The sequence below is a fragment of the Hippopotamus amphibius genome, chromosome 7 (genome assembly GCF_030028045.1).
Source record: "Hippopotamus amphibius kiboko isolate mHipAmp2 chromosome 7, mHipAmp2.hap2, whole genome shotgun sequence".
Lineage (NCBI taxonomy): Eukaryota > Metazoa > Chordata > Mammalia > Artiodactyla > Hippopotamidae > Hippopotamus > Hippopotamus amphibius.
Window position 1 is genome coordinate 9,613,713 of NC_080192.1, and position 118,562 is coordinate 9,732,274.

Genomic DNA, 118,562 nt, shown 5'->3' on the forward strand with positions numbered 1-118,562 from the left:
CAGATTGCAGTGGGCTGAAGATTGAATGGGAGGTGAGAAAGAGATGACAGAAAATGTGGACCCCTTTTGGGAGAAGTTTGGATGAGAGGCGGAAGCAAGAGCTTCATCCCCCTCAAAGGCCACCTTCCATCTTCTGGAGAAGCTTGGCAAAGAGGATTGGGGAAATCTGGAGGCTGAGTCAGATGTTCTGTGGACCCTAAGAATGCACCAGGGAGGCAAGTTGGAAATTGGCAAAGGCCTGACTCACCTCAAGCTTCCAAGTCTCAAAACTAAACCTGCTGTGCTTGCCCTCACCTATCCATTCCAAATCCAGTCTACCATCTTCTCCACCCAAGTAATCTTTCCATAACCCAAATCTGCCCATGTTTCTGCCCTACTTAAAACCAACCCTCCAGCAGCTACTTTCCCCCACTCTCACCTCACCTCCCTGAACCTGGGATTCAAAACCCTACTTCCCTCTGCATCTTCACCTCCACCGTCTTCACCATCCCCCTCCCCACTTATACGGCGTTCATCCTCCACCCAGGCCTCATGGAGCCACCAGCAGTTCCCCCAGTGAACTCTATGTAACCTCATTAGCCTACTGGTCATCCCAGACTCAGCCAACTCAAGCACCACCTCCTCTGAGAGTTAGTTCCTCCCTCCTTGGAGAGAACCAGCACCTTGCCCACACCTCTACCAGAGCACAGGTAGAATGAATTAAGACTCTGTATCTATTTGTTGGCATGGCTTTCCCCACACTGGACTGTGCCTTCTCTGGGACCAAGGTCTTCATCTTACTCCTCTCTGAATCATCCGCACCTGGCCAGGGCTGAGTTCCCAGTAGGTGCCAATGAATGTGAAGTGGGGTTTCAACCAAAGTAGCCATCATGATAGGATAAATGTTTAAAATATGGCGTACCCCACTGACCCTTTGATCCACCAATCAAATAATTGAATCTGCAGGTTCCTCTTCCTTCACTACTTTCCCTTCTCCTTAGTTGTACTAATATGTCAGATTAATTTCTCCTAAGGGAAAAAAAAGGCAGGCTCTGGACAACTGTATCTTTAAGTCAGATGGTACCATGTCTCCTATGGACTAGGACTAGGCAACAGTATGAGTGTGTGCCACAGTGCAAAAGCTCCCGGGTTCCTTCTCCAGGAACTTAAACTTGATTTTTTCCTTTTAAAAGCCGCTTAACCTCTCTGAACCTTAGTTCAGATGGATGTGGTTACCAATGCTGTTACCTAAAAGAGTTGTGAGAATCTCTTTGTTAAAGCCCTACATAAAAACTACTTAATATTAGGCTTTGGAGATGCTAATAAAGTAGCATTTTAGTGTTACGACACCAACAAGTTGCATTTATTATTTCAAAAGACTAAAAGAAACTCCCCAGGCAATACGGATCTTCAAAGTTTCTCTAAAATGAGAACTTCTGTACGAGCTTGGCTCCTCAGGCCCACTTAGGACAACTATAAGTGAAGCCCCACCTCCCCACCCTCTAAGCCACGCCCCTTTCCATACAACTCTACCTTGTCGGGCCCTTCAATGTTGATTGACGTTTTTATTCACCAATAAGAAGTAAAATTCCCATCAACGTCCGGTGAGGGGGCAGGACTTCCTTGTTGTTGCTAAGACACTCTTGTTTCGCTCCTTGACAACCCTAGCGGGGGTGCGCTCGCTGAGGCGCTGGCTCCGGCCCTCGCGGGAGCAGGTGAGGTCCCGGGGCGCGGCGGGCAGCCGGGCGGGGAGGGCCGGCCCGAAGGGGGGCCGGGAGGCATCGCGGAGCGGGCGAGGCCTCGCCCACCGCGGAGGCCCCACCTCAGCCTCCTCTGCCTGTTGGTCCCCAGTACCAGGTCCTCCCAACCCCCATTTCCCCACCACCACCACTTAGGGGACCTGCGAGCTCTGTCGAAACAGTTTCGCCGTCGCGACTCTGCGGGCCCTCCAGAGGTCTCCTCCCGCTTCACGTTCCTCCGTCCTCCCTAACCCCACTCCCCCTGGACCTCGATCCACTATCTTTCGCTTAGTAACCCCCTCCTCCCACGGCTGGGCCGTTGGTCGCCATCGCCTCCTCCTAGATCGCTCGACTTGGATAGTTGACGATGTGCTGGGACTCGAGGCTGGTCATATTCCTCTTTGGGCCTCAGTTTCCCTGTTTGTAAACGAGAAGTTAGATTGAATGATCCCTAAGGTCTCCTTGACGCTGACGTTCTAGGATGTGAGTCTTTGACCCAGCTGTAGGCTTCCCTGAAGATGTGATCCTCACAGGAAGTTTCGGGTGTAGTGAAAAGGACTTGGCAAACCTAATGTGGATTCCCAATTACAGGAACCCAGCAAGTTACCTAATCTCCCTGGAGTCCAGCCTGAGCATATACAGAATTAGGAGACTGCAGCACATCTCCTTGGGGGATTCTGAGGATAATATGAACTTCCTTCCTTTGTCTCTTATTTCCACACATTTCCCCCCCTCTGAGAAGTGTCACCAGCTCCCTTAGGATCAGCTGTCATTTCTCCATTTCACCCTCAAATCTGCATCTCCAGCTCTGATCTTTCTCTTGGGCTTCCATGGTGAGGGAGACTTTGGGGGTGGGGGTTGGAGTAGAGATTGATATATTGATGTGGTGGTTGGACTTGATGGCTTCCCTCTTGTCATTGGTAATCCATGATTTTGTGATTCCCTGCTCCTGTTGAGACACCTCCATTTGTATATCTCACCAACAACTTAAACTCAGTAGTTCACAAATCAAACCAGCCCGCATCTCTATCTATCCATCTGTTCTACCTGACTTCCCCTGTCTGTCTTAGTGGCATCACCATCCTCCTGGGGCATCATCCGTCACCCTGCCATGCTCATCCCACTTAGGCAGTGTCAGGTCTTTGATTCTGCCTCTGCAAGGATCTCACGTTCTCTCCATGCCTGAAGCCACTGTCCTGGTTCAAGTTTTTAATGCCTGTCACCCAGACCATTGCTGTAATTAACTTCCTAACTGGTGTTTCTACCTCCAGTCTCTCCTCCTGTTAACCCAGCCCACCAGAATAATTGCCCCCGAACAGAACCATGTCACCAATCCCCAAGACACTTCCAAAGGGCTTTTCTTTCTCCACTAAAAATATCCATACTTCTTAAGCCTGTATCTCAGGGCCCTTCTACACGTCCACAACCCGACCCCAGCCTTTTTTCCCAGCCTACTTTCTCTCTTCTTTGCCAAGGTCTGTCCTCTGGCCAAATTGAACTGTTGGACTTTCCCAGAAAACGCTTTGTGCTTTCTGCTTTGACGTCACTATGTTTGCTCACCTGTCTGCCTGGAAGGTCTTCCTCACCTCGCCCACCCGTCAGGATTCCCACTCACCTCTTAAGGTCTGACTCAAATGCTGCCCCACCACCAAGCTTTTCTCGCTCTCCTCTGCTCCTTCCAGAATTCTCCTCTTTCCTCTATCTCTGCATCTGTCTTGTGGCACTTACTGCTTTCTGCCATGAGCCATGGTTAGTTCATTGTGTGTGTGTGTTGGTCTCAGATTGTATGCTCCTTGAAAGCAGAGACTATCTCTTGCTTATAGCAGAGTAGTTGAAAAACCTTAATCCTGAAGTCATATATAGCTGATTGAATCCTAGCTCCTCCGTCTATTAGCCAGGCTGAAAGTCACTTTGCTTTTCTCAGCATGAGTGATCATCAGGAAAGAAGGGATAACAGTGCTCACCTGACAGAGTTCTTAGGGGGAGTAAATGAGATTCTCCATGTTGAACACCCATCCTGTTGCCTTGCTCAGGGTCAGTGCTTAATAAATGTTACTGAAAGGATTTGATAGATCCTCTCCCTTCCCAGGGGGCAAATGAAATACAATTTAATTACAATTTAGATATTTGTTGGGCTTCTGCCATGTGCCAGACACTGGACTTGGTGCTCCAGGGCATCTCTGGAGAACAGAGCAAGTCCCTCAGTCCCAGGTGACTGTCTGGACTCACGACGCACTGCTGCGTCGTGACTGACTGTGAGATGTCACCAGTAATTAGCGATTGTGACTGATTTTTTTAAAAAGTAGATCAGTGCTAACCCCAATTTATTTCTGTGATAACGTCATTCTTAGTCCCTTACGTTCAAATCTGTTCTCTAGAGTGGGAAAGCGGGGCAGGGTGGTAGCTGGGAAGGGAGGTGGCGGGGGTGAGGGGAGTGCGTAATCTGCTGTCTGTAGTAGGCATCTGTTCTCCTGTGGAGCTGATGGCGGTGATAGTTATCACTTTTTGCTGTACTTTGTATCCGGACAAAAATGTTTGGATTGCATCCACATTTGGGTATGTCCATGAGGGTGTACCACACGATTGAATGTTGTTTATTACATCATCTTATACATAAAGAACATGTCTTAATCTCTCTCTCTCCATCTCTTTCTCTCCCTCTCTCCCTCTTTCTTTCCCTCCCTCCCCCTGGTTTAAAGCACATCAGAAGTTTTCCTGGACCTCAGTGAAATGAGGAAAAATAAGGGTGATGTGAAAAAATAAAAAGGCGTTTGTGTGTATGAAAGGTAACTGTCTTTTCTTGAGAAGGACTGTTCTTTATCCTTTTTCTTACTCTTAAAACTTTCTTTTATAGTAGAGGATGCATTTTAAACTGATCGTGGGATCCAGTTCTTCCATGTTGTTTCCTGACTCCACCACTGACATCTTAGATGAATGCCCTCTAGTCCTTAGGTTCCTTTCTCTCCACCTTACGAGCTTTGCCCTTTGTTTGCCAGGAGGCAGAGAGTGGCCGTGTCAAGGAAAGACAGGAGGATGACCAAGGTGCCAAGTGTGTGTGTAGCCTGGATATGGCTGGAAGGCGGAGGCCTGCCTGGACAGGGTGCTGGACCAGTGGCTGTTGAGGATTGACATTATTTGTGTCACTGTCTTGTCTCCTACTTGCTTGTGACGGGAGAGAAAGCACAGAAGGTACAGTCAGAAGAACAGATACGGGCTCCGATGCTGGCTCTGTCATTGCTGGCTGTGTGCCCACGGCCAGCCCCCAGCCTCTCTGAGCCCTAGTGCCTTGTCTGAGAACCGGAGCGGGTGCTGCCCCCACAGGTTGTTATGGGATGAAATGAGGCAGTAAGTGTGAAAGCACAGTATCGCCACACCACGGCCCCCGGCCCAACTGTGTTTACCAAACTTCCTTGTGACTCCTTCCCGCTTCAGTGCTAATAGCACAGGGTGGGAACTCGGTGAGTGTTGGTTCGTTTGGCTGAGTATTTAGCTGTTTAGTTGGCTGGGATGTGAAGAAGGACATTGCACTTCCCCTTCCTACCGCACCAGTAACAAGAGCTGACATTTACTGTGAGACAGAATCTATTCTTAGGTCCAGTTTCCAGATTGGAAAACCGAGGCCTAGAGAGGTAAACGCTTATCTGAGACAGCCCGAGGTGTGAAATTAGACCTGCCTGTGGAGCACGACGCCGTGCTCCAAGTGTGTCCTCCCATCTCTCGGATGCCAGAAGGTGGTAAAGGATGGCGAGCTGTGGTCTATGAGCCAAGCGTGTTCCAGGCACCGAGTGGGGGCGAGGGTGCTGGCAGACACTTTTGGCCTTATCTCCCAGAATTCATTCATTTTTCCTTCCTCCTTCCTGCATCCCCTAACCCTCTTAAGGATTCTTCTCAAACGCTTCAGAAGCAAAATAATAACTAGTGACTGAGGTCAACGCCACAAAAGAACAAGGGATACAGGCTTTGACAAGACGATGAGATGGAGAGCCCTATCTGTGCTTCCTGTTGCCTAGGAGAAGCCTTGTGTCAGACATGGGCGAGGCTGTGTAAAGTGCCAGGGGGCCCTCGGGTGAGGAGGAGAATAAAGGGCAGAGAGGGAGCGAGGCTGCCCCAGCTCCGTGCGCCAGGACAGGCCCCAACAGTCGAGCGCTGGTACCCAGCAGATTCAGGCGCCCTGGCCAGGGGCACACTTACATTATTAAAGCGCTCTCTTTTAGACCTGACGCAACTTCTTCCTGGCCTGATCCTGTCAGGCACACGCTCATTTGCATGCAAGATTGATAAGGTTATTAAAACCTCTAGTTCTGCTATTTTTGGTAGCATTCTTTCAGGAGGGTTTTAAAATCGTGGCTGAATGACTATAGCTGTACTATAATGATACAGCGTCATAAAAAATTCTACCTTTCTGTATTTGGAAACACATCATCTATAACTGTTCCTTTTCATTCTGTGAGTCTCATTCCTTTTGGATCCCCAGAGGTACATGTAATGGGTAGAAAACGCTATTTGCCATCATGATCCTTAGTAAATGTGGTTGAATGATGTTGACGAAGTCCTGGCTGATAGCATGGTGGTCGTAAGAGCAGTACGATGCTGAGTGCAGGGAGCTCTGCAATTTCACAACGTTCACGTGCATGCTTGGTGCTCTCGGCAGCTCTCTGGGAATGAGCAGGTGGGATTATCCCATTTCTCAGAGGAGAAAGCCAAGACTCAGGAGGTTAAATTACTTGCCCAAGGCTGCAAAGCAAGGAAAAAGGCAGAATTGATTTCAGTTATAGAGCTAGTATTCCAGCCTAAATACTCCACCTCGTGGTCCTGTACCTTCTCTTCTCTACAAGGTGATGCCCCTCCACCCCCCCCCCCCAAAAAAAAGACTGTCCCAGTGGCTTTTCTGCTTTGTTCCTGAAGAATGGGCTTCGGTAACACCTCTGAAGTCTTGTTTCATCGGGATTCCATGTATTGAAGCAGAGTCCAGGCAGCGGTCACAGACCCTGACCTCCCCAAGGGCAGGCATGTGCACCATTGCCTCTGAGCTCCCCTCCATGCTGGCAGTTTTTAGCCCAGAGGATGAATTGAATGGAATTGAAATATTCAGGTGGAAGGGGCCTAAACAGCTGCTTCAGCACTGTATGTTGTTCCCACTGGAAAATCTCGGGAGGCGACCAAAGCCTAGAGCCCTTATCCTTCTGTCATCAGTGTAGCCCCACCTTCTGTCGCCCCTTGATGTTGTGGAGGAGGAGGCAACAAAATGGCCTTTACCAGAGACAGCTAGGAGGACAGGGTGGAAGCGGCCATAACATTATTGAGAAAGGACAAAATGATTCATTGGCTTTTATGAAATAAGAAACTTAAGCAGAAAGTACAATGAGATTGTACTTGGTAATTTGCCAGCTTATATGTAGAGACAAACAGAAACTGCTAATATCTGAGTGGTACAAATGTCCAGAAAAATGAGGTAAGAGGAGCTGTCTGTCCGCTGGGAAATCAGAACATACCCGTGCTGTGGGGCGGTGGGGTCAGTGCCAGGCTTACAGGCTCGCTCGAGGGAGCCGAGCACATGGAGTGGCACTGAGGACTTCTGAAGCATCTGAGAGTGGGATAAAATTGAGAGCACAGCCCGGAAAAAGTGCACGGCTCAAGGCTCGGCCAAGCAAGGGTCAAGTTAGCATTGGGACAGTAGGCACTGAAAGGGAAGATCAGACCTTCCTCTCACTGCTGGGATCATGGGAGCCACGCTAGTGTTTGCTAGAGGTCAGGTGTGTGGGTGCCTCCCGTGTGTCGTTGGTGTGTGGAGGCCTTGCGAGGAGGGGTTAGGGGTGACCATGCCAGGATCAAACCCCAGCTCTGCCACTCAGTAGCTGAGTGACGCCTCCATTCATGCAGGACCTAGCTTGTGGGGTCACTGGTGGCCCGGGGCTGAGTAAATGTACGGGGAGCACTTTGAACAATGTCTGGCCCACAGGAAATCCAATAGACATCAGTGTCATTACCTACCTGTTAGTTACTACATGAGGCATCTTCAGGGTTCGGTGGCTGTGCAGTGAAAGTAAATGTATTTGGAAATGTGAGAAATGCTGAAATAACATTATTTGGCTGTATTTGTCCAATCAGGATGGTTAAAAAGGGCTTAATGACATGATGGTTTATATTCATTTGCATTAGAGGTACTTCTGAGATTAGAAGTTCTTTGAATTATAGGATAAATTGAATTGTAGGATAAATCAGAATTTACAGCACTGCTTCCAGTCATGTAGGATCCAGACCCGTCTCTTTAGGAAAAGCCCCATCTGTTTTTCCATAACAAGATCTGGAAAGAAAAAAAAAATCTATACATGTGTATTAGGCTTTATAACTTTTCGGTCATATCCTTGCGTGATTCCCTCAGGAGCCAGAGGGAGGGGAGGACAGTTTATTGAGTGCCTACCGTGTACCTGGCATCCATTGTCTCATTTGATTCTCACAACAGCCCCATGAAGTGGACGTGAGTACCTTCGTGTTAGTGATGAGGAATCTGAGGCCCGTGGCCATGCAGCTAGTGAGCAGTAGGACCAGTACTAATGCCTAAAGCCTCCCAATTCCCTGGCCAGCCAGACAGGACAGGGTGGCCTGAGGGCGTGGATGAGAAGTTCTGGGCTGCCTGGCATGCTGGGGAGGGCGCAGAGCATCGTGGGTACCATTCCTCCCACAGAGCAGGGACCTACGGAAGAAGGCAGTTGTTTGCCCATAAGCCCAGGACTGTTGAACATGACCTGACATTTCACTTCCTAACCACGTCTGCCGGAAAGCAAGGATTGTGTACATAGTGGCCTAGCAGAGAAGCTGCGCTCGTTAATTGCGAGCTCAAGGCTCCACCCTCGGCCTGGCCCGCAGTCAGTATTTGTCTTGATAATGACAGTGTGGGCTTGCAGCATCGTACCAGTGTGTTCTTAATTGGGTCCCAGCATCTTGTGTTGACTCATCCTCCCGTCTGCAGACTTGCTGGCCATTTGGAAAAGGATGCGGAGGAGTTGAGACCGGGAGGTGTCAGATTGTTACTGAGACATTTCTAATTTGTGATGTATGGTTTTTAAGCCAACTCGTTTCTTCTGGTTTTTCCTGTTTTCTACAGCACCCCTTGGGGAAAGACATTTTCTGCTCCCACCAAGCTGGCAGGGCCTGCTTCCTGAATCTCCTGGGTGTGTCTAAATTACCAGTCCCGGCACCTCCTGAAAGCCCCACTCTCTCCTCCTGGTCACAGTGGAAGGATCATGGGAGAAACAGAAGGGAAGAAAGATGAGGCTGATTATAAACGACTGCAGACCTTCCCTCTCGTCAGGGTAAGCCCCGGGAGAGGGAGGCAGGCGGCCAGCAGGACCCCCAGAGCTTTAGAGAGAGGCAGGGGAAGCTTGTCCCCTGCAGGACAGCAGTGGGAGGAGGTTCGGAAGGGCTCTGCTGGCCACATCTAGAGACTGGCGGGCCAACAGTGATTCGTTCTTTCATTCATTCATTCATTTGACAATTCTTTACTTAGGTCACCTACTCTTTATTCGGGCCCTGTTCTAGGCACTGTGGATATAGGCGTGAACAAGACAGAGGCCTGGCCCATAGGAAAGAAAGGTTTAAAGAACATAATTTCAGGTAACGAGTGCTATGAAGAAGAGTATAGCAGGTGTAAGGGGCTGGAGAACAGAGGTTGGCTTCTGGAAAGGTTTCTCTGATCAGAGACCTGAATAAAGTTAGGAAGCAAGCCTTGTGAACGTCTAGGGGGTAGGATTCCCCAAGCAGGGGTGGCAGCAGGGACAGAAAGCCGGAGTAAGCCCAGCATTTGGGAGGAACAGAAAGAAGGCCAGTGTGGCTGGAACAGAGCGCTGAGGGGGCGGCAGGACGTGAATGTCAGCATGACAGCAGGGCCAGGCCTCACAGGCCTGGGGGCCATGGTGAGAAATGTGGATTCTATCCTGAGTTCAGAGGGGAACAGTAGAGAGTTTTAAGCAGAGGTGTGGGAGTACTGTGATCGGTTTTGTTTAATATTTCTAAAAGGTCACTCTAGCTGTTAGAATGGATTTTAGGGAACCAGAGTGGAAGTGGGGGGAACAGTCAGGATGCTATTGCAGAGGCCCAGAGAGATGAGGATGGCCGAGCCCAGGTCACAGAGTAGAGGTGGCAAGACACGGTAGGATTCTGGACAGATCTTGAAGGTAGAGCAATAGAATTCACTGGCATGTCGGATGCTGGGTATGAGGGAAAGCAGGTCAAGGGTGACTGCTAGGGTTGGTTCTGTCCTGAGCGTGGGAGAGAAAATGGTGTCTATTACCAAGGGAGGGAAGACAGAGGAATAGGTTTGTGGGAAAAATTAAGAGTTATTTTTCAGATATCTGAGGTTGTCAAGTAGGCAGTTGGACATGGGAATCCAGAGCCCAAAAAAGAAGTTAAAGCTAAGGATGAACATGTGGGAACCCTCCCCACATAGATGTATAAATCCACGCAGCAGGGTAGGGTCCCTAGAGAGCAGATAGCTGGAGAAGAGGCGAGGATGTAGATGAAGCCCAGAGGAGGAGAGACATTGAGCAAGATGGCCCGAGAAGGAGCACCCAGAGGGGCAGGAAGAAAAGCAGGCGCCCCAGAGGGGCCACACTACGTCTTCAGGCTTCTGGGCGCATCAGCTGTGCTCTGAGGCTGCTGGTAAACTGTTCCTGTGGCCGGCGGGCTCCTGCCTAGGCCAGCCTTCTTCCCGTGTCTGTTGCTGGGACGCGTTGGTTGCACAGGGGCCCGGCATAAGAGCCCACGAGGCTTAGCTTGATGCCATCAGGAGACGGGTCATCTCTCTGGGCTCTGCCCGGGGTTGTGCCGGGGCAGCTCCCGGTGTCCATGCCTTATGCTTGGGACAGAGGCCGGCCCAGAAGGCAGGTCACAGGCTAAGGCTCTCTCTGTTTGTCCCCTGCCCTGTCTCCAGCACTCGGACATGCCAGAGGAGATGCGAGTGGAGACCATGGAGCTGTGTGTCACGGCCTGTGAGAAATTCTCCAACAACAATGAGGTATTGCCATCAGTGCAGGCGGCCCCTCGTGTCTTTGGTGACCCCTGTGGCCCCGTCCCCACAGCCAGCTCCAGAGAGTCCCGCTGGGACCAGGCTAGAGCCTTCCTTGGAAGCATTTGGAGTGTGGGGAAGGCCAGTGAGGGGAGAGACCGGTGCTGTCTCCGGCACTGATCCGATGCTCACGCCTGGCCCTAGCGGGAGAAGAGCCAGAGGGCTTTCCGTGACGCCCCTGCCCATGTTCCCCGTCTCAGGTGGGCTGCTGAATAGGGTACCTTTCCCCTTGGCTCCGTCTCAGTGGAGAACAGAGGCCCGCCCAGGCATTCATTCCTGTGTCCATTCATCCATTCAAAACAGATGTTAAACACCATCCTTGTGCCAGGCACCGTTCTAGGTATCGACATCGGAGTGTCATTCATCATTCTGGTGGTGAGTGAGCAAGAAGTCAGTGTCGTGGCAGCCGGCAGGAAGTAGACCCTGGCCAGTGAGAACCCGGGCTTTGGGCCGAGGGGGCGCAGGTTCACATCCCGTCTCCAGCCCTTCCTAGCTCTTTAACGTTGGACAGGCCGTTCCTTATCCCCCAGCTTCCTAGTCTGTGACTGGGGGTGAGGATGTTGCCTCTTTGCGGGGCAGTCGTGAGGAGACACGTGCTGAGATGACATGAGTGAGGCGCCCTGCACGGTGGTGGGCACTGCCGGAGCCCGTGAAAGCCAGGCCTCCGCCCCTCCCTACACCTCTTCTTTAAGAGTGAGCTTCTTAAATGAGTTAGCGCAAGGAGGGGGCTGCTGCCCCAGCTGAGGGAAGCAGGACAGCTTCTCTTCCAGGGTCCACCGGAGCTGTCAGGGAAAAGCCTTTCTGTTCCCTGAAGGTAAACCTGACACCTCGCGGTGACGATGGTCCTTGGCTCAGTCTGCGGCACGCTCACGGGGGGCTAGTTCGTTTAGTGCCGAGAACAGCCTTGTGGCCCTGGCCCTGGACGCGGGCACTGAGGGCAGAGCCAGAGCTCCAGCCTGGGGCCCTGTCTCAGGCCCGATGCCCACTCTGCTACCTGGCCGATGTCTTCTGACTGGTGAGGTGATGCCTGGTTTTCCGTCCCTGTGTAACAGCCCCTGCCAGGAGGGGGCCTGTGCGGAAACCCTGCCTGTCCGCGTGCAGAACAGCAGGCCTTTCTCTTGCCAAGACTTCCGCTTCCCAGGGAGGCGTTGACTCGCGCCCACTCTGTCCCCGAAACCCCTCTCTCTGATGAGCGTCCTCTTGGTTCCAGAGCGCCGCCAAGATGATCAAAGAGACGATGGACAAGAAGTTCGGTTCCTCCTGGCACGTGGTGATCGGCGAAGGCTTCGGCTTCGAGATCACACATGAGGTGAAGAACCTCCTCTACCTGTACTTCGGGGGGACCCTGGCTGTGTGTGTCTGGAAGTGCTCCTGACGCCGTCCCCTACCCCTGCCCCGGCCCCCGCAGGCCTTTTCCTGCTGTTCCTCTGGGATGGGGAGCAGCCCCAGGCAGGTCCTGACTTTCCACAGGAAAGCTGGGGTCTTTTTTGTTGTCCTGTGTACCGATTCCTGAGCCGCGCCCAGTGTGTGAATCCGTTGACATCTCTGTCCCCAGGGTCGCAGCCATCTCGTGCTGAGTCCCCAGGTGTGAGGGGGCAGCAGGGGAGGGGCAGGGAGGTGTGACAGGGTAGAATGAGTGGGGGGATGCAGTTTTTCTCACAGGAACGTGCCAGCCCCACCTCCTTGGACAGCTGCTCGCCCCTCGCATCCCAGGAGCCCCCCACCCTCCCCGCCCAGCACTGCAGGCAAGTGTCTGCCAATATTGTCTTTACGGGCCGTATGCACATGGCCTCAAGAGGGAGCCTCCCCTCTCAGGGGTCACTGGCGGCAGCTCTCCTCGTCCTCTGGAGAAGTGGTGACCCCCCCCCATCCCCACCCCAGAAGCCCCTTTCCCAACCTGACCCCAGGCTGAACAAGCCACTGCATCCCATTGGGCCGACAGCTCCACAGCCCCTGGCTTTGGCATGAGCACCAAGTAGCCTGTCCCCCTCCGTCCCCTCCCCGCTTCCCAGCCGCCAGGCTGCGTGGACCTTTTACCTGGCCTCCCCTGTGCAGTTGGTAACCAGTGGCTGAGGGTGTGGGAACTGCGACTGCGCAGTTTCAAAGTGTCACTGACCTCCGGTGAGACGCCTAGGCCAGGAGTGCCCTCGCCGTGAGGCCTGTTTCAGCAGGGAAACCTGGCCTGCCACTTACTTCTCATCAGGGACCGCATGCTGATTTGTACTTCTTATCTCTGCTGGGTTTTCTATATTCTTTTTGAGTGTGGGGAGAAGGGTTTTAGTAGAAGGGTGAATCCTATTTTACACAGCGGTCTTATTTATATAAATGTCTTGGTTTTTACAATTAAAATAACCTAAACTGACCTTGACCTACAGTCTCTTGAGACTGGGGGAAGACAGGCTTCGTATCCTCAGGCTGTGCTGGGTCCCAGGAACCGGGAGAGGCTTCTGGCCAGACCGCAAGGCTGCTGGAAACCCTGTGCCCGGGCAGAGCCCCGCATACCCGGGTCCTGCCTCTTCCCTGTTCTGTCACAGGTACAGGCTGAGCGCAGTTGGACGGGGCCTCATGGACACTGACCGAGACACCCTTGGTGGCCAGACTGAGCCACTATAAAGATGTTTTCAGTCTCACATGACATGGTTCAGTTCAGAGATGGTTATCCAGCAGCATTGAGTGCCAGGCCCCAGAAGTGGGGACACCAAGACAGAGAAGCCACAGAGCGTGCCCTCCGTGGGCTCACAGTCTACTACAGAGGGACACTTGGACCCAGTGTTTCCACTGGATGTGAAAAGTGATGTAATAAAAGAGACGACAGGACGTGGTGGGGGTGGAAGGAGAGACTCCCTGCCCAGCCTAGGGAGTGACGGGAGCCTCTGGCTGGGTGAGCCCTGAAAGCCAACTCTTGCAGGGAGAGTGGGATTTTCCCCAGGAAGGAGGTGCTCCAGGGTGAGGGATGGTGGGAGTAAGTGCGTGGAGGTGGAAGTGGCTTGAGGATGAGGGGGCTGCATTGCAGACCTGAGAAGCCCCTGCAGTTCAGGGGCTGGCCCCGGAATCTGAGTCTCACGCCTAAAAATGCCAGGTTGGGCAGAGCTGGGACAGCCTGTCCTCCTCCCCAGCCTACCTCCCCCGTGCTCACAGGGCCTGCTGAGATGGCCCACCTAGGACATTCAGGCCTGGCAGTCCCGGCCCCAGGCCCAGTCACAGCCTCCTGAGAGTGAGGGTCCAGTTGTGATGGGATCTGTTGGCAGCTCTGCTGGATGGCGTCCCAGCAGTCAGCTAAGTTCTGCTCAAAGACCCGAGCAGCTGAGCAGAGAGAGGAGTGCCATCGGTCAGCTCACGAACTCCACACATGCTCGCTGCGTTGCTGCTGTGCGTGGGGTCCTGAACTCAGTGCAGTGGGGTGAAAAAGGAGATGTCAGGGTCACTGCCCCAAGGTTGACCATCTGGATCTAACCATGGAGCGGGTCCTGGTCCTCGGGGGGGATGGTGGGGGGGGTCTTGACCTCAGACCTACGCCAGCCCAAGCCCTGCGCCATGCCAGGTGCTGCCGGGAGATTGGTGAGGCGTGTAGATGGGAATACGAGGAGGTGGGCACCGAGGCCTGGAATAGCTTCAGTTTAGTAACTGCCAGCTTTGCGGCTGTTTTCTCTTTTAATCTGCCACACGTGGGTGCCAGAAAGTGAGACCTGCTCAGCCCGCATCCCAGGCAGTGGGGTGGCAGCAGGGAGTGCGGACTTTGAGGTCCACAGACCTGGCTAAGGCCTGGCCCTGGTCTTCCTGACCTCTCTCTGCCCCAGTTGTTTTGTCTATAAAATGGGGATAAAAGGCACCAGATCCTGAGGTTCCTGGGAGTCTCAGGCCCACACCTGGAGCAGGTGGTGCGCCCGTGGTGCGCGCTCTGCGTGCTTGGGCGTACTACTCTCTCCCCACCTGGAGATGGGGTGCTGACAGCCAGCTCCCCCAGGACGGGGTGGAAATTCAGCAAGATCTGGCTTGTAAAGTGCCAGCCCCAGCAGGCACTTCTGTCCGCTGTGGTGGACCCCTCCTCACGCCCCTCCCCTGCCTGCTCCCAGAGGGCAGTGTGCCCGCTGTCAGGCTGGGCCAGGTGACCAGGGACCATGGCAGCTGTGTTTCCTGGGCATTTCTTCTTGTGACCTCAGCGGCTTTCCTTCCCTGTGCTCCCTGAGACCTGTGCCAGCTCTGCTCACCTGACCTTCCTCACAGCCCTCTCCCTGCTCACGGCCAGTGATTCAATGAGCGTTTGCTGACGGGCTGCAAAGGAGCGGGTCGTGACGGTGAGGAGCGTGCCAGCCTTGGCTTGGCAGTGAATGGCTGGCAGTCCCCGGGGAGGCAGAGCTGGGAATGGAGAAGCAGGACGCGTTTAAGTCATCTGCTGCAGGGGAGGGAGGGTGGAGTCCAGGGCAATGTGGGGTTCAGGGAAGGGAGCAGCTCTCGCTGCCCAGAGCACTGGGAAAGGTGTCACAGAGGAGGTGGCATCGAGCAAGGCCGTGGCATTTCCAGGGGGCATGATACGGTGGGGGGAACGCCTAGGGAAGGCACCCTTGGGTGAGGGGGAACGGCATGTGCAGAACAGCATGGGCGTGAGGACGCTGGTGAGATGGATGTTGAGGGCAGTGGGGGGTTTGGGAGTGGGGTTCCCCAGAGGGCGGGAGGGAGGAAGAGTAGGCTGAAGGTGAAGGGTTTCTGGGGTTGAAGACGAGGAAACTTCCAGCTGTTGAGTGTCCCCACTTGGCAGGCACTGGGCTCCCTCCCTTATGACCATGATGTCCTGTATCCTCAACAGACCTCCAAGGTGACGATCACTGTCCCCATTTACAAATGAAGAGGCTGAGGCTGGGTGGGTGAGGTATCTTTCCCAGGTCCAGTTAGGAAGTGACTCTGGCCGGGACCTAGACCCTGGCCTGCCAGCCTCACAGGCCCTGCTCATCAGGGCACAAGCTGTGTTCACAGGCCTGCTGTTTACCTCCTGCCCCGTGGAGAGCTGGGGTCCCCACAGCGTGTCAGTGCCTCCATACGTTGGGCTCCCAGTCGCTTCCTCCCGCTGGCCGCAGGCCTTCACCTCCCCCTCTGCTCAGACCACAGGAGCCCCAAGCATTCACTTAGTGGTGGCAGCGACCGCAGCCCTGCAGCCACCGCCAGCCCAGGCCCCTCCAGTGCCATCCTTGTGTGGGGCAGCGATGCCTCGCCCACTGACACCTCAGTCCCCTCTGCCGGGCCCAGCCAGAGGCAGCACAGGGGAAGTCGGCAGCCTTTTCTGGACACATCTGGAGGCTGAGTCGCAGGCCTCTGCCCTCAGGGCGCCGGCCCTCTGCCTGGGAGAGCAGTGTGTGCTGTGCCGGCCAGTTGAGAGGATAAAATGCCGGTCCCCCCACAGGTCCCCCCACGGGGGCCTGCACAGAACCACTGGCCTCGCCAGGGTGGGGGGTGAGAGGGGGGCAGGGGGCGCCGGGGCGGTCAGTGTGAGAAGAGGAAGAGCAAGGACTTGGTAATGGGCCCCATGGCAACCAAGGCAGTGGGCGTGCTGCCAAGGGGCGGGCTGCCTTTGAAACTTACAGGGGCCTGCGGAGAAATGTGCTGGGGAATATTCAACGTTGTCTTGGAGGTGATGCCGAGAAGCTCCAGGGTCCCGCTCAGCCTACTTCCTGTTTCTCTGGAGGACAGGGCCTGCGGATAGGCAGGGCGTGTCCCCTTGACCTGTGGGGTCCCAGCCCAGCGGCTCCCCCTCCCCCCAGCAGGTAACTGACAGAGCTGTGAAGCAAGGCTTAGCTCCTTGAGAACAGGGAGCGGGAGCACCAGGTGGTGTCCTTCAGATCCCTCACTCAGGTCTGGGAGGGGAATTGTTCAATTTTAGCCATAAGCCACCACCCTGTTCTATTTTCCTTTTGTTCTCCTCATCTCATATTTAAAGCAACCACCTCCCACTGCCAGCTGCTGTCTTCAGTCCTTAGAAAGGCGGGGCGGGGCGGCGGGTAAAAAGAGAGCAGCTTAGGAGGCAGAAGACCTGAATTAGTATTCATAATATTTCCAAACTATTGGATGCCCCAAGTATGCCAAGCCCTGCACTAAGCATTTTCCAAACTGTGTCTCATTTAATTCGTACATCCCGCCGTGAGGAGATACTGTCAGTATCCCCCTTTTACAGTTGAGGCCTCCCAGAGAGGTTACGCTCCAGGTCACACAACCAGGATTCACTGTAGGCCTACAGGACACAGAGCCCAGCTCTTAAACCTCTCCAGAAGCCTGCCCACCAGCTGGGACAGCCACTCTGCTTCTTAGATCTCAGTTTCCTCACTTGCAAAATAGGCTTCCCAGCTCCTGCCCTGCCTCCTTCCCAGGGTTACTGTAGGGCACCAAGGAGAAGGCCGTGGGGGTGGAATTGCTTTAAGGGTGGAAGTGCCAATCAGGGATTGGGGTCAGGGCCAGTCTGGGGAGCCATCTGCCACCCTCGGGCCCCTGTTTCCACTGGGAGACTTGGGAGTCTGGAAGGTTGGGCTCAGGGGGGCAGGTAGGTAATCGCCTCCAAGGCCCTGTTGGCACCTGGGCCCTGCAGGGTCAGAGCGTGAGAAGCAGGGTGACCACACAGACGCACGTCCAGTGGCCAAGGATCCCAAACAGCCGGGACCAGACCTTCCAACATGAGCTGGGGAAGACAGTCCCAATAGCAGGTGCTTGTGAGGACTTTGCTGTTGCCCAAGCACTCTCCAAGCTGCGTCTGTCCTTCCAGCCTCAGAATGGCCCAGTGAAGGGAGCCAGGTAGAGTCCATGAAGATCCTCCAACCTAACAGTGGGGAAATGGCTTCATGGAGAACTTGGGATGTGCCAGAGGTGGGGGATGGCCTGGGGCAGAGGTTTCTCCTCCACACACCAATAGCCTCAGAGGCGTGGTCAGAGTGGTGCCAGCTCCTCTAGGACTCCTCCCCCACTGCGGTCTCTGGACAGACCATCTAGATGGTCACTTTGTGTCCCCACCGTACCTCATCTTCTGTCGTGGTATCTACACCTGCTACATTTTATTGACTTGATGGTGGAGACTATATCTTATCTCTCTAGCACAGGGCCTGATATGTATCAAAGATCGATTGTGACAAGTGAGCAAGTGAATAAGGATGGTTGGAGGGAGAGATGGATGGATGGATGGATGGATGGATGGATGGATGGATGGATGATGGATGGATGGATGATGGATGGATGATGGATGGATGGATGAATAATGGATGGATGATGGATGGTCAGATGATAGATGAACAGATGGGTGATAAATGAGAGGAAAAATCTTCTCCAGGAAGCTCAGAGCAACAGGGCCGTCCCTTGATTCCTAATGCCCTCGGCCAAATTTCCAGGCCCCTCGCAGGGGACCTGAGGTTTATTTGGGACTCAGAAAGTCACTCCCCTTTGACCTGGTTCCTAAGAAAAGACTCAGACTCAGACGCAGCACAAGTGGATTCCCGAGGCTGGAAGAGCTTGCTGAGAAGCAGCCGGAAGAGCACCAGGGTTGTGCTCAGACCCGAGTTCCACCACCAGCTCCACCACTTGCCCGGCATGTAGCCTTGAGAGAGTCCCTTCATCTCTGGAGCCCCATTCTCTTCATGTGTAAAATGGGGTGAAGCCCTTGCCCTCCTACCCTGGAGGCCCCTGGGAGGATTAAGCGTACAGAGCAGCAGTTGAAAGGGGGTGAGGGCTCAGCTACTGCTGTGAAAGCCTCTGCCAGTGCGTCGTCATCGGCAAGTGCACCATCAGCTTGGACCCTGCGCCCGGGGCTGGCCTGTGACGACTGCCTTTTGCCTGCTGTCCTGGTGCTCTTCTTCCATCACTCAGCAAATATTTAATGAGCTCCAGAGGTGCCAGGCCCTGTGCAGAGGAAACAGGCCCCCACGGTGGTCCCTGCCCTCGGGGACACAGTCTAGAGGGGACGAGCTCTAAAGAGGCCTCCTGGAGAACGCTGCGCAGGCCGAGCACAGGTAAGCTGGTGGGTGTTCAGGAGGCGCATGTCCCGGGCAGAGCCCCCTGCCGAAGCCCCCGATCGCCCTGGCAGGCGCGGAACCTCCCCCTTGAACACTGTCTCGTCTGGAGCTGTTTTGAGAGCTGTGGGGCATGACATTATGTAATCCCCTACGGGGCTGAGCACAGGGCTGTGTACACAGCCAGTGCTCAATCAATGTTTATTAAGAGAAGGCCCTTATCATTGTTTGCAAAACCTTTCAGCACATTCTTTGTGCTGCTTCTGCTGGGGTCGGGGACACAGGACGGGGGGACAAGCTTGACACCCTGGAGGAGCTTGCAGTTAGGCAGACATGGAGCCAGCGAGACAGCTCCAGGAGCAAAGTGCTACCACGGGGCATGGGTGTGCCCAGGAGGGGCGCCGAGACCAGAGGAGGGACCTGGAGTTCAACGCAAGGGGAAGGAATTGAGGCAGAACTCGCGGTGTGTACACAAGACCTGAAGACAGAGAACATACATTTTCAGGAAACAAGGCCATTTGGTGGGGTGGGGGCCAGTGGGGGGGGGGGGCAGATAAGCAGGTTGGAGGGACAGTTGAGAGATGGCTCCGGGGCCAGGCCTTTGTAGGCCTCATTCGCTGTGCTGAGGGTGGAAGTGGGGTGAGTGAGGGAGGTGACGGAAATCGGGGGAGGCATCACCGCGCAGTGACCCGCTGAGTGCTGGGAAGGCAGGGTTGGATGGAGGGCCTCGAGGGGGCGTGGGGAGGGTTGCTCAGTCCTTCCTTGGGCTGGGTGGTCCTTGCACTTCCCCCACCCCCAGCTCAGAGCCCCCGTGGAGCTGAGAGGGGCAGTGCCACCTTGATGACAGACCAGCATCTTTGGAGGTTTGTCCAGGGCCAGGAGTGGGGTGGGGTAGCTGTTGTGTTACTGAGGAGGCCGGAGCCCAGCCCTGCCTTCCCATTGGCCCCTTGACCTGCGGCCCCTTCTCTTATCAGTACTCCTACCCCCACCACACCTGGCCAGGGCTCCCTCCCACGCCCGCCTCCACTGCATCCCCAGAGTCTTGGGCACTCCCTGGACTCCATCTCTGGACACCCCTCTGGGAGCTGGCCCTCCCTCCGTGGCTGGCTCCAGCAGCCTCCACCTCTCCTCACAGTATCAGCACCCCCTTTGAGGCTGCCTGTGGGACCCAGCTCCCTGGCCTTCCAGCAGTTTGCATAGTGGCCATGGTGCCACCTCCAGCTCTAGGACTCATCTCGGTGGCCCTGCTGCTACATTTGACTTCCCTCTCCTCTTGGGCCCCTTTAGGTGGCCTTGCCACAGCCAGGGCATCCCATGCCCAACCCCCCAGCTTGGGAGCCCCTGGAGGCACTTAGCCAGAAGCCATGGGAGCTTCAGGAGCCGCAGGACTTCAGGGGTGTCAAAGGCTCTGTGGAGAGAAGGGCTGCAGAGTCCGGGGCCACAGCCCTGCAGGCAGGCCAGGCTAAATGCGGTGAGCTTTCTGCCCACCCCGTCTACACAGCCATGCCACGCTTGGCGAGGAGGACAGGCTCTTCTGTGTCATACCAAGGAGAAGTTCGCTGACCAACAGCGAGCGTGCCAAATAGACATTCAGGGACTCGAGGGTGGGGCTCAGCTGGTTTCTCCCTCCCTTCTGGGCCCCTCCATCCCAGACTCCCTCTGGCCTCTCTCCTTGCATCCCTCTCGCTGAACACTGTGCATGACAGTCCCTGTATTCAGCAGGGGCTCTACCCTGCCCCGGCCCTTGGCCGAGAACCCCACTAATATAATGAGCACTGAGTTCCCACGGGGTGGGGGTGCCATGGAGAGGCCTCCATGCCCAGACTGGCCAAGAGGTCCTCTCAGAGGAGGTGACATTTGAGCTGGGTCTGGAAGGGATTTCTGCAGACTCCCAGGAGGTGAGGAGGGGTCAGGGCATTGCAGCTAAAGTTACTGTGGGTGGGAGTGGGCAGAGCTGAAGCCGAGGCTGGGTGAGGCGTGCACCTGTCATCCAACCAGCAGCAGAGAGCCAGAGAGGGCTTCTTGCAGGATCCTGATGCGGGAGAGCCAGGAAAAAAGGTCTCTTCTCCAGCTCGGAGGGCTGAGGGGAGACAGCCAGAGGGCCAGTCACGTGCCCTGCTAGTCAGGATGAGCTGGGCTGTGAGTTGTGCTATAGGCCCAGGAGACCATGGCCTCCCAACCCAGCTCCCCGCCCACATCTCTTCACCCATTGGTAACTAGAAGGACCACGCTGCTCCCTGGTTTAACCCCCACCCAGTAGATTCCCCGCTGTCCCAGGATAAAACCCAGCTCCTCGCCCGGCCGGCAAGGCCCAGCATGGTCTGGCCTCACTGCCTCTCAGCAAGGCCCAGCTGCCTGAGCATCCAGGACCAGCCCTGCCCCTCCAGCGTGGGGTTCCAGGGTCAGCGAGGGCCAAGCCACGTTGACAGAGCTGCCGAGCCAGACCCCTCCCCCCGGAGAACCTACCTCACCTGGTGATGCTCCCACATCAGTGGGGATGCGTTGTACCCCTAGCATGACCCGCTGGGCCTACCCTCATGGAGGAGGGGGTTACCAAAGGGTCATGGCCTTGGGTACAGCCAAGTGCACCCCGTGGCCCCACCCCATGCTCCCCACCCACCAGCCTTGCCCTCCCTGACCCCATCTCCGCCTTGCAGTTTGGGGAAACCCACACAAAGTGGCCCCAACAACAGCCAGCCCTCTTCAAGTCCACGAGATGAGGACCTGGGAGGGGACCTTTGGGCTCTGCCATGGACTAGCTGTGGGTCCCTGGGACCAGCCACCCCCTCTGGGCCCATTTCCTGCTCTGTGCCCTTTTGGCAGTGCCCTTCAGGCGACCCTTCCATGGTACAATTCTCCAACCCTGCTCCCGCCACATTCTGCTTCCTCCAAGGTGAGTTCCTTCCTCCACCACTAGGGGTCCTTTGGGCGGCTGGTCTCACTGCTGCTGGCGGTGCGGGGCGACCTCTCGTGGCCACACGTGGGCATAACATGGCTCATCCCCGACTGCCCTGGCCGGGACCACAGGAGGACGCTGGGAGGGCTGGCCGGGCTTTGCCCACACCCTGCCCTCCTCCCAGGCCCAGGGGGCCACAGGCCACCTCCTCAGGTTCACTGGGCGCAAGTGGGAAAAGACGTGGTGGCTTTGAATCAGTCAGACCTCACTTCCTTCTGTTCTTCACTTGCAAACATTTATTGAGCACCTACTGTGTGCCTTACCTGTGTGGGTACTGAGACAGCAACCTGAGAGCAGGCAGGTCCCCACCGTTACTGAAGTTATGGTCCAGCCAGGCCCCAGTACCTCCACTTCACACTCTGAACCCCACATCCCCTCTGTAACTTTGCCTGCTCAACAGCCCCCACTTCACAGGGCTGCCGTGAGGATATAGGTACAGGTGCTCGGGCCCTGGCCTTGGGCAGACGCTCGGGACCTGGTGACTCCCTCAGCAGGTCCCCAACCCCTCCCCTCCTCCTCCACCCACTCCCACCTCTACGCTCTGCTACCCTTTTTCCCAGAGGGTTGTTCCAAGGGCTTTGGCTGGGCCCCCAAGTCCCAGTGCCTTAGTACCTCTCCCCATGTCAGGCCACCTCCTCTGGGAAATCATTTCGATGCTACCCCCCATCCCCCCCACCAAGGAAGGGGTCAAGTTAATGGAATTTGATTAGGAAGCTTTTTATAAAATAAAGATACTTTCATAGAGTGAGGGAATACTCTAATATTTGCCTTTCAGATCCCTCTGGATTTTCTGTTCAGTGGGTTTGCTTAAAGCAGGGGCAGTTCTGAGTCCCTCCCCGTTTCAATGGCCAACCCAGGCCAGAGCATCGGGCTTAGGTGCTGTCACTCCAGGCCCTGGAGAGAAACACAGGCTGGACCAGTGCCTCTCAGCCCCCAGGGAGTCCTCCCAGAAAGCAAGAAGGCAGATCATTGGCACTTCATTCCATGGCTGGGAGTGTCACCTCCAGAGCAGGGTCCCCCACCCCAAGCCTACGGTCACCCTGGGGAGGGACTCTTGACATGTTCCACATTCCACCCCTAAAAAGGAAAAAAAGAAAAAGAAAAACTCCAGGGACATTCCTCCATGGCCACTTATGCATCTGTGATTTACCTAGTGAGGCAGGATGAGGTCATTGAAGCACAGAGAGGTTTAGTACCCTGCCCAGGGTCACACAGCCACAGGAACTGCGCAGAGAGGGGAATCCAGAGCAGACTGCAAGTGCAGTGTTCTGCAGAGACCCCAGGCCCCTTTTCCTGGACCATCTCACTCAACCAGTGAGACCAGTGGACCAGTTTGGGAAGGAAGCTAGGGGGCCGGCAGGTAACCGCAAGTGCTGTTCTCATTTCATCCTCACCACGGTGCCCAAAGGTAAATGACACTATTCCACTCTTGACAGATGAGAATACCAAGGCCCAGGGAGGCAAAGCCGCACCCACAGTCACACAGCTCTCCCACAGGTGCCGGGTTCTGTCCCTGATGCGGTGGGCAGGATGCTGAGATGCCCCCTCCGCCGGGACCAGCAGGTCTCTGGCCTCAGGTGAGGCTTCCGACCACTGGGCTCTGGGGTGGAGGGCCAGGTAGGGAGTGGGCAGGGGGCCTTTCCATCTAATGTCAGGCTGATCCAGGACCAGGAGACCCCTGCCAGCTTCTACTTTGCCGACTTTGAGCAACACAATTCAGAAATGGTGGCTTTTCTCCTGGTGCGCCTCCGCCGGCCAGGTTCCCAGCAACCATGGGCCCCTCAGGAGCACAGACAAGTCGGCAGGTCTCCTCAAGCTCATCCCAGCCCTGGGGTTCCCTGCCCCCACCCTGACTCTCCAGGGACGGATTCTTCCCTTGATGCTTGGCCCAGTGCCTGGGGGCCACCTGGGGGTTAGAAAGGGTGTCCGCTGTGTGTCAGACCCTCTGGCCTCATCATTCATCAGATACGCACCTTGGACAAGCCCCTTAATTTCTCCAAGTCTAGCTTCCTGTAGCAGTGGTGAACATCCTACATTTCACTTTTCAGAGAGTTTAGTGAGCTAATAGGTGGTAGGAAAGTGCCTAGAGTTGGACTAACAGACACTAAATAAAAGTGGGTTTCTTTTCCTTCTCTTTCTTCTGGGGCAGAATCCTGGATTTCTGGAGGGTCCCCATCGCCGTGGGCTGAAGGGTGAATATTGTCAAGGAGACCTGAGGCGTCACTACTAGCAAGAGAGCTCTGAAAAAACTTCTTCTCGTCCCCAGGCAGGTGGACCTGCGTCTCCAGAGCCCCCAGCCTGGGGGTGGGGCGGGTGAATCGAGAGGCCTTCCCCTGCCCCCCGACACTGGCTGCATTCCGGTACTTCTCCCTGGGCACCCCGCATCCAGGGTAGACGCCTGTGGTCCTCTGGACTCCATCCACTCAGTCTGTGAGCTTCTCCTTGCCAGTCCCAGAGATGGAGCCTCATACATTGGCCCGTCTGTGGCTGGGGACAGGGGGACAGTGCTAATGACAAAGGCAGCAGAGGTTACAGGGTACTGTGAAGGGACACATAGCCCACCCTGGGGTCCAGAGGGACTTCCTGGAGGAGATGCCATTGTCACTCGGATTTGAAGGATTTAAGAGCATCAGTGTGTGTGTGAGTGTGTGAGTGTGTGTGAGTTAGATGACAGTTAGCCAAAAGAGCAAAGGTAAGACAGGCTGCCAGGCAGAGGTCACAGCACCAACAGAGGCGTGGAGCCTGGGAATAGCATGATGCATGAGGGAAGTATAGGCAAGTCGCTGAGGCTCTTATTGGAATTTGAGGAGAGAAAGGAGCAGACTGGGGACTGAGGTTGGGAGAAGCGGAGTGACTGATGGAGCATCCCCAGCTGTGGAGTCAGCCTGGCTCCCGGGCCTGTGCTCTGTCCACTATCCCAGGCCGGCTACAGAGAGGGCACAGTTGTCAGAATCTAGGCATGGGTGTGGCTGGGATCTGGGGAAAGTGGCAGAAACCACATCAACCAGAGGTGGGTGCAGAGTCAGAGCCCGAGGGAGTCCCCTCTTCCTGGCAGAATGTGGGGCAGCGTTCCTTCTGCCCCCTCCCCGCCCCCAATCCCACGCCCAGCATCGGGGGCTGGGGCCTTGCATGGGCTGAGCTGGGAGAGCCTGGTGAGGGACAGGAGCCTGACAGGCCTGCCCCGGGACTTGGCTCACATGGCAGTGCCTACAGCCTCCCTCCTCCCGTAGCAGACAACCGCGCGTGTGCCCCCTCCCGCGGTCCGGAGCCACTCTGCACGGCAGCCCCATGTGTCGGAGGGCTCCGGGGCCCCCTTTCTGCCCAAAGCCATGCTGGCCAGGGCCGCAGCTGCTGCCGCCCCCCCAGAAGTGCCTACAGCAAGAGCAAGGAGGCCAAGGGAGTCAGGGCAAACCTCTCATCCAGGACAGCTCTGGTCCAGGCCGTGGGCCTCCCTCTCACGCCCACCATGGTCCCCGGGCTTCTCCTCTGAGGTCTAGGGCAGTCACTGGTCAAAGAGAAAAGGAAATGTGCTTTGGCGTCAGAAGGCCCTGGCTTTGTTAGTAACTGGCTGTGTGACCTTAAACAAATCACATCTCTGAGCCTTAGTTTTCTCATCTGTAAAATGGAGACAACAGTGACTACCAGGGATGTTATTCATTCACTCAACATATACTTGCTGACCACTAACGGTGTGCCTGGTTCTATATTAGGCACTGAGGGTATGGCAGTGAACAAAACAGGTCAAATAGAGAACTTTCTTTTCTTTTTTTGAAGTTTATTTATTTATTTGGCCGCGTTGGGTTTTCATTGCTGCGCGCGGGCTTTCTCTCGTTGCAGAGAGACGGGGCTAGTCTTCGTTGCGGTGCGCAGGCTTCTCTTGTTGCGGAGCATGGGCTCTAGGCATGCGGGCTTCAGTAGTTGCGGCACATGGGCTCCATAGTTGTGGCTTGCAGGCTCTAGAGCGCAGGCTCAGTAGTTGTGGTGCACGGGCTTAGTTGCTCTGCAGCATGTGGAATCTTCCCAGACCACGGCTCAAACCCACGTCCCCTGCATTGGCAGGCAGATTCTTAACCACTGTGCCACCAGGGAAGTCCCAGAGAGCTTACTTTTAAGAGAAGTACCAACAATAAATAACAACCACAAATAAGTAAGATGTAGGGTGCGTTTGATGGTGATCTGTGGAGAAAAGGAAGCAGGGACGGGAGACTGGAGGGAGGGGAGGTGGGACAGTTCTCAACAGGGTGGTTTGAGAAGAACAAGACCTCACTGGGAAGATGGAGAACGAGCCACGTGGCCATCGCAGGCACAGGCTCCAGGCGGGGAGCAGCAGAGCGAAGGTTGAGGTGGGGCTGAAGATCACGTGGGTGCCGTGCCTGGTGGGTCTGGGCGCTGCCTCTTCTCCCCGGCAGAGCTCAGGCCCCTCCAGGACAGGCATCGTGGTCCTGCTCACTGGGAACCCCAGGGCCTGGCACATGTTAGATGAATTAATCAGTGGCCACATCCTTTACTAGAGAAAACCAAGACCCAGAGAGGAATAGTGCCTGAGCTGAGCTCCTTCCCCAAGCTAAGGGCACAAGTGGGATTGGGGCCCCATCTGCTGACAGCGCCCAGGCCCCTTCCACGACTCCCTGAGCCTGCCAGCCATCGCCCTCCTCCGTGGGCCCAGCCTGGCCTGGCTGTCTCCCCATCGCTGGGGTGAGCGTGGGCTGCCCAGCCCTGCTGAGCCAAGCTGCGGCCCCCTTTCCAGGCCCCCCTCTCGGGTGGGAGGGGAGCCTGGGCTGCTGTGCCGGGTCCAGGGATCCCACCCGCTCCCCGTCGTCAGCGTGACGGTCCTGGACTTCCTCCTGGTGAGAAGCGGGTGCTGGGAAGCTGGCCAAGCCAGTTCTCCTTTTCGTCTGCTTTGGTTTGTTTTTGGCAGCAGAATTCTTTTTTGCAAACAGCTTAGTCCAGGGAACCCCAGTGTGGGGAACAGACAGTACAGTTCAGCCCTAATTGAGGGGATGGAGGAAGCCTGGCCTCCAGGGGGCCCCGGAGCCCCCCAGACCTGAAGGAACACTGGGTGAGCTGCTGTCTCGGCCACATGCTCATCCTCCCTGGGGGCCATGGGGCTCAGAGGTCTGAGCTCTGAGCAGCCGGTCAGCCTGGCTGGTAACCAGGCCCACTGCCCCCAGGCCTGTCCTCTGGTGCTGGGCGGGACCCGGCTCCTGACTCCCAGCTCAGTGGGTGGGCTCTGCAGGCTGCAAGCCTCCTCATGCCTGACACCCCACTGGCCTCCCTGTGGTCCCCTGTGGCTCCCTTCACACGGCTTTAGGTGGCCTTCTCGACCTGAGCATTTCTAGGGTGACAGTAGCTGTAAGTCTTTAATGGGCACCCCCCTCAGTGTTACCCCGTGTCCCTGCAGGCCCTTCCTACCTTTACCTGGGAACACCCCCGGGGGAGAGCCCTGACTAGATCTTGTCTATCCCCCCCGCCTTATCCCCACCCCAGGGAACCTGTGCCACTACTATTATGAGAAGTGCCAAAAGTTCGGCAATGCCAACTTTCTGCTACACCTGGACAACAGTAGGAGGTTAGGCCAGGACCAACAGGGGCCTCTTGGGAGAGTGTGTGTGTGTGTGTGTGTGTGTGTGTGTGTGTGTGTCTTGGTACGTCTCTGTGTGTGTGTCTCTGTGTGTGTCTGTGTGTGTCTCGTGTGTTGTCTATATGTGTTTTTCTGTGTTCGTGTGTGTCTGTGTGTCTGTGTATGTGTCTCGGTATATGTCTGGAGGTAACCACAAATTTCCCTCCATCTCTCCAAGTGCTCAGAGAGCAGGGGAGGGCTACCCTGGGGGTGTTTTGCCTGCTGTCACTGGCCGGATTCTGAAGACGTCCATGAACCTCCACAAGTGAGGTTCGGACACAGACACTGAGTTTCAGACCTAAGGGGGAATGCAGAGGATACACAGCTCCATCCCTTCTTTATCCTAAAATGTGCAGCCTGCATTCATGACTTCACTCATAATATTTCAAATGATTTTTTGAAAAAATCATTTGAAATAAAGATCATTTCATGCAACCCTCACAATAACCCCGTGAGGCGTTATTGTCCTCAGAGAGGCAGCCCCGAGGGCTGCACAGCCCCTGCCGCTGGGCGCTGCCACCCGAGCCCGAGCAGCTGCTTCCTGGCTTCTTGCGAAGCAGTTGCATCAGTCACCTCGCCTGCCCCACCCCGACCCCGTATGAGGCCACGGCTGAATGGGCTGCAGGGACAGTCCCCTTCTGGTTCCCTCCAGGTCGGGGGTCATTGGGTGTGAGGCCAGAGTAGCTCCCTTCAGAGAGCCTCGTGGCCCTTGGTGACCTGGCCTCCCTCCTGATGGTTGGGACAGCAGTGACCACCCCAGGATGGGCCCAGGAGCCCCAAGAACTAAGGAGGGGGAGCATTTCTAGGAGCCAAAGCCCTGGTTATTTTTCTGTTCTTCTCAAGTTCTTTCCTGCCGCCCAGCCCAGTGTCTTTTCTTTTTTGGGGGGGGGCCTTGTCGGGTGGCGTGTGGGATCTTAACTCCCCGACCAGGGATGGAACCCGCACCCCCTGCAGTGGAAGCTCAGACTCTTAACCACTGGATCGCCCGGGAAGTCCCCAGTCTGGCGTCTCTGCCAGCTGCTCCAGATCGTGGTAGGAGGGGGGGTCCCCAGCCCCGTCCAGCGAGGAGTGTTGTTACCAAGACACGAATCAAGTCAGGTATCCTGCCAACTGTTACCAGCCCGACCCTCAGACTCACCCCACTTCACAGACAAGAGGGCTCCCCAAAAAGCTACGTGCAAAAATCAGCCTTTCATTTATAACACACTCAAGAGGCTTGTTAGTGACAAGGAATTCAAGAAGAAAAAGGATCCTCCTTCCCCTCCCCTGGTCACGTGAAGAAGCTTTTAAGAAAGGAGTAACCACCCCCTGGCCACTTAGGGATCCTCGGAGCAGCCAGCACAGGCCTGCTCGCACCTGTGCCCACAGCACAGGGTCACACATGCCCCGGCAGAGGCCGGGGGGACACGGAGGGGGCGGCCTGCAGCCTGGTCTTGCAGGTGCAGAGGGGCCAGCAGGGGGAGGTCAGTTCACGAAGCAGGAGCAGGGGAAGCAAAGGCACAGAGGTGCGAACAGCCAGCGAGTATTGGAGGAAGGGTCAGTGTGCTGGGGCCCCCAGAACACCCCGGGGTTCCATGATTCGCTAGGAGGACTCGCAGAGCCCGGCCCAGAGTCGTACTCGTGGCTATTTTCACAAAAGGATACGGAGCTTAATCAGCAAAGGGAAAGGGTGTGAGGGCCACGTCTGGAGGAAACCAGGCTCAGGCCTCCCGGGGGCCCCTCCCAGTGGAGTCACACGCACTTAACGTCTTCAGCAACGAGGCGTGACAACACATGTGAAATGTTGTCAACCAGGGAAGCTCGTTAGAGAACCAACACTTGAGGTTGTCACTGGGGGCTGGTCATGGGGGCACCCTCTGCCTGGCACGGACCCAAATCCAGACTCCCAGAAGGAAGGTGGGGGTTCAGCATAAACCCCACTGTCTGTACAAATGGTTCAGGCCTAGTGGCCACTCTTATCAGGGAGGGGTAGGAACCTTCCTGAAATCCAAGTTTCCAGATGCCAGCCAAGGTCCAACCTTGCAAACAGGCCTTTGTCTCAGGCCCGAGGTCTGAGACATCATTCTGCATCATTAGAATGAAGGTGGGGAGGGAGGCTGTGGGCTGGGGCAGGGCGAGGTGGGGGCAGATGGAGGCCACGTCAGGGAGGTCCTTCTAGGCCAGGCTGGACTTGATCGTGGGGTGATGGAGCCATGGACAGAGGATGACCTGGACGCAGGTGACTAGGTCCAGCCTGTGCTTAAGGAAGATCCTTCTGGAAACTTTATGGTGTCTGGAGGGGACGGGGGACAGCTGGGTAGGTGCAGAAATCAGCTGGAGTCCAGTTCTGGAACTGGGCTTCACTGGGGAGGATGACAGCATGAGAGGCCCTGGGGGGAAGCGGGGCTGTGGGCAGGGATGGGGAGGTGGCACTGCGCTGAGGGGTCCCGGGAGGCGGGGGGCAGAAGGTTGTGCAGGACCCCAGGAGCCTGTCCTGGGAGGAAGGCTGGTGGTTGGGGTGGGGTGGCAGGTGCGGGGTGGGATGGGGGCAGGGACCCAGCTCTAGAGAATCTGGGCTGGTGGCTGGGAGCTGGGGAGAGGCCGGAAGAGGAAGGCTGAGAAGCTGCCTGAATTACAAATAACCTCAGCCTCCTGGAGCAAAGCTGTTAAGAATTAAACACAGGAGGATGGAGTAACAGAGAAGTAGGGGGCGGGACAGGGAGATGGAGGAGAAAACAGGAGCATCTGGAGCACTTCAGACAAAAAGCAGAGCGGGCATCAGCTCAGCCCTCCCCCCCCCACCCCCCCAACACACCCCAACTGACCATCCCTGTGTGGCAGGCTCTGCACTGGGTGTGGACTCAGGTAACTCACTCCTGGACCAGTCCTGGGGGCTGGAAAGGTTCGGGGAGAGTGATGGAAGCAAAGATGGGGGGCCGGGGGCAGCACAGCCAGTGGGGAGGCCTGAGCCTGGGGTGGGCTCTGGAAGGGACCCCAGAGGCAGTGTGTTCAACCCCTGGGTGGGCAGGCTGAGGCTTGCCCGAGGTCACGTCACTCCCAAGTGGCAGCCCAGGTGTGTTTCCCACACCCTCAGGCGTGCACACAAGCACACACACACACCCCAGCTGCTAAAGGCAAGTCCTGTCTTGGACTGGTGGGGTGAGGGCAGCCCCAGGCCATCCCTCGCTGACCCTGCCCTCCCCTCCCACTCTGCAGCATCAAGAAGTCAACCTCCTTGGGCCCCCAGCTCCTGACCACCAGGCCCGATGGCCCGAGCGATGGCACGTGGGAGTCCCTGAGCACCTGGAGGCCCTGGGTCGGCAGCTGCAGGCCGTGCTGGTATGATGCCCAGAGGCACAGATGGGGGTCCTCGGAGGTGCTGGTGGAGGAGCTTGCCGGCCCATAGGCCTGAGCCGGGCACGTGACCACGTTGAATCTCCGCAGCCCTGCCTTGCCCCACCTGTGAACCACCAAAGCCGGCCACCCAGATTCCCCCACACCTGGAGGGCTTTGGCTCTTGGGAAGTAGAGATCTCCAGGAAGCGCATAGTGGGGGACATGTGTGGGAAGACATTCGGGAACCTTTCTGAAACCTTGAAAATGTTGAAGTATGTGGGCCGAGCGATGGGATTCAGAATGTCCTGCTTGAGCAGTGGAGGAACTGAGGGTGCGGGGCGTGGAGACTAATGTCACCCTGTTTGGCCCTGAAGGATGGCTGGTTAGCCAAAGACGGGTAAGATTCCTCAGAGGAGGAACAACCTAAGACAGGCACAGCCGCAGAGGGGCCAACAGGGGTGGTGCATAGAGCCTTCCTTATATCGCCCTGTTTGGCCCTAGAGGATGACTGGTTAGCCAGAGACGGGTAAGATTCCTCAAGGGAGGAACAACCTAAGACAGGCACAGTCGCAGAGGGGCCAGCAGGGGTGGGGCACAGACCCCCAATATCTGAGAGAGGTCTCCTGCCCCCAGGGCTGTTTTGCTCTCCACCCCCAGCTCAAATCCACACCTGCTCAACTCGGACCCAGGAAGTAAACAAAGATAATTGCCTCAGACATGTGAGGCCTTTGATTGTTTATGGGATTAACCTGGGAGTGTTAGACCCTTAGGCTATGCCGAGAACTCAATAAAGGCAACGTGGGATCAATCAGCGAGGCTCTTGATCCTAGAGGTCTTGAGTCCCCCGGTCCCATCTTTCTCTTCAGTCTGTGTCTGTGTCTTCTTCAAGCTTGCGGCACCCATCACTCACCTCGAGTCGCCGAGTTGATCCCGGCAGACATGCTCGGCACAGGAGGAGGACTGAATGCACTGGCGACCCCAGACTGAAATGCCCTCGGCCATGACCGAGGGTCTGCCAGCCCTGCACCCTCTCTGGGGACACACTGAGTGCCTTGTGACAGGACATGCCTCCCCAGGCAGGCTGCAGTGCTGACGGCTTGGTGCTGCGTGAGGAGGGCCCCTCTGAGGTCTGTCCTGCATGGGAGAGGCATGCCAGCAACACCAGCACTATCACTGTGGCGAAGACTGGCCGCTTCGTGAGGCCTCACACAGCCCCTTCTCCCCAGGCCTTGGGGAGCGGGGAAGGGCAGCAGTGACCCCCCCATCCTGCTGTGCAGGTGGGAGAGCTAAGACTGGGCAGGCAAGGAGGCAGCTGGGCGAGTGATGGAGGTTTAGTTGGGGTTCGGGAGGGGCTGGGGCGTCTACGTTAGCCCAGGGGACGAGACTGAAGGATCCAGTGAGAGGGCTGGCATGGGGCAGAGGCTGTCCCCACGCGGAGGGCATAATCGATCCAGCAACGTCCCCATGAGCTGAGTGCGCTCCCCGCTGTCCCCTCTGTCCCCTGGTGACTCCTCCCGCCCTTTTGGTCACTGTCTCTGGCAGCCTGACTCCCCAAACCCGGGTGAGGAGTCACGGTCAGACCTTCCACGCAGCAGGTGCGATGTCAGGGCCACCACACTTACAGGGCCCACGGAGACATTTTAATTATTTTTATTAATCAGAAGGGGGGGAAATGGGTATAATCCAGCTTGGATTATATTCTTCTTTAGAGCAACAGAGTCACAAAATAGAATTTTTAACCCTTTTTTGGAAGAAGGGGCCCATAAAAGTCATACTGAGGTCTTGGTCACACGGGACCCACAGAGGGCTGTGTGCCTCCCGGGGCCTCGCCATGTGGTGATGATCTGCTGACTCGCCGGCCTCCTCCAGCCATGTCTTACCATCAGAGCAGGCACGCAGCAGGCACTGGGTGAATAAATACATGCTTATAAATTTAAAAGTTTAGGGACTTCCTGGTGGTCCAGTGGCTAAGACTGTGGGCTCCCAGTGCAGGGGGCCCGGATTCAATCCCTGGTCAGGAGACTACATTCCACATGCCACAATTAAAGATCCCACACGCTGCAACGAAGATCCCACACGCGGCAATGAAGGTCCTGCATGCCACAACTGACTCACGGCCAAAATAAATAAATAAATAATTTTAAAATTAAAAAAAAAAAGTGGTTTACATTGTTGAGCACTTGCCCTGTGCCAGGCACTGTGCTCAGCTCCTGAGAAGCAAACACATTACTGTCATGTCCATTTTACAGACGAGGACATGGAGGCTGAGAGAGGCTAAATGACTGGCCTGAGTTGTTCACCAGGACACCCTGCACCACTGGCCCAGCACTGTCCCGATGGGAGGTGGAGCAGCAGGTGGATGTGTCATTTCCAGGAGAGACAACCTCATCAGGCAAGTACCCCGACGTCAGCCTATGAGTTCTAATCCATGGGCCAGTGCCCTTGAAGGTTCCAGTGCCGCCCTGACCTTCCTCCAGACCACACGGGCCAGGCAGGCCGTGCCTCCACGCAGCCAGGTGCTGTGCTTGGGGCACAATGAGTGATCATTGCAGCTCACACTTGCTGAGAACTAGGCCCATCTAATCCTCATAGTATCCCTGGGGGCAGTAGGTGACTATCATTCCCGTTCTAGAACACAGCCTGAGACGTGCACAGAGAGAGAGAGGCAGCAGCCATTCCTTCCGCCTTGGGGACCTGGAGGCAGGGAAGCAAGCCTTCAGGAGACGGGAGACCTTTGGGCTCATCCATGGAAGATTAGAATTTCATCAGGCAGAGAAACGGGGCAAGGGCATTCCAGGCCAGGGCACAGCCTGAGCAAAGGTGTGGGAGTGGGAGGGGCCCCGGGGTGAGGCTGAGGAGGGCTCAGCTTGGGACTGCAAGCAAGGCTGCAGGGGGTTTTAGGGTGCTGGTTTTGGAGGCTGTGTTTGAAGATCTGGGAGGTGCAGTCAGGCGGGCACTTAGTTGATGCTCGTTTATCGAGCATTTATGAGGAGCCGGGCATCGTAACAGGCGTGGGGGAACAGAGATGACTAAGGCACCGTCACCCACTAGAACCTGCCTGAGAGAGTCTATCTCGGCCGGGACCCACGGTCTGTCCGCGGCGCCCAGGCTGTTCCTGTCTGTCACACAACTGGCTGTGTGACCTGGGACAAGCCAGTGAGGCTCCCTGGCCTCTTTCCTCGGGTGTGAGGTCAGGTGAGGGGAGGATCCAGCATCTTTGCCTCCTCGGACTGGACTTCTCCTTCCATAAAACAGGTTTAACTACACTTGCCACCTGGTAACAGGGCTCTTTGAGCTCCCTGGATAAAAGATCCTGTAAATACAGAGCCCTGTTGCCAGACTGGGCAGGGTGGGGTAGGGAGCCCACGTCAGATCCCCAGGAGGCAGAGAAATAGCCCCCGGGGGGGCTGGGGGGGCTGCGGGGGCACCACGATCCTCTGAGGCTACTGCCTCTTGATGGCCGTCAAACATGTTCCTGCGGCCGGGAAGCCTGACATTAAAGTCGTCCCCGCCCCCACCCCTGCCCCCAGGCTACTCTGCCTGTGATGGTTAAATGACAGACACCAACACCCAGCGCTGATGCGTAGGATGGCAGGGAGGAAGAGATGGAGGGGCCTTGGCTGCAGGGAGGTGGCTGGAGGCGTTACCCTCCCCCACGTGTGCATCTGACACAAGTGTACTGAGCACCTACGAGGACCGCTCCTGGCACAAGTGTCAGGAGTCCTGGGGGAGGCAGGCAGGGACAGCTTCATGCCACCACCGCGTGGGGGTGTAATGGGGAAGCTCCCTGCCTTGACTCTGAGTCCAGGACAAACCCTTCTCCCTTCGTCTCCCAAAGACCACGGTGGCAAAAGCCCTTCCTGCTGAAGCAGTGCCTCCCCTCACCTGACCCCACCCCTGAGGAAAGAGGCCAGGGAGCCTCGCTGGCTTGTCCCAGCTCACGCAGTGAACTGTGTGACAGACAGGACAGTTATTATTTGCATTTTACGAACAAGAGGTGAAGTGGCTCACAGAGCAGGTGACAGAGCAAGCAGGCTGTGTCCCCGGCCTAGACCCAGGGCTGCAGATCGCAGGTCCTCCCTTGCTTTTTGCTGCAGCCTGTACTGATGCGGGACTTGCCATGCCTGCTGCTGCTCTGAGCTGGAGCGGAAGTGGGTTCCGGGGCCCCAGAGTTGGCCTCTGGCAGGCAGGGACTGGGGCAGGAGCCAGTCTGGGCTCCTCTCACTGAGCTGTTCCTCAGCACCTGCAGCGCAGAGCCAACCTCTCCAGTAAGCAGAGCAGGCTCGGCGCCCAGGACACAGGATGCTTTGGGGGCCCCTGGAAATGGTTTCATTTCATTTCTTTTAAAACCGGAAGAAAAATTAAATATGACAATAATAATAATGAATGCTTACTCATGAATCAAGCCTAGATTACAGTCGTCTTTCCACCCATGTGACTGTAAAACATAATTAGGAGAAATTTTTTTAATAAGGAAGGGGCCACTGAGGCGAAAGTGCCTGGCAATGGAGAAAGCCATCACGTGGCCCGGAGACAGTGGCCACATCGTCAGCCACCCAGAGCTTGCTCCAGCTGGGCCACCTCTGCCCTGCCACTGTTTATGAAATGATGATGGGGAAAAAGGAGAAGAAAGAACAGAGCAGTGAAAAAGAGAGAAGGGGTGCTGGGAGAAGACTAGACAAATGAATGGTGTCCGGACAGAGAGTGGAGTCCGGGAGGGCAGAGCGTTGCAGAGGGAGAAGGTGGCAGAGAGGCCGGGGCAGCAGAGATGGGGAGACAGGGCTGTGTGTGATCGCACAAGTCTGACGGGTCCCCTCAGTGAGGATGGTCAGGACAGAGGGAGGGGCCTGGCACAACCCTGGGAGCCTTGAACACCAAGGCCAGGAATTTCCCAGGGGCCCGTTTTGCATTCCTGTGTCTGCCATAACAAACTACCACAAATTTGGTGACTTAAAGCAACAGAGATTTAGTCTCTCATAGTTTAGAAGACCAGAAGTCCAAAATCAAAATCACTGGACCAGAGACTTGGTCCAGTGGTTAAGAATCCGCCTTCCAATGCAGGGGATGTGGGTTCGATCCCTGGTCAGGGAACTAAGATCCCACCTGCTGCAGGGCAACTAAGCCTGCGCACCGCAGCTACTGAGCAAGCAGGCCACAACTAGAGAGAAGGCCCCATGCTACAACTACAGAGCCCATACACTCTGGAGTCCATGCGCCACAACTAGAGAAAAGCCCTCACACATGCCACAGTGAAGATCCCGTGTGTTGCAACTAAGACCTGACACAGCCAAAAGAAAAAAAGAGAGAAAAAAAAAATTACTGATGGAAGCCAAGGTGTCAGCAGGGCCTTGCTCCCTCTGGAGGCTCTAAGAGACAATCCGTTCCTGGCTTCTCAGAGCTTCTAGGGGCTGCCAGCATTCCTTGTCTTGTGGCCACACACTCTAATTTCTGCCTCTGTGGCCACACTGCCCTATCCTCTTCTCCTCTGCCTCTCTCTTAAAAGGACACTGGTGATTACACTTAGAACCCACTCTGATAATCCAGGATAATCTCCCCATCTCAAAATCCTTCATTTAATCGCATCTGCAAGACTTTCCATGTAGGTAACATTCACAGGTTCCAGGGATTAGGACCTAATATCTCTGGGGCCCATTATTCACCTCCTACCGGCCCAAAGAGGCCACACAGTTTAGTAGAGGGCTGCCTCTAGCCAGCCTGTGGGCAGGGCCCTTGCCTGAGACCAGTGGAAGGCCCATGGCCTCTTGCTTTACAAACCAGCACATCCTGGGAAGGGGTCCTTCTGCCGGGATCCTGGGGGAGGAGTGAAGCAGGCTCTGCAATGTGGCGGGATATGGAGACCCCATTGGAATTCCCTAGGACAGAACTGAGGCATTAAGCACCTTGGGGTGGAGAAAGTGTCAAGAGAAGGCCCCTCCCCTACCTGGACACTGCCTCTAAATCTGATTTGAATTCTCATTTCATTCACCCCACGTTCAGCAGATACTCAGACAATAGCCAGCCCTTGTCTTCAGGGAGCTCAAAGTCTAACCCCAGAAGCAAGCACTGTTGTCTTCAACAGGTTTTAAGTGCAGGTGAGGCCCCTCTTGTCCGGGTGGGGCAGTGGAGACCCAGGGATGGGGGGATGATTTTTTGTCTGGAGCCGACTTAGCACAAGGGCTTCACGTTCTCTCAATCCTCTGCCCCCAGTGTCTTCCTGCCCTGATTTCCTCATTTCTAGTCTCTTCCTCTTGGCACTTTAAAAGTGAAATAATGACACTGTTTCATCTTCCCTTAGAAGAGCTTGCACAGGAAGTGGCTTCTCCCAAGCTGAGCACTTTCTGCATTTGTAGAGTTGGCCAGTGGGGAGCCAGGGCACCCGACCCTTGGAGTTAGGCAGCAATTTATGCATTCACCATCTATCAAGTGCTCATTCCACACTCAGATTTGAGTAAGGCAGAGGAATAGGTAGCCCCCCTTGCCTTCTCAACACAAACTGGGGCAAGCAGCCTCCTTAAAACAGAAAATCTTCTGCCGTGAAATTTGGGGGGCTCTGAGAGCAGCTTGGGAAGTGGCAGAGCCTCCTGCCAAGTCTGTAATCCCAAAATCAATCCTAAAATGGAAAACAAAACAAAACAAAGCAAAACAAAATAACATGGGCTTGGATACGGAGAGAACATTCTAAACTCAATTTTGTCTTTCAAGCTGTGTGACTTTAAGCAAATCACTTAAAAACTCTATGAACCTGTTTCCTGATGTCAAAAAAAAAAGTGTAAACAGAAATCCCTCTGACAACAATTACGCATGAGCCTCCAACAAGCGATCGTTTGGGGGAGGTCCCCTAAGGGCAGACTCCGTGCTACCCCTCCAAGTGGGCCCTAGGCCAGGGGTCGTCAATCTCCCCTGCTCCCCACTTCCTCGAGCCATCCTCAATGCCTTTAAGGTCCTGGCACCCCGGCCCTGTCTGGTCAGCCTGCAGAGAGCTGGGACCAAGAAGGCCGCGGGTGGGGTGAGGCGCACGAGGCGGCGCTAGGAGAGGGCTCGGGTGTTTTGAGCCACCAGACCAGGAGTCAAGTGCGCAGTCACGCCGGGTCGAGTCCCCACTTGCCGACTCCCGCCGAGTCCTCCGGCGGCCAGGGGTCGCCCCGCCCCCGCGCCTCCCACGCGCGGATTCTTGCCCGGCCTTGCCCCGCCCGCGTTCCCCACGCGGCGGGCGGAGCAAGCCGGGGCCTTTGTGTTCAAACCGTCCAATGGTCAGTGGCAGTGGGCGGTGCCGCGGGCGGGGTCTGACCAATGGGCTGCGGTCTGTCAGCGTTGACTGACAGACGCATACATACACACTCGGCCACGCGCGCGCCGTCTGGCCCCACTCGCGCAGCGAGGTTCTGCACGGGCCGTGTCGTCTGCTCGTCAGCCCGCCGCCTGCCGTTCCCCGCGCGCCCCGGGTCCCAGCGCCGACCGCCGCACCCCGGATTCCGACGCGGTGAGGGGGTGCGTCCGGGCGTCGCGGCGGGCCTCGGACGCCTCCGGCCCCGCACCGAGCAGTGGCGGCAGCAGGTAACAGCCGGCCGTGGGCCTCTGGCGGGCGGACGCGCGGGGCGAGGGTGGTGGGCTGGCCTTGACCCCCTCCCCGCGGGGCCCGGGCCCGGCCTGACCCCGGGGTCATCGTCGGGCTGCACCGGCCAGAGCCGAGCTGCCCGGGCCTGGTTCTTCCTCCCCGGGCCAAGCTGGGCCAGGCTCCAGCCCCGCCCGGCGCACGCCCCTGGACCGGTCGAGAAGGGCCAGCGCCGGGCCAAGGCCGCCCTGACTCATCGCCGCCGCCGGGCCCCCGCCTCCGGGACTGGCCGTCCCACTGGTCAGGCCGGAGGGCGGATGTCTCCGGGCGGGACTTCCCCGGGCCGGACCTCCCCGGTAGGCGGGGAGCCGAGACGCCGCTGTCCCGAACCGGCCCAGGCCAGTGCCCGCGTTTTCGTGCCAGTCAGGCAGTTTCCAGGGACAGGCAGTTCTCTGCTTCTGCCGCCGCCTCTCAGAACTCTGGGAATAGGAGGGAGGCCCATTTTGTTCAGTTCTTAAAAAAAAAAAAAAAGAAAGAAACCAAACAAATAGGAGGCGGGAGTGTGACTTAGAGCAAAGAGGCAGGAAGGGCGTGTGGTTGGTTTAAAAAAAAAAAAAAAATCTCCCGCAGGTTCAGCCTGTAGGCAGTGAAGGCAGAAGCGAGTTAGCACCTGGAACATTTTGTACTCCCTCACGAGGGAATGTAGTGTGAAAACCTCCCGCGGAGGATGCCTAAGATCTAGGTTAAGACTGAAGACTGAATGGATACTGCCATATAAGTTTGTGATGGGGGTGGGGAAAGGCGGAGTTGAGAAAAGGATGTGGTTCAGCTCAGAAGTGGGGAGGGATGTTTTATTTGAGGGTGTCTTAACTGATTGTGTGTTGGGGGCAGGGGTGTGTCTATTCTGATATGCAAAAGATTTGAGCTCCTAGAGGCTCTCGTCTTGTTTTGTTTTGGAGAACGGGGCCTTGACCTTTTTCATCTTGTGAAACCCAGACTCAATGGTAAACTATTTTGTAATAGCAGAACCCTGCAAGAAAGACTAAAAGGCACCCCTGGGAGGGAGCTCACTGTTGATGGTTTTCAGCAACTCCCCTCCAACACACACACACACACACACACACACACACACACACACACTCCATCTAAATATTTATTTATATTCTTGCCAGCAGCAGCTTGACTTCTGTATAAACACATTGCTTTGTTCCTGCCCCAAAGCAAAAGCTTCATCAGCTTTCAGCAGGGCAGGGTTAAGAGGAGGAGCCTGTGTGGGCATCTGGAGCTTTCAGGTGGGGAAGGCAGTAGTGGGGGTGGAATTACTTTATAAGGAGTGGAATATAGAAAAGGACCCAGGCCAACTTCCTGCTGTGGCCACTACCAGCTGGTCCCTTTACCACCATCAGCTAAAACAAGGGAAAGATGCCAGGTGGACATCCTACCTGTGAAGACACCAGTAAGACCCAAGACATGAGGCTGCTTATTTTTCAGAAGAGGACTTTGTAGAATTCTTCAACTGGACTAACCAGATCTCCTGGTTTCCATAGTCTGAGTTGGGATATGTTAGAGCCTGTGGCCACCACACAGCCCAGAGAGCTAGGAATTTAAGTATCAACCAGGACTATTGGAAGTGATAACAAGTTACAAGTACTAGGGCCAAAGTGTAACAGTGACTTTGTAACACGGGCTGCCAAAGTGCCCACAGTGGTCATCCGAGATTTTGAATTTGGGTTTCTAGAGCTGAAAGGTTTATTTACTCTACTTGTGCTATAGAATGCCACTTTTTGCTGGATCTTTTCCCCTTGGCCGCCTCCGAGTCCTCGTTATCAATTCCAGAGCCTTGGTGTTCCTCGGCACCTGGTGACTGGTCCTGCTGGTAGAGCTTGAGGGTAATCCCATACTGCTGCTCCACCTGCCTGTCTGGTTAGTTTGTTAACAAATATTTGTCCTGTAACAACTCTGTCTGAAGCCTGTTCTGCACATATTGGAGGCTATAAAAGGCTCTAGTTGGAGACACAACAACATATTCCTGAGACAACTTCAAAACTTCCTGGTGGAGTGGAAAGACCCAGGCCCTGCCACCTGTCAGATCTGAGCTCAAACTCTGCCACTGTCACTTACAGGCTGGGTGACTGTGGGCAGGTTACTGATCATCTCCGTGTCCCAGGTTCTCCCTGTACAGTGAGAGTAGTGATACCTCCCTTGATCATAAGGATCAGAAGTGGGTGTGTAAGGAGCCAGCTACCTAGGAGGCATTAACAAAGTATTTTGTCACCACCATCACCATGGCATCAAGAGGCACTGATGTTGCAGCCCGATAATCGCTAATGGGATACGCACCCAGGCACTATCAGGATGTAGGTGGGGTTACCATGGAAAAGTTTTCTGGAGTCAAAGTTTGGGGCTCTGAATCAGTGAATACAGCTACAAAGAAAGGAACACACGTCCCATCTAAGGGAAACAAGCTAGAACGAGAACAGGCACGGCTCTAGGGACAGGACAGCATGGTAAGATGGCTGGGCTGGAGAGCCTGTGCAGGGCAGCAGTGATGAAGGGCATGTATTCAGTACCTGTGGCCTACCTCTCATGCCAGAATTTGCAGAAGGCCCAGTTCTAGCTCTCACGGACCTCGGCATCCGATATACTGAAAATTAGGAAATCCTGTGGAAAGTGCCTTGAAAGAGGCTGCCTGAGGCAGAGGGCAGCAGGGTGGGTGGGGCCAGGACGCTTAATAAATGCCCCATCTCGCCCACATCTCAGGCTGTTTCAGTTGATTGCACAGGGTGGGTGTGTTCCCTGGGAGGCAGTGCCTTGTCTCTCCTCCCCTAGAGAGGGGCTGAGAAAAGCCCCAAGCCTCATGTGGCCTCCTTTCTCTCCCCAGACTCTCTTCAGGGTGAGGGTCCCCCTCCCACCTCATCATGTCTCGACGAAGCCAGCGCCTAACACGCTACTCCCAGGGTGACGATGACGGCGGCAGCAGCAGCAGTGGTGCGAGCTCAGTGCTGGGGAGTCAGAGCGCCTTGTTTAAGGACAGCCCTCTCAGGTAGGGGGTTGCGCTGACCCACAGAGCAGATGCCTTGGGCGGTTCACTACGCAGCCTCTTCCTCTTGTGACCTTTGTGGGCAGAGATCAGATGCCCGTGTCTGGTCAAGGGGGACAGTCACACCTCTGAGGATGCCAGGGCCCAGTGCTGTTTCTTATCTCCATACCATAAGCCGGGCTGCTGCCCTCATGTTCAGAGAACAGGAAGTGGGGAGAAGCAGCTTCAAGAGTAAGCCAGGCCGGAAACCCCAAAACCGAGAGCTGGCTCACAGGAACCCCTTCTGCTGTGGATGACTGTGCCAGTCTGGCCGTCCTCCCCAGGCCCACACGCGTGTCCCACCGTCTGTAGGGCCTCCGTAGGGCCAGCGAAGCAGCTGAGGAGACAGACAAGTCCGAGGGGCACTGGGACTTGAGCTAAGGCAGGCGCCTGCCGCCTCCTGCCCCCTTGCAGACGTAAGCCCCGGATGACAGCCCCTGAGGCTTTGACGAGCTCTGGGAGGCCAGATTGGGTCTGTCTGGGTTTTCAGTGGGTTGTAGAAATGACTAATCTGTGAGGAAGCGTGAAAAAAACACTTTGGCTTCGAAGTTAGAGACCTAGATTTGAAGCCTGACTCCATCACTTGCTGATGCTCTCTCCTAACTGCTTGTGAGCTTTAGAGATAATGGAGCACAGAAAGTATCTGCTTTGCAAGGTAGTCAGCGGATGGGAGTTGTTCATTGCCTAGCAACAAGGCCGCCCCACTCACCTTAAGAGGGCAGAGCACTGCTTTTGCTCTCTTGGCTGGGCTCACCTGCCTGCTCCCACCTCTCCCCTCCTGGCTGACCTCCCGCAGGACCCTGAAGAGGAAACCCAGCAACATGAAGCGCCTCTCCCCTGCGCTGCAGCTGGGCCCCTCCTCCGATGCGCACACCTCCTACTACAGCGAGTCCGTGGTCAGGGAGTCCTACATCGGCAGCCCCCGGGCCGCCTCCATCGCTGCCTCCCTCACCAGGAACTCCATCCTCGATGACGAGCTCCCTGGTGATTCCTACTGGAGTGAGTGTCCACAACCTTTCTCTGAGGCCTTTGCTTCCTCTGGAAATTTATGGTCCAAAGTCCCCCCCGGGGGGTTTCCTAACTACTTCTGGGCCAGAAGAGGGGCTCCCCACCTTCGGAAACCCTTGGAAGAGCAGCTGAGTGTCTGAACTCCCAGGCCCCCTGAGGTGATGGAGTAGCCGCGTAGCTGCTCCAGGCCTAGGAGGCAGAGGGACTGGTCCTAGTTCACCCTCCCTTGAACCCAAGGGAGCTCAGGAGGGGCTAAGAGTAGATTCCATCTGCCCATCAGCTATGTTTCTCAGGGTATTCCCGCGAGTCCCTCTGGAACACCCTCCTCAGAGCATCTCTGCCCCAGGAGAACCCCGTGTTCTTTCCTCCTCAGGTGAGGACATGCGAGTGAGGAGGAGGAGAGGCACAGGTGGCACTGAGAGCAGCAAAATCAACGGGCTCCCGGAGAACAAGCTCTCCGAGGACTTCCTCGGGTCTTCCTCGGGCTACTCTTCCGAGGATGACTATGTAGGTAGGTGACATTCTCCCTCCCCAGCCTCGGGGAGGTGCTCCACCAGGTTCCCAGGTGATGCTGGGGAGGTGATGGGAAGTGGGGGAAGGCGCCCCTGACAGCTTGAGAGAGCACGGTGTCCGGCTGGGTGTCGCTGCTGTGCCCCTGTGGTACCCAGATCCCAGGCTTGGGGTGGCCCTCCCTACGCTGGGTGGCACTGCCCCAGCCCCACCAGGCCCTGAGCAGCCTGTGGCCAGTCCTCTTCTTTGACTCATTTCCAGCAAGTGTTTAACATGGGGCTTCACACGCAGGAGGTGCTTGACCCCTTAGTCTAGTTCTCAGTGGTTTGAGGGATTGCTGATGAGGAGAGGGAAGCAAACGAGTTCAAGGGAAATAAAATGTCAGAAACCTAGCACCTCACTCCATCAGCGTTTACTCACCTGCTGGCTGCTAGCCTGTGTCACTTGGGAACATGAAGGAGAGTGACACACGGTCTCAGCTCACAGGCTAGAGGAGCAGACAAGTGACCGTCTCCATGTCCCAGGGCTCTTAAGAGTGAGGACAGGGACTTCCCTGGTGGTTCAATGGTTAAGACTCCACACCTCCACTGCAGGGAACATGGGTTTGATCCCGGGTTGGAGAACTAAGATCCCACATGCTGTGTGGTGTGTGGCCCCTTCCACCAAAAAAAAAAAAAAAAAAAAGAGGACAGCTGAGCTGGTTTCCTCTCCTCCCCTGCAGGCTACTCGGAGACAGACCAGCGTGGTTCAGGGTCGCGGCTACGGAACGCTGTCTCTCGGGCGGGCTCTTTTTTCTGGATAGTGGTCACTTCTCCAGGTGGGTGCTGGCTGCTCTGTGCACCATTGTTACCGTTCTCTCTGGCAGTCACTTTCACCCATCTTTCTGCGGTTGGGCCGCCAACCTGTTACAAAGAGACTGTAGGGCCACCGGGGAAAGCTCATTCCAGAATAATCACTGGGAGCCAAGAGTCGCAGGAGCATCCTTGCTTGGAAGCTGGACAGAGGGCATTGTCGTCGCGGGCGGGTGGGATTACAGGAACTGGAGAGCGTGGGACGGGACAGAGGTGCATCAGCAGTCAGGGTTGGGTGGGGGCAGGGAGGACTGTGGGTGGAGACACACAGGCTGCTGGCTTAAGGTGGCGCTTAGACTCAATGGGCCCTCTTCCAGGCCGGCTCTTCGGACTCCTTTACTGGTGGATTGGCACCACCTGGTACCGCCTGACAACAGCTGCCTCCCTCCTTGATGTCTTCGTTTTAACCAGGTGAGCAAGATTGACAAGGAATCAGAAGGCCCCAGGCGGAAGGGGCCAGTAAAGCATCTAAACCTGTAATGTGATCGTTTCTCTGAGGGTGTTTTTTTCCCGGTTTAGTTGCAGCTTTTATTAGTGAGCGTGGAGTGCAGTCTCAGAGCCCCTCTCTGCCTGACCGAGGATGGGACTCAGAGTCAGGTTTTTCTCCTTGAATTGATAGCTCTGCAGGCAGTGTTCTGGAACACAGGTTCTTGTTGTTTCTTGGGCACTTCCTGCTAAACGCCAGCCCAGCCACTTCTGAGTCTGAGACAAGCCCGGCCTTACTCCTGCTGGCCTTAGGCTCTAGCCAGTGAGTGGTGGTTCCCAGAACGTTCAGCGTCCCTCTTGGCCCTGAGGTGATCTGGACCCCCAGTGTTTTTCACTTTGTGTTCGAAGCCATGAATGTGTGCTGCCTGAGGATGCTGTGGGTTGGTTCCCGAAGTCCCTGACCCAGCAGAGCCACAATTTGGGAACTGGCCCTTGGGCAGAGGAAAGAAGACTGAGCCAGGATGTCAGGGTCCCTCTGGCCATAACCTTGGTTGCAGTGGGTAGCCGGCTGTGCTGAAAAGAGCAGCAAGGATGGATTTGTGTCACCAAAAAAGGTTCCTCATTTTTCTGAAAGTATTGTCTAAGGAGTTACTTTTTTTATTCTTCTATAATTTGCTTGCTTAGAGGCCCTTTTATGTATGAAAGTTTTAGGCAATTCAGAGACTCCAGTATTTATTTTTAATAACATCAATACAATTCACAGAGTCAGAATTGTTCCTGTCACTCCAAGCTCTGCAGGTAAAGCTCTAAGCATCCAGTCTAGCCCTGGCAAGATAAGAGGCTTGAGGGTGTCTCCTCCAGCTCTAGCTCTGCAATCAGGAAAAAAATCTAGGGCCTCCTGGGGGGAATATGGAGGCCGTGGAGCCCTCCTGATGCCCCCTCCTGCCCGCTCTCCCCTCCTGTGGCCCAGGCGCTTCTCATCCCTGAAGACGTTCCTGTGGTTCCTCTTGCTGCTGCTGCTTCTGACCGGCCTGACCTATGGTGAGCTTGCCCTCTGTCACAGGGACGGGTAGGAGGAGAGCCTGTGGAGATGGGGCTGGCGAGCCACAGGGGCAGGCAAAGTGTGGGCCGAGGCCGGCGCTGAGCAGAAATGTGAAAGCTAGAGGGATAGTGATCAACTGGAAAAAAGGGAAGGAGGCAGGACGAAGAGGGTAGAATCGAGCCTGGGCAGCGTCCTGTCTGGCTCTCCTGGGTCCTATGGTGACCAGTGGGTGGAAGGGAGATGCCCCGATTCTCTGATCTTGTCCTTGGTTTGGGTTGCTACGCTGGACTGCCTGGCATGTCTAGAGCATCCTTGGAGCCCCTGGGGCTGGAACATGCCCTAGTACAGGAGTACTGGGGTAAAAAGCAGGGACTCTCTAGCAGTCATTTTCCCTCCATTCCAAATCAGGACATTGTCTGGGTGAGTGAATTATTGTTACATCAAGTTCAGTCTTCCGCTATCTTTAGGATCAAAACAGTGCGGTAGTAAAGAGAAGTAAGAGCATCTTTTTGCACCAAGATACTAAGATACCTGTCATCTACAAGATGCTCCACCTGTTCCAGTCTCTACCATTGAACGTTCACATTCTTTACATAGTTGTAATCATTGTTTATATATTTTGTGTTCAGCTTTTGATTTGACAGTTTCACATGAGTTTCATGATTTGCTATGAGTTGCCCTTGTGGCCCCCAGGCTCAATTTCACCAATTTATAGTTAAAGACTATGCTTTATTATTATATTTTTTAGGGTTGGTTTTATAGGTTTCGCGTCCACTGAAGTTTCATTTCTTTATACCAAGGTAGAACATCTGTCCAAGTGTTGATGCCCTTGTCGTTTCCTGTTACAGGAACAGCTGGTTCCTATCCAGTGGAAACTGGGTATTGCCCTTAAAATAATAATGACCTTTATAATCCTATAGCGTTTGGTTCAGGAAGCACATTCCCACGTGTTATCTCAGCTTGTTTCACCATCCCCTTGTGGGGTTGGTGGAGCTGAGGTCATCATGGTGTCATGAGGAGACGCATAGGGAAAGTCTGAAAGGCAGAGGGGTGGGGTGACCAGCTCAGGGAGGGCAGTAAGTGACGGCCAGCCGGAGGGTCTGACTTAAAGCCGGGTGGTCACGTGCTTCCGTTGCACCTGCTCGAGGCCAACAATAGAGTGGCAAGTGTGGCATCTTACCAGGATGGGGACCCTGCAGCCAGTATGGCTTTTTCAGGCACTGTCACCCCCCATGCACACATGTACATGCGCACACATGCACACACCTAGCTCAGGAGTAGATACATCACACACAGTAGCCCCTAAAGCGGGATGCAAATGTCTGTGTGTAGCGGCAGCCTTGTGCTCTGTCCTGGGGCCACAGGCAGCCTCACTTAGCAGGTGGACTCTGCTTCATGGGTAGTCAACCATAGCGGCCCATTAGAGTCACCTGGGGAGCTTTTATTATTTATTTATTTATTTGGCCATACAGCACGGTTTGTGGGATTTTAGTTCCCCAACCAGAGACTGAACCCACGCCCTCGGCAGTGAAACCACGGAGACCTAACCACTGGACCGCCAGGGAATTCCCACCTGGGGAGCTTTTAAAACTCCTTATGGAAGGATTCCCTCAGGCCAACGAACTCACTCTCTGGAGGCTGGGGTCAGACACTGTTTCAAAAGCTCCCTGGGTGATTCTGATGTACAGTCTGGACTGAGAACCACCATCAGGGCCTCAGGGTTCTACCCCTGGATCATCCCCAGCTTATGACAGCCGTTTCCTCCGAGCTTTGCCATCTATGGAAAGGTGAGGGTTCCCGAGGGGATGTGAGGATGCACACACGCTGGGATTGTTGGGTGGAGGTTGCTGCCTCAGAGAGTGGCAGGAACCTCCATCCCTCGTACAGGCTTCAGCAAGAGCAAGGCTCCCATGAGTGAGAAAGGCTGCCGTCCTTGCTGGTATGTACCTTGTTGCAGGGGCCCTGGCCTGGGTAACCACCCTCTCCCCTGTGCGCAGGAGCGTGGTATTTCTACCCCTTCGGGCTGCAGACGTTCCACCCCGCCATGGTTTCCTGGTGGACCTCGAAGGGCAGCGGTGGGCAGCATGAGGTGTGGGGATCCAAAGACATGTCCCCACATTTCCAGGTGAGCATCTTAGGGTCGCAGGCTCAGCCTCGGCCCGTATTTGCCGTTGAAGCCCCTGCCCTCACTCCTCACACACACGGCTGAAGAGGTGCTACCTTGTCTTCCATGATACTTTTCTCTGCTGTTTGTGGTGCAGGTGTTGGGGGGATGGTTTGCCTGTGCTTAAATATGACTCAAAACTGTCCAAAACTGAGTTGCCATCCTCAGAAGCATGGAAAATAGAAGGAAAGGGAATCAGACAAATTGTCTTGTCTACTTTGTTCCTTTTCAGTAATTTCACAAATCTTTACTGAATACCTTCTGTGTGTCAGGAAATACCCTGGTCTGTTACCTGTTACCACAGGTAAACCACTCCCACAATCAGTGCCTTAAAAGTATCAGCGTTGGGGAGTTCCCTGGTGATCCAGTGGTTAGGACTTAGCACTCTACTGTGGCCTGGGTTCAACCCCTGGTCGGGGAACTAAGATCCCACAAGTCGTGTGGCACGGCCAACCAAAAAAAAATACAACATTGGGTTAGCTCATGAGTCTACAGGTCCTCTAGGTGGCTTTTCTGGTCTGAGCAAGGACAGCTGATCTTGGCTGGGCACCCTTGTGTGTCACAGTTGACTGGTGGGTCAGCCTGGGTGGGCTGCTCTAGGCCTGGCCTGGGCGGGCCGTACCTTCGCTGTCCAGCAGGCTAGCCTGGGCTTGTTCTCGTAGAGGCCAAGCAGGAGAGCAGAATCAGGCCAGACCTCGAGGACTAGATTCAGAACCAGCACACTGTCACTGCTGCCACATTCTGTTGGCTGAAGCAAATCTCAGAGCCAGGCCAGATTTGAGGAGGGGGAAATAGACCCCACCTCTCCTCTCCATGGGAGCATCTGCAAAGCCACATTGCGGAGGGCACAGATGCAGGGAGGAGGGTAGGACACTGGTCGCTTTTGCAACCTGCCAGAGGATAAAGATGGAACTGGCCCAGGCCGTGCCCTCAAGAGGCCTGCAGTCCAGTGTGGGGCATTGAGTGCACAAACAGCCGGAGTGTGTGTGTGCAGGTCCTGGGGTCTGCCATGAAATTGTAAATCTTTGTCCTCTAATGATAATTATTTGAACTTTGCTTGCATCCTGCTGAGTTAAATTTGGTATTGTATTTTTAATTCTTTATTTTGGTGGATATTACTTTCCTGACTATGATTTTATTATTTCACAAAATAATGATGTGTTCTGGCATCTTTAACATTTTTTTAATCACTGCTAAAGACAATTCCATTTCTGTAGAATGGGGGAAGTAAAGAGTGAACATATCTTTGTATTTACTTTCATTTGCATAAGGACACTAGTGAAAATACTGCCTGGCTTGGGAAGCGATGGGACCCACCCATCCTCTGGGTGGATGGGACAGGTTAGGAGCGTGACTTTTTCTGTGCTCAGTAGGCTCCTGCCTTTTAACTGACAGTTGGCAGACTGTGTTTTATAATTTCGTTTGGGTGTTTCTGGGCTTCTTTCCTCTCTCTTTAGGAAGCACTGTTGTCATAAGTCTCTCACTTCTGTGGCTTTTCCCTCCCTGCCCTGCCAGGCTGAGCAGCGCATTCTGTCCCGGGTACACTCTCTGGAGCGGCGCCTGGACGCTCTTGCTGCTGAGTTTTCCTCCAGCTGGCAGAAGGAAGCCATGCGGCTGGAACGCTTGGAGCTGCGGCAAGGGGCTGGGGGCCAGGGCGGCAGCGGCAGCCTGAGCCACGAGGACACCCTGGCGCTCCTGGAGGGGCTGGTGAGCCGCCGCGAGGCTGCCCTGAAGGAGGACTTTCGCAGGGACACCACTGCTCGGATCCAGGTCGGAGAGAGGAGCTGAGGGGCCTGTGTGGGTGACACCCTGGGTGTGTGGGGTGGAGGGGGCTGGGCCCTGCACACCCTGACATGAGGGAGACAGCAGTGTGTCATTCACAGTCAGATGGTTCCACCACTTGGCAATGACCTTCTCTATGCCTTAGTCTCCTCCTCTTTAAAATGGAGACTCTCCTGTCTACCCCACCCCCAGTTGTGAGAACATGAGATTGTAGGGTGCCTGGCACAATGCCCACGTAGGTGTGGCACACCTGCAGGTGTGTAGTAAGACCAAGAGGAGTCTTGTATGTTTCCAAGAAGCACTGTAGCAGAAAGGCCGGGAGATGAAATTTGCAATCAAACAGGCCTGGTTCGAATTCCGGTTACACCACTTCCTGGTTGTAGGCGGCCCTCTGAGCAAGACTCAGTAAAATCCTCAGCCTCTCTTCTATGCCTGATAGGAAGAACTGGTCACCCTGAGAGCAGAGCATCAACAGGACTCAGAAGACCTCTTCAAGAAGATTGTCCAGGCCTCGCAGGTTGGTGGGCTTGGGGGCAGTTGGGGCCTACAGTGGGGCCTTGATCCAATTCATCATCTCTTCTTGGGCTGAGAGAGACAGACACCTTGGCCCCGAAGGGTCTGCTGAGACATAGAATGGGGTGTGTAGTCTCCTGACTTCTGCTTGAACTAAATCTGTCTGGGCTGGAACACTCTGCAGAGACGCCCTGGGAACTTGCCTGAGGACAGGAAGGGCTGCTTTTAAGTAGCCTGTTGTACTGGGTATAGCATGCTGAGTGAACATGCGTAATAGGTACCGGGCAAGACTCCCATAAGGACCTTAACCAGGCGGCCAGTTTGACGCTTGCTGAAACAGGAGGCCTGGGGTGGAACATATCCTGCTCCGGGAGACTGACTGCTGTGAGCCTGATATTTCTATTGGTCCCTTCTTCCTGCTTATAGGAGTCTGAGGCTCAACTCCAGCAGCTGAAGTCCGAGTGGCAAAGGTAATGGGCACTGCTGTCTGTCCTGGGCCTGCTGAGCCCCAACCTCCCCATTCCTACCCCCAGACAGGACTAGGGAGCAGAGCCCTGGAGCAGAATTCTGATTGTGTCCCAAGCAGAGAGGGAGACGGCAGAAACCTAGTGCAGGATACGTGCTCAGAATCTGTCCTTGAGGTACAGTGGAGGTGGGGCGGGAGTTGCGGGCACTGCAGGAGAATTGTGATTTATGGGTTCATTTATATCGACGCGCCATCTTTTCTGTACAGCCTCATGCCGGTTGCCTTCCCGTGCCCCAGATATCTGTACTTGTGGAGGCTGTGAGAGAGGAGGCACAGTGAATTATGGAAATAGGCTTAGAAAGGAAACAGCATAATAATTAGCTCCTTGGAATGTATAAGCCAAGTCACAGGCACTGGAGCTATGTTCTACAGCCAGAACCTCCAAGAGCAGGCCTTGCACTCACCAACAAGTGGTGGGCCTACACTCACATCAGGTGCCAACTAGGGGGTCCTGTTTTCCTCAGCATAGCCTTACCCCTCACCGGAGATCCAAGGCTTACTCTTCTCTCTTCGGGAGTAGGATGACCCAGGAGACCTTCCAGGAGAACTCCATGAAGGAGCTGGGGCGGCTGGAGGGCCAGCTGGCAGGCCTGCGGCAGGAGCTGGCAGCCCTGACCCTGAAGCAGAGCTCGGTGGAGGACCAAGTGGGCCTGCTGCCCCAGCGGCTCCAGGCTGTGCGGGACGATGTGAGTTGGAACCATCCAAGTCCCTGACTGGATCCCCCTTGCCTGAGCCACTCTTAGGAGCCTGCAAGGCACAGAGCCTCTTGCCCCTGCTTCTAGACTCAGCATAGACGCTGGTTTTGACAGAAGTTATTCCTGTTTTCTCATTGACAATTTGGAGGGTTGTTCATAACTCTTTCCTCCTTGTGGCCTGAGCAGGCACATGCTGGCCCTCTCCTCGCAGGCCTGTCTTTGCTCACTGTCCCTTCTACCCAAGCCAGGTGCCACCCCACCCTGGCCAGGGCTCTGCTTGTGTCCCTGTGAGCCTCCCAGAGTGAGAGCTTTTTCTGGTCCCTAGGTGGAGTCTCAGTTCCCTGCCTGGGTCAGTCAGTTCCTTCTTCGAGGTGGGGGAACCCGCACTGGGCTCCTGCAGCGAGAGGAAATGGAAGCTCAGCTGCAGGAGCTAGAGAGCAAGATCCTTGCCCAGGTGGCCGACATGCAGGGCAAGTCAGCGCGGGAGGCCGTGGCCAGCCTGGGGGTGACACTGCAGAAGGAAGGTGTGATCGGGGTGACAGAGGAGGTGAGGACTGTATGTCCCTGGACAACCCCCCCCCCCCCCCACATACACACACACAATGGCTAATCCACCTACACACACATTCCAGGACCTAAGTGACATGCAGGAGTCTCCGATGTTTGCTCTGGGGCTGGTGTGGAGGGTGGAGGTATGCCTGGGTACATGGCACATGGATCTGGACACCAGCGTGGTGCAGGCACAGGAGGGCTCAGTCCCTGGCCCCTAACGGTGGGGGCAGGGAGGTGGACGAATCTGCTTCCCATCACAACTGCTCTGGGCACGTCTGTTTTAGCAGGTGCACCGTATTGTAAACCAGGCCCTGAAGCGCTACAGTGAGGACCGCATCGGGATGGTGGACTATGCTCTGGAATCGGGAGGTGTGTACACCTCTCTTCCCTTTGCTGGGCCCCTTTCCCCACACTGGCAGCCCCCGGCAGCTGCTGGGGCAGCCGTGGTGCTAGGCGTGCAGGGCTTGAGGTCAGCAGAACTCACCACATCCAGAGCTCGTAACAAAGGCAGTGTGGGAGAAGTCGGGATGTGCCGAGCACCCTCCTTGGCCGGGGAGATGCTGACGCTTACAGCTGCTCTGGGGTCTGGGTTAGGTGTGAAGACTGGTCCTCAGAGGGAACAGGTAATAGTCATCCCTCTTGGGGTTCCCTTGGCTGGGGAGCTGAGCTGGTTGTGTGGGTCTCCTTCCCCTGCTGGTGTCCAGCCCCAGGTGCCCACCCTGCCTTTCTTTCCTGTCTCAGGGGCCAGTGTTATCAGTACCCGATGTTCCGAGACCTACGAGACCAAGACAGCCCTCCTCAGCCTCTTCGGCATCCCCCTGTGGTACCACTCACAGTCTCCCCGAGTCATTCTCCAGGTGGGGTCCCTGAGCACACCGAGTCACCTACGTAGCTGGGTGACTGTGCCATCCTGGGTCACTGAGAGCTGCACTCAGGGTGGGCTGTCTTCACTACCTGCTGTGCGCTGACCTTTCTTCCTCTCCAGCCAGATGTGCACCCGGGCAACTGCTGGGCCTTCCAGGGGCCCCAAGGCTTTGCTGTGGTTCGCCTTTCTGCCCGCATCCGCCCCACTGCTGTCACCTTAGAGCATGTGCCCAAATCTTTGTCGCCCAACAGCACCATCTCCAGTGCCCCCAAGGACTTTGCCATCTTTGTGAGTATCCCACCCGGGGGGCTAAAGGGGCTGTAGGAGAGCCCTGTGGTCTCTATTTAGGATAAAGTTGGGGTCACTCTTTGGTTGAGGGGAAGGGAATAGGTACGGAAGAGACGGCGCCAAGGTGGGAAGCGGCTCTTCAGTCTCAGTTACTTGAGGCTGCAGAGGAAGAAGCCAGGCCCAAGGAGCTGTGACTTGCTACAGATCACACAGCAGCCCTGTGTTCAGAGCTCAGGCCCTGTGCAGTGCCAGAGTGGGGAAATGGGAGGGAAGGCCTTCCTTCCTCGGGGCCCATGTCTAAGAGCAGGATCTTCCCTCCATCCTTCACTCTCTCTTCAGGGGTTTGATGAAGACCTGCAGCAGGAGGGGATGCTCCTTGGCCAGTTCACCTACGACCAGGATGGGGACCCTATTCAGACGTTTTATTTTCAGGTATGGGATTCTATTCTGCTTGCAGAGGTGGTATACTTACTTTCCCCTCCGTTCAGCAGATGTTTTCTTAGTCCTTACCCTGTGCTTGGCACTGGGGGTTCCAAGTGAGAAGCCACAGCCCAGCCCAGCCCACCCACAGCTCAAGGTATGGAACAGAGACAACTGTCCAAGTGGCGTGGGGGAGGGGCCCTCCCAGGTGGGGAGTGTTAGAGAAGCTGTCTGGAGAGGGCAGGTGTCTGAGTGAGGGTGGCCCAGCCGGGTCTCATGCAGTGCAGTGTGTGGCTGGGCCACTGAAGGGAGCCTCTTGTCTCACCTTGAGTGGGCTTCAGTCTCCTAGGCCCTTGTTAGAAATAGATTCCCAGTCTCCAGCCCAGGTGAGTCTCTGGCAGGAGGCAAAGGAGGGGAGTCCTAGTGTGAGGAACTGGGTGAGATGGAGAAGGGACAGAGATGGGAAGAGAGACAGGCCTGGCTACCAGGCCAGAGAATTTCAGCCCTCAGCTGAAAATGAGTGTACAAGATAGAGGCTTGATGGGAACTTGAGAAAGAAAATTCACAGTGAAGGAATTCTTTTTCAGCATCAACATATATCAAACTCTCCACACAGGTAGTTCTGTTATTGTCAAAAAGAGCTCCTGTGAGTTTCTCCCAGCTTGAGAGGAATCATGCTGGTGCTGGGTTACAAGGTTGCCTTTATGTGGCCATGGCTGGGCCTGGTGCAGCCTTACATGCGCTGGTGGTCCCTGTAGGACCTCTGAAGCCTCTGGGGCTCCTTGGCCCACCAGCTGGAAACTCTGTTCCAGGGTCTGAAGACAGGAGCTTTGAAGTCTGGTTCTCTGCAGAGGCCTGGGGGAGGGGGCAGCCGGCTCTAGGTGTGGCCGTCTCCCCTCCGGTTTAAGGACTCTTCCCCCTTCCTTCCTTCCTTCCTCAGGACCCTCAAATGGCCACGTACCAGGTGGTGGAGCTGCGGATCCTGGCTAACTGGGGCCACCCCGAGTACACCTGCATCTACCGCTTCAGGGTGCATGGGGAGCCCGCCCACTAGGTCTTTGTGCCGCAGCTGCCAGCGGGGAGGCCAGCTCCTCTCAGCACGTGCCCCCTTCTCTGGGGGTAGGTGCACAGCACCCCCGCCTCTGCCCCCACACGCTTGAAGCGCACTGAATTCCAGGAGCAAGAAAGAAAAGCCCCTGGCCCAGTGGAGATGAGAAAGAACTTGCAGGCTTTTCCTGAATGGCGGGCGGCTCAAGCGGTCAGCAGGCTCCGGTGTCTTTTTTCCTTCTTCACTCTCTGCGTGCCAGGCACTGGGTGTCTTCTCCCTCCTGGGAGGGTGTATATATGTAGCATGTCGTGGGGAATTGAGGCAGGGAGAAAAGGGATGAGTACCCATGTTCCAGCAAAGGTGGACGAGACCTGCCTGCCCCTTGCCCATGTGTGTGTGTGGGGGGGGGGGGGGGGGGGTGGCACCCAGGGAGCTGCATAAATGAAGCAGGTGCCAAAGCCATGGGTGAAACAGGCTAGGGCCTGGGGCAGCTGAGCTGTGCCCCCTCCCTAGGCAGGGAAGTGAGGTCCTCTGGGAGGAGGGTGCAGGCTGGGACTGGTCCCCAGATAGGAAGCTCCTGGGAGAGGGCAGCTGGGCTCCCCCAGGGAGCTAGTGCCATCAACCTAGGCCCACAGCAGTCCTGAAGGGCTTCTATACGCTGTATTTGTCCTGGGTCGGCGTGAGCCATAGGGCTTCTTACACCCTGGAGGGTCTGGCTCCTGGGAGCCTGAGGGCTACTGCTGCTGTGGCCCTGTAGGATTCCCCTTTGCTGGGGACAGGAGTTGCTTTCTCTCTCCTGATGCTGGGACTGGGGCCCACTCTGCTCCCCACTCCTGCTGGGGCCTAGCCGTGCCCCAGTGCAAGCTTGCCACATTCCCCCAGGGTGCACAGCGCCCAGACCTGTCCTTTGAGGCTGTAAACATCTGGGGTCAGCTAGAAGTGTTCAGGGAACTCCCTGGGCTCTTGTGGTGTCCCAGTGATACAATGACAGTGACATTCAGGGTGTCACGGTGGGAGGTGGTCTTTCTGCACTGTTGGCCCTCCTACAACCCTACCAGGGCCCTGAGGTAAGAGGCGCCTGCTCCTAAGCCACCCCCTGGGGGCGCTCTCAGCTCTTGCTCAATTCTGTTTCTATTCTGAGTCATTTTCTATGGGGGACAGTCAGGGGTGGGGGGCTGGGTTAGGAGGGGGTGCTGAGGTGGGAGCTTTTGGACCCAGCAGGCCCTGCTCTATCATGTATATATTTTTCAAGGTCTGTTTTTTAACTGAAAAGCTAAGGGCTTGATTCCTAGCCCCGTTCTGTGGGGCCTTAGGTGAGTTCAGTTCCTTGTAACCTGGCTGCCAAGAGGGGCTTGAGGTACTGGTTCCAACTCTGGTTCATTCAGGCCTGTGAGGAGGAGGCAGGAAAGGAAAGGCTGCTGTGTAGGTGGGTGCCCTGAATGAAGGATGGAGCTGGAACGAAGGCGAGGCCCCCCGGCCATCCTGTGGTCCTCCAGCACTGACCTCTGCCTCCAGACAACCAGGTTTTGTTTTGCGCTCTCCTGTCACAAATGCTGCACTATTGGTTCTTAATTTTTTATCTCCAGATTCTAATTTATGCCTATGCAAAAAATAAATTATGCCCAGGATTAATGGAGTGTGTGGTTTTTATCTGGCTATTGCACAGGACTCTGCTCTTAGGAAAATGAGAATGAGTTCTTAGCCAAAACAATGCCCCAAAGGCTTATTCCTAAGCTTTAGAAACCCAGGCATCTCAGCTAAAACTCGGCTGTGATGGGACCTGAGGCAGGCCCTGTTCCTGTGACTCTGGGCTCAAGGATTGGCAGGAGAAAGTGAGGTGGCTTTATTAGCCATCACTGATGTCCCACTATGAAGCAGGAGGCTTGTCCTACGTCTCTCAGTGCCACTGGAGCAGAGGCAGAAGTCACCCACTTTGCTCCTGAGCTCATCCGCCATCAGCACCGCAGTCCCCCTCCATGGGAATTAGACCCTTGTCCCTTGTACCTGTGTTGGGATGGGACGAGGTGGGTCCCCTGAAGAGCCAGAATCTTTCCAGTTCCGGGGAGCAGGTCCTGGCCCTTCCCTGCAAATATCTCCCCAGATTCAGTGCCTCCAATGAGCAGCTCCAAGGGCCAAGGGTGGTTCCCCGACTGGACTCTGAACACACGCCTCTCATCCTGACCATGGCACCTGGCCCAGGGACGGGCCCCATCACAGCTGAGAAAATAAAGGCAGGAACAGGTCAGTAGGGAGGAGTTGTGGGATAAACTGCTATAGGAGAGGGTACTGGGTGGAATACAAAGCCAGGCCCGAGGCTTTGGGCCAGTTACTCAACCCCTCAGCTCTCTGCACAGGAAAAAGCTAGTCCTACGGTTCACCCCTCAGCAACTACTCGCTTCATCACCACCTACTTCACTCAACAACTTGCACTGCATTTAGCACCATTTTTCAACAAAGGTGGCATTCCTGAGTGGCATTAGTAAACACGTCCCTGGAACCTACCACATAGTGTCAGGGCTCAGGGCCTCTGCTCGTGCCCTCTGGGGCCTGTCTGTACACATTCAAACCTTAGAAGAGCCGCTCACGGCACAGCTCTCACACTGTCTTCTCTATGGTCTGTCCCATGACCCAGTCACACCTGCGCTTCCTGTGCACCACAGCACATTCCTGTGCCCTCACTCCGCGCTGGGGAGGCCGATGAGCCACAACAGTGGGCCTGGATGAATTAAAGATGTCACACAGGCCAGCTACGCCACAGAAGGGTGGGGATTTGCCATTTGAGATGACTGGACTAACAGCTTTACTCCCCCTCAGCCAGCAAAAGGGCTGGTGTTTTGTTCCAAATAGTTGGTAGGACTGAAACCCCTATGGGATCTCTTTTGTCCCAGCTAAGGACAATAAAATGCTGTAGTCAGCCCCCTGGCTAGCAGGTTTGGGCCTGGTGACCCCAGAGGTCAGACGTCCGGACCTGAGTGTTTGAAGGCAGAGGCCAGGGTGGAGGCCATGGCTTCAAAATGTGAAGGAAGTGGTTACGCTCACAGGGACAAGAGAGTTCCAACAGAATGTGCTTCTGCCTGTTCCAAGGGCCCCCATGGCCAAGTCCTATGGAAACACAAATTCCATAGCACCTACCACGGGGACAGAGAGCACGGGGTGCTGCTCAACACTGGAACTGCTGTTATGAAGGTACCAGCTGGCAGCGGCCCCTGTTAGCATAACAGAGTCAAAAAGCAAGAGGGAAACAGCCAGTAGCCAAAGGAACCAGGACAGGCCGGAGGACATGCTGGAGCGGGCGCCTGGAATGGCTGGGGGCTGGGGGCACTGCTCCCCTGAGCTCCAGTTTCCTTAACTAGCAAAACGTGACTACTGCCACCTCCCTCATAGACAGTAGCTACAAACAATCAAAGAAGAGAAGGGAAGTGCCTGGCACAGTCCCAGCTACACAGCAGGACGTGTCCATGTCACACGTCTCCTTTTGAGCCTGTCGCCAAGCTTGCGGCCTCTGCTATGGACTTGGGAGCCAGCGTGGGTGGTAAGCAGTGTGGTGACCATTCACCGGGTACCTCCCACATGCTGGGCACATCGGGGCCTCACACACATTCTCTCGCTGAATCCTCACAACAACCTGATGTAGGCATTTACCTCTTGCTGTGGATGAGGAAACAGGTTCAGAGGACGGCAACTTGTCCTGTGTCACAGCTGGCAGAGGAGTCTGGGTTTTGAAGCCACGCCTGCCTGACAGGAGAAGCTGGGCTCCCCCCGGCCCGGCCCGCAGCCGGGGGCTCCAGAGCAGAGAGAGCAACGGAGTTCCCCGTGGCAGCACCTCCACCTGGAGGGGCTGGGCAGGGAACACGACACCGTCAACTTGGAACAAATTTTTATTCTGTGTGCTGGTCTGGTCGGTCCATGGCCACAGGTCAGTGGTAACTAGGAATAGTTAGAAGGAGGGGAGGAGAGGAGAGGGGGCCAGCAGTCTGGAAGCAGGAGGAGTGGCAAAGGCCTGGGGATGGAAGGATGGCGAGGCTGAGGAAGGCCCCAGCCAGTTGGGTGTCCCAGGCTAGAGAAAGAACATACCTCTGCCCATTAGTCCACCCTAAAGTGAGGGCTTCAGTCCACAGCTCAGACCAGGCTGGCTCGGAGCCCATGTTGCCATCTCTGGCCTGGGCAACACCACCCTAACCCCTGGCCATGATTCTTCCAGAGGGTTTAATGCTCTGAGCTGGGTCTGGAAGAATCTTTTTTTTTTTTTACTACCTCCTACCTGCCCTCCCTGTACCCCAAATGGAGCTTCCAAGTCTGGGGCTCGGGCCCTTCACTGTTGTGCTCCTGCAGCAGCCACGCTGGGGCGAGGTGGTGGGGAGGGAGGGTTCCAGTCCCGGCCTGGCTCAGAGGAACACCTGGCACCCCCACCAACAGCAGGTGCTGCTGAGCATGACCCTGAACAGGGAGATCGAGGCCCGCTCACCAGGGCCCCGGGGCCCCACAAGCAGCAGAGCCCAAGTCCAAGCAGGAGGCGTCCCCAGGGCGGGGCGAGAGCCTCCAGCTCGGCAGACTCAGCAGAGAAGGAGTCACCCCAGCCAGCCAGCAAACAAAGGATTGTCTCCAAGGGGAAAGAAAAGCCACCAGCGGTCTTTAGGTCAGTGGCAAGGGTCAGAAGGGCAAAGAGGGTCCTACAATCCAATCACCAACACCCTCCACGCATCTACACTTACAGCTTGAGAGCTTCTGGCATTACCTGTTTAGGGTTTAAGGGGAACAAGAGGGAGAAAGAGAAAAGGGGAACCACCGCTCTCCACTCTGCTAAGATCCCCAAGTCCCCGAGGAGGCCGCCTGCTCTGGCAGCAGCAGACACTTCCACCTGGATGCCCCTCAGCCTGAGGCGGCTCCACGGCAGGTTCCAGGCGCAGAGGAGAGTGAGCACAGGGAAGGAGGGTGCGCTTCAGCTCCTGACAGCCCCGAAAGGTTCTCACTGAGACACACGAACGGACAGACAGACAGGCAGCCAGCTAGCTCCTGGAGGCTGGTGGCCAGCCACGGAGGTGCATGGAGAAAGACTGCCAGGGGCCTGACTGGCCGCACTCCTGCACCTCGCACACACCCACACACCCACACACACACCCACACACACCCACACCCACACACACACTAGAGAGAGAGATATATAATAAAAAGAATAAAAACTAAGGGCCCAGATGTACAAAAAAGGTGTGTGTGAGGAAGAAGGCAGGGAAGAGGGTGGGAGATGGTCAGTCGTCCGGAAGTCTGGCCACCTTCCTCAGCTTATAAATTACAGCCCCCCTGGAAAACGGGGGTGGGGGGAATGATGAGGCTCCGGGTGCGGCCTGGGGGAGGGTGAGCGGCGGTCAGAGTAGCTCTGATCCGTCTGGTGGAGTGACGGCCAGAGCACAAGGATCCCTTGGGTGGTGGAGGTGGGCCGGGAGGTTCAGCAGCCGCTGGCGGGAGTCATGCAGGCCCCCTGGGACTTCACCTTGTGACGCTGGCCCCCCCGTCGCCGGCCCCCGCTGCTGGGCTTGGGCTGAAAGAGAGAAGAAGGAGCTTGAGAAGCAGTGGCCCACGGGGAGGAGGACAGGAGAGCAGAGGGGCAGTGGGAAGCAGGGACAGGAGATGAGCGAGCCACCAGCTGCTATGTCCTCCACCAGATGGAGCCGGTGCCCACCCTGCCTTCCTCCAGGCGGTGGGTCACAGGTGATCATGGTGTGAGAGGAGCCATTCAGAGAAGCACAGAGAAAGCAGTAACTAACAGCTGTCAGCGGGGATGAAAAACGGAATGAAGGAGTCAGAGGAAAGACTCGATGGGGAGGGAGAGCAGAAAGGACAGGTCCAGGCAGAAGCTTCCTTCTCCAAAGAGGAGTCGGACGAAGAGACTCTGGAAAGGAGAGATGTGAGGGGCACCAGGAGAGGACTCCAGGGGACCAAGCTGACAGGAGGTGCTGAGTGAGAGCCACACTGACAGGGCCCAAGGCCACCTACCCCTCAGGAAGTGTCACATCAGGGAAGGGGCCCAGGAGGACCCTCTAGGGCAGCGTCTTTCAGACCTTCGGGGCTGCAGTGCACACACGACTTGCACTCACACACAAACAAGGCTCACTCTTACTATGACAGGGAAACGCGGACATTTTTCTATTCTATTTCATTAAAACTAAATGCTCGTCAGGACCCATTAAATTGATTTTATGTACACCACATCTCAGTTTGAAACACACTGCCTTAAGACACAAAAAGCTCACACTTAGATCACACTTACGGGCCTGGAGTTGTGGGAAACACCCATCTAGGAACTGGAAGACGTGGCAGGCTGGTGAAGGCTTCCTGCCTTTTCCCTGGAGTCACCTCCACAGCTGCGCTCCCACCCCCCACCTGCCCGAGGCTGTCAGGGCCTGGGAAGCACACTCACCTGTGGCTGGAGACTGCTGGATGCAGCTGGCTGCGCAGTCCCTAAGGAGCAAGCTTCATCTCCAGGTGGGGGTGCCCCTACTGCCGGCCCTCCAGAGGGGCCTCCCTCTTCTCGTTTGGGCAGGGGACCCTTTTTCGTCGATTGCATTTTAATCTGCTGGGGCTTGGAGTTCATCGGGGAGTTGTTGGTGGTCTGGAGGAGCTGCAGGAGCCAAGAGGGTGGGGATAAGACCAGAGCTGCGGGCAGCGACCTGGGCTCAGCTGCCCCCACTCCACCCCTGAGGTCTCAGGGACTCTCATTCCGTGGCCTGGCTGGGCCTGGGCGAGGCGGGTGCCAGGAGGGCAATGACAGGGCAGCGGGGTGGAGAGATGTCCTCTCCACTCAGCGTACCAGGGCTGCCCCCGCTGGGGCTGATGTCTCATCTGCCTCAGCCCAGCCCAGAAGGGTTCCAGCCTGTTCCCTGCCACAGCTGCTCTTCCCACGGACCATCTGCGAACCTCAGCCATCTCCTACTCAGCCCAGCTCCCAGGCTGGGGTCCAGCCTGCCCAGAGCATCAACTGTATCTCCTGCAGCCCCTGTAACAAAAGTCTGGGGCAAGTTTTAATGTCAGGCCTCCCAAAGAGACCAAGTGAGTGTCTCAGGAGCTGGAAACATTTGGAGTGTGGCCATCAGAAATTTTAAGAGCTATCACCCAGGAAGGACTGACTCAGAGCCTTCTCTTACGGCCCAAGTTCAATCTCAAACAAAGCAGGGACTAGGCCCAGCTGTATGCCAAGTGCACTACAGCATGTGTGGGCAGCTTCTGCCAGACCCTCAGGCAGTCCGAAGCAAGGGGGCCTTCAAGGACATGATCCTCTGCACTCCCCAACATACACTGCAGCCCTAGGGTTGTGTGGATGGGCCTAAGGAAGGCCATTCTGGAGGAAAAGTAAGCCTGATTCTAAGATCTCAGACAGGCTGTATGGAGCAGGGGTCAAACCACTCTGTCAAGGGCTCCTACTCAAGGCTGTGGATGGAGACTGCAGAGGGCATTAGGTGGGCTCCAGGACACAAAGAGCTCACACTCATGCCCCACTGCTGTCCAGCACTCACTCCAACTGGATCCACTGCTGCAAGGGCACTGCCCCAGCCAGACCACTGGAGCCTGTGCCCAGCATCTCAGAGGCTGACCCTGGCTAGGCCCGGACACTCTCCCACCACTCTTTCCTACCAAGGACTGCCATGCCTCAACCCCACCTTCTCTCCTCCGTGGTCACTACCAAACCTCAGAAGGACAGGAGGTCTCGGGACACCTCTCAGGAAAGCAGAGAAGATGGCACTAAGGCTACACCTAGTGCTGTTCCAGCTCTCCCAAGGTAGGGACTGGTGCTTCTGCCCCTGGCAGTTAGTAAGATTTCACAGGGCTTCTCAAGAAGAGCGTGCTGTGCTCACAGTCTAGAACTGGAGCAGCCCTTGGTACCTCCTGCAGGTAGGCAAGGTGGTCTGCCCGGCCATACCTTAGTGATGGTGCCCACAGCCTTGGTGCGGCCTTCCCGGAACACCAGCCGCTGGTCTATGTGCAGGTACTCAGGGGTCTTGATGAAGCGGAAGTGCACAGTGGCCTTGTCCCCAGTGCGCAGACAGTCCTTGTCCATGCTCAGGATGGTGGCCGTCTGCCTGATGCTCCCACAGTGCACTGCCAAGGGAACAGGAGGTCAGGAGAGGCCTGAGCCGCCCAGTGGCCTCAGGGCAGGGGGGGCAGTGAGTGAAAGCAGGAAACATGTTGTGCTGTGCCAGGCTGAAGACCTCAGTGGGCAGAGTGAGGCTAAGCGAACTGGAGGCCTACTCTTGGATTGATCCTGCCTCACACTCTCCCGCTCTTCCCTCCGATTAGACCCCGCTTGTCCCTGGACCCACCGTCCTAGTTCCTGAACACAGGGCACTGTTTGCACGCGTGCCTTCTCTGGACTGCAGGCTTCTTGACGGCAGGGCCCTTGCCCATATTGTCTTTGTCCCCAGCACCTTGGCAGCACCACCTAACACACTGCAGTGCTTGGCAGACATCTGCTGAACAACCGAGTGTGAGGTCCTTGAGGGCAGGTCTGGGTCTCCAGAGCCTGGCAGAGCCGGCACTCGGTTAGTGTTTGCAAGAATGAATAAACCACAAGTCGCAGTTTGTGGGTGGAACAGAGGGTATGGCATCACTAAACAGGACAGCAGCCTGACTCTTGGCTGCGGCTGAAACTTTGGGGGTTAGGTTGCTGGAGCACACTGTAGGGGAGCCAGAGCAGGGGGCGTCAGCTGGCAGTGTCTTTAGACACCCACCCATGGCCTGGTACCGCGGGCTAATGGTGGTGGGGTGGTGAAGGACGAGGATCTCGGCCTCAAACTCCCAGGATGCTTGGGGATTCAAGCGTGGAGAAACCATCACCATGCCCTTCCGGATGGATGAGCGCTTGATCTGAAAGAGAGAGGGAATCCCAGACCTCAGGGACAATAATGCCTTCTGGCTTCAGCCCCTGGTCAAGGAGGACCAGGAGTCCTTCTGGGACCACCCCAACTTGGCCTTGACCTCTCAATGTGCTGGACCATAGGCCTTCTTTAAGTGCTGCGTGGGAAGCCTCAACACTGCTATTGAGGGGTCAGGAAAGACTTCATACAGAAAGTGACATTTTAGCCAGGACTTGCAAGATGGGTTGGAATTAAGTGGGAGGCGAGAGGACAAAGGCGAGCACTCAAGTGGGAGAAACAGAGCAAGCATGATCTGACTGCTGGGAAGTAGAAAGAACATCCGGCTTTGCTGGGTAATTTGGTTGGTGGAAAGGTGGGTGGTCCAGGAGCTAGCACTGACCCCAATCCCCAGGGCACTGAAAGTTGAACGGCAAGAGGTCTGGCATGGACTCAACAGCCCCATGTAGAAGAACCCCCTGCACAGCAGGAAGGCTCTCAGCTGACCTCACCACTGAGCTCAGGGTACCAGGTGGAGGAACAGTGCTCAGGAGGCTGGCAGGCCTGGGTTCCAGTTGCGGTGTGCTCTCTGAATGCTGGGCAAGTCACTCAGGCTCTCTTGAGCCTCAGTTTCCTCATCTGTAAAAGTGAGGTCAGTAACCCCTGCCTTGCAGAGTGGCTGTGAGGACTGGAGATGACCTAGAGTCTAGCATAACACGAGTCCGAGGGGAGTTTTTGGTTTTATCAACACTCACCTTCTTCAGTGCGAAGGAGGCTGTCTGGCCCCCCCGCACCTCCTTGACAGGCATGCGCTTGCGATGGATGGATTTGACAGCAATGGACAGGAAGTTTCCCAAGGGATCTGGGCCCAGCAGCAATGTGTCGTTCAGCTTGATCAGGCCCCTCAGTGTAGTCCCCGACACCACTGTTCCCACACCCTGCAGAGAAGACCCTAGCCCAGTAAGTCCATCTGCACCACAGACTTGCCCCCACAACCCTGGAGGAAGCACCACTCAGCCTCCCCCTTGTTCACTCCACCAGAACCCACTCACCGGGACAGAGTAGGTGTCGTCAATCTGAAACTCAGCAGGCTCTTCCTCCCGGTAACTGGTGCGAGGGGAGAGGAGGTTGAGGAACATCTTCAGCAGATCTAGGTTCTCGCCTGTAACGTTGGAGATTTGGAATATCGGGCACATCCTAAGGTGGAGAGTGTGTGGAGAGAGAGGAAGAAAGGCGCTCAGGTGGCGAGCTCCTGCCTGATAGGGGAGGAGCAGCAAGCGGGCTCCTGAGCAGGCCTGCTGCTGCTAAGGGTCCCACCACCCCTGCACTGGCCTCCCAGGCCCTCTGCCAAGCCCACCTACTCCTGTCCTAACCTGCCCTGAGGCCTTCTCCTCTTATTCCGTTTTGTCTCTGAAATCTGTCCCCTCCTGTCTTGCTACCACTGCCCTATTTCAAGCACTCATGACTGCCTTTTATTCCCTAAAGCAGACACACCCTTAAATCCTTAACCAACTTTTCACTGCAGAGAAGACAGCCAGAATCCCTCCTCCCAACACCTCTGCCAGTTTATTTCTCTCAAATTCCTATATTCTAGCCTGACCAGAGAATCCTCCCTTCTGCTAAAAGCTTGGTACTTTTTGGTACCCATGTACTTGTTCACTCTGATCCTCCTGCCTGAATGCCTTCCTTCTTATCCAACTATCAAATCCTCTGAGCCTTCACAGCCCATTTCCAATGCCGCCTCTTCCAGGTAATCCTTCCCAGATGGGCACCCTTGATTCCCTCTAAGTTTTCCAAGAACTTTTTTTTTTTTTGTAAATTTTATTCAAGTATAGTTGATTTACAATGTTGTGTAAATTTCTGCTGTACAGCAAAATGACTCAGTTATACACACATATATATTCTTTTTCATATTCTTTTCCATTATGGTTGGTGACAGGATGTTGAATATAGTTCCCTGTGCTCTATAAAAGGACCTTGTTGCTTATCCATCCTATATGTGATAGCTTGCCTCTGCTAATCCCAAACTCCCATTCCTTTCCTCCCCTACTCCCCCTCCCCCTTGGCAACCACAAGTCTATTCTTTACGTCTGTGAGTCTGTTTATGCTTCATAGATATGTTGATTTGTATTGTATTTTAGATTCCACATATAAGTGATATCATATGCTATTTGTCTTTTTCTTTCTGACTTACTTTGCTTAGTATGATAATCTCTAGGTCCATCCATGTTGCTGCAAATGGCATTATTTCATTCTTTTTTATGGCTGAGTAATATTCTATTGCACGCAAGCACCCGTGCATGCGCGCGCGCGTGCGTGCGTGCGTGTGCGTGTGTGTGTGTGTGTGTGTGTGTGTGTGTGTGTGTGTGTGTGCATAAGAGCTGACCACTTTGAGAACAAGTACCAGGCCCAAGTCAACTCTGACTCCTCAACACCTAGATGAAAAGCCCAGCACAAAACAAACATCCAACAAATGTTTATGGAATCAGGGAATTCCCTAGCGGTCCAGTGGTTAGGATTTGGTGCTTTCACTGCTGAGGGCTGGGGTTCAATCCCTGGTCAGGGAACTAACATCCTACAAGCCACATGGCACAACCAAAGAAAAAAATCTATGGAATCAAAAGACACGTTAATGAGTAAATGCCAAAACTGACCCTGTGATTAGAGAGCTTTTGAGAAAGAATAGCATAAAAAAATTAATAACAGTTCTAAAAATGGCTATATCTTTCACACAGCAGCCAGGCACAGTACTAAGTTCTTTAGATACATCATTTCCAACACTTATAAGAGCCCTATGAAGAAGCTAATATTATTCCCATTTCACAGATAAGGACACAAGTCTCAGCTGGGGTTCCAACCTCAGTGAGGCCAGCACTCAGAATCTGGGTCACCTGATACAGCCCCTGAGCAACACCGCTGAGGGCAGAATCTCCTATTTTAACCAATCTCTGTGCCTGCGCAGAGGTGAGTACTCCCAGGACTTCCCTGGTGGTCCAGTGCTAAGACTTCACACTCCCAATGCAGAGGGCCCAGGTTCAATTCCTGGTCAGGGAACTAGATCCCACAAGCCACAACTGAGAGTTCGCCTGCCACAACTAAAAGATCTCACATGCCACAATGAAGATCCTGTGTGCCACAACTAACACCTGCTGCAGCCAGATAAATAAATAAACAAATAAATATTTTTAAAAAATAAATAAAAGAAGAAGTGAGTGCTCCCTACCCATTACCTCTCAGAGCTGAAGTTGGAGGCTGTAACAATCACATCATCCTTGCTCTGCACCAACACAGGGATCTTGCGGCAGCCCGGCGACTTCAGCAAGCGCTGTAACAGCTTCAGGGTTTCTTACAGGGTGAAATGGAACAAAATTAGGGGGACACAGCCTTCTCTTTGGCCAGGCTTCCAGGGCAAGACAGGTCTACTCATTACTGATGCAAGCGGGAGACAGACAGATGGACAGTGTTAGACGCCATAATGCCTGGAGAAGCAAAAGGAGGATCAAAACTGGCGGGTAAGTGCTTGCTGGAGTAGAAGGACAGTACAGATGGGGACTGTCTGCTAAGGTTACGAGTCTGCAATCTGTCAGGTTTCTCCAGAGTCTCTAGAAGACCCGCATCCTATAAGCAAGTGACTTGGGGGTCCACCAGAAACACAATATTGTTCCTAGAATGTTCTGCTCCCTGGAAAAAAAACTCATCTGATAAAAGGATCTCTAGGACACTAATACACCTGCAGAAGCCCTTATGAGACCCTCCAAAAGGATACGTCTCCTCTTCTCTTCCACCATTTTTAGCAATGGGGGAGAGATGCATGAAAGCCTAGTCTTGCAACCTTGTTTTGAAGCCTTTGGTGGTAAAAGGTAATCAGACTCTCTGCCCGAATGTCTCCAGCTTAGATGGTAAAACCCAACCCCTTCTGCCTGGAACCATCTGAAAAGAGATACCAGATTAGGGATTTCAAGGATCCTGCATTTGTAACCAGAAGGAACAATGAGCAGGAGATAACTCTAAGCTGTGCTCAGACCAAGAGCCAAACAGGGAGAAAGCAGAAGATTCTGCATTGATGTACTTTCAGGCCAAGGTCTAAGCACAGTACAAGGAAGCAGAAGATTCTGGGCAGCAGATCACCCAGGAGCCACAGTGCGTGACTGCCCCAAACAGAGAGACTGCTGCTGGCTGTTGGCTTCACTTACCTTGCAGGATGTTGGCAGGACACATGTCAATCTTGGTGACCACCACAAAGACAGGTACATTGAGTGCCAATGCCAAGCCCAGGTGCTCCTTGGTCATCCCCACGATGCCAGCATTGCTGCCCACCTGCCCCGACACAGAAAGAACCGTCAGGACAAGGGAGGCAGAGATTGCTGCTGGGTGGGCACAGGGGCTCAAAGAAGGCTGAGGTAAGAGAGAACTCCCATCTCTGAGGCCACCATCAGAACAGGACACAGAGGGCACAAGTCTCAGGTCAGAAACAAAATGGCTGTAGATGAAAGCTGAGCTGGGCACAGATTGCTTTAACCTCCAATTTAACAATGTGGACTATCAAACTCTGAAGAGGGACTTCCCTGGTGGTCCAGTGGTTAAGACTCCATGCTTCCACTGCAGGGGGCATGGATTCAGTCCCTGACTGGGGAACTAAGATCCTGCATGCCGCGTGGTGTGGCCAAAAATTTAAAAAAAAAAAAAAAAAAAAAAATCTGAGGAGACTTGGAAACAGTAAAAAAGACAAACTCAGTCTGGAAAAACAACTGTCTAGAGTCATCAAAGTGGATTCAGCTTAACATCCCTGCCCCCACTTACCCCATCTATAAAATGGGGGATAATAATATTCACTTTAGAGGGTCACTTGACCAAACATATGTCAAAGGTCCAGCACGCAACTAGCACGAATTAGGTACTGCTGTTACTACTGTTACCATTCCTTCCTATGACAACAAATGTTTTAAAATATCATCATAAAGTCTGGTTAAATAAATTAGAGCACATGCACAAATGTGTCATATAAAAAAAAGAGGAAACTCTTATCTTAACTGATACGGGGTGATCTCTAAGATATGTTTTAAGGGGAAAGGCAAGGTGGTACACAGCATGCTACCACAGAGAGTGACGACTGGATCACTCTTTGAAAAAAGCAGCTGTAAGACATTTGGGGGAACATCTGAGATAACATAAACACTTTTAGAGTAGATATTGTATGATATTAGGGAACTCTTGTTCATCTTCTTGGTTGCAATAACAGTAGGAGACAGTGTGCTAAAGTACTTTAGGAGCTGTGCGCTGAAGTATTGGGGGGTGAAGAGTCACAATGTCTATAATATAACCTACTTTCAAATGAGTCAGCCAAAAACCAACCAAAAAACCAAAAACAAACAAAAAGAAAACAAAAACCACAGAGAGAGAGAGAGAGAGAGAGAGAGAGAAACCCCACATATGCATCTATCACATGTACAGACAAGTATGGCAAATTGTTAATCACCGTTGAATCTGAGTGGTGGGCTTAAGGTATTCACTGTACTATTCTTTCAACTTGTCTGAATATCTGAAACTGGAGGGAGAGAACATACACACATATGCTGGTATGATTGCAAAATATCTCTAGAGGATACTTAAGAAACTGGAAGTACTGGTCATCTCTGGAGGAAACTGAATACAGGCAGAAGAGAGAATTTTCCCTGTAAGTCCTTTGATACCTTTTAATTTTTGTACCATATGAATGTATTACCTACCAAAACAAAATAAAATGAAAATTGCCATGACATATTTATTATAAAGGGCTTTATACATTCCAGAATGGTTTCAAGCGATGCTCTCATTTGATCATTGCGGTTCCCAAGTGAGCTACCACCCCACCGACACACATTGTCCCACGCATGTTCCCTTTGCCTACACCAAGACACCTCCACTATATCCCTCGTAATTGTTCCTATTTCCTCCAGCTACCTTTCCTAACCAACCCAGACTTGCTTTTGCTCTTCCCAAGTGGGATAAGAGAAAGCGCTCTCTCTGTTGTCTCTATATTTTCAAAGTTTTTGTTTGTTTGCTTGTTTTCCTGGAAATTGATTGCCATGGAACAATAGTGAAATAGTTCATTGTTTTCTACAGAAATTTTTAGTATCTAGCTCATGGCCTACAAGTCAGATAATACATAACATTGCATCTGGGGTGAAGATATGTCCATTAATTGACCTTGATCACTGTAGCTCAGTTAGAAAAACACTCATTTTAAACTGATTTCTAAACCCTTCTTAATTTCAACCTAACAGCTGCGCCCAGATACACCCAATGGCTCTTCCTTTGAAACCCCTTCTTGTAGAGCAGCTTTCCTTAGCCAGTCAAGGTCAGTAAGGGCCCCTTGCAATGTTCAAAGATGTGGGAGATGAAACCACACTGAGATCCCAAGAACCCTGGGCAGGGAGCCGACACGAGCACTCACGCACACACGCTGCTTCTCTTCGCTCGCCTGTCTGGGGAGAATTTGCCTGAAACCTGTGTTTGTGGGGCAACTTGATCAAGTTTGCTCTGAACAGATGCTTGCATTTACTACACTTATTAACACAGGCAGCTGGAGGAACCAGGAAATGGGGAAGGGCTTTGAGAAGGATTTGCCAAAGGAAAGCCTGCTCGCCCGCACGCTCTGTGAAAGCTGGGAAGTTCTGACCAAGGCTGTGGGCCTCACAGACTCCTCCTCTCTGGCCAGCAAGATCAAAAAGACCAAATGTGAGCTTCGAAACACGATCCAGCCTGGAAGCCTCTGTTTCATTCCCTTTTCAGTTCACCTACACGTTGAGTTCCTTAGAAATCTATTCCCACTAGACTGCAAGCTCTATGGGAGCTCAGGCCAGCCTGCTCACGGCTCTGTCTTCAGGCCTGGGCACAGTGACAGGCACCCAGAAGCCTCTCAGCAAGTAGCCGTGGGACTGGCTGACAGTGGTTCCAGGCTCCGAAGAGGCCCCTCTCAGGCCCCTCGATGGCTATCTGCACACTCCTCCATTGCTTCCCCGGGCCGCCCCATCTCTGAGGGTGCTGCCTGGTATCATCTCAGAGTAGCCCAACCCCAGGAGGAAACACTTCGGAAGGTAGTAAGAAACACCCCAGGAGAAACCCTCCTCTACGCCTCTCTGAAAAATAAGAGATGTCTACAAATAGGCACCTTGGTTTCTACTTAGAGGATCTCTTCCCAGCCTAACCTAGCAGAAAGATCAAGGTACACCCCTTGAGAAGACTGGGTACCCTAGCAAAACTTGTCATCCTTATCCTATTTCAAAGCCCTAAACCAAAAGGCCCCTGTCTCAGAACAATATCAAACACTTGCATATCACCACACCCCGGGAACCCAGGTGGGGCCGCCTCTGCTCAGCAGCACCTCACTTACCATGAGCATGCAGAAGTCAGGCAGATGGCCGGTCATGCCAAAGACAGTGGTCTTCAGGTACTTCTCGTGGCCAGCCAAGTCGATGAAGGTGATCACCTTAGTGGACTTCTCACAGATCTTTGTCCACTCCAGGCTGCCACCGTGGCTGTCTGGCTTGTTCACCACATTGCCTTCACTGTCAAAGCCCAGAATGTCGTTGCCCACACTGCTGGTGCGACCAGATTCAATCTCATGTTTGTGGCGGAAGAGTTTCTGGCGGGCAAAGCCTCGGCCATTGTCCAGCTCCCCGTGTGTCAGGACCCCCAGAAGCGTGCTTTTGCCGGCATCCACGTTGCCCACTACCGCTACCCTGCGTATACACGAACCCATACATTGGTGTGAGAGTTGGTGGGTGAGTGAAGTGAACCCCAGCAACTCGATCCATAAGGAGCGGCTCACCCCGAGCCTCCCCAGCTCTCCGCTCTTTCTATTCACGGAAGAGCACGCTGGGAAGCTCCTGGAGCTGTGTCCAGGGAGTAGGAAGTTATTCAGGAGGAACAGAGCTCCCACCACACTGGCTTTCTCCCTTAACCTCCCTTAGCTTCCACTAGCTTCCCCAAAGCTGCCAGACAGAAGCCCTAAAGCCAGGAGAGGCACAACATGCTCTTGTCCATGGTTTACTAGCCTCCCGGTTTCCAGCCTCCCAGGCTGATGGGAAAGCAAATGCACCCCACAAAATGGCCACAGAACACACGGCTGGCCTCTCTCCCACTCTTTCCAAATGGAAATATTTAGGGACGAGGAAGTACACAAACAGCGAATGGAGCTATCAATGTCTCTGGACACTCTTTCAATGCCTCAGGAAGCGAAAGGGTGAAGTGACATGCCAGGGGTCAAAGGCTCAATCACCATTCTCTGTGAAGCCCTGGACACAAGGGCATGCTGTAGGGGACCTGGAACTGTTTTCAGGCCTCCTCACCTGACTTCCAGGAAGTCATTGTCTCCTACTCGTTTCCGGACCAGGTAATCGCGCACACGGCCCCCAGCTTCTTGACGTTCCCGGAGGAGGATGACATCGGCCTCTATTTGTTCTGCCATGCTCTTCACTGTGGCATAGGAGGCCTCCATGTCAGCTTCGCTCAGCCCGTACTCAGTCCCATCTGGTGACAAGAGCCCAGACGTCAGCCTGCCACCAAGCCAACCAGTCAACCACCCCTAACCAAGGCCCCACCCTGGGCACTGAAGAACATGGCTCTCTCTACCCAATACTTGGAAAACTTAGGCACATTTAGAGTTAATAAATAATAGAGCTTCCCCATTAAGCAGGGCATTCATCAATTCATTCAACAGTAATCACTGAGACTCTCCTAGGTTTTATGCCAAGTCTCATGCTGGGTACTGGGAATACAGGTGCCCTTAGCAAGCTCACAGCCCAGTGGGAGAGACAGGAAATTAATTAATTGCAATACAGCTTGAGTACTATACTATAGAACTGTACAAAGAGAATGTAAAGCATGAGCAACCAGCATTGCCTGGGGAAGCTGAGGACAGCTTTGCAGGGCGCTGACTCCAAGCTGGGTCTCCGAACATGAAAAATGGGCCTGCAGAGAAGGGAGGAAAGATGTCCCAGGCAGCAGAGCAAAGCACGGAGCACAGCGGATCATGGCACATTCAGGGACCAGCAAGCAGCTCAGCGTGTTGGGGAGCAGGATGTCAAGTGGCGGGAGACCACATGAGAGGCGGAAACAGGCAGACAAACGTCACATAGCAGCAAAACACATATGCACCGGGGGGGAAGCCTTGGGGGTTACACAGGGGAGTAACAGGATCAGATCGCTGTGGGACAGAAAGATCTCTTGTGCAGCAGTGTAAAGTGTGTGCTGGCAAGTGAGAGACCAGATACGGGAGCCCAGTTAGGAAGTAACACTAATAATCCAGGCAAGAGAGAATGACAAGAGACGAAGGAAAATAGGGAGAGAACTTAAGAATGATTTTAGGGATAGATTTTTAACGGAGGTGGCTCAGGTGAAATGTCCAGCAATGGCTGGAAAAAATGAGTCTGATCTTAGGATGAGGAAGGACAGACCAATCAACCAATAATTTATTGAGTGCTTACTTTATGACAATCCCAGTCAGGTGCTTTCCACGTGGTGTCATGTTTAATTCCCACAGTAGCTGCTTTAGCTTTTCCTCCACTCTGTCTCCCTGAGAGCACCCCTGCTCCTTCCCAGGGCTCATCCCCCAGCACATGCCAAACCTCTTTTTTTTTCTGCCTCCATAGACCCTGCAGCACCTCTTTCAGCCCCTTCCCCTTCTCCCTTTACAAATAAGCTCAAGTCGTTCCCAAACTAAAGGAGACCCAACCCCTCGGCCCTTGCCTCACTCATCTACTGAGCTACCAACTCCTCCAAGCATCTCCAGAGTAATCGACACCTGTTGACTGTATTTCCTCACCACCTACTCACTGATCTGATGATTCTGGAAAAAAACTGGCTTTCAAGTCATCAATGGCCTTCTGCCCACTCATCCAATGCCCTTTCCTTGACCCATGCAGAGTCAACACTGCTGGCCCCTGTCCCCTTGTTTGCTGAAGCACTTCACTCCCACCCTCTTTGCCTATAACCTGAACTCTTCTGATTCACCACCCTCCTTCTGTCTCCTCTGCTGGCTACTCCTGCTCCTGTCCCCAAATGCCAGTCTTTTTCAGTGGTCAGTCAGTGGCCCTCTTCCCTACCCTTGAAACATTGCCCTTGGCCACCTCATTCTATGGCTTCAACTGTCATTTTTTGAAAACTATGAAAACACTCATTTCTAGTCACTCTTCCCAGAGCTCCATCCACTCCCGTTTTAAACAACAGCACAAAAACTAACGCCATTAATAAAGTATTTTAGTCCTTCCTGCAACCCCATGAGTTAGGCATTACTGTTCCCATTTAATAGTGGGATAAAGAGAACCCAGAGGTCTCAGAGCTGGGAGAGAGCAGAGGGGCTGTGTGAGCTTGGGTCTTCTGATTCCAAACCTAGAGCCTCTTCCTCTGGCGAGGGCTCCTCTTAGTGCCAAACCAGCTCCTCCTCTTGCTTTCCCTATTTCTGATGACACCACTACCCTTCCAGTCACCCAAGCCTAACACTCATCACTCCAGTCCTGCCCCTTTCCCTGTGCCTGCTCTCCTTTTTTGCCAATCTAATGCCCTTATTCTACCTGAATCACCACAAGAGATCCCTAACTGGTCTTAGCAAATCCAATCTGTTTCCTCCAACCCATCCTGCATAGACACACAAGCTCAAGTTCCTAAACAATGCACAGCTCTGACATCGTCACTTCCGAGTCAAAGCCTTGGAAGGGTTCCCCAGGCCCAGCAGTGTTCAGTTCCAATTCCTTAGAGGCTCCTACCATGTATTCCACCCCCTTCCCCCATCTCTCCCTTCTAAGCTTTGTTCCAGTGCAGGTGGCCCAGTCACCATCCGCTCATGTTCTCTGCACTTTTCCAGCTCTATACCTTTGTTCGTGTATTTCCTATCCTTGAAAGCTAATCGGCATATCTCCACTTGCCAAAATCCTACCCATTCTGCTCTCTTATGAAATTTACCATGAAATAGTGTTTTAGAGGAGTGTCTTTCCCTGCTGTATACAAACATCTCAAGGACAAGGACCATATCTCAAACCATATCTTATTCCTGGATGCTCCATGAGGGGTGCCTTTCCTATACCAAGTCCTCAAATGTTTATAAAATGCAAGACAAATGAACAAAGAGGGAGCAGCTGGGCCAAGGAGTTTCTTTTCCCTTTCTTTTTTTTTTTTGGCTGTGCGGCACAGCATGCAGGATCTTAGTTCCCCTGACCAGGGGTCGAACCCATGCCCCCTGCATTGGAAGCACGGAGTCTTAACCACTGGACTGCCAGGGAAGTCCCTCAAGGAGTTTCTAAATGCACGGCCAACTGAGTTCTGGAAATCTTCTGGGTTAGAGAAGGACTTGGAAGTGTCCCTAAGAGAAGGCTGGCTAGCCCTGCCATTCTTGCCGGACCCCCAAATTCTATCCAACCTTTCCTGCTTCTGCAATGCTTTCAGGTCCTATCCCACACCAAGGGAGCAATCACCAGTGTCACCTCATCCATCCAGGGCTCCCAGAAAATGCCCCCAGTCACAGTACCCTTCTCCAGCATGCCCTGTACTCCTCACTCTGTAGGAGTGGAAACAAAGGCCAAGGAGAAAAGCCCAGAGGTCCAATTACTAAAGGCTACATATTCAGCCATGCAGAAACCTAATCAGATTTTGGTCCTGCCACCGACTTACCTTTCCTATATGTACTCTCCTCACAACATGCTGCAAAGGCTCCCCAAACTTTTAGGATAAAAGTCTAAACACCTTGGTATGGCATTTCAAAGACCCTCAGATCTGGGCCCTGACTACCTGTCCAGTGTCCCATTCTGACTCTCAAGCTCACATTCTACACTCCCACTTTACTAAATCATTTCTGGTTCACCACATACTGCACAATCACCAATGCCTCCACGTCTTTGTGCTTGTGGCTTTCTCTGCTCACTCACTACTGCCTCCACTCACCTAAAAAACTCCTACTCATCCTTTAAAATTCCCTGAAGGGGCACCTCCTCCTCTGGAAAGACTTTTAAGCCTTTTCTGACCCTCCCACAAAGATGTAACACTCCTCCCATGTACCCTAAACTTTTCGTGCAGTACCTCATTCTTAGAAAGTCATGATTTAATATTTGAGGAATGAACAAGGTTGTTTTTGAAAGAAATCTCATGGTAAATCGACTATAATCTGGAACCCTTAAAAAATTACTACTGTAACTACTAATACCAGCTAACATTTACATAGTACTTCCTATATGCCAAGTGTTAGTCTTCACCATGACACCAAGGGCTAGATTCTACTATTATCCCCATTTTAAGATAAGAAAAAGAACCAGTAGGCAAACTCAGACCTGCCAGGTTCCAGATCCTGAACTAACTACTAGGTCACATTGCCTCCTTTTAAAATATCAACCTTAACTTAAGAATGTATACTGAAAGAGCACATTCCTCCACCCTGCTTAGAATTTTTTTTAAGTCTAATTTATCCATACAAAATCTCTCTTGGGGTGGGGGTGGGGGTGGTACCATTAGCCCGAATTTACAGATGAAGAAAGCGATAAACAGAGGGGAAACACCAAGTACACACAGGAAGTCAGTGATGAAACTGACTTGGGGGCCTTGCCTCTGGTTTAGTCTTCTGCTTGATGTTCAACTTGTTTAACTAGTTACAATCTCTTTCTGATTCTAAAGAATTCCTGCAGGAAGGAGTCACTATGAATCTAAAAGCATCCAATTGGTAGATGCAAAGATAATGCTTGGGTGTAAGACAGGTGTTAATGAATGTCTGACATCTTCTTATGCTTTGCCATGGAAGGATTAATTAACTGTGAGCCACTAAGGTATGGTAAAGTTCACTAAGAGTCCACATTAAAGAATAAGCGAAGAGTGGGGGCTTGGGTCTTCAAAGAATAGTCCCAACACTTGTCAGAATTGATCTAGATGTAGTTTCTTCAGTTCTATAAGCTTGAAGTGATCTTTGAATGGTTCATCCTATTAGAGCAGGCCAGATGTGTACCTGACACAAAAGCTTTCAAAAGGCTACCAATGATCCCCTTGTCACCAAATGGAATGGCTTTTTCTAAACCTGACTCTCCCTGCTGTCTCTGTAATACTTGACAATACTGGCCAACTCCCTCTCTTTCTTGACATGCACCTCTTGGTTTGCCTATCTCTCTGACCATGTCTTCTTTAAGGTGATAAGACCCAAAACTGGGGAGGTGGCAGTAAAAACAGAAAGGAAAGGATAGATATGAGAAACATTTCAAAGGAATGCAGAGCAGTATTTGGAGATCAAACCCTTCTTCCTTGTGTCATTCTTGCAGCATTTTCAAATACTGTTTTCCACTGAGGTTAACTATGTATATGCCATCTTTCCTTGCTGGGACAGAGACCAGATTTTAAGTATCCAAAAGTGCTTTGCAACAGTATCAAGACCACAGAAGATACTTAATGGATACTTGTCAAATAGTTCAAGACTGATTTTGAGATTTCCTCCCTCTTAGACTCAAACTACAAAACAACTATTACCTGCCTTTACAAAACCTATATTCAGCAAAGAGAACTAGTCCTTTAAAGATGCAACGAGGCCTACTTATGCTTCCTGCAAGGATGACAGAGACAAGATCTGGTACAGGCTAAATTCATAATTGTTAAAACAAGTCCAGCTGCCACCGCAGCAAAGATAATGTCTTAATGAAGAGAAGAGTAAGTGGGCTTTGCATTGAGGATATAAACTAAGAATGTCCAGGGGGGAAAAAAGCCCAGGATATAATCTGAGATTCTGTCATGGGGGCTGTCTTCCTCTAAAACAATGGGCCCCATTACAATGGAATAAGGGGCTTGGAGGACATTAACAAGTCCCTTCCAGAATGGCAACAAGTCTACATGTCTGATGGATCTCACAGGGAGAAAAGAGGACCTCTATTATCACAGCTAACCCCACTGAATGGTCAGTGTGGTCCAGGGCAAAGCAGCCTTGCTGAAGAGAGGAATTCTGGATGTCCTTTTCTTGCTGACATCAGGAAGTATCACAGGGGTTCTCTGCTAAGCAGGCAATAAGTAGCAATGGGATCTGTAAATCGGGCTTGGAGGGGAGAGACCTAGAGCTGCCTAGGGAAGGCTTCATTCTAGACCTAACCGGGACTTACTCTATTACCTCTAACAAGAAGTTTCCTTGCTTTGTGCTTCATCTCCCCTTATACAAATGTAGAGTACTGGAGGTAGAAAAGCAGCATCTGTAAAACCGCTTGGAAAGTGAATCTTTAAAATCAAGCATATTATGACCACTAAGGTGGGAATTAACATTATCACTTGGTACTTTTATGTTCTCCCAAACAGTTCTGCAGACACTAAAGAATCACTGCAACTGAGACACATGAATAGGAAAAGTTGATAAAAGAGGGAAAATGTGCTCTAAATATTTTTTTTTAATAAAGTGAAAGGAAAACTATGCTCACCTGATCCCTGCCCAATGACATATATGGTCTCTCCGCATCCCTCGTCCATCCTCTCCCACATTTGCCGAAGTAGGCTGTCATACTGCTCTGATGTAGGGCTCACTAGAACCAGCTAGAAGAGAAACCAACAGCCTTAGGACCACACTTACTAGAAGAGCACCACAGTCAAGGCAGATCAATAGCCTGACCAAAGACTCTGACTGAACCCCACAGCACCCTGATCTAAATAACTACGCAGCCCTCTCATGCCCTCTCTGCCTCTCCTTAAATAGCCTTTGAGCCCAAGGCCTTATGAGAGTTGAGTTATATGAAGTACTAAAATGTGTGTGTCTGAACCACAACCCACAGAAAAGAGGGTGTGAGCAGCCTGCCTCCTGCTGCTTAATGGGAGGGGCAGGACCCACAATGATTGAGAATCTGGCACTGTAGATAGAAATTAATGAACAATGCTTTATACCTACATGCCAAAGTCTTCTACCTGCCACTTGCAACTCACAGGACAGAGATCTCACATACTGCCATGCTCTCCATCCAAGGCCAACGGTTCCCGTAATAACATAAGAATTCTGTTCCGTCTTGCCTTGGCCATCTTGATTATTTAGGAAGCAGCAGTAAAAACTGCTGCAAGACTTGTTTTCATCAACAAAACACCATTACCTTTAAGATGGGTATTAGCACCGTCATTGTGCAAATTTCAGCCATTAACATTAAAATATCAACCACTTATTTGAGGAGGCCATTTACCAACAGGCATGTGAGATCCCATTCTCTAACCACTTATGTGTGACCTTGGACAAAGAACTTAACCTCTGAGTCTCGGGTTTTTAATCTACAAAATGGAGATACTACTACCTACATCCTAAGGCCACAAATAAGATAACATAAAGCAACCAGTCCACAGCTCAATAAGTGGTAATTACAGTTTTCTTCACCCAATCATCCCAGAAAAATCTTCCTGGATGAAACTAGCCACCACAGTTCACTAATTGTTTCTCCCTTTGGAAGCTTTCGGAGCCTTATGTCTGTCCCTACATTTAATTGTAACAAGTATATAAACTTATAGCTTCTAATCTTCTTCTCAGGAATCTATTCAACCCACTTCTTCTCTCCCTTCACATCAGTTTTTCTTCTCAATATCACCAATATTAATCTACATATACCTTCTCAAATAGTGAGAAGGACTTCCCCAGCTACGTGATGAAGCAACACTTCCCTGTCCTGGAATATTAAATAAGTTGGTCAGGAAATAAAGGTATTACTCTCTTTACAATTCTACCCTGCAATTTCCCACTGTTTTCAGGCTTCTTCAGCACCTTGGTCATCAATTGACATCTAGCTCATCTGCTGCTGAGTCAAGTACATCTCTTACAACTTCCTGAGTGAACTCATCAGAGCTTGTACTTTGAACCTGGGTGCTGGGTCTTTTGCAGTGTCCCATTGCCTCACACATTTCCCCTGACCATCCTCTCTCTGAACCTGGCCAGCCTCATTATGGCATTAGCGGCACCAGACAGGACCACTGTGATAAGGTGGAGCTCTGGCTTCTAAGTGTTCAGTAGAAACTAGAGGGACAGAGTAGTTAGTTGCAAGGTAAAGTTCTCTCCAGTTTGGACCAAGTTTCATGTAATTTTGCCACCACAGACTAAAAAGTCACAAATGTTTTCAAAACTCAAACTTCTCTATTGTAAGTATTCAACAACAGGTAGGAGGTGGTATCGGTGTTCTATCTTGCATCAGCTGCTATTTAATCTGCACAGGGAATTATCACATTTACTTAGTAGCATGGTAACCGGCAGTATAGTAGGTTTCTTACATACATTTCTCATTTTTACAACACATGTGTACTAAAAAGATGATGCAGCTGGAGAACTGAGAGGTTAAGAAACTTTCCCAAGGTCACAGAGCCTTTTTAACTGGCTGGGCAGGAAAGGGAACCCAGCCCTGTCTGATTCCCAACTTGGCATTGTTTCCTTTAGCGATAATAGGCACCTTCGAAACACCAGTCCTAAATAATACTTAATTTTTTATTCCCCCCTCCAAAGCCAAGCAGAAGGTGAGCGCTTAAACCCTGCCCACCTTCACAAGAGCTCAGAAGACACGACCGAAAACATCCTTCATTATTTCAGTCATACAGGATAAGGTCCCACTCCCAGAATGGCGAAATGATGGGTCATGCCCATCTTTCACTTTTGTTTTGGGGGGGTTGGTAAAGCAGACAATCTTCAGACATCCTTCTCCCGGACTCAGCGACTACTTAACGTTTCCTTTCTCGGCACCGGGAAGAGCCGCAGCTGCCTCCCTGCTCCCCCTCGGACTACCCGATCCTCCCGCGCCCTGCCCAAGCCACCTCCGACCCTCGGCTGCCGTGGACAGCCCACGGAGAGAGCCGCTCTCGATCTCGGGGGAGGATGCACCGCGTGGGGACGGCCACTGCGCGGGGAGCTGCCGGCGTCGGGCGCCCGCGTTCCACGTGGCGGAGCCGAGGGGTTGTGATCTCGGCGGGAGCGGGACGGCGGGAGGCCGGGTGGACGCCGCCGGGGAAGGATGGCGGTGCGGCGGGCCGCCGGAGCCGCCCCTCGCCCGGGAGCCCGCCGCGCGTCCCGCACTTACAGGTGGGCGGGCTCGGCCCCTCCCGCCCCCGCCGTCGCCCCGGAGACGGCTCGGCCCCACAGCCCGGTCCCCCTCAGCGCCCGGTCCCCTCAGCGCCGTCGCCGGCGCCCGGGCCTACCTTGCTGGTGAGGTCCAGCTCCGGTTCGCCGTTGAGCGCCTCGCCGTCTTCGCTGCAGTCCGAGTCGAAGCCGCCGTGGAGCCGGGCGGCAACCGCCGCGGCCCTGGCCGCCCCCGGAGAGCTGGGCTCCGGGGCGAACATAGAGGCCGGGACCGGCGAGTCCACCGGGGAGCGACTCCGCTCCGCCGCCATCTTTAATAACTTAGGCTAATTCGTAGCCGGCCTCCCCTCCCTTCTCAGCTCATTTGCCTAATCTATGCGCAGCCCCGCCTCGAACCTTATCAGAATAATTTATGCGAAACTTCTCCAGCCGCGCAGAGGGTGACACGTATCTCTAGCTAAGAAACAATCGACCGGGCCTCTCAGCCGCCAATCGCTGCAGCTGTTTCAAGCACCTAATGAATAATTAATGAGACCCAAAGCCCAACAACAAATGTCTGAAACGTCACGCGCCTTGATCGTAGCTTGGGAGGGGGCAGCACCGTGTCTACACTACCTGCCAGGAGCCTTCCCGCCAATGGGAGCAGAGCGGAGCACGACGGACACAGCAGCCATCCAGTGAGGAGAGAAATACACACAACGTTTACCTTCACCGCCCATTACTCTCCTCGTTTTCAGAGGCGATGCTCAGCTTGCTGCGAGACAGTCGGGGGCGGAGAGCCTCAGTGATAGACAGGGGGAAGGCCCAATCCAGTCTTCGGATAAGTCCCGCGCCTCGGGCCACCGCCCACGGAGATAGTAAACTGCGTGAGGCGCCTCCCACTCAACTCAATAACTCCGGGCCGTCACTGAAGACCGATTTTTGCCGTGCTGGCAACCTCCAGGCAATTTTAATACTAGGATCGATGCCTGGAATACTATAGCAGCCAGAGCGCGGCAGTTAAATAAACGCTGACCTTAGGGAGAATTCCCCATTCATTGCCTCTGCCAGGAGAGCAATTACACGACCAAAATGAGGCCACCAGCTCAAAGAGAAGCCAAAAGTACCTCACCACATTTGTGATCTGTAAGGCCGGGATCTAGAGACTCTTAAGGTAGTTTCCTATGGATGAGTCTTCCAGGGTCATCAGCTGCGGCACACCCCAACCCAAAACACTATTAACACAAGTTTTACTGTCTTGAATTCCTCTTCCAAAATACTTGATGAAATAAGGAATTAGTCAAACTCTAACAATGTTGGCCATGGCCACTCGTCCCAGGCAGCAAGCAAGAACGAGTAGCCATTTGAGAAGATAACATACTGTCAACTACAATAGGCATTCCTCATTGGCATTTGCCATCTACCTCTACAAAGATTAAATCCTGTGCTGCTGCAGCTGCTGACTGTCACCGCCCCCTGAAAGGTGATCAGGGTGGAGCTGAAATGAGGCACTGTATGCTCTGTGAAAAACTGGCAGAACAGGTTGTTACATAGTTAGATATTTTCAGGAGCCAACTTGATGGGCCCAACTCCTTTTGTGTGTGTGTGTGTGTGTGAATGGAATAGCTGATTTATTTTCCCTTGTACTGCATATCTATAAAGATGCTGTCATTATTAACAATACAGAAAATAATTTTAACACCTTTTTCTCAGTCCTGATGTTCTTTCATCTCTTTGCAACACTGCACAGCATTAAAAATATAGAAAATAATTTTAACACCTTTTTCTCAGTCTTGATCCTCTGCTCTCTTTGCAACACTGCACATCATTAAATGTCCTCCCCTTAGATATATTAAAGCCTTTGGTCCATATGTTTGATGTTGCACTGCCTGGTCCTCCTCTCATTCTCCACTACCTCAGAGTTTCCATTCACTCTTTCTTTGTCTTTTTTCCTTTTATTTGGTGTAACAGAAAAGTTACAGCAGTAGTACAAAGAACTTTCCCCTTCCCTGAACCACTTGAGAATAAGTTGGCTACACAATGGCTCATCACCTATGGGCCCAATTCTTGTATCTCCTCATACCTAGAAAAAAAAACTAAAATCCTTCATGGTGACGACTGCTCGTGATTAGCAGTAACCTTCTGTAAACAATATATGCTTGATTGCATGTTTTCCCCTTTCACCAGAATCACATATATACTGAGCTTCCCCCCCTGCCTCTTTGGAACAGTTTCTCAGAGCTGTCTTCCGGGCTGCAGTCCTAATTTTGCCCCAAATAAAACTTAACTCACAAGTCTCACGTTGTGCATTTTAAGTCGACAATACCCAGATTTAGGCGTCTGGAACACCAGCTTTAGTGAGCAAGAGGCAGGGTTCCAAAGAGCCTTCAGTTTCAGGGATCTACTATAGAGTTAAGAGGCAACTTCTTGTTCCTATTTGCAACTACAATCAAATCTTATCTGTACAAACAGCTGGGAATCTGGGACAAGAAGTCATCCAACTGCAAAGGTCTTGATAATAGTTTTTCAATTTTTTTTTTCCTTCCTGGAGAAATTGCTCACCACCATCCTATATATGCCTCCATGAGGTAGACCAAAATATTAAAATCTCAATTTGGTAGAAGAGCCAAATATTATGGCATTATACTCTAGAATACTGACATTTAGAATCTTACCAGCTGGCTCTTCCATAAAGAGTTCAAGTTCAGAATGTACCTGATGGTAAGCTAAAAAACATGCCCTTCTCACTATAGGGCTTTACCCAGAAAAAAAATATTCTCAGAGAAGGTGCTTCTTGAGTTGAATAGAGAAACCTGAAATTACATTTTAGAGAGGGAATTCCTTACATCTTTAGATCCTCTTTCTGAAGACAGGTTAGAACCTAGGTTCAAACACTAGGTCCACTACTTACTAGCTATGGGACCTCAAGCAAGTTAATTAACCTCTCTGTGCTTCAGCTGTCACCTCAAAAAAAAAGTAACAGGATAGTTAGCAGTAAATGAGTTAATGTACATAAAGCACTTAGAACAATGTTTGCAAGCCTCAATTATGAATTTTAAGAAAATATAACTAATGCTCAGGTGGCTTACAAATTAAAATTTAAGATAATTCAAAAGTTGTCTGGTTGAGGGCAGATGACTCCCAACCACGTAGTAAGCACACAAGCAAGTGTGTTAAGTGATAATTCTGTGTTTAGTGTAATGGTATTGTTAAAAAGAAGCCCTAAATGGAGTCACTTGTGTTGATACCCACCAAGATTTAATACCTAACCTAATTGCAGTTTCAGCCTCTATCAGTAGAATCTTAAACCAATCACTCTGGAATTTCCTGACCAACACCAGTGAGGTAGTCTGCCTGATAAGACCCCTTGCTTCCTATAAGGGAACGTGACCTTCCCTGATACAATCCACTTTCTTCTATTAAAAACATTCCATTTTGCACAACTCCTAGGAGCGCCTATTTACTAGATGGGATGCTGTCCGATTCATGAGTTGTTTAATAAAACCAATTAGATCTTCAAGTTAACTCAGTTGAATTGTGTTTTAACAGTGTTAAGCTGTGTCGAAGCAGGATTACAGACATGAGTGAACTGTGATCTCTTTTTATTGTTTTTCCAACTTTCTAAACAAAAATTCTAAACGACAGCAATTAAAGTGGATGAATGTTTGCTGATGCCTTCCACATGTCTTTTAGTATTAAAAAAGGGGGAGGGGGGCAGGGGAATCCATGTGGGATTGAGTTCATCTTCCTGACACACACAATGCACTTAGATAAGCCTTGAGAAAACTTAGAAGAAAGCTCTATGGCCGCCACCCGGAGACCAGAAGGGAACCCGAAAGACAGACTAGCAAGCCGAAGTCGATAACAAGGAACTGAAACAGGACTCTAATTCCACTTGAAACGTGACTCCCGGCGAGGCACTTACCCTCAGAGCTCCTGGAAAGTGAGGGCGGTCGGGCCCACTAAACAAAGAGAATTTGAGCCCGACCGCGTCAGTAAGGTGCTTTAAAATCACCTGGTGAATGACGTGCTAGACAAATATAAAACGATCAGCGCAGGTGAAACCAGTCCGGGTTCGCGAAAGCACTCTGCCCCAAAAGCCTGATCAGAGAGACGGGAGGGGGGTGGGGAGAGTCGCGAAGTGCAGCCGCAGGCCGGGTCGCCGCCCCGGAACAGAGCCGACGGCCGGGGAGGGGACGGGAGCAGAGGGGCGGGACGGGCATGAGGCGGGACTCCCGCCGGCCACCCGTCCTGCCCAGCCCCGGAAAGCACACAGCCGAGGAACCAGGCCCTAGCCCTACCACCGCCGCCGCCGCCGCCAGATTCCCAAACCCTACACCCCGAGGAGGTCCAACGCAGCCCGCACCCGCCCAGCAGACGCACGGCGGCCGCGGCCCCAGAGCCGGCGCCGCTGACGTCACGCTGACGTCAGACGTGACGCCGCGGCGGGGCGGGAGCGAGGACGGCGCAGGAGGGCGTTTCCGGAGCACGCGCCGGGCGGGGGCCGCTGACGTCGGGCTCAGGTGCGCGCGCCCGCCCGCCCGAGCGCGGCCCAGGTGGCGGCCCGCAGCTCCAGGTGGTGGCTTGCAGCGGTGAGGGGGCGGCCGGCGGCGCGTCCGCAAGCTGTCCGGGCGGCGCGGGGGGCCGGACGGGGGCCGGGGTTAGGCGAGCGGCGGGAGGGCGCCTCGGCTTGTACTCACGTGACGGGCAGGGAGGTTGGGGTGGGGGCGGCGAGCTGGGTGGGCCTGGGCTCCGGAGGGCGAGGCGAATCGTCCGGCCCCACCCCTCGCGGGCCTGCCGGTCGCAGCGCCGGACCTTCCCTGGGGCTGGGGCCGGACCCGCCGCGCAGCTTCCCCGGACAGCTTGGTCCTCCGCGGCGGCCCGCCCGACCGCCGGAGCTGCCAGGAGTTCTCTCCTCCGGTAGGGCCGCGGCGAGAGGGGGAGAGTCCGCTCTTTCCGAGGGAGCTGCGCCGGTCTCGGCCCCGCGGGGTCCCACCGCACCCGAGAGGATGGAGAGCCTCCCCCGAGGCCCCAGCAGAGCCCTCGATCCCACGCTGGCCAGCCCTCGCTAGTTGCTCGAAATTTGCGTTTTATCCACCACCTAGGCCTTGTCTCCTGAGTCAGTGGCGTTGTGGTTCCAAAGAAATGGAAGAAAAGGAGCGATGTGACCGATTCCGTTCGGTCCTCCTGCCTTGAGGCCTGGTTCGCATTTACAGGAAGGAAAATACAGCAAGAAAATCGTGGTTTTTTTGGAAGGGGTAGAAGAGGAGGGTGGAAGAAGGAAAATAAGGTCTTAGATTTTATATGGTTTTTCAAAACTTCTGCACTTTGACAGTGGTGGCAAAATACACACTAATCCAAAAGTTATCTTTCTATTGAGAAGAGAGAAGAGGGGGACTATTTTTCCTTTTGGATTCCAACCTTTTCTTTCCGTGACAAAGCATAAATCATGGACACCAGAAAATAAGGTGGACCTCAGGAATTCTGAAAAGACTGAGAAGCTTACATTCCTCCTCAGGAGGGAAGGGTGGGGTGTTTTTAGTCCTCTCTGGAACCTAAAACGAAAAACATGAGTTGCGTGCCATGGAAAGGAGACAAGGCCAAATCTGAATCATTGGAGCTGCCCCAGGCAGCACCCCCACAAATCTACCATGAGAAACAGCGCAGGGAGCTTTGTGCTCTGCACGCCCTCAATAACGTCTTCCAGGACAGCAACGCCTTCACCCGGGAGACGCTGCAGGAGATTTTCCAGAGGTAGGGGACCCCTTCTCCTTGGCGTGTTTGTACTTTTTTTGCTCTTCCTGAATTTCTCGGCATGGGGCAACGTCTCTGCTGCATAAACCTTCAAACCAACAGGGATTATTAGCTAGATGCTGTTAGCAGGTATAAGGGACACAGGAATGGGAAAGAGATTAATCACCATCAATTACTGAGCACTTACAGTGGGCTGGCTGGGCACAGTGCTAAGAGCCTCAGTGATGTTCTCTCAAGTGATCCCCTCTAGAATCCATTGGAACATGTATTGTCATTTCCATTTTATGGATAAAGACAGTGCTCAGAGAAGTTCAGTAATTTGCCCAAGGTAACTTGGCAAGAGATGAAGCCGAGCTTGAATCAAGGTTTGTTGTTGCTGTGCTGTTGATCACTATGCTATTAATGCCTCTCAAGTCCTGCCCCCAAGGAGTTTAGAGTCTGGAAGGGGGGAACCGGATATGTACACACTCAATTACCTGTCATCAGAGTTGGAATGTTGTGGATTCCATAAGAAAGGTATATATACAGTGCTCAGCTTTTCTGTGGGGCCATGTGCTGACCTTGGTGCTTTTCGGATCCTGTTTTGTGTAGCTCTCCTAACAGTAGATTTACTGTCTCTATTTTACTGATAAAGAAACAGAAAGAAAGGTCAGGTCATTTGTCTAAATAGCTTCTAAGTAGCAAAGCTGTGATTTGAAGCTGACTCTACGTCCCCTCCCCTTTCCACTTCATTCTAGGTGGCCTTTCTTATCTACTTTGCCAAATGCTGCCGGACAGGTTGATAGAAGTTCAGCTTTTTTCTGTCAGCTTTGATGTTCTAAAATTCTTCTCTCAAAGGGGTTGAGAAATGGTTCTGCAGTGTCTGGATGAACACAGCAGCACATCTGCAATCCATAGCAACTCTGGCAGTGAGCCTGTCTCACTACTCCAGCTTACAAAGAGTTACCCTGCTCGATTCTCAGTGCAGAGAAAGCTCAAGGATTCTTCAAGCTGTGCATATTGGCAGTTCCAGAAGACCCTTCTGACTCCATTCAGAGATGAAATTATTGCCCCAGAAGGGCCTGAATTACAGCTGGTAACAACCTGTTTGGGGTGATTTATGAAGCATATATATAGACCACTTACCCTGAAAGAACCATAGGCCCTCTTTTAAAAGAATGTTCATCCCAGTGTGCAGACAAAATTATAGTGAGGGTAATTATTTTCCAGTGCCAGTAATAACCCTAATAATGCCTTAGCAGGGCAAATATGTCCTCTGCATCATGGCCATTATCTGGCAAGTAGAATTAACTCTTTTCAGGAAATAGGGCCCTGAGAGGTGAGTTAATTGTCTCTATCGCTAAGTCACTTAACTGAAAGTAGAAAGGAGGCCAGTCCATTAGACTGCTTCCTTTTGGCCAGCCATTAATATATCTTCTACTCCTGATTGGTTATTTGCAAATTATTTCCTCATGGAAGACTAGGGAGAAGGAACAGACTCAGAGTGAGTACCTGAGTGTGCTTGGTACTTTGTACTATGTAACAGTCTTGCAACAACCTTATCAGTGGTGATCCTAGGAAATAGGATTCAGTTTAAGCAATTTGCCCAGTTTCACTCACTAGTAAATGTCAATTCCAAGATGCGGTGTGTCCATTAAGAAGTTTTTCATTTCTATAAATTTGGTCCCAATCTGACACGATGGTGATCACTAATGCAGATAACACTCACTCCGTGCAAAGCACTGTTCTGAGTGCTTTCCTTGTGTTAACTCACTCCTGACACCAATCGTAACGTAGATCCTGTTACTTCTCATTTTTCCAGATGAGGGAACAGAGTTCACAGACCTGTTAATTGTAGGATTTGGACCCAGGCTTTGTGACTGGAGGGCCTGCTTTCCTAACTGCTCTGCTACTTCCTGAGTATTGAAGGTGTGTCAGAATAGTTATATCATCTGAAGCCGTTCACCTTGCTAGGAAGTTGGGCCTGGGTCTGAAGATGTGGACTATGATTATAAACTGCTTGTGGATAATAGCAGGACTCTTTCAGCTATGTTCTCCCTGAATGAAAGAATGCTAAATATTTGCGAAACACTCCCGTGGAACCAAAGTTCTATTCCTGGCTTTTGAAGCTTTAGCAGGTTGTACTACATTCCCCAGTTACCTATCAGCACAACGTAAAGATCCACCTCGAAGTAGCAGCAGACCAGTACATACCCGAATATATGTACCCTGCCACTCCAGAGGTGGGATTCTGTACAGAGTATTTAATATAGGAAGATTCTGTGTGGGTAAATAGGAACAAAGAAGTGTGAAAGGGATCAGAGGAAAAAAGAAAGGGAGAAGAGGTGAGGGAGAGAAGATGGAACTTTTTAAACAAACATATACTAGTTGCCTTCAGCATGCCAGGCACTACTAGGCGCTGTAAAGAAAAGCTGAACAAGACTTAGCTGCTAAGAAGCACATCTCAGAACTGTACATAGATTTAAGTGAATTAGAACCATGGAATTTAGAGCAATTTAAAGGGAAAAGAATCTATTCGGATCTTAACAGAAAAGAAGAGTAATGTTGGCAGTAATGTTAACTAGATAATTTTAAATGCCCAGACCTAAAGTTCTGTGCTTTTTTTTGAAGATGTAGCTGATGAGTGGTAGAAATGGGACAAAATTTTTGATGAATGCCATTCGTTGAGAGGAAGTTCATCCTAGCAGTTGAATTTTAGCCAGATAGAAAAAATAAAAAAGCAGGGTGGAGTTTCAGTGCAGTTGTGGGTAATGAGATGACTCATGGTTGAAATAGAAATGAGTAGGAATTTAGAAAGGACTGGGCTGATGACTTGGCAGCAACACAGAAACAGGGAAGAGAGGAGTCAGGTGTGGCAGGCTCAGTCCAGGATTTGAAGATAGTGGTCACGATTGCGATAGTGAGATCATTGGTTTGAAAAGGATGAACAACTGAAATTGGAGGAAAGAGCAGACTGTAAGAGATTATAGATACTGAACATCCTCTACCACAGAGAAGCCCTCCTACCTCGCCATTAAAAAGTCCCTGAGCACACATCTAAAGGAAGGAGCCACATGTAAAAGTATGGTGGTTGTAAACTGAGAAAAGGTGTTATAGAGTGTTAAATTCTAGAGATTTAAATTTTCTCACCCAAGGGCCAGGCAGATAACTCCTCCTCCTCCTCCTCATCCTCCTCCTTGCCAACACCTACAGAGTACCTTTGTGTGCCTGGCACTATGATCTGTGCCTTAGTTATTTAATAGTTTAGAAACACATTAGGAAGTTCTGAGTCATATTTTTTTTTTAATTTATTTGGCTGTGTTAGGTTTTTGTTGCTGCAAGTGGACTTTTCTCTAGTTGTGGCGAGCTGTGACTACTATTCGTTGTGGTGCACTGGCTTCTCATTGTGGTAACTTTCTTATTGTGGTGGCTTCTCTTGTTGCGGAGGATGGACTCCAGGCGCCCAGGCTTCAGTAGTTACAGCATGTGAACTCAGTAGTTGCAGCACACAGGCCTTAGAGTGCAGGCTCAGTAGTTGTGGCACACAGGCTTAGTTGCTCTGCAGCATGTGGGATCTTCCTGTACCAGGGATTGAACCCACATCCCCTGCATTGGCAGGTGGACCCTTTTTTTTTTTTTTTAGCTCTTTATTGGAATATAATTGCTTTATACTCTTGTACCAGCTTTTGAGGTACGCCAAAGTGAATCAGCTGTATTTATACATATATCCCCATATCCCCTTGGCAGGTGGACTCAACCTCCGCCACCAGGGAAGTCCCAAGCCATACTTTCTAATATTGCACCTCTTAAGAACCAATAAAAAGGAAGAAATTAAGGGAGAAAAAGAATCTTGATGAAATGTTCCCATGTCTCCTTTTCATTATAACCTGAAACATCACCTTAACCAGACACAGTGGTAACTACAAGAGAGGACTGAAGACTTAACTGAGGGCACAGACATCAGTGGAGACCTGGACTAGATCCCACCTTCTCACTTGTAGATCACTTCGAATCTCATGGCTCTAACCTCTGCTGATGGGGACAAAAATGAGAGGCCAGCGTATAGTCTGGAATTTCTGTGGAAATAGGATAAGACAGTCTTTAATAGGAGTTTGTCAAGGAGTCTCAAGGACACATTCCATTGGGACAGAATAGAGTTCGCGTGGAATTTAGTGGGATCAGTGTTTTGAAATATCCAGGAGACTGTTCAATGTAGCTTTAGGTTTAGAGGTGGAATCCTAGTTCTACCGCTCACTAGCTATATATGACTGTACAAGTCACCATAAATTCTTTGTACCTCAGCTTCTTTATTTACACTGTGGGGTTAATCTCTATCTCAAGATTGTTGGAAGGATTAAGTGATAATCTCATAAAAATAGCTAACACAGTGGGCACTTGATTATTATTAAAGTAAAAACAAGTACTGGTATAATGGGAGAATTGGGATGGATCCCACCTATTCAAATGACCACTCCTTTTGGAGCGAGGTGGAAACCATTCTTAACATTTCCTATATTGATTGGTTTGACAAACACATGGTTATTCAGTTTCCAGTGCCCAGCTGTGAGAGATACAGGGTAGATGAGTCATTCCCTCTGCTTCAGGAATTTACTGTTTGGTTGGACATGTATAAAATAACTGAATTCTTCAAAGGTCCTATAAGATAGGAATCATTCCCATTTTTACAGAGAAGCTAACAGACGTGGAGACTATATCTCAGAATTGATATTGATGCTGCTTGGATGTGAACTAAGATATGTGTGGTCCTCCTGATCTCCCTCCTTTTTCTACTACACTGGCTCCAGGAAGGAGTCCATGGACGAGGTAGGATGTTAGGTTGAGCTTGAAGAAGCTTTAGGATTTAGCTTGAAACAGGACCTAGGATAAAAGAAGAGAAGCTACATGGTCATGGTGCCTGAAGTACACGAAGCCCAATGAAAGGGAAATAGCAGGTCAAGTGGGGCTGGGAGGGTTGGTGTTGGCCAACCAGGCAGCTGGTTCCATTGGCAGTTCTTATGTGAGTGAAAGGATACCTTGATGAATGTGGCAGGAACATAAAGGCTGAACAGGTGGAAGGAGTGTTTGGAAGCAAGGAGGTCAATTTAGGAAGCTGTTTCAAAAAGTCCAGAGGTGGGGCTTCCCTGGCAATCCAGTGGTTAAGACTCCGAGCTTCCAATGCAGAGGACACTGATTTGATCCCTGGTCAGGAAACTAAGATCCCACATGCTGTGCAGCACGGCCAAAAGATTAAAAAAAAAAAAAAAAAATTAAGGAAAAGAAACTAAGTGTGAGGTGAGGGGCCTCCAGTTAGGGGAGGGATAGTAGGTATAGACAGGCAAGGATTTGAATCAGAGATGGAAGATGTAGGACAAGGAGAAGAGACCCTTGGAACACTAGTCTTAGAAAGTGCACCTCAAAAAAAAAACGTTTCTGTGGTCAAACATGTTTGGGAACTGAAATCTTTCGTACCTTCTCTCCTCAAGACTCAAGGAAAATATTAGCATATTAGAGCTTCAAGAAATCCTGTAGGAAACCAGGTAAATCCTGTAGGAAATCAAGTAAACATACTTGATTCATTCAGCTATTGTATCGAATGCCTTCTGTGAGCCTCCGGGGGAAAGCACAGCACTAAGGTTTGAGCCTGGTAGGGAGTTAAGTGATAAAAGAGGTGGGAAACTCAGCAGTTCTTTGCTGGAACCCTCATGCATCTACTGGCTGGAGACTTCACTGAAGGTATTGAGAAGCTATTGAAAAGTTGGTGAAGGGAAAGAACTTGGTGTATCTTAAGATAGACTTTCATATGCTTTCTCATTTAATTCAAGTGCCCAAGAACCCACTGAGAGCCTTTGTCCTGTTAAGCTACACTTTAGGCCCAGGCCAAGGGACTCAGCTGGCCTTTCGTCTTATCCGCCTGCCACCACCAGCCACTCTGATTCTTGAGTCCTTGCTGTAAGGCAGCAGGCAGAACTTTGGATTCAAACAAACCCGAGTTTGAATCCTAGTTCTGTCACTTATAAGGTAAGTGATTGCGGGCTAGTCATTTTACATCACCAAACTTCAGTTTCTGAACCTATAAAATGGTAATCATTTGTAGCTTCTCATAGGCTTATTGTGAAGATTGAGATACATACATGAAAGCATCTATCATCAGGCGCAGTAGAGAAGTTTTCACTAAATGGTAGTTATTGTTACAGATGCAACAGCAGTTGGTTGCAGAGTGGAGTTCAGTGTCCTCAGCTCCCCTTTTTTGCCAACCCTGGAGGCCAGCATATAAGCCCTTATTATTTTAAGGGCCCACTAATATTTACAGGTAAAGAGAGAAAAAAAACAAACATGGAAAAATTTCAACAAATGTCTCTTGAGCACCTATCATGTGCCAGGCATTCTTTGAGGTCTGGTGATGGCTAGAGAAGGCCCCTGCTGTCATTCTAGTGTGGAAAAACAGGCAAGTCAGAAAACATGTCCAATAGTAACACGGGCTGTAATTAAATTAAAGCAGGTGGATGTAAGAGGAAATGACTGGGAGAAACGTAAGGTTGGGTGGTCAGAAAAGGTCTCTAGGGCAATAACTCTTGAGACCCAAGTAATGAGGAGCAGGCCAAGTGGAGATCTAGGGGGAAGAGGGTTCCAGACAGCAGAAACAGCGAGTGAGCGCAAAGGCCCTCAAGTGAGAAAGAGCTTTGTGTATTCAGGTAGCAGAGAGAAGGTCTCCGTGCTAAAAGGCAGGGATGAGGTCAGCCGAATCCTAAGGGCCTTGCGGGCCAGAGGAAGTCGTTTAGATCGTATTTAAGTGCTTTGGGAGCCTTGGAGGGTTTAAGCAGTGGCAAGAGTCCTGTATTTTACGTTGGAAATATATCAGTATGGTTGCTGTGTATAGAGTATAAGATTTCTTAAGTTTTTAGAGTTGACCTAAAGAGCTTATTCTCTTCTGGAGATGGCATTTAGCAACCTCCTAGACATCCGTTCTCCACTTTTATTCCTGAAGAACTCATGACATTTCCTTTCCTCCCCTTCACACAAAGGTGAAAGGGATGCTGCCTCTTCCTTCAAGATGGCCTTTCCTCAGGTCCTGGCCTGCGCAGCCTAAGAAAGCAAATTAATAGGATGGAAAATGCTTTCAGAACTGACCTTGTCTTAAGATGGAGGAGTGGCTAAAGAGGCCTGGCTAAAGATGGCTTAAAGCCAGTGGGCAAACCAGACTGCAGTTGTTTTGTTTATCTGGTACAAATTTTTTTTTAATTCAGTTATTTTACACACAAATTTCAGGTATTATTGAAAAATTTTTTTCAGTTTGTGTATATTCGGAATACCTTTAGGTGGTTCATGCATTTCAGTTTAATACGGGCCTTACTACTTTCTATTGCCTTATGTGTGGCCACAGTTCATACATTTGTTACCTGTCTGAGCCCCTGTAGGCCTTTGAGTTTTTAAAGATTGATGATTACCAAGTATGCAAGCCTTAAATAGAAAACATTTAAAGTGTAAAAAATAAGAGTAAGAAATACTGCCCATGCAAATCAAAATATCAAATACTGTTTTCTAATGTTAAGGAAAAAAGGCTGTATCAAGGCAGGAAGATCAGCAAGGAAGAAGAATGCAGAAATGGGAAGGCTGGGGATTTCGTAAATGAGACTCCTTCAGGGAACATTTTCTGTATCCATCGAATTCACTGTAGACACACTTTCTAAATGGCAGGCAGATAGACCCCACTGCAACTGAATTACTGTTTTGCATGAAATGGTAATCCCTAGGGTGGCAGGAGCCCAGACTACAAAATACTTTGGTAAAAACTGGTTACGTTTACTTGAATGGGAGGAAACAAGCTTCCAGGAGCAGTGGCATAAAGTGCTCTTCTGTCCCTGCCAGTGCAGGGCCAGGAGGGGTTAGGCCCATCAGCACGTCTCAGCTTTCCTCCTTTCACATTTGCAGGCTGTCTCCAAACACCATGGTGACCCCCCACAAGAAGAGCATGCTGGGAAATGGGAACTACGATGTGAACGTGATTATGGCAGCACTTCAGACCAAAGGCTATGAAGCTGTTTGGTGGGACAAGCGCAGGTAATTGAACCAGGCTTGACTTGATGAGAACTGGTGCTCAGCTGGGGAGGTGGCCAGTAGTGGTGTTACAGCCGGGGAATTCTGGGGAGTTGGCTGCCGTGGAACCTGACACCATTTCTGTTCTGTAGGGATGTTGGCGGCATTGCTCTCACTAACGTTATGGGCTTCATCATGAATCTGCCCTCCAGCCTGTGCTGGGGTCCACTGAAGTTGCCACTCAAAAGGCAGCACTGGATCTGTGTTCGAGAGGTGGGAGGTGCCTACTACAACCTCGACTCCAAACTGAAGATGCCCGAATGGATTGGAGGCGAGAGTGAGCTCAGGTACCTGTGTGGCTGGTGTAGTGGCTAGCTGAGCCTATCTGGTTATTTGATAAAGGAAATGAAATTCCTAGCTCCTTTGATTCTCTCCCTGTTGTTACTTAGAATCATAGAGTCTCACACTTAAAAGATATGAATCTTTTTTTTTTTTTTTTTGGCACACGAGCTTAGTTGCTCCGCGGCATGTGGGATCTTCCTGGAGCTGGGATCGAACCTGTGACCTCTGCATTGGCAGGTGGATTCTTAACCACTGCGCCACCTAGGAAGCCCCGATATGAATCTTTGATGGCCCATGAGGACACTAAGTCCCCTTGGTAGACAAGTCCCATTACCTGGGATGATGGTTTTCCGATCTGGTGGGACTGGCATTGTAATGTTCTGCAACTTAGACAACTGTGACAGTATAGCTGCCAGTTCAGAGAAAGGCAGACAAACATTTGGGCAAGAGAGGGCTAAATTTCCTTGGGACCAAAGAAGAAACTTTTTTTTCTTCTTCTTTTTTTTTTTTCCCTCCAATTAGAAGTCTTTTAGAGTACTTTGGGCTCTGTTTCTCACAGAACTGGCTAGTATTGGCAGTAGTACATGAGGATGGCAAAAATTCAGATTGGAAATTTAACTGGACAGATTGAGGGGTAACCAAATGTGGACTCCTCCCAGAACAGATCACTACTAGAGTGTTTAGGACAGCCAAGGGTATAAATAACAAGGTTAATGTCTGGCGAACAGGTGGCCCCAAGACTGGAATTTGCAATTTTACTAGCATTTCATTTTCTCTTTCATCTACCCTTTTTTCCCCGTAGGAAATTTCTAAAACATCATTTGCGAGGAAAGAACTGTGAACTCCTGCTGGTGGTACCAGAAGAGGTGGAGGCCCATCAGAGTTGGAGGGCTGATGTGTAATGCAGTTCTACCCAGCCTTCCCTCACCTCAGCCCCCGAAATCCTCTGTGATGTGCTGTGGCCTATACAGTGGGTCTGCCCTTGCCACCTCCCCAAGCATCTCATCGGGTTTTTCCCATCAAATTTGACAGTGCAATAGGACAGACGTGTGGATTGTTACAGAACCAATCAGCATTACTTGTTCCTGGGAAGGGAAAGTAGGAGCTCTGTGCACTTAGGGCAAGCTATGGAAGACCTTTGTTTTATTTAAGAGAGGAGAAAGAAAGGTGGCTCTTAGCTTATTTTCCCCATTTCTATGAGGACTTGACAGAGGCTCTGCTGGAGTTCACTGCTGCCCTGACTCACCTGGAGATGCTGCCTCCACTTTCCCTTTCCTGGCAACCAGTGGGTCTGAAGATACAGTATGTGCAAAGCCCATGTGACTGGTTCAGAGGACTTAGAGCAAAAAGATCTCTCAGGAAACCACCTCCAAAACTGCAGCAGCAGTGCAGCATACTGTCTCCAACCCTTAATGCCACCCTTACCCCATTTTTAAGAGTGGTTTATGGCCATCCTTGGAGTTTTATAATGAAAAGTTCTCTAATATCCCACACCAGTCGGTTGAATCCTGTGATATTCTAGCATGACAGGGTGAGCTAGATACCTAAGAGGATGTGACCAGAGCCAGGCTGGGCAGGCATGGGCAGGCTGTCTGCCTCACTCCAGCATCGTTCCCATCACTTCACTGCATTGATTTAGGAGGCTTTGGGGCATAAGACAGGCAAAAGGGCAGTTTTCCCACTCTGGCAAAACCAGGAAAAAAAATAAGACTGCCTTTGACATCAAATTCTACTAGTTTGAGACAGAGTTGAGCAAGGAAAGTATTGTGAGGATAAGTCTTCAGGGATTTGGAGCAGCTAGAATCAGTAGAAGTCCTAGGCTTGGAGTCACTATAGTGACAGGAAGCAGAGCCCTCACGTTGGGTGGATATGTGTGCATCACACTTTGTCATCTCTCGAGTTTCCTTTACAGATCAGCTGAGAATTGACCCGCCCCCTACCTCTTTAAATAGTTGTAGGCCACTTTTCTCCCCGTAACTTGGGAAAACAAAAGGAGAAGTGAGTGTCATACTACACCGCCTCTCACCAAAGTGGTGGTGGTTGCCTCCAGACAGGTGGGCAGGCAGGGATGGCCTGTCCAGCCCTTATGGATCAATGGTTTTGGCAGGTCTGAGAGCAGCCCCACTGGCCAGACTTCTCTCCAGTAGCAGAGCCAGTCTGGGGCTTGCATGTCCAGCCCAAACAAGCTTAACGGGATGAAGCTGAGGCTTTCTCCCCACTGTGACTGGAGTGCATGTTTACACCAGCACTTTTTCTGCACATGTATCTTCAATCCAACAAGGCAATTTTTTATGCTGAGTAACAGAGGCCACCAAGCGGCTACTGCGTTACACCCTCTCAGCAAGTGGCCGCAGTTTCTTCTGCACCATTTTCTACACCAGACCTGCTTGGCACCACAGGGAGCTCTTCACCCCTGCACAGTGACATTCCAACCACCACCAGCCAGAAGTTACAGCCAAGCTTGCTGATTGTCACAAGCAGGAGCTTGGGTCCATTGGCAGTCAGTGATGTAAGCCATTTCCTGGGAGGGAGAGGAGGAAACTCCTCTCCACCAGTCTGCTTGGGCCTGTGCAGATGGCACTTCAAAGGAGTCCCCATGCACTTGGAGTCCACGAGCCAATGGGATATGCAAAGACGCTTAAACATTTCAGGGCTGGTTTCTCTGTTCATATCCAATTCCGGTGCTTAGGAACAGGGACCTATGCTGATGCCCAAGGGCAAAAAGCCCCACTTCCTTTAAGAAAGGGGGCAGGCCTGACCCTGATGCCCAGTAAGGGGCAGCCCTAGGCTTTTTGTTTTTCTTGCTTTTATTCCTTTTTGTTGGCCTTGTGCTGGGTTTGTTTACAAAAGATGTATTTTGTTTAACCAAATATTAAAAATGGAAAACTCCATACATAAATTCCATCTGTCTGAATTCTGTAATTATGTACGTTAAAAAAAGTAAACTTTAGTGTGATGCTACTTTAGAAGGAATTCACTACCACCAGAAGTCAAGTTTTAGAGACGTACTGTGCTTTGGCCAAACCTCTCACTTCAAAAATCCAAACAATATTTACCAAGTAGGACTTGATTCAAAAAAAAAAAAGCCCGAGGCATTTTTTAATTTATAAAAACTAGGCTCCAAAATATGAAGAACCCTAATCGTAATCTAAGTACAAGTTTATTGACAAGTTACTGTTTTTCCTGGGTTAACAAGTGGAAGATCGTGTATTTCAACAGCGGGTCGGGGAGGCCCCAGCACCAGGTACATAGCAGGATTGAGTCAGACTGCCTAGATTTGATTTCAGATCAGACATTTTCTGTTCAGCCTGGAGCGATCACTTAACCTATAAAACTTGAGAATGCTAGCACTTCCTAAATAGTATACGACAGTACCAGCAGCCCACGTAAAAGACTGACTCTTGTTACTAGCGCGATGCCAATAAGAATGTATGTTAAATGCAGAAACTATGAAGTTCAGAGATAGGGCTACAGTTGGATTCACCGTCAATAGCTCATCAGCAATTACAGTTGATCCTCAAACAGTACAGGTTTGAACTATGTGGGTCCACTTATATGTGTGAACTTTTTCCAATAAATACAGTGCCACCTCAACTGTAGTTGGTTGGACTGCAGACACATACAGGGCCAATGAAAAAAGAAATACAGACTTACTGCATGGAGGGTTAGTCCCCCAACCCCATGTTGTTCAAGGGTCAACCGTATTTTTAAAAAGAACAAACGCAAGGTGTTCTATTTGCAACCTTCCTATCCCCAGACTAGAAATCAATACTACGTCATTCCTTACAAGTCCTTTATTAGTTTTGTTTGTTTTTTGGCCATGCTGCACTGCATATGGGACCTTAGTTCCCCAACCAGGGATCAAACATGTGTCCCCTGCAGTGGAAGCAGAGTCCTAACCACTGGACAACCAGAGAATTCCACCTTTATAATTTTATAATATCATTGTAAACTGTGTACTGAAAGCAATTGCCTGAACTCAGGTTCTTGACCAAAGATGAATTTTTCTTACCTTTGTGAATTTAACTAACTTAGGCCTGAGGGGTCAATCAGTGTAAAATAGTGATGCTGGCTTAGGTAAGAGGAAATATGAGGGGCCATTTTCTTTGCTCTTCTAAAAATGGTTTAAGTAATTTCAAGATACGTATCACAAGCACTTGGAAGACATTTGGTTGGAATTATTTTTAATATTTAAATACAAAAAGTGAGCACTGACTTTTTTTTCTTTTAGACACACACACGTCTAACAGCTGAAATATGCAGAGGAAATGAGCTCCTGCTCTGTCCTCCACAGCCCCCATCTTGTGGTTGAAGCTGCTGCCAGCCCTCCCTCCATCCTTTCTAACATACATAGAAATTCACAGTGACTGCTTTACAGTACAGCTGTAATGCATTTTGTATTTTATCTTGTGTGCATGTCCCTCCCCAACATCTCCATTCTTAAAAACCAAACAGTCGTTAATAGTCAGGGATGCGTCCTTCCTGATGGCATCAATTCCTACCCCTCAGTGGGATAGTGAGGAGATCTTCGGTCCAGAAGATAATTTAGTGAAAGGGGTGGGATGGCCAGAGCTGGAGTAACCGTCTGCATTGCTGCACTCTGGTATCAGAGTGAGGACAGAAGAAATAAGTCGGGACAGCGTGGAGGGCACTGTTGCTAGTGAGGAGTCTCCATGAGACAATGTGAGGAGAATTCTCCCCACCAGATTTAGATAGATCAATGTGCCAAAGTTAAAAAAAAAAAAATCCAATAATCAGCAGTTCAAACACTATTGAATTTTCAAACTTCTCCCACCAAGACAGGTCAAACATAGCAGTAACAATCTAGATCTTTCCAGGAAGTGAAGGTAGAGCCCCAGGCATTCCTCCTGACAGCCCTGTATTAGGCCCTAGAAGTATCTGGAAAAGAAAAGGAGGAGTGTAAGGCACTGTACAGACTTAGAGGTCTCATTTTCATCACACCTGTCCAGGCAGACAAGGTCTACGAAAACAATGCTGAGGGCACAGTCAGGAACCTAAAAGAGCCTGGGCCGGATCCCAATCCATACCCGCACATTAACTGCCCTACCTCGTGCTGAAGGAGTAAACAACTGTGTCTCCACTACTGGCAAAGCACCCAGGGTGTGGGCTCACCTGCCGTTGCTGCAGCTGCTGCTGTTGCTCCATCTGCAACTTCTCAGTCTCAAAGACGACCGGAAGAACCAGGATCATGAAGGAAGTGGTTCCAATCCACAAGGCTGCCCTGGAAAACCTGCAGAGGGAGCATGAGCATGATGGCCAGACAAAGACAGCTTCACCAAGAGAGAACTAGTAACCAAACCTCTCACTCTGTACACTCCACTGTTTTTAATCAGCGTGTTCTACCCAACTCTTGCACTGTACTCCTACCAGAAACAGGAGCAGCAGTTCTGGGGACTGTACATCTAGTGAGAGAAGTCTGAACATTCTCCCGAGTTCTCACAATGCCACATGCACATTAATTATCTCACATAATCTGAGATGATCCTCACAACGACCCTGCCCGATAAGAACCCTCACTTTACAGACGAGGAAACAGAGACCAAGAAAAGTTAAAGTAGCCCAGTCCAAGGTCACTCAGGAACCTAGGTGGCGGGCTGGCCTCCAACCCAGGTCTGCTGCTTCCAAAGCCCGTGTTCATTCAGGGCACCTCAGGCACATCCCAATGTTTCTGCCCTCGTCCCTTACCTGTACATTTTTTGAGCCACGAAGAGGGAGAGATCAAAAGTGGCTCCAGCCGCGGACCGGACCCTCTCCGGGAACATCTCCGTCAGACCCCACAGTCTCTCCGACAGGGTCTCGTCTAGCTGTGGAGGAGGAAGCGCGGATCTGGCCCGAAGCGGCGACAACCACCCCCGACACCGGGACACGCCGGTCCTCTGGAGCGATAGCACCCCGGCCCCAGCGGGGCCTCACCCCGCCTCCCGGAGACGCCTCAGCTCGGACCTCTGCGGGCTCCGCGACGAGCCTCCGTCCCGATCCCGCAGCACGCGGAGCCCACACCCCCGCTCCCCGCCCGCACCCTCCCAGCCCCGCTCCGCCCCGCGGCCCCCAGTACCTCCTCGTCGTCTTCCTCCTCCAGCTCCTCCTCTGGCTTCTCGGCATCGCCCTTCGGAAGCAATTCGTCCGGGCACAGGGGCGCCCCAGGGCCAGCGGCGGCGGCAGCCATGGCTGTGGGGGACACCGGAAGCGGAAAAGAAGAGGCGAGTGCGGCGCCGACGGCAGACAGAGCTGCCCTTCTGGGAGCCGGAGGCCAGCGGGCTGGGGAAGAGCGCCGCCCTCTGGCGGGCGGGCTTCACTGGCCTTCTGCAAAGGGCGGCCCGGACGTGCGGAACGTGAGACGCTTGGGAAACTCGTTAAAGCAGGGACTCTGGGTGCGACCGCGGTAGCTCTGTTCAGTGGGTTTAGGGTGAGCCCCCAAATCTACTTTTTAACAGTCCTCCCAGAGATTACACTTAGACAAACACGAATCTAGTTTCACTTCCCTGAGGGCTGTATTTGGTATGAGTAAATTAGAGATTTGGAGATTTATTGGTCTTCTGGGAAAACATCAAGTAAACAAGTCCCAATGTACTAGAACAAAGCGCTTTAACACTTAAGTATCAGGCATTGTTTGTGCAAAGAGCGAGGGTGTGGGGGGTGCACATTTAATCTTCACATCAACCCACTGAGGTGCTACTATCCTCTTTTTTTTTTTTTTTTTTTGGCCAGGCCATGTGGCTTGCAGGAACTTAGTTCCCCAACCAGGGATCAAACCTGTGCCCCCTGCATTGGGAGCAACAAGTCTTAATGTTGCAACAAAAATAGAAATGAGGTTTTTTCCTCTCCTGGTAACCAGGAAAATAAAGGGAACAGTGAACAGGCTAGAGAAGAAATATAACCTGGCCTGAAAGAGTTAATCACTCCCGGTTTTATTTTAACTGTTACTAATCTGTAGTGTCTTTAACTAGATTTGTCCTTCATAAAGCTAACCTGTCACCTTTAATTCTGTGTGTAATTTACAGCCTGCACCTGTATTTACTCTCCCTGTAATCTCTGGATGTAAATCACCCCCTGTAGCTGTCTGCATTTCGGAAAGGAGGTCGCAGAGCGGTAACCCAGAAGACTAACGGCCCTAATTACTGGCTGCCGACTCCAGCGGTGACTGGTTTAAAAGACTGCAAGAAGAACCAGAACGCAAGGCTTCCTCATTTTCACCCTTATCACTCATCCCAGACTTCTGCTCCCCTACAAAAACCCCTGCAACTCCCCAGGGTAGAGCGGGGGGGGGGGGGGGGGGGGCAGTTCTTGAGGCGCTAGCCTACTGTGTCTTCCCTTTGCCTGGCAAAGAAAATAAAAAGCCTCGCTCTTATCTTCCAAATCTCTTTTTTATTTTTATTTGGCATTGGTGCACAGGGAACCAAGTTTTGGCAACATTAACCACTGGACCACCAAGGAAGTCCTTATCATCCCCATTTTACACATGAGGAGATTGAGGCATAGTACAGCGTTGCTGCAAGTATTCCCGGAGGATGGATTTCTAGAAATGGGTTTGTTAGCCAAAAAATATGAACATTTAAAATTTTGCTAGGTATTAGCTAATTGCCCTCGGAATTATGATATCATATACTTTCACAATAGTAAATGGAAGTGTCCTTTTCTCTGTATTTTGCATTATCTGTATTTTTTTTTGTCTATATGATGGATGAAAATGCTTCTTTTTATAATGTGCCCCTCAGTTATTAATACAGGGTAATCTGATATACTTCTTTAGCCAACTGACCATGGAACCGAAGAATCTCAGGATCGGACAGTCCCAATCCTTATTTGATACTTGAGAGACTATGTCCTATGCTTACATATTCTGGGGAGGGCAGGGCTGGGGGTTGCACTTCCTCCAGATAAGAGTCCTCAGTCCTCTTTATCTCTGGACAGGGCAGCTCTAACTACGAAAGTCTTCATGTTCCAAAAGGGTGCCTACTGTCTGATTCCATTTGATAAAGTTAAAAGACAGACAAACCCAATCTATGGTGAGAAAGATAGTGAGTGATTCCTTTCGAGAAGGAGGAGGTAATATTTGGGAAGGCAGGAGAGTTTCTGGGGTGTTGGTAAAGTTCTATTTCTTGACATGTGTGGTGTTTACATGGGTATGCCCATTTTGGATAATTCATCAGGCTGTACATTTATGAAGTATGCTTTTTGCATGTATTTAAAAAAATTTTTAAGTAGGCTTGAAACCAAGCAGGACCCTGTGTGTCCCTCCCGGGTACAAATCCTTTCCGTCCCCATTTCTTGTTTGTAGCTTCTTTCAGCCTCCCTGACCTTCCTTGTGTTCCAAAGGGCCGGTTCAAACCTGGATTAGTTGCTAATCAGGGAAGGGAGGGAATGCAGAAACAGAGGAGGAGCAGTCAAGCAACACTGCAGCGATTAAAGCAGGATCCTCGTTCCTCCTCAAGATATACACTATACCTTTGGGTTCTTCTGCAGGAACTAAGGTTCCCACACAGGTGGAGGATGGTAACCTCAGGCTGAGAGCAAGATTCCCAGAACATCGCCCTGTTACCTCACCACCAACCAATCTGAAGAAAGCCTGCACACGGTGGAAGACAAGGAAGACTCTGACTCCCTCCCCAAAAGACTCTTCCAGAATCTTTGGAGTTGGCTTTCGGACATGAGTCTGTCTTCTCCCCAAGGTTGTTGGCCTCTTGAATAAAGCAACCTTTCCTTTCCAACCTGTCTGAGTATTGGCTTTCGAGCAGTGAGCAGATGATCCTGAGTTCAGTAAACAGCTAGCTCTACATAAATACAAGGGCAGCTTAAGGGCCCAATGCCAATGGCTTTTGATTCTCTTATGGACGCTTTTAAGAAATGCTAGAAGACCAACACTCTTGAAGGGTAGAAAAGGCAGTCCTATGTGGAAACTCCAGACATCACTGACACTGATGAAATAAAGATTCATATTTTATGGCAAGACAAGAAAAATTTAAACAAAATCTTTTTTTCCTGTTTGGGCCACCTCCTTCCCCTTTATCATGTATTGTGCAACTGCATTAACCACACCTCCTTAGGAAACAACCTTCCTTCTTGTAAAAGGCCATGATGACCCATGACCCACTATTCCCTGTGTACGCATAGATCTGCGTTGTGTAAACTATCAATAATATGGCCTTTAACATATAACACTCGGTCTCAAAAACTTATGTAACTGGGCTTTGACCTCTAACAGATGGAACAATTCTCAGAACTTTCCGAGAGGCTTTTCCCAGGTTATAATCCTCAATTTGGCTCAAATAAAATTTCCATTTCTTTCTCAGGTTGACCGATTAATCTTTTTTTTTCCATCAACAACTCCAACTGGAAAGTCACAATGCTAATGTGAAGAAGTTTTAGGAAAACTTTGACCAATTAATTGTGTTTATATTCACAAACAGTACAGGATTTTAAAAAAATCTATATTTAAGGCTAAAAGGGCTCTTTCGATATTTATAAAATTGTCAAGGGATAAGAAAAAATATTGGGAATCAGGCCGTGCAGAGTATTCAAAGCCTTAGGAATAGGGACTTCCCTGGTGGCACAGTGGCTAAGAATCCACCTGCCAATGCAGGGAACATGTTTTCAATCCCTGGTTTGGAAAGATCCCAGATGCCGTGGAGCAACTAAGCCCATGCCGCACAACTACTGAGCCCACGCACCTACAGCCCATGCTCTGGAACAAGAGAAGCCACCAGAGTGAGAAGCCCACACACCACAAGAGAGTAGCCCCTGCTCCCCACAACTAGAGAAAGCCCGCATGCAGCAACGAAGACCCAACACAGCACACACACACACACAAGTTCTAGAAACAGATGAGATCATCTAGAAAAGGCAAAGTGAGGAAGAACAGAGCTCTGCGGAAGCAGACAAGTCAGGGGGTACTTAGTCAAAATCAAAGACAGAAAGTAGAATGGTGGTTGCCAGGGGTTGGGAGGAGGAGGAAATGGGGAGTTAGTTGTTGTTGGGTATACAATTGCAGTGTTATAGGATGAAAACTTATGGAGATGGATGGTGGTGATGGTTGTACAACATTATGAATGTATTAATATTACTTAACGGTATGCTTTAAAATAGTTAAGATGGTAAATTTTATGCTATGTGTGTTTTGCTACATAAATTTTTTTTTAAATTAAGAACAAAAAAAATCAGAATAACAACAAAAACTCAGAATTATCCCCCAAAATTCCCCTTCAAAAGGTCGGGGGCGGGGAGGGGCACCTTCTTCCCCGAACTCAAGAGATTCGAGGAGATGCTGCTGGAGAGGAAGGAAGGAAAACTTCACTGAAGGTTTCAAGGAGACATGCTCAGTGGCAGCAAAGAAGACATATGGTAAGACTGATGCCAGGGACTTCCCTGGTGGTGCAGTGGTTAAGAATCCACCTGCCAAGGCAGGGGACATGGGTTCGATCCCTGCTCCAGGAAGATCCCACATGCCTTGGAGCAACTAAGCCTCTGTGCCACAACTACTGAGCCTGTGCTCTAGGGCCCTCATGCCACAACTACTGAAGCCCATGCACCTAGAGCCTGTACTCTGCAACAAGAGAAGCTACTGCAATGAGAAGCCCAAGCACCTCAATGAAGAGTAGCCCATGCTAGTGGCAATTAGAGGAAGCCCATGTGCAGCAACAAAGACCCAATATAGCCAATTAATTTATTAATTTAAAAAAAATTGATGCCAGCCCAGGGGCCTCAGTCCAGGCACAAGTAAGGGTGCCATCAAATAAGTGACAATGTCCCATGCTGGGCACAAAGGGGACTCTGCCATCTGCATGGAGATGAGGTATTCTAGAAACACACCCCCAGCTCCTCTCATTCCCTATCCCTCAAGTCCATGGTTCCCACCTTTCCTGTTTCTGTCTTGTCAGAATGTGAAACTGGTTAATATAGCAGTTCCTAATTCACTTTGGTTTGGTGTGGGGTGTAGATCCCTTTAATTTTCAAAAGCTATAAGTACCCCGCCCAATAAAACATACACATTAGCCTGTATCTGTACAATTGTGTATATGGTTCCCCTTGTTAAGTCTCAAACTGTATAATTTCCTCTGATTTTTTGCACTCCCTCCCTCTTACCCACAGAACTTTTTATCTCAGCTCTTCAGTAACAGTTCTTCCCTAATCTGACACTCAGCTCAAAAATTTACTAAACTGTGTATTGATTACAAATGATAATAAATGTCAAGTAGATAGCACTATTTATTTGGGCACCCCTGGAAGTAGTAGATTTGGTCAATAAAGGCTTTGAGGAGGAAGAATTTTAGCCAGAATCTGACAGATGTACCTGACAAAAAGGTAAGGTCTTTAAAGCATGCAGATTTTTTTTTTTTTTTTTTGGCCACACTGCAGCTTGCAGGATCTTAGTTCCCTGACCAGGGACTGAACTAACTTGGGTGCTCAGCAGTGAAAGGGCAGAGTCCTAACCACTGGATTGCCCGGGAAGACTCCTAACCACTGGATTACCAGGGAATTCCCAAAAGTATATAGCATTTCAATGGGGGAGAAAACCAACAAGGGTTAGGGTGGTGAGATGTGGCTGATTCTTTTTCCCATTTCTCTTACAGATTTTCATTAATAGCATTATCCTTGACTCAGCTCACACACCACATCCACCAGCAAACCCTGGTGGGCTCCACCTTCAATTCCTGCCTAGAATTTGACCACTTCACCTCCTCTACTGCCACCTCCCTGGTCCCAGCCTTGCCCCTTCAGACTGTTCTCACCACACCGAAGGCAGACGGATTTTTTTTTTAAGTCAATCATAGCATTCCTCTGCTGAAACTTGCCAATGGCTTGCTTCTTTCATCATTCCAAATACAAGTCCTTCTTCACTGCAGAGCTGTCCCACACGGTTGCAGTCCCCTCAGGTGCCGATGGTAATGCAGAGGGGACCGGGACCCACATCACTATGACAACCAAACTTGCCCCTTCTGACTCCAAAGGTTTCAGTCCTGGCTCCTTCCCTTCCAGCTGTGTCACCGTGCTGGGCTCGTTTCCTCATCTAAAAGCAGGGGATGATGGTAACAAACTTAAAAAATTCTCATGAGAATTAGAAATAGAGCCCTTCCTTGGTTTATGTCCCAATAAACCAATCATAAGTTGAAAATACCATGAGTCAAAAATGCGTGTAATACCCCAACCTATCAGACATCATAGCTTAGCCAGGCCTACCTTACATGTGCTCAGAACACTTATATTAGCCTACAGATGGGCAAAATCATCTAACACAAAGCCTATTTTACAGAAAGTTTTGAATATCTCATGTAACTTTTTGGATACTGTACTGAAATGACAATGAAAAACACAACGGTTGTCTGGGTCCAGAATGGTCTTAAGTGTATCGGTTGGGGAGCTGCAGCTCACGGCCACCGGCTCGTGTCACGAGCATCATATTGCATTTTGCTGACCTGGAAAACTACCAAAATTCAAAATTCGACGTATGATTTATATTAAATGCCTATCACTTTTGTACCATCAAAAAGTTGAAAAATTCTAAGTTGAACCATGTCAGGGGGACTGTGTACGGGTGTCTGGTATCCAGGGTGCACAGTAAACGGTTGCTACTGATACTGGTCTAGGAATAAGCAAATTCCCAACTGCTCCTATTCTCTGCTCCTGAAGATTTACACTCCCATATAGTATCCTTTCCCAATGTCTTCTGAATTAGTCTCTCCTGTATCAGGAAGAAAGTTTATGGACCAGGGCTACAGATCATGCTTCTCTGTCCATCCCCCCTGGAGTTGGCCCTGAGAATGGACTCTGCACAGCAGCCTCCATATGAGACAGCCCTCCCCCCAACTTCCCTCTCCCACTGCGGGCTGGGAATCAGCAAGCTCCCGCACTTCCGCTGTCTGATCCTAGGCCAGTTTCTGAACCTCCTGGGGGCAGACTGAGAAACCCTGCTCCACAGGACTGAGCTGAGGAGGAAACAAGAGTGTGAGCAAGATCCGGAGCTCTGTCCCAGGCAGGTAACAGGTGTTCAGAAACCTTAATAGCCATCCCTGGTCTAATGCCTGGGGCCCTGTGTCCCCACCCTCAGTATCTTCCCCGTTGGCTGTGGAAGCTGGACCCCCTCTTACCGCCTCTGGCTGGCTCCCTCCCCAAGCCACAGAAGCCCAGCTCACTCGAAGGCACAGATTCCCACTCCAGGAAATCACCCTCCCATGCCAACCGCTCAGTCCCTGCCAGGTCCAAGCTAGTCCCTGGACCCTGGACCCTGAAAGAGGAAGGCAAGGGGATCTGAGCAGAGAGACTGTTTCTGCCCCATATCAGCCTGCGCCGATGCCCGGGAAGCTGGAATGCTTCTCCTGCGATGGCGCCATTCCCCTCCGACCTCAAATGGTTCTGTCTTCGGATGGAGCATCGGAAGCTTAGAACCCAGCCTCCAGCATTTACTTCTTCAAGAACTGATGCTTCTTTTCTCAGTCACTTTGGCCAGAGAGAGATTACAGAACATCATTTAATTTAAAAAAGTAGGGTAAACAGGAAAGTAGCACAAAAATAGTGTTGCAGTGGAAGGTTGGCGCTTGCTGCTGAGAAGCTGAAGCCAGAGGAGGCTGTGGATTTGGGGAACGAGCACTCTTTAAAGGAGGGAGAGAGTGGCCTGAAGGGCAGAGAACCAGGAGAGCCTCTAATCTGAGACCCACTAACAACAGGGCTCTGTACAACCAGTGCCACACCCCAAACACCAGTGTGAGGGGATGATGTGATGAACCTTGTCCGATGAGGGTGAGCCCGGGCCACGGGCATTTGTTTGCTAAGTGACTGGAGAAAACCCAAAGGCCTCCGTCACCCCAGACCTCCCTGAGGAGGCCTCCCTGTGCCGTGAAGCACAGGACTGGCCTGGAATCCACTATGTTGTCACCTTCCTACTGCCAACCTAAGGGGGCCAGTGCCTTTTGGCCCCATTATATGATACTCATGCCCAGGACCTAATCCACTAGTTTGGCTAAAAATTCCCTCAGCCACATCCTCTTCTTCTGATGAATGGGTTTCCCCCATTCTCCTAACAGGTGTCTTTGGGGGTCTTCATTTTCTCCGCCGACTGACACTCTTCAGTTCATCCAGCTCCTTCTCCATTAAGTGGGATTCGGCAGTGGTCTCAGAGAGCTGCAAGTAGAGCAGCAAACCGTTATAAAGAAGGATATTTCTGGGCTACGTTTCTGGACTACGTTTCCGGACTACGTTTCCCTTCGCACTGGGAAAGGCCCCCTGGCATTTCTCTAACGCTGCCAGCAGCCTCCACATTGGGAACCCCTTTGTAATTGGGCTGAAAGGAACCTCCTGATGACCTGGGGCCTCAGGCACTTGAAGAACATTCACCATCCATTCTAGCTACATTTTTGATCACCTAGGATTGTGTGGCATTCACTGCATTACGGACGCCAGGTTTCAGAGGATAAAAAGGGCAGATATTGGTGATTTTAAGGCTAAAGGACTAAGATCTAAGTTGCTTCTGAGTTCTGGCTCACATAAAAACGCTTGAAAAAGAATGCTACTTTCCCCATCAGGATCCTTCTTCAGTGGCCTTTGGAGGAGAGGGTGGAAGATACTCCAGAAAGGGACGGAGAGATACAAACTCCACAGGTCAGCTTACTGTGAAACAGAAGAGCTGCATTTCCTGAGCAAGACACTATCCCAAGAGCTTTACTTGTATTATTGACTCACTAATGAGGTAGATCCTACTCTCATGTCCATTTTATTGCCAAAGATACTGTTTCTTCACACAGAGCAGTTAAGTAACCTGCCTGAAGTCACACAGCCAGTGGTGGAGCTGGGCCAGGCACCCAGGAAGTTTAGCTCCAGATATATGATCTTAACCACGGCAGTGTGTGCTCTCCTGCCTCTCAACTAGCCGTCACACACACCTCTAGGCTCAGCAGGCTGTTGGGTTTTAAAAGCCACAAGAAACCGATGCCAATGCAGAGAGTCCCCTCAGCAGGTCTGCACGGGGCACTGCCTAATGGTTGCTTGGTGCGGGACCTCACCCAGCCAGGAGTAGGCTGTCCTTCTTGAGTGCCTTCATCCCAGCCTCCATTCTCACCTTTATCTTTCGACATTCAGCTCAAGCATCCCTTCCCCAGCAACACCCTCCTGACTGGACAGAATGAATCTCTCTCTCCCACATGCGGACACCAGGCCCTGGACAGACTCTAATCACTGCCCTTACCATGAGGCTCTGTCACGATGTTTACTGTCTATCTGCCCCCTAGACTGTGAGCCCTGGAGGGTGGGGACTGTGTCTGATTTGGTTTTGTATCTATCTTTGGATTCACAGCAATGTACCTGGGCAAACTGGCACCTGAGCGGTGTGGGCTGGCTGAAAGGCCTTGCAGTGGACCTGCCCAAGGAGAGCCGAGGCTTCCCTCCCTACCACCCTCCTCACCATGTCCAGCAGGATGTCCACCTTCAGCCGCAAGAGATTGTTCTCTTCCTCCAGCTGCTGGTTCCGCCTCCGGAGGCGCTGGGCCTCCCTCCGGTCCACACCTCCACCAATCCCTGTCTCTGGCGGAAGGACATACCGGCAGTCACAACGAGGGTTTCCTTCCATCATCTTGTTGAGCAAAATGGCAGGAAATGTAACCCACCTGCTATCCACTGGCCGTTTTCAAACTTCAGGCTCTGCCCTGCCAGGTTCATGGTGGGGGTTCCATAGTCAAGGCCCAGCTCCACCTCCCGGGTTGACCGATCGAGCTGTGGGTGAGACGCTCATGCTGGCTTCAGGCGGCCGCAGTACACGAGCTCTAGGCCCAGAGCCTCTTCTGCTAACTGTATGACCCCAATGACTCATTTCTTCTCTCTAATCATTACCCGGCACATTTAATAATTTTTTTTTTTATGTCAGAAAATCAAACAAGGTAGCCCCAAAACTTTTAAGCTGTAAGAGAGAAGAAATGCACCACTTCATACAATAGATGTTTTCCGGAAAAGCTATACAGGCTGAAATTTGCAAACTGAATTATTTCATATCTATAGGGCACTTAGCAGTTTAAGAAATCCTACTGTAGAGTCAGTTGCATTTATTGCCAGGCAACTTTTATCAACCTCGTTGCTTTTCATTTTTAGAAGCCCACCTCTTTCTCCTCCCCAGAAATTCTTTTGTTAAGGCAAGAAGGTAGCTATATATGAGCAGAGAAAGGGGTGCATGGGCCGTATGGCAGGAAACCATTCATCTTGTGAAAGGGGTGGGGGTGGGGGTGGGGTCCTTGGAACCTCCAGACTGGCAGGAAACCATACATTTTGGGATGATAAGTGTCCTCGAGGCAAAGGTGGTAAAAGGCAGGAATCTGCTGTCCAAATGTGGTCTTTTGTTCCTTATGCTCTCATTACTGTAAAATTAGCCTTGCAGATAAGATGTACCCATCAGGCACCAAAGCCATGACGTCTGATCGAGGCTAAATAAGGACAGAAATCCCTCCTCCCCCCAGGAAGGTGGCACTGGAGTGAAAAATGGGGAATATAACCCTCAAACCCCTCCCTCCCCAATGAATATTACGCCCCATGTGATGGGCTTGCCGAAAAAACTCAGGGCAGCTACTCACCTGAGCCTGCCCGCTCTCCCCAGAGAGTGTATTAGAGCTTAAATCCTTGCTTTACTTTATTGACCTCACTGTCCACTCCGAATTCTTCCTGGGTTGAGACAAGACTCCCACCAGGAACGCTTTCAGGGTTACCTGAATCTGTTGTCTCTAAAATAGCAATTCTTAAGACCCCGAATAAATTCTTTTCTTGTTGTCAAAGAATTCCTACTGTAAATTTTTAATAAAGTGAAAAATTCTTTTTAAATATAATAAGCCAGAGCTATCATTTGCTTCCTATGGAGCTACAAATGTCCTGGAAAAGGTATAAAATGCTAAGGCCTGATCAGTAGCAGTAGCTGTTCTTTAATGTGTTTTTCAATGTTTCTACATCTCTCTGAGCGCCCATGCTGCACCAGGCCTGGTAACTGGACATGCGGAAATGAATGCAACCCCTCTGCCCTCAAGGAGCTCAGAAACAGCCTTTGGAGCTGTGACAGATCCTTTTGAATGCTCTTCATGTTAGCAAAACATCACCCTTTGAGAAGGAATTCGATTCTTAGATATGACCAAAACTGACTCTTGGACAAGTTTTGGGAGTAAAGTGAAGTCAAACGGGATAATATCATTTGGTCCCCAAATCATGAGAACGACTGTCTTTTAAAGTTCTTGAATAAGCTCTGACAATAATTTCCAGATTGGAGTTAAAACACGTTTTCAGTAATAGCAATAATACGAATTAGAAGGATGCCCTCCCACGAGGATGCCTCTGGAGGACCAGGCTTGACGCTCCAGTCACGCCGCACACCAGCGTGCTGACACTCACGTTATGCAGGTTAGAGAGAGATGCAGACTTCCGAGGGGGCGTCTTCTTCGGACTGAACGTACTCCCAAAGAGAGGCATCTTTGGCCTGATGAAGGAAAGGTCAATGCTTCCTTCTTCTAGGGTCAGAAAAAGTCAGGGTTACAAAGAGGAGGGTCAGTGACCTTGTGCCCCTGTCCTGAAATCATGAAAACACACATCTTCTCATGTGGCCGTTAACAATCTGGTTAACAATCCTGGTGATAGCTCCCATGTGCTAAGTGCTCACTATGTGCTAGGCAGCGTGCCAAACCTTGGCAACAGCTCAGCCCTCACAACCACCTTTTGTTTAGCTCCTCTTATTACCCCTATTTGACAGATTAGGTTTAGAAAGACTAAGGTCCCAAGTGGGAGCTAGTATTTGAATGCAGGTCTGTGTGGCTCTACAGTTCACAGTAACCACAGGCAAGTGCCTAACTGGCCTGTCGTAAGTTTTGTCACAAGTAGGCATCATCAGATTGACAGTCTAGAACAAGGCAGGTGATCCTACTTATTCCTGGACATTGTTAAGACTCACAGCTGGGGCAATAGCCTCTACTCCACTTTAAAGAAATGAAGCCTCTTCTGGGACTTGCTTTTTTTCCCCCTTTAAATTATTTATTTATTTATTTATTTATTTATGGCTGTGTCAGGTTAGTTGCAGTGCACGGGCTCTTCGTTGTGGTATGCAGGCTTCTTTCTAGTTGTGGTGCACTGGCTCCAGAGCATGTAGGCTCTATAGTTGCAGCACATGGGCTCCCTAGTTGTGGAGCTCAGGGTTGGTTGCCCCACGGCGTGTGGGATCTTAGTTCCCTGACCACGGATTGAAACCACGTCCCCAGCATTGGAAGGTGGATTCTTAACCACTGGACCACCAGGGAAGTCCCGCCTTTTTGCTTTCTTATTGGTTAAAGTTCTTAATTTTTTTAAATTAATTAATTAATTAATTTTATTGGCTGTGTTGGCTCTTTTTTTTTTTTTGCTGTATGCAGGCTTTCTTTAGCTGCGGTGAGTGGGGGCTACTCTTTGTTGTGGTGCGCAGGCTCCTCATTGCCGTGGCTTCTCTTGTTGCGGAGCATGGGCTCTAGGTGCGTGGGCTTCAGTAGTTGCAGCATGTGGGCTCAATAGTTGTGGCTCACGGGCTCTAGAGTGCAGGCTCAGTAGCTCCACGGCATGTGGGATCTTCCTGGAGCAGGGATCGAACCCGTGTCCCCTGCATTGGCAGGCAGGTTCTCAACCACTGCGCCACCTAGGAAGCCCTAAAGTTCTTAATTTTAATAGGATCTAACTTATCAAAAAATTTTTAATGATTAGTGTTTTTGTGTCCTATTTGAGAAAATTGTGCCTATCTTAAGGTCATGATATTTTTATATATTAACTTTTGGAAATTTTCTTCTTTCAGCTTTCACATTTAGGACTTATCTGCAATTAACTTTTGTATGTGGTGTGAGACAGGGTTATGGTTCATTCCTTCCCACGTATTACCCAATATTAATGTATAATATGCAAATATCTTACAAAGATTCTAAGAAACTGGACACCAATGATAATGAAAGCACAAGTGAGCAAAAAAAAAGTAGCAGAGCTCTCACTTTTCCTACTCCTAGGTATAAAATCTTCCTTCACCACATTATGATAGAAGCAGTAATGAGTTTATCATACCTGACAAGAAACTGGCCAAAAAAGGGGGAATTTCTCAAGACTATCTGAGACAAGGTTTTATATCAACTATCATTAAAAGATAACAGTAGGAATTCATCACAATTAGCTAGACATATATTCAACGAGAACATGAAGAAGAGATTCTGTGCTGTTTTCAGTGATATACAAGTTAATATCACTAAAATTAATGATGAAAGTTTAGAAACTTCTTTGGAAGCTTTACAATACAGATATACACACACTGTACACAAGCATATGTATATATGACAAGGAAGAGAGAGAAAGAGAAAGAAAAAGAGAAAGAGAAAGAGGAGAAAGAGAGAAAGAAAAGAAAGGGAAACAGAGAAAGAAAGAAGGAAGGGAGGGAGGGAGGAAGGAAGACATTCAGGGGTGTGTGCTCATGACAGTTTTACTGGTGTGTGTTTCCGATTAAAAACAGCAGTAGACTCACAACCTAGGAGATGGCATTTGGGCTGGGGCACAACACTTTGGGACTTGGACAAACCAGAATGCTTCCAGCTTGGTGGTGGGCAGGACAGCAGTGGGGACCAACATGCTGAGGGATTTTGAAGCTGTGCTACCACGTCACCCAAACACAGTGGAAGGCCCCGGCATTGTTTCTGCTGGAGAAAAGAAAAGGGGTGGAAGAGGGAAGACGGTTAATCTTATGTCTACAGAGGGCAGAACGGGAATGAAATGGGAATATCCAGGAAGAAAGATCTTTAACTTAAAAAAGAAAAGGTCACAACAATAACTAGTATCACTTCCTGTGTATCCACTAGGGCAGGGGTCTCCAGCACAGGTCCACACACAGCAGGAGGTGAGTGGTGGGCAAGCAGCATTACCGCCTGAACCATCCCCCACCCCCCTCCCCCTTTCCTGGAAAAATTGGGTTCCGCGAAACTGGCCCTTGATGCCAAAAAAGATTGGGGACCACTGCACTAGGGGCTGGACACGACACGATGCTGGGCACACGTCATATATTTCTTTTATTCCTTGTAGGAACCCCATAAGGTAATTTTCCTGTCCATATCAGAGATGAGAAAACTAGGGCTCGGAGAAGTCCAATTTTCCCACGGTCCACAGCCATGGTCAGCTGGCTAAAGATGTATATCAAATTATGCTTGTGTTAATAACTTGTGGGGTACCTCATAAAACCAAGCATAGATGGAAAACCTATCACACGGGCAAAATTTAAGAGATCAATAGTATCCAATGCTGGTGAGGGTATGGAGAAAAAGATACTTTCATTTACTCTGGGTAGAAACATAAGATGTTACCATTTTTTCAATTAGGCAAAACCTAGCAAAGGTTTTCATGTGTATACTTTTCGGCCAACAAATCTACTTCTAAAAATCTCTCCTCCAGAAAGAACTGGACATGTTCACACAAATGTTCTCTACTGTTGATAACAGTGAAAAATAAGAAACAATCCAAAATGTCTACCAATGGTTGGTATAGCCAAATACATCGTGGCACATTCTTATAAGAGAATACTAGATGGCAAGTAAAGACAAAGAGACAGCTGTACATGGACCAACTTGAAAAGACATCAGCACACTCTAACATTAAGAAAGCAATCGGGAACTTCCCTGGTGGTAGTAGTAAAGAATCCGTCCTGCAATGCAGGGGACTCGGGTTTGATCCCTGGTTGGGGAACTAAGATCTCATATGCTACAGGGCAAATAAACCTGGGCGCCACAATGCTGAGCCCGCGCACCTCAACTAGAGAGCCCCCATGCCACAAACTACAGAGCCCATGTGACACAACTAGAGAAGAGAAAACCTACACACCATAACCAGAAAGAAGCCCATGCACCACAGCGAAGAGCGTGTGCGCTGCAATGAAAGATGCCGCGTGCCACAGTGAAGGTCCTGTGTGCCACAACTAAGACCCAACACAGCCAACAATAAATAAATAAATAAATAACTTTTTAAAAAAAGCAAGCGACAGAACAATGTGTATACTATACTCCCACATGAGAAGACAAAAAGAAAAAATATATATATATAGGTCTCTAAATAAAAAAGATTTGGAAGGATAAACTCCAAACTGCACACATGGTTAAATCTGGGAAAGGAAATAGGATAGTTGACTCAACTGAATTTGAGTCAACTATCCTACTTAAAATTTATCGTACTTAAAAAAAATTAAATTTAAATTTTTTTTGGCTATGTCACACAGGTTGCAGGATCTTAAGTCCCCAACCAGAGATGGAACCTGGGCCCCTGGCAGTGACAGCGTCGAGTCCTAACCACTGGGTTAGGACTGAAATTCCCTGAATTTGCCCTTTTAAAGGTAAAAAAACAGCGAAATAGTGGCAATTTCATGTTACAATATAAAGTTATATTAAAGAAATATGTTTCTGGACTTAATGAATTATTACAATGATAATGCATCCATGTATTACTTATGAAAAAACAAACCAAACAAATGAACAAAAAAACAGATGAAAAGCAGTCCCTGCCCCTCCAAGCATCTGGAGACATTTGTAGGAAAATAAGCCAAGTTGTTTTTGCAAAGCCCACAATGGTGCTAAGAGTACTAAGCCTGAGCATATCACCTGGACACAACAGACCAAATTTTAGGCCTGGCTCTGCCCCTCACCTGCCTGCTAAACCCTGGCCAAGTTACTTTATTTCTCCAGGTCTTAACAAGGGCACTTCACGCATGACCTCACTAACTCTCATAACATTTAAGCCAAGCACTGTCACAGGAAAAGGAAGGGTCTGCACTAGCTTTTAAGTCAAATCCACTCATCCACAAACAACTCTGGCTGAGGCTCTGGGATCCTGGAACATCAGTGTGGACCAAGAGGTCCCAGCTGTACCCTTTGGCCCAAGGCAGCCTTCTTTCCAGTAAAACTCCCTGGAGAGGACCGGCTCAGCATAAAGGAGGTGAAGAGAGCCCATCGGGGTTCCAACCGTCGCTCTGCTGCTCACCCCCTGTGTGACCCAGCACTTAACCTTCCCTGGGCCCCAGGCTTCTTTATTTACAACCAGGGATAACAACAGCACCCACTCATGGGTTATTTCCTGCTTTAGTGTTTTTTAAAAAACTGCGGCATTTGATGCTCACAACACTCCTGGCGGAAGCAGATCAACTGAGGCTTAGAGAAGTGAAGTAACTTGCCCCCAGTCACGCCCTGGGAAGACGGTGGAATTGGGCTTCAAATAAGGTCTCTTCCTCTGCGCTGATACTAATCACTGCAATGCTTCACAGTTTGCAATGGGCCCTAAAATACAGTATCTTATTTTAGTCTAACAAGAAGGTGAGGAAGCAGGCGCTGGCTTTCATGGGATTCTCAAAGAGGTCAGAGCCAACCAGGTACACATGCCACGCAGGCCACCCAGGGCTGTTACCTCAACTAACGGGAGCGAACAAACGTTCATTCGCACTCTCGCGTTAATCACCTTCACCGCTGACTTCTGGAGGAATCACCACCTCAACGTACAAACATGGAAACACACCTGGATAAAGGCGGTGACAGGCCGGCGGTGAACCCGGCCCCCGCCCCCCGCTCCGCGCCCTCCCGCCGCTCCAGCTGCGGGGAGGCCCTGGGTGCCGCGGGGAGCGCCCGGGTGGCCCACCCCTCCTCGTGCCTTCGGGCGACGCCGGGCTCAGACACCTACCTGACGCTCCCCAGAAGCCGGGGATTCCAAGCGAACCCCCCACGACCTCCCGCTAGATACCCACCAGAGGCCGCGTCACCCACCCAGACCTCGACTGCGGGAGTCTCCCCTCCGCTCGCCGCGCGCACGCGCACGCGCACGCGCAGCCCTTGACGGGCTCTACCACCGAGGGAGGTGGGGGTGCCCGGCCCGGTGCCGTCCCCAACGCGAGCCTACGCGAAGCACCAGAAACTCTGGAAGACTGCTCCCGACATATTGAATAGACTCCACAAAGGCGGTGTCTTCTGGAGTCACTTCCATGCCCCGTGCTATAGGCTAGGACGAGGAACCACACTCACCCTCCCCACAAACCCCTTCGTCTGGTCTCTCCCCCCCAACACACAGGGGCCGTCGCCGTGGTAACGGCGTCTGGCCGACGCCACGGAGGCTCATCACGCCTCCTTTGTTGCGCGAAAGAGGCAAGGGGTGGCTGCGACCCGCGTTGCCAGGAGAACGTCAGGACTTACAGCCGCAAGATGGGCCTCTCCGCGACGTCCCTCCTCTTCCTCCTCCCAGACCACAAAACAAAGCGCACCCCTTCCTGGTGGATGTGGGGGCAACGGGTGTTGGGTGTCCTATCCACAACTTTACAGGGTCCCCTGAGGGACCCGTGGCGAAATCGGCCCAGAGTTCGTCGGATTCCCCCTACGTCGCCAGGTAAGATGAACAGTGACCCTCCCTGCCCGCCTGCCCACACCCGGACTCATCGGCTTTGACGCGCAGGGGAAACTGAGGCCAGGGGCCGCTTCAAGGTCGCACAGTGAACAAGGGGCAGAGAAGTACTCGAGAATCAACTCCAGATCTCCTAAAATCCTAACAGTGTGTATTACTGGTTCCATTTGAAAAATGAAGAAACTGGGTGCCTAGTGAATGCACCAGCTCATCCATCCAATGAGGGGCAGGACCCGTGGGTCTGGCTCCAAGTGCAGGTTTCTTCCAGCTACACCTTACTTCATTGGTCCTAGAACCAAACCGCATGGTCTAACCCAGCACAGTCCAATGCAAACATAATGTGGGCCACATATATAATTTAGAATTTTCTGGTAGTCATATTTTTTAAAAATTAAAAAAAAATCAGGTGATATTAATATGAATAATGTTTTGTTTAACTCATATGTCCCGAATGTGATCATTTCAGAATACAATAAATAAAATTTATTCTGCTTTAGTTTTTAAATTTTAATTGACTAAAATTAGGATTTTAGTTTTTTGGTCACACTAAGCAAATTCGAAGGGCTCAATTGTCACATGTGTCTAGTGGCTACTGTGATGCACAGGTCTAGTCATTTCCTATCTTTTTACTATGTGTCCCTCTGCCTGGATGATATTTCCCCTCCCCAATTATCTAATTAATTTCTTCTCTTCCTTTAAGTTTTGACCACCTTGACCCTTTGAAGCAGTGGTCAGTTATAATTCATGATTATGTATATAATTAATTATCACTTGTCACCCCTAGTAGACATAAGCTCCACTAGGGCAGGGATCAAGTCTGGTTTAGCTCACCATTCTGTCCCCCAGTAGGAGCAGATTGCTACCCTATCCTCTAAAACAAAGAAGGAAAATAAATCAGCCTCCGGACACTGCCACCTCCCAGCAGCTGTGTTAGGCAGTCAGTAAGTAGTCATTTAATGACTGAAGATTAAACTGAACAAAAGTCTGCCTGACTCTAGAGTAAGCATTGTTTTAACTTGTTTAACATGTTTAAGTTAAAACATGTTAACTTTAAACAAGGGACCTTCAAATCTCAGCTGCCAGGCTATGTGCTACGTGAGGGCAGAACGTTTTTATTCTCCCACTCACCTGCCCCTAATATACAGCAGAGTGCTGGGCACCGGGTAGCTACTCAATAAAGTTAGTTTTCTCTCCCATCCTTTTTTTCTTCCCAAGAAATGACAGTGAAAGTTTATCATGCTTCACTGTATAACCCCA

General features: G+C 51.5%; 6 protein-coding genes across 29 annotated transcripts; 3 read left to right on the forward strand and 3 right to left on the reverse strand.

The window, feature by feature from the left end:
* Nucleotides 1-1,619: 1,619 nt before the first annotated feature.
* On the forward strand, nucleotides 1,620-31,449 carry DNAL4 (dynein axonemal light chain 4). Of its 6 annotated transcripts, XR_009054809.1 has the most exons (7): nucleotides 4,751-4,907; nucleotides 8,824-9,031; nucleotides 10,648-10,731; nucleotides 11,993-12,091; nucleotides 23,215-23,294; nucleotides 23,867-23,983; nucleotides 30,533-30,546. XR_009054809.1 is itself a non-coding variant. In XM_057742982.1 (6 exons), exons 2-6 carry the CDS (start codon nucleotides 8,963-8,965, stop codon nucleotides 23,904-23,906), a joined length of 372 nt encoding a protein of 123 aa, XP_057598965.1. In that variant the 5' UTR covers nucleotides 4,752-4,907; nucleotides 8,824-8,962; the 3' UTR covers nucleotides 23,907-31,449. The 6 variants fall into 6 exon arrangements, 5 of the variants coding, with proteins under 5 accessions (XP_057598964.1, XP_057598963.1, XP_057598965.1 ...); XM_057742982.1 differs by having other exon boundaries at nucleotides 4,752-4,907; nucleotides 23,867-31,449; XM_057742981.1 differs by lacking the exons at nucleotides 4,751-4,907; nucleotides 23,215-23,294; nucleotides 23,867-23,983; nucleotides 30,533-30,546 and adding exons at nucleotides 1,620-1,694; nucleotides 12,433-13,138.
* Nucleotides 31,450-37,966: 6,517 nt separating this feature from the next.
* Nucleotides 37,967-55,600, forward strand: SUN2 (Sad1 and UNC84 domain containing 2). 3 transcript variants are annotated; one of them, XM_057740653.1, is made up of 18 exons: nucleotides 37,967-38,205; nucleotides 41,085-41,246; nucleotides 42,079-42,281; nucleotides 42,664-42,801; nucleotides 43,522-43,617; nucleotides 43,969-44,062; nucleotides 45,048-45,118; nucleotides 47,117-47,244; nucleotides 48,799-49,053; nucleotides 49,505-49,582; nucleotides 50,005-50,048; nucleotides 50,625-50,790; nucleotides 51,125-51,346; nucleotides 51,636-51,720; nucleotides 52,093-52,208; nucleotides 52,337-52,504; nucleotides 52,844-52,936; nucleotides 53,865-55,600. In XM_057740653.1, exons 2-18 carry the CDS (start codon nucleotides 41,122-41,124, stop codon nucleotides 53,976-53,978), a joined length of 2,196 nt encoding a protein of 731 aa, XP_057596636.1. In that variant the 5' UTR covers nucleotides 37,967-38,205; nucleotides 41,085-41,121; the 3' UTR covers nucleotides 53,979-55,600. The 3 variants fall into 3 exon arrangements, with proteins under 3 accessions (XP_057596636.1, XP_057596638.1, XP_057596637.1); XM_057740654.1 differs by lacking the exon at nucleotides 37,967-38,205 and adding an exon at nucleotides 38,452-38,559; XM_057740655.1 differs by lacking the exon at nucleotides 51,125-51,346.
* Nucleotides 49,048-83,449, reverse strand: GTPBP1 (GTP binding protein 1). Of its 2 annotated transcripts, XM_057740651.1 has the most exons (14): nucleotides 79,949-83,449; nucleotides 77,221-77,332; nucleotides 71,146-71,326; nucleotides 70,188-70,536; nucleotides 67,009-67,132; nucleotides 66,046-66,160; nucleotides 63,868-64,012; nucleotides 63,571-63,753; nucleotides 62,693-62,828; nucleotides 61,885-62,063; nucleotides 60,388-60,588; nucleotides 57,615-57,810; nucleotides 55,977-56,189; nucleotides 49,048-50,360 (listed from the first exon to the last, which is right to left on the reverse strand). In XM_057740651.1, the coding sequence occupies exons 1-14, from the start codon at nucleotides 80,138-80,140 to the stop codon at nucleotides 50,314-50,316; spliced, it is 2,373 nt and encodes a 790-aa protein (XP_057596634.1). In that variant the 5' UTR covers nucleotides 80,141-83,449; the 3' UTR covers nucleotides 49,048-50,313. The 2 variants fall into 2 exon arrangements, with proteins under 2 accessions (XP_057596634.1, XP_057596635.1); XM_057740652.1 differs by lacking the exons at nucleotides 49,048-50,360; nucleotides 55,977-56,189; nucleotides 57,615-57,810 and adding an exon at nucleotides 57,838-59,508 and having other exon boundaries at nucleotides 79,949-83,438.
* A 1,013-nt stretch (nucleotides 83,450-84,462) lies between these two features.
* Nucleotides 84,463-96,816, forward strand: JOSD1 (Josephin domain containing 1). Its single transcript, XM_057743735.1, has 4 exons — nucleotides 84,463-85,562; nucleotides 93,471-93,599; nucleotides 93,728-93,922; nucleotides 94,720-96,816. The coding sequence occupies exons 1-4, from the start codon at nucleotides 85,378-85,380 to the stop codon at nucleotides 94,817-94,819; spliced, it is 609 nt and encodes a 202-aa protein (XP_057599718.1). The 5' UTR covers nucleotides 84,463-85,377; the 3' UTR covers nucleotides 94,820-96,816.
* A 1,268-nt stretch (nucleotides 96,817-98,084) lies between these two features.
* On the reverse strand, nucleotides 98,085-100,241 carry TOMM22 (translocase of outer mitochondrial membrane 22). Its single transcript, XM_057743753.1, has 4 exons — nucleotides 99,994-100,241; nucleotides 99,624-99,742; nucleotides 99,051-99,168; nucleotides 98,085-98,816 (listed from the first exon to the last, which is right to left on the reverse strand). The coding sequence occupies exons 1-4, from the start codon at nucleotides 100,102-100,104 to the stop codon at nucleotides 98,742-98,744; spliced, it is 423 nt and encodes a 140-aa protein (XP_057599736.1). The 5' UTR covers nucleotides 100,105-100,241; the 3' UTR covers nucleotides 98,085-98,741.
* Nucleotides 100,242-101,209: 968 nt separating this feature from the next.
* On the reverse strand, nucleotides 101,210-116,716 carry CBY1 (chibby family member 1, beta catenin antagonist). 16 transcript variants are annotated; one of them, XM_057743739.1, is made up of 6 exons: nucleotides 116,595-116,716; nucleotides 113,467-113,581; nucleotides 111,285-111,369; nucleotides 109,529-109,634; nucleotides 109,327-109,445; nucleotides 101,210-105,942 (listed from the first exon to the last, which is right to left on the reverse strand). In XM_057743739.1, exons 2-6 carry the CDS (start codon nucleotides 113,514-113,516, stop codon nucleotides 105,805-105,807), a joined length of 498 nt encoding a protein of 165 aa, XP_057599722.1. In that variant the 5' UTR covers nucleotides 113,517-113,581; nucleotides 116,595-116,716; the 3' UTR covers nucleotides 101,210-105,804. The 16 variants fall into 16 exon arrangements, with proteins under 16 accessions (XP_057599722.1, XP_057599728.1, XP_057599720.1 ...); XM_057743745.1 differs by having other exon boundaries at nucleotides 111,285-111,400; XM_057743737.1 differs by having other exon boundaries at nucleotides 113,413-113,581.
* Nucleotides 116,717-118,562: the final 1,846 nt, after the last annotated feature.

Coding starts and splice junctions, on each gene's coding strand:
- DNAL4 (XM_057742981.1), top strand. CDS start 8,963: ATGGGAGAAACAGAAGGGAAGAAAGATGAGGCTGATTATAAACGACTG. Junction 9,032..10,647: donor AGACCTTCCCTCTCGTCAGG/GTAAGCCCCGGG, acceptor CCCTGTCTCCAG/CACTCGGACATGCCAGAGGA. Junction 10,732..11,992: donor AATTCTCCAACAACAATGAG/GTATTGCCATCA, acceptor TCTTGGTTCCAG/AGCGCCGCCAAGATGATCAA.
- SUN2 (XM_057740653.1), top strand. CDS start 41,122: ATGTCTCGACGAAGCCAGCGCCTAACACGCTACTCCCAGGGTGACGAT. Junction 47,245..48,798: donor ACATGTCCCCACATTTCCAG/GTGAGCATCTTA, acceptor CTGCCCTGCCAG/GCTGAGCAGCGCATTCTGTC. Junction 51,347..51,635: donor TGATCGGGGTGACAGAGGAG/GTGAGGACTGTA, acceptor CGTCTGTTTTAG/CAGGTGCACCGTATTGTAAA.
- GTPBP1 (XM_057740651.1), bottom strand. CDS start 80,140: ATGGCGGCGGAGCGGAGTCGCTCCCCGGTGGACTCGCCGGTCCCGGCC. Junction 71,327..77,220: donor TGTCATTGGGCAGGGATCAG/GTGAGCATAGTT, acceptor TCTTGTCACCAG/ATGGGACTGAGTACGGGCTG. Junction 56,190..57,614: donor TTCCTCATCCACAGCAAGAG/GTAAATGCCTAC, acceptor TTATTTTCTCAG/CTGTGATGGGGCCCGTCCCT.
- JOSD1 (XM_057743735.1), top strand. CDS start 85,378: ATGAGTTGCGTGCCATGGAAAGGAGACAAGGCCAAATCTGAATCATTG. Junction 93,600..93,727: donor GTTTGGTGGGACAAGCGCAG/GTAATTGAACCA, acceptor TCTGTTCTGTAG/GGATGTTGGCGGCATTGCTC. Junction 93,923..94,719: donor GGAGGCGAGAGTGAGCTCAG/GTACCTGTGTGG, acceptor TTTTCCCCGTAG/GAAATTTCTAAAACATCATT.
- TOMM22 (XM_057743753.1), bottom strand. CDS start 100,104: ATGGCTGCCGCCGCCGCTGGCCCTGGGGCGCCCCTGTGCCCGGACGAA. Junction 99,743..99,993: donor AGGAGGAAGACGACGAGGAG/GTACTGGGGGCC, acceptor CCTCCTCCACAG/CTAGACGAGACCCTGTCGGA. Junction 98,817..99,050: donor AGCAGCTGCAGCAACGGCAG/GTGAGCCCACAC, acceptor TTTCTTTTCCAG/ATACTTCTAGGGCCTAATAC.
- CBY1 (XM_057743737.1), bottom strand. CDS start 113,516: ATGTTGGTCCCCACTGCTGTCCTGCCCACCACCAAGCTGGAAGCATTC. Junction 109,446..109,528: donor AAACGGCCAGTGGATAGCAG/GTGGGTTACATT, acceptor TCCTTCCGCCAG/AGACAGGGATTGGTGGAGGT. Junction 105,943..109,326: donor TGGACATCCTGCTGGACATG/GTGAGGAGGGTG, acceptor CCCTGCTTTTAG/ATGAGGAAACGAGCCCAGCA.